Raw genomic sequence first — 139,287 nt, forward strand, 5'->3', positions numbered from 1 at the left:
AGGGGAAAGGAGCAGTGACACCACAGGAGACTGAAGCAGACCTCCCTGCTAGTGTTGAAGGGTAACTCTTCTGCAGAGGCATGACATGGCAGTGGCTCACCACAGGGACAGGGGAACTGGCAGCAGCAGTTCTGGGAAGTGCCCATTGGCGTGGGCCCTACTGGAGGACGTCATTAGCCCTACCTCAGAGGCTACAGACTCTAGGGCCAAGCAACTAACAGGGAGGGAGCACAGCCCCACCCATCAGCAGACAATTGGATTAAAGGTTTACAGATCGCAGCCCTGCCCACCAGAGCAACACCCAGTTTTTCCCACCACCAGTCCCTCCCATCAGGAAACTTGGACAAGCCTCTTAGATAGCCTCGTCCACTAGAGGGCAGACGAAAAGCAAGAAGAACTGCAACTGAGCCTCCAGAACAAAAACACAATCAGAAAGTTAACCTGAAAATGCAGAGGATTATGTTCCAGATGAAGGAACAAGATAAAACCCCAGAAAAACAACTGAATGAAGTGGAGCTAGGCAACCTTACAGAAAAAGAATTCAGAATGATGACAGTGAAGATGATATAGGATTTTGGAAAAAGAACGGAGAATATGCAAGAAATTTTACCAAAGAACTAAAGAGCCAACAAAGAGAGGTGAACAATACACTAGAAGGAATCACTAACAGAATAATTAATGCAGAAGAACAGAGAAGTGACCTGGAAGACAGAATGGTAGAAATCACTGCTGCAAAACAATATAGAAAAAAGAATGAAAAATGAAAAATGGAGACAGCCTAAGAAACCTCTGGGACAACACTGAATGCACCATCATTCACACAGTAGGGGTCCCAGAGAGAGAGAAAGGACCCAAGAAAATATTTGAAGAGATAATAGCTGAAAACTTCTCTAACACAGGAAAGGAAATAGTCAACCATATCCAGAAATTGCAGAGAGTTCCAGGAAGAATAAACCAAAGGAGGAACACACCAAGACACACAGTAATCAAACTGATAAAAAGTAAAGACAAAGGTAAAATATTAAAAGCAACAAGGGAAAAATGACAAGTAACATACAAGGGAACTCCCATAAGGTTCTCAGCTGATTTCTCAACAGAAACTCTGCAAGCCAGAAGGGAATGGGATGATATACTTAAAGTAACGAAAAGGAAGAATCTACAACAAGAATATAACCCAGCAAAACTCCGTTCAAATTTTATGGAGAAATCAAAAGCTTTACAGACCAAAACAATTAAGAAAATGGTAATAGGGTCATACATATTGATAATTACCTTAAATGTAAATGGATTAAACACACTAACCAAAAAACATAAACTGGCTGGGTGGATACAAAAACAAGACCCAAATACATGCTGTCTACAAGAGACCCACCTCAGACTTCGGGATACTTACAGACTGAAAGTAAGGAGATGGGAGAGGGTATTCCATGCAGACAGAAATCAAATGAAAGCTATCAGAAAGTTTACAAAGTATGTACAGGAAAGAAATAAGTAAACATCTAGAGGATCACTTTGTCTCCTGTGTGGATCAAGTAAGTTAGGGCAGGGGACAAGATTAGGAGGCATGTGACTTCCCTTGTGGTCCAGTGGTTAAGACTTTGTCTTCCAATGCAGGGGATGTGGGTTTGATCCCTGGAGGGGAGCTCAAATCCCACATTGCTACTGCTACTGCTAAGTCACCTCAGTCGTGTCCGACCCTGTGCGACCCCATAGATGGCAGCCCAGCAGGCTCCGCTGTCCCTGGGATTCTCCAGGCTGCCTCAGGGCTAAAAAACCAAAACATAGAACAGAAGCAATATTGTAACAAATTCAACAAAGCCTTAAAAAAATTTCTTTTAATCTTAAAAAAAAAGAAAAAAAGACTAGGAGGCAGAGCCAGGCGGGGGCTGTGTGGGAGGCAGACTGGACCAGAGTGGTGCCGTGGCAATGGGCAGAAATGGATGGACAGGGGGTGCCTTTGGGATTTGCGGCTTCAGGACCCGCTGATGAGTTGGAGGTGGCAGAGGATGATTGACAGCTGCCAGGGCTAGGAGGGCAAACCAATCAGCCATGACACGCGATAGAAGAAATGTGGCACCTGTGGGCTCCGTTGCGGGCACTCTGTGGGCCAGGGGCCCAGAGCCATTACTCGCGTGTCTTCGCTCTTTCTTTCTGCTTGGCCTGGGTGATTACACCTGACAGGTCTCAGGGAGGCAGCCCTCATAAAAATGGCTGTAAAGCCTTTTGCTATACACCGCCTCCCATAAATGTCAGGTGATGAGAATTACAGCCCCGCAGGCTCATCAAAGAGAGAGCAGGCCGTGGCTTGAGGAAGCCACAGCGACTGTGAGGGCACTGAGCTGTCTTTCCCAGCTGTATTTTAGTGTCGGGGAAAATGTGACTGGAGGAAGTGGAGTGCGAGCTGAGGGCAAAGTGGCTCAGAGCCTTTCTTGGAAGTTGTAATTATCAAATCTGTTCTGCAAAGCTCCTCTTCGCTTGGCCCAGGGCTTCTGCAAGGTGAAGTGGAGCACCGTCTTCACTTGTACTAACTCAGCCAGGAGGAGTGGGAGTGTTAGGGAACCTGGGCTGGGGCAGCCTCTCATTCTGGGAGTAAACAACATACTGTTTCCCACCTCTTCCAAGCTTTGACCCACCTGTCAGCTAATTAAGACCTAGCACCCAGGAGTGTTTCCTTGCTCACCAGCTGTCTGGCGGCCCTTTGATGCACCCCATATGTCTCAGCCCCAACCCCCAACCCCCTTTCTTTCTCCCCTTTTGTGTCTCTTTCTGTAATAGGCACTCAACATACAACTAAAAATCACTGGGATCATATGATAAAACATGGCATTATGCTGGGGTCCTGGAAACTGGGCGGGGGGGTGGCAGGGAGCAAAGAAATATGATATGAAAAAGTCCTGGTTCAGAAGTTACTCATCTCACTGACTGCCAGCTGGACGAGTAACTTCAAGAGCAAAAGTAGAACAATCACAAATAAGGGTGGCTAGCATCCATTCTGAGAGCAAGACTGCAAGTCAGGTACCTGCCAGGGGCATTGTCTCAGGGGGCCCTCCTAATAACACTCACGAGGTTAGTACTGTTGACATTCTTGCTTTCAGGGGAGGATGCTGAAGCTTGGGAAGTGGTGACTTTTGCAGGGTGACAGCTAGTGAGTGCTGGAACCCTCTTTCAACCCAAGTCCACCTGACCCTGATGCCTGTGCACTACTGTATCTCTGGCCCATCAGTTAGTTAACAGGAGATTACTCATAGCATGGGGGATACTCAACATGCGCTCTCATTAGGAGGCCACACTACCTTTTGCTTTCCCCAAACTTCTCTTGTACACACGTGCGCACCTGAATACACACACACACATGCCCCTTGATCCATACCCTCATCCTGACCCTAATCCTTTGGATGCCAATGGCATTTTATTTATTTATTTAGCTGTGCCGTTCATAGTTGCAGCATGCTGGATCTTCAATCTTTAGTTGGGGCACATGGAATCCTTAGTTGGGGCATTCGGTATCTTTTCATTTCGGCACTCGGGCTCCAGTTCTCTGATCAGGGATGGAACTCAAGCCCCCTGCATTGGGAGCGTGGAGTCTTAGCTATGGGCCACCAGGGAAGTTCTCCTAATGGCATTTTGACATTGAATCAAAATTATACCAACACTGTTATATGTTCATCGAGAAAGCATTTTCAGAAAGAAAAATCCAGTGTATAATAAACTCCAATAAATAATCACCCCCAAACACCAATACATTTCTGGAATAGTTTTCTATATTAGATAAGATTTTTCCATTTGCTTCACTATTAGTTTTTTTTTTTAATTTACTGAAGTTATTTCTGACAGAATTAATTCTCCTTTTAAATTTCAAAGTGAAATTAAAAAATAAATTTACAAAATTTTTCAAAGTGAAGAATTGAGTCATCCAGCAGTTCTGTCTACATCAGATTTTACCACTTATATTGTTTGTGTGAGGTTTCTTCAATGACTATTATTTCTACCAGGTCTAAGATTCCTTGGTCAAATTTTACAGATTTGCACTTTAAGATATGATCTCCAGTAAAGTTTTGGTCATTACCACCTTTTACCACATGCAATGGTAGGGATTTTCAGTTTCAATTTATACTGGTTATTTTTACCAGACATATGCATTCTGAATTGGACATCAGACTAACAGTTTGTATTTATTACTTTGTTGTTGTTGTTCAGTTGCTTAGTCTTTGTGACTCTATGGATTATATATAGCCTGCCAGGCTCCTCTGTCCAGGGATTTCCCATACAAGAAGGCTGGTGTGGTTTGCCATTTCCTTCTCCAGGGGATCTTCCTGACCCAGGGATCAAACTCGAGTCTCCTGCTTTGCAGGTGGATTCTTCACCACTGAGTCACCTGGGAAGGCCCTGTTTATTACTTAGCTAAGCGATATTTAGATAACCAATGAGAAAATTGGAGCAGTTTATGCAACAGAGAGAACCAGGTAAAACAGAGACAAAGATTCAGACATAGAGACCTGTGAAAGACAGTAAGAAGAAATAAAAAGAATAAAAAGTATATTTATAAAAATGGTAATGGCTAATGTTTATTGAGTACTTACTCTAAGCCCTGTTCTAAACATTTTAAATGGGCTTACATTCATCTAAGCCTCACATAAACTCTTTGTGGAGATATAATTATTATTTCCATTTTAAGAAAGAGGAAACTTGGGCAGAAAGACTGGAAATAAATTGTCCCAAATTACACAGCTGGTAAAAGGTGGATCCAGGATTCAAACCTAGACAGCTTATGACAGAGAAGTTGCAGTGGTCCTTGTCCATGGAATTCTGCAGGCAAGAATACTGGAGTGGGTTGCCATTTCCTCCTCCAGGGGATCTTCCCAACCCAGGGGTTGAACCTGAGTCTCCTGCATTGCAGGTAGATTTTTTTTACCATCTGAACCACTAGGGACAGTGGATTTCAAGCAAGGGTTACCCACAAAAAAGTTTGCAGAAAAGTGAGCAAATAGTTAAAAGTTTCTAAAGTCTTTTTTTTTTTTTTTGCTATCATATCTGTGACCTCCTTGTGGTGATTACATTCTGTTTAAAAAATATTTTTCTGAAAAGTTCTATATATATTTAGACTTACATGTAATAAGGATGAATCTATAAAAGATTACAAATTCACAATTATACTTGACCATTTGCTTAGAGCTTATCTTTGATGATGTATTTGCAACATTTCATACCTCTGATCTTTGACCAACTTGAATTAAATAAACTTTTAATTGGAAAAAAAAATAGCTCCTGAACCTGTCCCTTCTTCTCCAGTCTTGCTGTCATTGTCTTAGCTAAAAGTCTCATCATGGTCAGACACAACAATTTTTACTGTCTTAGATTTGGTTTATCTGCTTTCCCTTCTAGACTGTGTACTCACTCCACGGACAGTGTCTTTAGCAACTATGATAATCTCTGGCACACAACAGGTGTTCATTAAATGTTTGTCAGATGGGCAAATGAATGGGTTTGCCAAATGGACAAATGAATTATCTTCTGAATTCAAAATCAGACCACTTGGTCTGATACATTTGTGTAATGGAGAATTCAGGTAACTTCTAAGATGGTGAGTTATTGCAACAGCAATAGTACATTATTACTTTAGTTATCAGTTTAAATACTTTTAGAAAGTTTCTTAGGTTTTAATGTTTCAAGGGCTTAGAATATTATCTCTGTTAATGGCCAACTTCAATGTTAAAAAGCAGAGAAGACAGTATCACAAACCTTGATCTCCCCATCACCTAGCTTCAACAGTTATCAAGATACAGTCAACCTTGTTTCATCTGTAATCTGCTCCCTTTCATCTGTAATCTGCTCCCCTCCCCTCACATTCTCTCCCTGACCTTGGTGCTCCCCATCTTTGTTTATTTTGAAGTTAATCTCAGACATTACTTTATCCAGAAGTCTTCAGTAGGTATTAGAATGTTTTTTGGTGTCAATTAGAAATGATCATCATTAACTAATTTGCACATTGACATTTATTGACTGGTACTGAGCTACATTCAGGAGAAACTGATTTAAAAACATGAATACATTCCTACTCTCTTGGATTCTTTATCCAACTGGACATTGAAGTTACTATATTAGATATTTCTCTTTGTCCTCATTTCTTGATATGTGAAAGAAATAGTGATGTTACCTTACTTAGATGATTGCTGTGAAAAGAAGATGGATAATGTATGAAAATTCTAGCATCAAAAATTATTCATTATAGTTGTTTGAAATGGATTGAATAATTGAAAACCCATGAGTCCATAATAATACTTAAAGACATCAGAAAAACTAATTTGTCCTCAGTTGAGATGGCTATCAAACCATCATTTTATTTTGAAGGTTGATAAGTAAAGGGAAAGAACTAACCATTTATCCACTTTTAGCATAGAAACTGTAATTGGGAGCAATAGTCCCTGTTGTTGAAAGAAATCTTTAACTTTCAGAAGAATTTTTAGTTAGTAAATGTAGAAGGTAACATATAGTTAGAAAATCACTATTTTGCTACCCCGAAGGAAAGTACTGATTCAGAAAAAGATACAATCATTAAACCATTAGGTTAATGGTTATTAGGTAGGGCGATTATTTGTTCAGTTTTGCTGGAGATGGGCTTGGTTTATGACTGATGTCCAAAAATAATTATTAATAGTGCAGATAACATTACAATGTAAGGATTGAGCTGTCAATCCCCTTTAGCCCAATGTCAGTCATTAAGGGTAGGAAATTCAGATATGTGTCTCCTGGTGGGAGATACACACTACTATTTAGGAAGTCCTCTTGATAAAAATGTTCAGTTTATACTTGTTCAAGTTTTCAGATCTAGCTTCCAGCTTATAAAAATTACAGTGTTAGAGGAAGCAATCAGATCCAAAAGGTGAAACTGGCCTGGGGTCTTCAGCAAGTCAGTGACATGAGAAAGAGGGACTGTTCTAGGCTAACAGTCTTAAGTGACATAGCAACCAGACACACTGAATGATTCTGAACTGGATCCTGATTTGACCAAACCAGTTCAAAAGGACATCTTAGGGACAGTTGGGGAAACTTGAATATGGATTTGATATTACTGTGACTTTTGGTAGATGTGAAAATGTTATTTTTGATATGTGGGATTTTTGTTTAAGAGATATATAAATACTGATGTAATATTTTTAGGGATGGAATGTTATGATGTTTATAGTTTAAAGTACTTCAGAATTAAAAACAATAAAGTGAGTTGACAGGAAAAGAAATAAGATAAAATATGTAAGACATATAATAGACATAATGCTAAATGTTATAGTAGGTAGTAAAAAGTGATTGGGATGTTACAAAGATATCTTGGGTGCTATAGGAGAATTATGATAGAGGAAATTACCTAGATGAGGGTGGCTAGAGGTCAGATTTTCTATTTGAAGAATGCTTCCTGGAGGAAGTAATTGTGTAAGTTGAGACCTAAAAGAAAGTGTGGTAGGTAAGATGGTCCCCACAGGTACCACCTTTGGTATTTAGCTCTTGTGCAAGCTACTTCTCTTGAGTGTGGACTGGACTTATTGGCTTGCTTCTGGCTTCCCTGGTGGCTCAGATGGTAGTGTCTGCCTGCAATACAGGAGACCCAGGTTCAATCCCTGGGTGGGGAAGATCCCCTGGAGAAGGAAATGGCAACCCACTCCAGTACTCTTGCCTGGAAAATTCCATGGACGGAGGAGCGTGGTAGGCTACAGTCCATGGGGTTGCAAAGAGTCGGACACGACTGAGCAACTTCACTTTCTGATGAATGGAATATAGGCAGAAGTGATGGAATTTCACTGTCAATACTAGGTTACAGAAAGTCTGTGGCTTCCATCTTGGGCATCCTATCTCTGTCTCTGTCTCCCTTTCTCTCTCTCTCTCTCTCTCTCCTTAATGAATTGGTCATGCCAGGAGAAGCAAACTGCCATGTTGTCATCAGCCTCATAAAGAGACTCATGTTGTATGTCCTCAGTTGAACAACCCATGAGGAAGTGACACATGCCACCATCCAGATGAGAGAACTTGGAAACAGATTCTACAATCTTGGGTGAGTCTTCACTCCTGAGCCTCAGTGCCTGCTATGTAAAATGGGACAAGACATTTGCCTTGAAGCGTTGTTGAAGAGATTAAAAACAGTGTACGAAAAGTATGTATCTACCATGGGTATAAAATAGGTGTTCAAAATGGTAGTTATTAAAAAGAAAAACCTGATTTAGCATTGGAACCACTTCTCAAGAGTCAATTCTGAAGAGTGACTTCATAGCCAGGACTTAGAGCCCTGATGATATCAATTATTCTTAAGCCAACACTGTCTTTTACTTCACTTTGATATACTAAGTTTTAGGATCTATAATTCAGTTGCTGTCAATCTGCCCCCTCCCCAAGGAGTTTCTTCCATTCATTCAAATTGACAGTTTGTTTTCATCTTTTATTAATGCCAGTGACTATCTTTCTATGAAGTATCTATTTTGAGGATTGTCCCCCTGTCCCCACCCCCCCAGTAGTGGGGATTAGTCTGTCATGGGTCATCCATACAAGTATTATTTTCAGAAGAGTTTGCCAGGATTTGGAGTTTGCTGATGTTGAAAAGGGGGATCTAACCATTCACTCTCATTCAAGCTCCATTTTGTTTAAATGTTACGTATTTAGTGAAACTTTAACCATATTTTCCTTCTCCAAATTTTATGATCAGAATTGTGTTTGGGTCTTATCACATTTTATCATACTTAGTTAATTTTGAATATTCAACTGAGATTCAGTATAGCATGGTATTTATTGAAATACTATAATTTACATACAATAAAATTCATCCTTTAAAGTACACAATTCAATAGGTTTTAGTATGTTCACCAAATTGTACAATCATCACCACTATGTAATTTCAGAACATTTTCATCATCCAAAAAGAAATCCTGTACCCATTAGCAGTCACTCCTGCCTCCTGAAAATCTACTTTCTGTCTCTATGAATTTGCCTATTCTGGATATTTCATTAAATGGAATCATATACTATGTAGCCTTTGGTGTCTGGCTTCTTTCACCTAGCATAATGTTTTCAGGGTTCATCCATGTTGTAGCATGTATTGGTACTTAATTCTTTTCATGACTTAATAATATTCCTTTGTATAGATATGAAAGAAAGTGAAGTCGCTCAGTCGTGTCCAACTCTTTGCAACCCCATGGACTGTAGCCTACCAGGCTCCTCAGTCCATGGAATTTTCCAGGCAAGCGTACTGGAGTGGGTTGCCATTTCCTTCTCCAAGTATAGATATACCATGTCTGTCTATTGTATAGATATACCGTATCTTTAAATCAGTTCATCAGTTGTTCAGACATATTGGCTATTATGAATTATGCTGCTATGAATATTTATGTACAAGTTTTTGTGTACATATATGTTTTCAGTTTTTCTTGGATCATGGTGTTTTGCAGTGAAGCTTTGCTGCCATACTATCTCAGGTTTAAGGCCAGATTCTGCCATTTATTAGCTGTTCATAGTATTCAACACCTAAAAGGCCTTTTTAGGAGGCCTAAAACAGATAATACATGGAAAATAATTAGGATAGAGATTGGTATAGGTGGTTTGTTGTTGTTTAGTCGCTAAGTCCTGTCTCACTCTTTTGCCACTCCATGGACTGTAGCCCTCCAGGCTCTTCTGTCCATGGAATTTTCCAGGCAAGAATACTGGAGTGGGTTCCATTTCCTACTCCAAGGTATCTTCCTGACTCAGGGATTGAACCCGTGTCTCTTGATCTCCTGCACTGGCAGGCAGATTCTTTACCACTGTGCCAACTGGAAAGACCCTAGGTCTGAGTAAAAAAATCTCTATTATTAGCTTAATAATTTGAGCTTCTTAATGGTGGAATTCCTCTTTATTGTGCCTTTCAAAACCCCAGTATCTGAAGGTTTTTGTTTTTAATAAAAAGTTTAATAAATATTCAGAATTCCTCCTGGGTATTAGGTATGCTAATTCTACACAAGTATACAGGACTGGAAAAGGTCAGTATTCATTCCAATCCCAAAGAAAGGCAATGCCAGAGAATGCTCAAACTACCACACAATTGCACTCATCTCACATGCTAGTAAAGTAATGCTCAAAATTCTCCATGCCAGGCTTCAGCAATACGTGAACCGTGAACTTCCAGATGTTCAAGCTGGTTTTAGAAAAGGCAGAGGAACCAGAGATCAAATTGCCAACATCTGCTGGATCATCAAAAAAGCAAGAGAGTTCCAGAAAAACACCTATTTTTGCTTTATTGACTATGCCAAAGCCTTTGACTGTGTGGATCACAATAAACTGTGGAAAATTCTGAAAGAGATGGGAATACCAGACCATCTGACCTGTCTCTTGAGAAACCTGTATGCAGGTCAGGAAGCAACAGTTAGAACTGGACATGGAACAACAGACTGGTTCTAAATAGGAAAAGGAGTACGTCGAGGCTGTATATTGTCACCCTGCTTATTTAACTTATATGCAGAGTACATCATGAGAAACGCTGGGCTGGAAGAAACACAAGCTGGAATCAAGATTGCCGGGAGAAATATCAATAACCTCAGATATGCAGATGACACCACCCTTATGGCAGAAAGTGAAGAAGAACTAAAGAGCCTCTTGATGAAAGTGCAAGAGGAGAGTGAAAAAGTTGGCTTAAAGCTCAACATTCAGAAAACTAAGATCATGGCATCTGGTCCCATCATTTCATGGGAAATAGATAGGGAAACAGTGGAAACAGTGTCAGACTTTATTTTTCTGGGCTCCAAAATCACTGCTGATGGTGATTGCAGCCATGAAATTAAAAGACGTTTACTCCTTGGAAGGAAGGTTATGGCCAACCTAGACAGCATATTTAAAAGCAGAGACATTGCTTTGCCAACAAAGGTCCCTCTTGTCAAGGCTATGGTTTTTCCAGTGGTCATGTATGGATGTGAGAGTTGGACAGTGAAGAAAGCTGAGCGCCGAAGAATTGATGCTTTTGAACTGTGGTGTTGGAGAAGACTCTTGAGAGTCCCTTGGACTGCAAGGGGATCCAACCAGTCCATCCTAAAGGAGATCAGTCCTGGGTGTTCATTGAAAGGACTGATGTTGAAGCTGAAACTCCAATACTTTGGCCACCTCACGCGAAGAGTTGACTCATTGGAAAAGACCCTAATGCTGTGAAGGATTGGGGGCAGGAAGAGAAGGGGACGACAGAGGATGAGATGGTTGGATGGCATCACCGACTGGATGGACATGGGTTTGGGTAAACTCCTGGAGTTGGTGATGGACAGGGAGGCCTGGCGTGCTGCAATTCATGGGGTCGTAAAGAGTTGGACTCGACTGAGCGACTGAACTGAACTGGACTGAACTGATACTTTAAAACTGAAGGACGTATGGTTTAAATTATAAATTGCCAAGATGTTTCCTTCCCCGAACTTATTAGAGCAATTTGTAACACTCATCAGCCTGCAACTAATTATTGAATACAATTTAACAGATATTCTTGTGGTTAGTAATGTATCATTTAATAACAGGTATAAACTGGTAGCCCCTTAGTACTGTAGATTCTAAAAATCTGGGAAACATCTCGTTTCTACAGGAACTCTGTGATTGGTTTACCGGTGACCCAGGTAGATTTTTGATTGGCTCACTCAATAGAAATGGTCAAGGCCCGAGCCAATATGACCGGTACAAGGACAATATGGCCCCACAATTGGCGTTCCTGGAGGCCGACAGACACGTGGCTACCGCAGGCCTAGCCATACGTGGGAGGACCTAGTTTCGCTTACCTCGAGAGGGCGCCGGCGGCTCCTCGTTGCTGAAGTCTCGTTTTCCCATAAAGCCTCTGAGTGACCAATCAACTGACTGTCTCCATACCGCTTTTAAAGTCGGCGGGCCCTTTCACCAATAATAAGGCAGACACCACCCTCAGCTCGGGGATTGATGGAGAGTTTGACCAATCACCTCACAGATTTCTGCTATCTCCGTCTCTCTCTCGCGGGATTGACGATCCACCCGGCCAATAGGGGACGCCCAGTCGGCGGGTGGATGAAAGCGGCCCTCTGTAATGGCGGAGCGTGGCGGGGACGGGGGAGACGGTGAGCGATTCAACCCTGGGGAACTCAGGTAAGGGCGCTGCTCCCCCTTACATCTCGGCGGTCCGGCGTCTCAGGGGCTAATCCTGCTGCGCGGAGAGCCTAGGTGGAGGGTGGGCTGAGGAGGCGCGGCGGCTAAGAGCCGGGACCGCATGGGGTTGGAGAAGGGGGAAGGGAAGGCGGCTTGAATGAGGGAGCCGGGCCGGGTCTCGGCCGCGGCCTCCTGTGGGTTCTCGGGGCTCTTATTTCCGTTTTCGTGGGGCCCCGGCGCCCCTCGCAGCTTGCGGCCCGCAGGCTGGGCCCGGGGTTCCCGCTCTGGGGCCCCGCCTCAGACGCAGTCCGCCTCCGCTTGGGCGGCCCTCAGCCTGACTCCCGGCTCGGCGCCGCCGCGGGCCCAGTTTTCCTCCCTGAAGTCCTCCATGCCGCGGGCAACTCCTCGGCGCCCTGGTTCGGCCTTCTTCACGCCCCCCCCCCCCCCCCGACGCCTTTTGGTGGCCCTGCGTCCGCCTGGTTTCTTTTTGCCCACGTCTCTTGCTTTCCTTTAACTTCACGGGGCCTCCCTTTCTCTTATCGTTTGATCCCTTATCCCGAGTTTATGAGTAGTAACAATAGCGGCAGTCATTTGTTTCGTGCTTCCGAGAGCCAGAGAGCCCTTTCCTTAGTGTTTTCTCTTGTAATCCTCACACCCACCTTTTGGAGTAGTTGCTCTTCTCGTTTTGCAGGCCCCGGAGCAAGAGCCACCTTCAGTTAAGTGACTTGCCCATCCTTCAGGTGAGGAAACTGACGTAGAGCCAGGTGTCTTTGGTAGAATCTTGGCTTCAGAAAATGGCTTGAACGCAGGCAGCCAGGCTTGGGAGCCTGCACTTTTCTATCCTCCCTTCTAGTCGTCTGCCCACGCCGTCTCCCTAAGGACGGCAGCAGTGACCTTTCTCGCTCTGGTTTCTGGGCTGCTTCTGGAATTTTTAATTGTCTTGGAGAGAAAAATCTTTAGTCAGTGTTTTTTAAGGAAAACGAGGTACTGAGCTTTACGTCCGTTTGATACTTTCTTTTTTTCTTGGATGGAATAAAATGGCATTTCAGATGTTTAGCCTCCATTCTGAATTGTGCCATTGTTATCCTTTGAGAATGAGGAAGAGTAGAATAAGTTAGGAGGACTCTAGCAATGTCTAGAGCTCCAGATAAAATTGTATAAGGAAACTGGATATTGTTACTAAAATTTTCAGGGGGAAAAAAATCATGTCTTTCAGATGATGAGTTGTCACAAAAATTTTTAGTTTGGCAGGAATAAAGTCTTATTTCAGGGATGGATCTCAAATGTTTTAAACCGCACATGTATACTTCAACAATAAGTGATCAGAGTGCATTGCCAGGTTCGTTTAGTATTAGTGATGAAAGGGTTATACCTGATTCTTATCTCAAGAGGTACTTAAACTAGTCTTATGGATTGATTTGGAAACATTACTTTGCATTTAAGAGAGTATCTTTCTTCAGTTTTACAGTGAGTAGCCTTTTAGACTTTATTAATAGTAAGTGTAGACACTGCTGCAAAACTGATTTGAATAGTGCTTTAAATTAGGTGTTCTGTTGCAAATGTTTCATACCTTAACTTCTGGGGTTGGAAATTCCTTCCACAGCATGTGGTACAGACTTATTTTAGCATTTCTCATGGTTTAAGAGAAATTAGTTTTTTGTGGCCTCTGATTACGAAATTGGGGCTTAATTTTTTGTATTTGTATTCTGAATATACGTCGTGGTGTGTCACCATCATAGTGCCTCACGAATAAGGTTTTCAGGTATATATATTGTAAATAAATTGTTATAGGAGATTTAGAGATGGTCCATTTATTGGACTCATATTTATTGTATGCTGTATAAGAGTAACTGACCTAGGTGCTGGCAGTAGAGTCTTGAACCAGACTAAAATCCTTTTTCCTCCAGGAGCTTCCATGCTAATTAAGATTGATATAAATTTCAAACTAACCACATCAGATGAGGAAATCAGTCTACAAGTGTGAGGAGATTTACGCAAGGTCACTGAGTTATTGGCAGGGTCTGGATTAAAACCTAGGTCTCCTCACTTACGGAGAAGGCAATGGCACCCCACTCCAGTACTCTTGCCTGGAAAATCCCATGGATGGAGGAGCCTGGTAGGCTGCAGTCGATGGGGATCCCTACGAGTCGGAGACAACTGACTTCACTTTCACTTTTCACTTTCATGCATTGGAGAAGGAAATGGCAACCCACCCCAGTATTCTTGCCTGGATAATCCCAGGGACACGGGAGCCTGGTGGGCTGCTTTCTATGGAGCCGCACAGAGTTGGACACGACTGAAGCGATTTAGCAGCAGCAGCAGCTCCTCACTTAGTCTACTTTATAATTTGCCTCCCATATATCAGCATTTAAAATTTTTTGCTCCCTTGTGCTAAAGTATTTGCAGTCCTCACCATTGGGAAGATTACATATCTAGATACAGTACTTCTGCTGCTGCTGCTAAGTCGCTTCAGTCGTGTCCAACTCTGTGCGACCCCATAGACGGCAGCTCACCAGGCTCCCCCGTCCCTGGGATTCTCCAGGCAAGAACACTGGAGTGGGTTGCCATTTCCTTCTCCAATGCATGAAATGAAAAGTGAAAGTGAAGTCGCTCAGTCGTGTCCGACTCTTAGCGACCCCATAGACTGCAGCCGACCAGGCTCCGCCGTCCACAGGATTTTCCAGGCAAGAGTACTGGGGTGTGGTGCCATTGCCTTCTCTGATAGTACTTCTAGGGAAATACATTTGTTCTTGTAAAAAAATTTTTTGCATTTCTGTTCATGCATGTACGCTTCTATTTTCATAAAGATCCAAAGTGGTAGGAATGCGAATAATCTACAATAGGATTTATTTGGAGATCCAAATATCTTTCTATTCCTTTATGATTAAGGGTCATTAAGATAACTTTTAGAGTCATGTTTGTATAGATACTTTACCCAGGGCCTTTATTTACTTGTTAATGCCTTATGACAAGGTACTTGTCTGAATTTCCTCAACTGTACACTGGGAATAAGAATATGCTGGTGTTACCACTGACTAACATGAAACAAGTTCTTTTTCTGTGCTATAGTTTCCTCTGTAAAAACAGTGCCAAACTTAGCTCATTGAGGTTTTGTGAGATTGAAAGACTTGTTACAAACAATGTCCCTATAACCATGCCTGGTATAGAAGAAATACCTAGGGTTCACTCTCATTAAAACAGTAGTTGAACACCTGCCTCTGGGCTCTGGGAGGCATCAGTATACTCAAGAGAAAATACTAGTGAGTATAGGTAATACAAAACTAAATAAGTGTGAGATTTTTTTCATAGCATTTACCTCATAGTTGTAAACTCAGATTGGGTAATGAGACAGAAAGGAGGTGGGAGAGACTAAGGTGGGAAAGAACTTTGAGCTTAAACAGAAGAATGAGAGTCTGTTACATAAAGCTCTGGGGAAAAGCATGCCAGGCAGAGGGAACGAGTGCAGAGGCTTCAGAGTAATGAAGTAGTTGATAAAAAGGACCAGAGTCTGTAGAGAGATCAGCAAGGGCCGGGTTATATAGAGCCTGCTGCTAATGATTATAATAATATTAACACTGCTACTAATATTAATACCGTTTAACAAGGTAATTTTAGTAGTCACTAAATTATGGTTTTTGATTACTACTATTACTATACTGATGTAGTAACAGCAATAATAACTAATATTTATGTGTTGAGCACTGTTCCAAGTACTTCATTAGCTTCTTTAACCCTCACTGCAGGTAAGGTTGTTGTGATAAAGTGCATATAAAGAGCTCAGCACATGTGCCGTACACGTCTGACATAAGGAAATGGTAACTTAAGGCTGTCGATAGAGGAAATTATGTGAATTTTGCTACCATTTTCACTGCAGACATTTGAAAGCATCTAGCTTTTCAGGTAGAGGGCTGTGCTAGATTTGTGGGAGAATGCAAGTAATGATGGTTAAAATAGTTCACTGTGTCCCAGGTACCATCCTAAATGTTTCACAGGGATTATCTTATTGAACAGAGAGAAAGAGAGGTTTCATTTCTGTCCCCACTGCCCCTCACTTACATCTGAGTATATTCAGGCTCAGAAAATATGTAAGAAGCCTGAAACAGAAGGCAGAGCCCTGATTTGACTTTCCATGGTTTTAGAGCCTAAAATACTTCAAGTTATAGTTAGAAAGTGTGAAATTCGAAAGAGAGAAATAATGTATAACTGAAGGCTGAAATGGAATATCTTTCCTTGGTGAAGTTTTTTCCTGTCCCACAGGTTAAGACATTGCCTCGGTAACAGTGACCATCAGCCTTTTGGAAGTGCGTATAATTTGAAAAAGGCTGATTATTGTTTCTACAGTCACTGCTTTTAACTCATACTTCTAACATTGAGTGTAGGATGATTTGCAGATTTGGTGAAATATGTTTGGTATAGTAGTTCTAGATGTGTTTACAATCCTAGTGCTCTCCTAGAAGGCAAATTGGTTCTTTCGTTAGGATTTTTTTTATGTCAGAATTGAACTACAATGTGGAAAATTTAGAGGAAGTTGAAAGGGTAGTCTTAAGCACAGGGTTGAAAAATGTAGAGAAGTTGGAAGAATCTGGTGAGGCGAAGAGTGTCAGAATGATTATTATCAGATGTACATGAGGATATAATTGTTAATCTTCTCCTGAGCACTGGAATGTAAACTTCATGTTTATAATGGAGAGAATTATTGTAGCTACTGGGTAGACTGTGATAGGTGCTCAGTAAATTGATTATGGCAAATTATAGTAAAGATTTTTATAAGATTCTACATACCCTATTTATAAGGTACAGTATCACCTACATATTCATTGGTTCATTCAGCAAATACTTACTGAGCCCTACTATGGGCAGGCATAAATAATCGTGGTGAAGGTGTAAAGGTGAACAGGACTGACAATTTTTGCTCTGAAGGGGCTTACATAGACAGCATGGTGTAGTATGTAAGAGCCTTTCACCTGTGTTTGAATTCTGGCTTTACCACTGAACCAGCTGTGTGGCCTTGGGCAAGTTGTTTTACTTTTGTGTGCCTTAATCTGTAAAATGAGGTTGATAAAATCTGTTTTAGAGTTATGTTGATTGCGTGAATGCTAAGTTGCTTCAGTTGTGTCCGACTCTTTGTGACCCTGTGGACTGTAGCAGGTCAGGCCCCTCTGTCCATGGGATTCTCCAGGCAAGAATGCGGGAGTGGGTTCCCACATCCTCCGTCAGGAGATCTTCCTGACCCAGATCTTTTTTGTCTCCTGCATTGGTAGGCAGGTTCTTTACCACCAGCACCACCTGGGAAGCCCGGTAAGCACTTGTAACAGTTAAAACATTATTATTATTTTTTTAAAAAAGCCCTTAGGAGATAGAGAATACCATCTAATGTGATATTGCTTATCTGCTTGATTGCCATGGAGAAAATCAAGAAGGGTGTTTAGCTAGAGATTGAAGAGTGGGGTGGGGTGCAGTGTACAGAAGGGCATTCCCTTCTATATGAGAATGCTAATTATGTCTTAAGCTGCTAGCCTCCCCTGCTATAAAAACCTTGTATTTAGAAGTAGTTTCAAGGTTCCAAAAAGTCGCAGAAACAAAAATAGTATGCTTAATGTTAATATTTTACCTGTTCTGCTTTGTTGCTTGGTCACATACATGCTCTCTGTTACTCTGAACCTTTTGTGGTAAAGGGCCACACACACCAGAGCCCTGTACCTCTAAATACTTGAGTGCTTGTTTTCTGAGAACAGTGATCTTCTCTTACCGACAGCATGGTTACCTACTTTGTAAACTTGCACTGATAAAGGAATCTTTTGTCTTTATTCCAGTGTTGTCTGTTAATCCAGTATGTCCTTTATTGTATTTCTTCCCTCTAGTTTAGTATCCTGTCTAGAGTTGGAATTATATTGTCATGTCTCTTTGGCCTCCTTTAATCTAGAACATTTCCACAACTTTCCTTTTTTCTTCTTTTTATAACAGCATTTCTGAAGAATATACTCCCTGCTCCCCCCTTGGTAATAGAACGTTATTTTGTGTTTGTCTGATAACTCATTATTATATTGAGGTTAAACATTCTTGCTTGGAATAGGTGGTATTGTGTCCGTCTCAGTCGTATTAGGTCAGTTTCTCTATTGCATAGTGTTTTGTTTATCCTTCTTTCTATTGTAAGAAACATGTGGGAAGATATATTAAGACCATCCAAATAACCCCCTCATTTCCTCCTAGATTTGGTGTCCGTTGATCATTCTTACTGATGCACTCTGCTGCTGCTGCTGCTAAGTCGCTTCAGTCGTGTCCGACTCTATGCGACCCCATAGACGGCAGCCCACCAGGCTCTGCCACCCCTGGGATTCTCCAGGCAAGAATACTGGAGTGGGTTGCCATTTCCTTCTCCAGCGCATGAAAGGGAAAAGTGGAAGTGAAGTCACTCAGTCATGTCCGACTCTTAGCGACCCCATGGACTGTAGCCTACCAGGCTCCTCCGTCCATGGGATTTTCCAGGCAAGAGTACTGGAGTGGGGTGCCATTGCCTTCTCTGCTACAGTGATACAAAATGATGACTTTCCAACTCTGCTTGAAGGGCTTTAAAAATTTGATGTAATCAGAGTTTAGTAGCTGTATTTTTGTTACTTTGAGAAAGAAAATTTTTTTCACTGGTTTCCCATACAGGATGGCTCAACAGCAGGCCTTGAGGTTCCGAGGCCCAGCTCCCCCACCAAATGCAGTGATGCGAGGCCCACCACCTCTGATGCGACCTCCTCCACCTTTTGGTATGATGCGAGGCCCTCCTCCACCACCACGGCCCCCATTTGGACGTCCTCCTTTTGATCCTAATATGCCACCAATGCCTCCTCCAGGTGGGATTCCTCCACCTATGGGCCCTCCACACCTTCAGGTAAAGAATGTAGAGATAGCTGTTTCTTTGTTGGCATTGATGTCAATAGTTTGTATGAGTTTTGTTTTTAAAACTTGTATTCTTGGGTTTATAGGAGAATGAGAACTAAAGAGGACATCTTTATACTAATGTGTTGCTTCAGAAGCACTGATAATGATAATTAGTATGGAAATTCAGAATGGAAGTTTATATGGTGATGAAAAAAATATGTATAGTAGGATTGACTAAGGTAGTTCTAACTTGCCTTCATCTCTGACAGTTGTCTTCAATAATCTTCTTTATGGGAAATGATATTTGAAAGCTTATGTGTAAAGTGAGAGAAGTTTGTTTTCAATGATACATGTTACCAGTGAGTTTAAATATATCTATATATTCCTGAGGAATTCTTTCCAGGAATGATCCCTAGTATAGAATCTAGAATGTGACAACAAGCACATTTTGTAAGCACAGTATTTGGATTTTTTTCCTTCCCCAGGAAAAAATATGAGTGTCTCACAGTTTTAGAAATAGAATTCTTGTGAAATTTCTTTAAATGAAAATTTTCCTGGTGTTTTAACCTGAAGCATGTATCTTTCTTTAGTGAAGTTATGAAGGTATCAACTCTCAAATACCTACTTTTGAGATTGTATTCTTTTTTGACTGAGTTTTCTGTTTATTTAGTCTGTACAGTTCTGAAACCAAATACAGTAGGATCATCTGCCTTCTGTTAGCTTAGATAATCAAGAATGAATTTACTAAAAATAGAATGAGGTACTATTTAAGTGATGTTAGCTCTGATAGAATTATATTTATGGCAGAAACACCAGATTTTAGTACTTTGCTTGGTTATTTTGTTGCCTTCCTAGCAGAACAGCCTGTCCCTCATTTCCCCCTAGCCCTCTTAAACAAATTGTTAAGTGGTTTTATATTTTCTTCAGAATTAGAATAGGAAGTAACTTTTTGACTTGTTGACTGTGGTATAACTTGTTATATGTGAATTTACTCTACTTTGTGCCTTTAAGAGTTAAACCTCCTTGTAGAATATTACAAAATGTAATGGGCTAATGTAACCCTCTATTGGAAATATATCAGATGTTGTAATGGAATGCTTCCTACTATGATGCTTTTCTTGGTCTTGATGGACCATTGTGTGATTTTACATTAAATCCAAATGATTTCCAGATACTGTATAGCATGTATTTGGAATGGATATTTTGTAGAACATGGGCCTGTATGCTGATGCTTGAAAGACAGTCAACTGAATCTAGAAAAAGGAGTATGGAAAAGAAAACTTTTTTAGGAAAATAAAACAACTTTCACATTATTAGCATAGTGTCAATTCCATTATCCAGATTAAGATGCTTTGGATAATTAAGTTCTAATGTTACTTGTAGATTATAGAGGAAATCTTTTAATCCCTGTTCAAAATCTGTTTTCAGAATGGCAGACCTTATTTCTACTTTAGTGAGTTAGATATAGCAGTTACAGTTAAATTCTTTGGTTCAGGATCTTGGGTTGGATTGGCAGTCATTGAAAGAATTACGAAGGATAGTGTTGAATCAGTAATGGTTTCAGGAGATTTATTTTTTTAACTGTAATATATACCATTTAAATTCTTCTCCCAAAAGTAAAGTGAATAATTATTTTACTGTATCTTTTAAACTTACTAATGTTAGCAGCTTTGGTGAGCTACATTATTATTATTTGAAAACTAGGAAATAAGTGTTTTCCTAGCTAATACTTTTTTTCTTATAGGAAAAGAGAATAAAAGGTTAGGTATATCTGATTTTTAGTTATTACTTGTTATTTGTAAAATAACATTTCTCTTATAGTTTGTTGGTTCCTGTTGTAGGTGAGCTGTTGAGGCATTGGGTAGCTGGTGTTAAGAGAATCAGTTTTTTTCTTCTGAAAGTAATCTAGTACCCAGTATATGAAATAGCAGTTAAGGTATAAATAATAAAGCAAAAGTCACCTATAATTCTCTAACCCAGAGATGACTGTTATTAGTATCTTGGCATACTTTCTTCTAGTCTGTTTAGTAATCATTTTTATTACAGAACAACTTTGCTTACACAACAACCTAAGTAAATGTATTTGAATTGACTATAAAGCTAATTTCTCCTACAGTGCTTTACTTTTGGGTAGAATTTAGTAATGATTTGAAGGAAAAAAGAGAAACACAAGTGACACTACTTCTTGTGAATTAACAGAGACCACCTTTCATGCCTCCACCCATGGGAACCATGCCTCCTCCTCCTGGTATGATGTTTCCACCAGGAATGCCTCCTGTGACTGCTCCTGGTACTCCGGCACTGCCTCCTACTGAGGAGATATGGGTTGAAAATAAAACTCCAGATGGGAAGGTAAATTATGAAATGTATTTAGGTTGTTATCTTCTTGGTGACAGAAGAGTGAAACCTGGGAGTTTGGCAGATTGAGATCGGTGACTGTATCCTTGCCAATTAAGAATGAAACTCAAGTAAGCCAGGGTAGGGCAGGACTCCAGGAAAGGTTCACTGGATTGGACTTCTGCACAGACGTAAGGTGGTCTGGAGCACTTTCATAGGTTTGCCTGTGATTCTGAAACCTGTGTTTTTAAATACACACTTTAAGTCCCCGTAACAGCTCTCAGGCTTAGTGTTTACTGGGAGAACTCACAGGACTCAGCACTATGACTAATTATAGAAAAAGGATACAAAGCAAAACCAGCAAAGAAAAAAAGGTGCATGGGGCATAGTTTGGAGGAAACCAAGCACAAGCTTTCAGGAGTCCTTTCAGTTGGAGTCTCATGAGAGTGTGTTTGATTCCTGTGCCATGGAATTGTGAAAACACTGGACAAGTATTGTCTGCCAGGGACACTGTCCTAAGCTGAGGAATCAGGGTTTTCATTGGGGACTGGTCCCATATCTGGTACCATCTGCCTTGCACTTATCAAATTCCACACTTCCAGAAGGAAGGCAGGTATAGAGCATAAACTGCATTGTTTGCGTAAATAGTTGAGCCATTCCTATCAGTTAGGGAATGGTGGACAGTGGCTTTCTAGGGATAGTGGTCTTAGATCTGCTATGTTAACTGTGCACAAAACATAGCCTTGGTTCTCCTTTTTTGATGTGTGTTAAAAATACAATATGCTCTTTATAGAAAATTGAGGGAAGGGGAGAAAGTGAAAAAGCACCAATAATTTCATATGAACAGCCAATTTTGATGTACTTTCTCTTTTCTAGGTTTTTTAAAAAATACTATTTAAGACAAAATATGATTGTATTATTTATAGATGATAGTTGACAGGTTCTTTGAAACGGATGATTTTGCTTCCTCCGCAGGTTTATTATTATAATGCTCGGACACGTGAATCTGCATGGACCAAGCCAGATGGAGTTAAGGTTATTCAGCAGTCAGAACTGACGCCTATGCTTGCAGCCCAGGCGCAGGTTCAGGCCCAGGCCCAAGCACAGGCCCAGGCCCAAGCACAGGCCCAGGCCCAAGCACAAGCTCAAGCCCAGGCCCAGGCCCAGGCCCAGGTGCAGGCGCAAGTGCAAGCACAAGCAGTCGGTGCTTCCACCCCTACGACCAGTAGCCCAGCACCTGCAGTATCTACTTCAACATCATCGTCAACCCCATCCTCTACCACTTCTACCACAACAACTGCCTCTTCAGTTTCGCAGACAGTATCAAGTGAGTATTAGTCAGCGTGTGTTTTCATTTAGGAACTAGAGAAATGGACAAGTAGGAATGCATTCCCATATGGTCCTAGTTTAAGTATTATCCTTGATATTATTTAAAATACATTTTTGACATTAAGACTTTTGGCTAAAAAGAACCGAAATGTATATTAGTAGAAGAAGTTATTTGTTCAATTGAAATTCATGAAGCTAAACTGGGAAAGTGCAGCGTTAGCTGTTCAACTTGGCCAACAGTAATGTTGGGTGCTGTGGATTTGCAAAATAAGTGTGAGTCTTGGCCCCTATCTTGCAGAGTTTCCAGTTTTTCTAATTGAGGAGGCAAGAAAAATGCATGTGAAACAATTAGAAAATAGTGTGCAGAGTTATGCAGCGAAACTAGAAGATATAAGAATTCAAGAAAACGGAGAGACAAGTGAGTGGACTACATGGGTATTGAGATGGATCATAAAGGGTGTGTAATAGGATTTGAATAGGTTCAAAATTTCAGAGCGGTGTTTCACATGGGGGAAACATAGGTCAGGAAATGATGGTAAATATAGTTTCTAAGATTGTTAGGTGGGAGGATTTTTATTAGTTAATATATTGAATAAGAGACCAGGTTATGGAGAGTTTTAAGAACCAGGCAAATGGGTGAGGCAGGAAGGCGCTAGGTGGTTTGTATGAATTCAGTATTCTGGAAGATTTTTTCTTGTGCTCATTTTTTGGTTAGTGTTGAAATTGGGGAAACAGGAAAACTTTCAGTAATCTTGTTTAAAGGTAGATAGGTCTCGGAATGATGTGCAGGCAGATGAAATGAGGACTTGAGTTAGAAGCAGTCCAAAAGGTAAGAGAACTTTCAGGTATGAAATCACAGAAGCCCAAAGGTACGTCTTTTCTCTAAAGATGAGCAGTGATGAATAGATTTCAGGGGTGAGGAGAGAAGAATGTTAATTTGCTTAAAAGACTGTCAATATTTATGCTACTATTTCTGGGTTTTATATATATATTTTTTATATATATAAATGCTGTACTTATTCTGCAGGTTCAGATTGAGCACCCAGATATTTAAATAATTTTATTGATTTGATTATTTAATATGATATGAAGATACGTAGTTATCCTTATGAGGCAATTACAGTTTAGATTCTTTTCCTACCTGGGTAATAGGTGAGGATACGGGGGACAAAAGAAACTCTTCTCCCTCCCCCAGGAGCCTGAGGACTAGGGGATTATTAGTGTGTATGACCTTATAAGAAATAAGAGAAATACAGTCATTTTAACAATTCAAATCTTATTTTATTTTATTTATACAAGTAGTAACCAAAGTAGTAAGGTACCTGTGACAGGGAGACGGTTTTTTTAAAGGCCCTACTTGATATTTTTTAGATAGCTTGGGAAAAAATATACTTAACAGGAAGATGTAAATAATGCTTTATTAGTCTGATTTCTTCTGTAGCTATATTGAATTCTGAAAATATAGAAGTTTAGCAGTGATACTAGCTAGTTGGTTGAGGATCTTTGCCTTTTTATAGGCAAATGTTTCTTAAGCCTGTGCGGCAAGGTAGAAAGCTGACAGTTTTTATGGGGTACTTTTGGTCGAAATGGGAGGAGGAGAGCGTTAAAAGCAGTGTGGTTCTATGGGGAGGCTCTGTGTTGCTTCTGTTTTTTTCCCTGCCTTCTTCGGAAAGAGAATTCCTAGTACTTGTTAAGGAAAGTGGGTAGCCAAAAACTTTGAACTGTTCTCTATATATTCCATTTCTGTATTGGAGTGGTCTATCAGTAGGCCCATAGGTGTCTTGTGGTTATTAACCATTCTATTCAGAATTCCAGTTTTTTCTTTTTTTTTTTTTTGCACTACTCTTCAGTGATAGGAAAGAAGGTCTTTATTCTAAGAACAAAACAGTGAAATCTTGTTCTTTTTACTGCCTTTAAACATCAGTTTTGATATTGTCTTTGAGTATTCCTGACATCTGTTTTTATTTCGCTTGATTCACTGTCATGAAGTGTTACTGTACTATAATTCTTAATATTTTTCCATCTCTTAGAGGTAGTCACTTGTCTTTAGTTAAGGTCCGAGGCTGAATTAGTAGTATATTTTGAGTTCTAGTGTTATACTAGTCATTTTAGAAAATGGAGTTAGTAGAAATTTACCTACTATAAAGTCCTAGCTACCGTCCTCCCAGCTCCTCATTTAATTCTTTTCCTTTGTCCCTTTTCTGTCATGACTCGCGGCCACTAATCAAATTCAGAAAATCCTGTTTCAGCAAGAGGATGAGTGAATACTTTCTGCCATCTCCATTGGTGTACCTTTCCCCTTGAAATTTGATCCCTTTCTAATTCATTTTCCTGACTCCAGTACTTTATATCATAATTTTAACAAATATTACTAAGTACTATTACCATAATACTTTGAAAAAATGTAATTCTATTAACTGCAGTATACACCTGTGGGTAAATGGAACTAAAAATTAAGGAGTTTATATTTTAACCCCAGTTGAGCCTAAACTCGTTTTATCTTGTGCAAGTTTGTCAAAAATGCTGATGAAATCCTACTTCTCAGGGAAGTTGGGAAATAACTAGATATATTTTCAGCCATTGCAGTAGATTACAAATGATAAATGGTATATGTATGGGACTGGGCAAATGTTGCATGTAATTTGTATTTTTCACACTGTTATAAAATTATATTAATATGATACTGTACCCTAAGGCTAGGTCTATGCTAGACCACCAATTCATTCCTGGGCCCCTGAAGATACTTGTTTGGCCCTGCTGTCTATTTAGCCAAGGTGAGTCCCTCATTAACAAGTATGAAATTGCACACATCTTCCCAGCCTAAGTGAGTTTTTCATTGTTAGGAGCTGAAGGAAAGATAGTGACAAATTTTTCAGTTGAATTATTGGGTGGTTTGCATTGAACAGTGTGCTTTCCCTTAGAATAAAATTGGCATAAAGGTTGGGAAAGCACTGTTTTATTTATAAATTTGATGAATTCATTCTTAGTCCAATATAGGTAAAGTTTGATATTTTTCCTTCTGTCAAGATAAGATGATGTATTTGTTACCAATGAATTATAAAAACAAATTTTGTTTTGGAATGAGATGGTTTTGTGCAATATTATATTTGAGAACTGAAACTTTAAAGAAGGGAAATATGAATTTTATATATTTTGAGAGTCACGATTTGATTTTATGTGTCATTACTAGGGGTGAGATGTTTTTATTTTTCATATCTAAAAAGAATGTGTTAGCAGAACCAAATTATTCTGAATTTCACATTCTCCTTCCTGGTCTCGCATTGAAAACCTGAGTGGGTTTTTTTCTCTTTTTTTTTAACCTTTTTATTTTGAAATAATTATAAAGAAACCCAAGTTGTTTTTTTACTCCATTTGTTCATATCCAGTCAGTTATTAGTTATTGCATATCTTTTTCCCTCTGTTCTTCCTTTCTTGGACAACTCCAGATGTGTTGAAATTGATTTTCACATCTCTGTTCTTCCTTTTCTTCCTATGCTTCTGCCAGGTTAATTCATCAAATGAACAGTGATGATTATTCTTTCATTCAGAAACCTTCATTCTGCCTCCACCCATCCCTTTTACATTCGCAAAGTCACATAAATAACACGTGAATGCATTCTTATTAAAAAAGAAAAATCAAATTCTGAAGCATGTGTAGTAAAAACAAAAGGGTGTATACAGATATAGTTTGGTGTTCATTCTTTTAGATTATTTCTCTGCATTTACGTGAGTTCTTCCTTTCCCTACCCAGTCCAGTGCAAATTCATTAGTTGTGTGTTCAAGGCCTCCCAATTTATGCTTCTTGCCTACCTTTCCAGCTGTAATTTACTGGTTCTGTTGGTATGCCTAGTGTTTGACTAGTTGACTGCTTGCCTTCTGTTTTCTAAACAATTCCTTTTTGTCCCCTACTCTTTGCTTTTACTCAGTTTTCTCACCACTTGCTTATTTTCTGTTTTCACTTTGTCATTTTCCTTGTTAAAATCATAATCTTTCAAGGCCTATCATCACAGTATAAAATTTTCTGTACCGTCTCACAGTAGAAGTGGTCTTTGGGTCTTGATTCACACTCCTGTACATGTATCCCATCTCACTTTGTATTTTAGTTATTTTTTGTGTTTCATTTAACTATTTTCAAGCTTCTTGAAGACAGAGACCTTGTTATAAATACCTTGCAGTGCATGGAATGGGCCCTTAAATACTGAATGAGTGAATGATGAATGAGTATAGTAAAAATCATTTATGAACGAGTGATACATATTTTTGTTTTATTTTTTATCAGCACCCACAACACAAGATCAGACCCCAAGTTCTGCTGTTTCAGTTGCCACGCCTACAGTTAGTGTTTCAACTCCTGCTCCTACAGCCACACCTGTGCAAACCGTTCCTCAGCCGCACCCCCAGACGTTACCTCCTGCTGTTCCTCATTCAGTACCTCAGCCAGCAGCAGCAATACCTGCTTTTCCACCAGTAATGGTACCTCCGTTTCGTGTTCCCCTTCCTGGCATGCCAATTCCACTTCCAGGTAAACCAATAGATGATAATAGTTTTTCCAGTTATGTTTTCATATTGTCAGTTAGTTTGTTCTCATGTGTCTGTTGCATTTGAAATTTGCCTTGAATCTCACTTGTTTGAAACATTTTTGAAAGATTCATGGCTAACTGCAGTATTTTCTCTTCAGTTTTGGTAAATGTCCTTTTTTGTTACTGTTGTTTACATGTCTTAAAATTAGAGCCACATTTAAAGCTATACTCATTTTGGATAATGGCCTCAATGAATTAAAAGTGATCATCTTTTTGTGTAAATATGTTCTAAATGCCATATTTTAAGGGATTGACTGTATGAAGTTAAGAAATCACGTCATAAGAGTTAACCACAAGTGATTTATATATCATCCATTGGCCCAAGCACTTTATGTATAATAAGTCATGTAATTTTCACCACCATCTTAGGAGGTAGATACACAGAAAGGTTAAGGTTACTTGCCCATGGTCACATAGCTGATAAGAGATGGTGCTGGGGTTTGAGTCTGGGCACTTCAGATCCAAATACCATGCTCATAATAATGATGTTATACTGAGAAAAAATTGTGAGTCATGTAACTTTAAAAAATTCATGTGAAACAAAAAGCGTGCTTCCCCTGTAACAATTGTGAAGTATAACATATACCACTTAAATGCTTACATGATTGCAGTGAATTCATGTGTTTTATTTTCTTAGGGGAAATCATTTTAACTAGAGAAGGAATAAAAAGATTATGGAGTAAAATTTTTCCCCATAGGAATTAAACAATGATAGTGTTCAGCATCCTAATATGAGAGTGTTTGTGGTTGTCAGCCACATTTACTCCTTAATCCATCGTCTGTTCTCCTAGATATATAGTTGAAAATATTGATCCCTTAAAGAGGTCAGGGCTTCCCTGATGGCTCAGACAGTAAAGAATCTGCCTGCAGTGCAGGAAACCGGGTTTGGATCCCTGGGTTGGGAAGATCCCCTGGAGGGGAAATGGCACCCCATTTCAGGATTCTTGCCTGGGAAATCCCATGGAGAGAGGATCCTGGCGGGCTATAGTCCATAGTTGGACATGACACTTTCACTGAAGAGGTCAAGTTTACAAGGCTAATTTATAGCAAAGATGAATAGAACCTAGGCCTCCTCTCTCCTAATTTCATGTTCCTTCCACGTGACTGCTGCTTTATTGCATTAGTTTTTGTGTAAAATAGGGTTGTGATACAGCTGTTAAGAGTTGCACACATGAATTATCACTGTCACTCTAATTGTCTGTTTCCTTGTAACTACTTTGAAAAGAACACTTGCAGCTATTATACCTGAGTAAGAAAGAAGCCAAAAATTTAAGAATTAGTGGGGTTTTTGGAAAATCTTTTTCATGTTGTTGTAGTGTTAGATAATGCATAGTATATGATATTTAAGAAACTGAAATCATTTGAAAGTAAGAAGAAAATAAAAAAATTTTCTCAAATACTTGGTATTACCCTTCTTCAAAATTAAAGATCAACAGCTAGATACTTTGCTCTTTGGAGTACTCTTTGTAGAAAATTAAGTGATAAATGGATAAAAGCATGACATAACCTCTTGCAATCTTGGTCTGCTTTAGGGCCAGGACAGTGTTAAGACCAGATCCTGAATTTGAGTCATCTTAAGGAGCTGGGGTTGTTAATTCTGTAGAGGGAAGACTGAGAGGTGGCATAATAACATATATGAGATATTGGAAAGGCTGTTATCTAAAAGAGTTTGGTTTTGCTCTGGAGGTTCTTAATAGTACCAGTGAGTGAGTGAAAAAGTAGCAAAAATTATTTTTATAGGAAGTGGAATTTTGTCACAATAAAATCCCTTCAGTTACAGCTGTCTTTGAATATCTTATGACTTCCCTGGTGGCTCAGATGGTAAAGCGTCTGCCTACAATGTGGGAGACCCAGGTGCGATCCCTGGATTGGGAATATCCTCTGGAGAAGGAAATGGCTACCCACTCTAGTCCTCTTGCCTGGAAAATCCCATGGACAGACGAGCGTGGTAGGCTACAGTCCATGGGGTCGCAAAGAGTCAGACACAACTGAGTGACTTCATTTTCACTTTGAATATCTTGGTCTTCTCTGGCCCTCACCCACCATTAAATTTTAGAACAGTTGGTAAACATTTGGGTTACCAGATGAGGTAGTACCTATGAAGTTTGGCAGAAAAAGACGTTTAATAAATGGCAGCCATTAATGACATTTTGTAGGTCAGTTGGAAGATGACCTGAATTAGATAATCTATAAAATTTTGTGCGTGATACCAAAGATTCTTTGGAGAGGGAACTAATTTTTTATAGAAAGTAATATTAATGTTTTTGAAGTAATATTTGTTAAATATTTGTAGTAAGGTAAATGGGGGATTTGGATGTAATTTATCTTGGAGCCTTAAATGCTGTTTGAAACAGCAATGTATGGCTCTGAGGATGATTAAAGAGGGGATACTCAAACAAAATGATGGAAAGGAGTGGAAGAGTTAGGTGTAAAATAAAACCTTCAGAGGTGGGCTTTGGGATAGTGAATTGGATTAAGATTATAGGATTTCTACTGTAAAATCTTATTTGGAATTTTAAGAAGCTTATAGTCTGTGACATCAGGATTATCCAGAATACTAAATGGGATTTTCTAATTTCCTGGTAGAACATAATTTGAGGATGGATGGAGTTGTAGGGAAATTGAACAAATGCTCCTTTTAAAAAGAAGACTAAAAATTTAGCTCTTTGGTTGTTTTGTGAGTCTTCATGGTATGCATATAGTCATCCCTCAGAAAACCTTACTTTGGTCTTTTTAACATGAGAAGAAACAGACGTGTTCTTTTATCGTGACCTGTAATGTTGATAGTCAAATACAAGAGTTCTCTGTTGGCCCGGTTGATATTAGACAATGGCAGTTAGGCCTAAACATCAGTAGGTAGGATTTTCTTCTGTTTTAGTTGTATAGTTGAAATTATTTATTGGGGAATGTCTTTAGGAACAATCTTTGAGAATAAAGTTCATATATTCTGAGAATTGAATTTCTAGTGCTGGCTTACTAGGCTCAGTGGTCCTGCAGATGGCAGTATTTATACTAATTTAAACCTAATACATGTTGTAACTTCCTTAACCAAATGAATTTTTCCATTGCTTTCTTTAAACATGGAAAATAAAACTGTACATATAACTACTCAGCATGCTTTTATGATCCAGTGCATTTGTTTTAGTTTCAGTGTTAATAGAAGTTTTAGCTTTATGTTTTTATTTAAAATGTAATTTAAGAAGTTAAGGCAGTTTGCAAAAATTGGCAGTATTTTTGTGTGTGTGTGAGTGAACATAGGCACATTATTTATAAACCCAGGGGTTTAGCTTTAATTTTTTTCTCTGAATCATGAATTTCTTTTCATGTACTTTGTGGGGAAAATAGTTTATTCTTTTTAATTTTTGTCAGAACCAAAATAGGTTTAGTATTTTTTTAGCCAAAACAAATAGAAAATAAAATGTAATTTCCAAACCCTTTGCTTTAGGCCTTTTCCTTTAAAAATTTTAAAAAATTCACTCTTTAATTTCAAATTTCCTCAATTAAAAAATCTTAGTTTTCCAGCTTTTCCTTTCATTCCCTTTTTATCATCATTGTAATGCATCGTGATGAGGCTTCATTCGTCTAAGAACTGTACGTAATTTCCTTTCCTTTAGCTAGCTTAAACAAATTGAGGTTTCTAAATTAATCAACCCATGTAGTCATCAGTGGGGCTGTATTTTTCTTAATTTGTTAGCCTACCTCCACAGTGTCCCAAGCCCATGGCATTCCACAGAGCAGGCACTACACGTGGATATTCTGTCTTTAGTTGAATGCTACCCTCCTCTTCATCCTTGCCCTTTTTGTTATTTGCAGTGGAATATTTGGATCTATCTCCTACTTAATTTTCTTCCTTGCTCTCACACTCTTTGTCCTACCTTACTGTTCTCCTTCTGCATGGTTGAGCTCCATGCCTCTGCTTCTGCATGTAGTTCCCACTTAGCAACAGCACAGAGAAGGTGTCTTGTCAGTGCCATGCTGCATCTGCCTTTCACTAGTATCTTAAGCAGCCTGGACTTGATGTCCTGTGGGAAAATGTCCCACGTGGAAACCTGTTATGCATATGTAATGAAGGGGCTTTTCCTTTGTTGACTTTAAACTCTCGAGACTCCTTCTAAAATTACCAGCTGGTTTGATAAAAAGGTAATTGATGCTATAACTTAGAATTAGTTATCATTGAATTTGGCACCACTTCCCACAAAATATCAAACAGAAAGAAATTTTACTCCATCCTTGGTCTTTTTCATTTGGAAATAACATTCTAAATTGTAGTGGTAAATTATTTCCCTGAATCCCAGTGGTAGCCGACATACAATGGCAGCTTTCCAACGTATGCTTGCTTATCCATTTTACAGGTGTAGCAATGATGCAAATAGTCAGCTGCCCGTATGTAAAGACAGTCGCTACCACCAAGACCGGTAATTTTTAAAACCATCTTAGTTTGTTTTGTCTGTAAGTTGGCATGGTAGTGAATGTTGTTGTTTATCCTTTTGTTTATTTATTTTGCCCAAGTGAGTGGATTTTTTTATATTTTTCTTTATGAGCAGTATAAATGCAGTTGTCATATTTGGCCAACACTTAATTTTCCCAGTTGCCTGTAGTATTAGCTTTGTTGGTTCACAAAAGCAAATAAGGTCAGATCACTTTATATCTTGATTTTTGTAATAAGTGTAAACAACTTCATTCTCATATTCATAACATTTAATTTTATTTTTGATGTGTGTTTTTAAGTTAAATATAAAAAAATCATTTCCATGTGTAAAGTGATGTGATTATGCTTGCATGCTAGTGAGTTTATGTGTGTGAATATTTGTGTGTGTATAGTATAAATTTGCATTTTAAAGTTACTGAAGTTAACTACCTGAAACTTAAATTCTAGTATAGGATATGAAGATTTTTTTTTTCCAATTTTAATTCACAATTTTGATTATGTAGCACCAGCTTATTTAGCTGTCTGGTGAAAAATATAAATCTTGGCTTATCTTTTAAAAATAAAAGAAACTTTGCTCTCTTTTTGGAAAAGAATAAACTGTCTGAGTTTACAGGGCTATGTGACTTAATCACTTAGTATGTTAAAATTGATTTGACAACAAAGTCAGGGACTTATTTTTTACTTATTTATTTTTTCAGTCATTTACTTTGAAATAGAATTTTATTCGTATCCTTTTTAGGTATCTTAGAACAAGAAAATAATTTTACCTCAGGAAATATTAGTAAATGTGCTTGTTGCCTTCCTTGATTTCATTAGAACTTAAGAAATTCTTTATAAAAATATATTTTTACTAGAGAATTTATCATTTTTATAGTTTTATGTTATTACGATTTATTAAGATTTCATTATAGGTATGACACAAATTTCTTACTTTAAGGTACTTCTTGGGTTGAATTTCTGAATCTAATTGAATTTAGGCATTAGAAGTAAGTCAGATTTAAGTAATTAAATAATATTTTATATGATTTTTTTTGTTTCAGTTGGCTCATTCATTTATTGATGTTTAATAGAAAGATTTAGCTCATATTTTAAAGTTTTACTTTGTATCACAATTTGGTACTTGGATCTAATATTTGTTATTATTCTTCTTTTAGGTGTATTGCCAGGAATGGCCCCTCCTATCGTACCTATGATACATCCCCAGGTTGCTATTGCAGCTTCACCTGCTACCTTAGCTGGAGCAACAGCAGTTTCTGAGTGGACTGAATATAAAACAGCGGATGGGAAGACATATTATTATAATAATAGAACATTAGAATCAACCTGGGAAAAACCCCAAGAGCTAAAGGAAAAAGGTATAGTTGTAATGACTTAGTGGGACATAGTATACATAGAATGCTATTTGAAATTCTAAATTAATTCCTTTTTAAAACATTTGAGGGATTTTCTATTTATATAGTGTTGGATTATTTATTTCCACTGCATTGATAATGAATTTATTTAAAAAGCCACAGTTGTTCTGCTTACATGTTTGTCCGTCATTTTACCTTCTAGAGAAGTTAAATTATATGTCCACACTAATAGATATATTTTTTACTGTTGTCAGGAATTGCATAATTGCCTAATTAGCTGTTGAATTACTGTCTTCATCCTTACTGAGATTGATAGTAGTGACCAGGAAGGAATGTGTGTATTGTGTGTATTCTGAAGAAAAACTTGAAGCTGTTGGAACCTTGGAGGAAGAGGACTCATAATTTTCTATAATCACAAGTCCCTGTTTCTGTTTTTTAGTATGTTATCCCTTTCATTTGTAGCAAAAATGATACATGACTGTAAGACTTTATGTCCTTCTGACATCAGTAGTTCTTTTCTGCTGACAGTTTCCTAATTATTACAGCAAGGTATTTGAAGTTGAGCATGACATTAGATTCAAATATTACAGGAAGAACGTTCTATTTTTGTGGTTAACAGCTAGAAATGGAATATCCTAACTGCTTAGTCTCAGAGTTCATCAGAAGTTACATCAGAACCACTATATGATGTTATCTCCATTTTTTAATAGAAAAACTAGAGGAGAAGATTAAAGAACCAATCAAAGAACCTTCTGAAGAACCTCTGCCAATGGAGACGGAGGAGGAGGATCCTAAAGAAGAGCCAATAAAGGAGATAAAGGAGGTAAAGGGCCATTTCCTACTGACATGAGAGCCAGCGTTGATTGTTGGGTACAGTTTACTGGTAACTGAAAATCTGTTTGCTGTAGTTTTAGATAATTGCTGTAAATCTGATCCCTGAAATTTTAGGAGTCTCTGAAATTTGTAATTCAGTTTTCCCTTTGAAAATTTCATTAAATTACTTCTTACACAAAATTAAGGCCCTCCTAGAAAGAAAGGGCCTTGGACCAGAGCTGATGTCTCCTCCTGACTTACAGACTGCTACATGTTATAATTTTAAGTACAACTTCATATTTGGGGATTGTTCATTGTATTTTACCTGTCCTCTCCTGCATAGAATAATCTCTGTACAGCACTAAAAGAGCTCTGCTTTTTGGACACTCTGCTAAGTAAGGAATTTAGCAGAAAAAGAAACAACCTTAAATGAAGAAATCTCCTCTAATATTCTATACCCCTTTCCTTATTTCTACTCCTAAACAGATGGTTAATGACTCTGTAAGTTAGAAGCATCTTCTTCTGACGGGGTCTATATTTCTATGTGTGTGTCTTCTCAGTCATGTCTGACTCTTTGCAACCCCATGGATAGTAGCCCACCAGGCTCCTCTGTCCATGGAATTTTCCAGGCAAGAATACTGGAGTGGGTTGCCGTTTTCCTACTCCTGGGGATCTTCCAGACCCAGGGATTAAACTTGCATCTCCTGCATTGGCAGGCAAATTCTTTATCACTGTGCTATCTGGGAAGCCAATGGGTTCTACTGTTGTGGAATTCAGCTCTGCCTAGGGGGCAAAGATTTAGAAATTCTGACTCAGACTCTCCCCTCTGTATAGTAGCAACAGTCATTATGTTAGTTTTACTTTAAGGTATTTTGCAGTCTTGTGTTTGTGGGATATTCAAGTATAATTTTATGATATTAATTTAATGGGAGTAATACAATGTCCCATAGGAGCCCAAAGAAGAAGAGATGACTGAGGAAGAAAAAGCTGCCCAGAAGGCAAAGCCAGTAGCTACTACCCCTATTCCTGGTACTCCGTGGTATGTAGGTTACTTAATTAGTAAGTTGTTTTATTTATTTATTTATTGCTATGTTTGATTATTACATTATTACACAATAGGTAGAAAAAGTACTTTAAAAAAAAGTATGTGTCATATACTGAATGTTTTTTGGTTGTTTTATTTTGGATTCTCAGATCTAAAACTCAGCTGCTGCAGAGTCTTGCTTCTTTCACAGAACTCTTCTGTTAATATTTACTGGTTATAATTATAGACTTGAACCACTGTAAGATCCTGAATCTCCTTTTTTATTGTTTGAAATATTTTAAAATTGCTTTTATATATATCCTCATAAATGATTATGTTTAGAGAACTTTGTAAAATTACATCTTTTTATCTTAGCTTTGAGTAGTCTGTTTTTTCTTTCCTTTTTTTGTTTGGTTCTCCCTTTTCTTCCTCTCCCCACATCAGGGCTTTCTTTCCCTATTCTATTTAATCTGTATTCAATCTGCTTATGGCAATGAGTTGGCTTGTTTCTTAAGTCTTGTAATCTGTAAATTCCCCTCCAACTTGTTTTCCTTGCTTTTTCCTCCCTGGTTTTATTTGTTCTATAGAATCCCACAGTCTGGGTTTTATTACTGTATCCTAGTGGTACTTTTTAATAGAATCCTCCATTCTGAATTTCCTGTAAATTTAGCAGGCAGTTACAGAGATGTGATCAAATTCTTGCTTGATCTTTTTGGCAAGACTAGTTTCTAACTAATTATGACCTTTCCCTCAGGATGCATCTAGTTGTCCCTTTTTTGTGTGTCATTTTAATGGTCATTGCTGATTTTTGCCTAGATCAGTGGTTTTCAACCAGAAGTAATTTTAGCCTCCTCCCCTCAGCCCCCTCCTCCCTGAAGTGGATGTTGGGCAAAGTCTGCAGGCATTTTTGGTTGTCATAACTGGAAGGTATTAAAAGCATGTGGTAGGTATAGGCCTGGGCTTCTCCTAAACACCCTACCATATACAGGACAGCTCCCTGTAAGAATTATTTGGCCCAAATGCTAATGATGCGGAGATTGAAAAACCTGGCCTTTTGGCATATTTACACATTTGCTTTTCCCACAGCCAAGACCAGTAGTGTCAGCAACAGTATGATTACTGAAGACAGTTTAAGATTTTTTTCTGGTTATATTCCTACCTAGGTGTGCTAATACAGCTCCAGTGGTATGAGCCGTAAGTGTGGAGTGAGAAGCTGTCAGGACATTTCAGAATTAATAGAAAGACTATGGACAAAGAATTCTTGTGTCACCAGGGCTTCCTTGGTGGCTCAGATGGTAAAGAATCCACCTGCAGTGCAAGAGACCTGGATTCGATCCCTGAGTTGGGAAGATCCCCTGGAGGAGGGCGTGGCAACCCACTCCAGTGGAGATATGGAGAATCCCCATGCACAGAGGAGCCTGGTGGGCTACAGTTCATGGGGTCGCAGAGAGTCAGAAACAACTAAGCACTCAGCACATGGACAAAGAATTCTTGTGTCACAAAACTACCTTGTGCTAATAATGTGCATGATAAAGTGCTTAGGGTGAAGTGTACTGATAATCTGCATCATTTAATATATCAAAAAAATAAGACTGGCAGATACTTAGGGGAAGGATAGATATGTGATAAAGAACATATGATAAAATATTAAGTCTCAATTTAGATGGTCAGTTATATTGTGTTCACTGTTCTAGAGGCATTCTTTGAATATTTCTATATGTTTCAATTTTTTCATAATACTGAGTAAAAACCTATGGAAATAAATAAAACTATAGAAATGCATCAGCAATTAATCAATTGATAAAAATAAAGTCACCATGCCAGTCTGGGTAAATATGAAATTTCAAATACCATAAGTTCAAAGATAAATTTTTCATCAGTTAAAATCCAACACAGGTTACAAACAAATTGTGAATGGCAAATAAAGGCAGCCTCACTTTAACTTCGTTGTTCAGTCGCTCAGTCATGTCCGACTCTTTGTTACCCCATGGAATGCAGCAGGCCAGGCTTCCCTGTCCTTCACCATCTTACGGGGCTTGCTCAAACTCCTGTCCATGGAGTCAGTGATGCCATCCAAACATCTTGTCCTCTGTCGTCCCCTTCTCCTCCTGCCTTCAGTCTTTCTCAGCACTAGGGTCTTTTCTAATGAGTTGGATCTTCTCATTAGGTGGCCAAAGTATTGGAGCTTCAGCTATAGCATCAGTTCTTCCAATGAATATTCAGGGTTGATTTCTTTTAGATTGGTTGGATCCCCTTGGAGTCCCAAGGTACTCTCAAGAGTCTTCTCCAACACCACAGTTCGAAAGCAGCAATTCTTCAGCGCTCAGCTTTCTTTATGATCCTACTGTCACTTTCATACATGACTACTGGAAAAACCATAGCTTTAACTGGATGGACCTTTGTTGGCAACTCTGCTTTTTAATAGGCTGTCTCGGTTTGTCATAGCTTTTCTTCCAAGGAACAAGCATCTTAATTTCATGGCTGCTGTCACCATCTACAGGGATTTGGGGGCCCCCAAAAATTAAGTCTCTCGCTGATTCCATTGTTTCCCCATCTATTTGCCATGAAGTGATGGGACCGGATGCCATGATCTTAGTTTTCTGAATGTTGAGCTTTAAGCCAACTTTTTCACTCTCCTCTTGCACTTTCATCAAGAGGCTCTTTAGTTCCTCATCGCTTTCTGCAATAAAGGTGGTGTCTGTCATCTGCATATCTGAGGTTATTGATATTTCTCCCAGCAGTCTTAATTCCAGCTTGTGCTTCACCTAGTCCAACACTGCTCACAATGTACTCTGCATATAAATTAAATAAGCAGGGTGACCGTATACAGCTTGGATGTTCTCCTTTCCCAGTTTGGAACCAGTCCGTTATTCCATGTCCAGTTCTAACTGTTGCTTCTTGACCTGCACACGGGTTCTCAGGAGGCGGGTAAGGTGGTCTGGTATTCCTATCTCTTTCAGAATTTTCCACAGTTTGTTGTGATCCACACAGTCAAAGGCTTTAGCGTAGTCAGTGAAGCAGAAGTAGCTGTTTTTCTGAAATTCTCTTGCTTTTTCTCTGATCCAGCAGATGTTGGCAGTTTGATCTCTCGTTCCTCTGCCTTTATGGCACGCTAAATCTTTGTGATGCAATCTTAGTAAGCAATTGGAAAAGTTACAAGTCTCCATGAGCTTAAAGACTTTTGTTTTGTCAAAACATTAAAAATTTTCTTAGAACCAGAAACTAAAGTTTACAGAACCTAGAAAATTTCTAATTTTTGATCCCTCTTTATTCTTAAAAAGAAAAAAAAGTAAAATAAATTCAAACTGATGCTCTGAAATACCAGGAAAAAAATTCCAGTGTAATTAAGGAAAACACGAAACTTCATGATTTACATTTAATTTCTTAGCTTATCTCTAAAGAAATAGTAATTTGAAGAACAGCATGTAAAGATACCAAGAAATAAAGTAATAAAATTTGATTATCCAAATGAAGTAGCATACTTGGTTAGCTGAACAGTTTAAAGTTAGTTACCTATCTTATAAGAAATAGAAAATAATTAGGGAATTAAAGTTACACTGTTGATACATTGCTTCATTGATAAAACTTGGGAGATAATTTGGACAAGTGGCTATCTTTCAGGTGTTCAGATGAACTATAAAAACACTAGGACCGTATAATTGCAGTTTTGAAGAGGAACGGAGATGCTTCCTAAGTAAGACGCAAAACCTAGAAGCTGTTAATAAAAAGATAATTAAATTTGATCTCATAAAAATATAAAACTTTTGTGTGATAAGGTTTTGGATATTTTGTAGACTGGAATCTTGCTAAATTCATCTATTATAGTTTTGTAGATTTCTCTGGGATTTTCTTCATGCAGAATTCTATCACCTGCAGATGGGAGTATGTTTCTTATTTTCTGGTTTTTAATGTATTTTATTTTTCTTTTCTTGTTGCTAGGATTATCATATCAATGCAATGCTAAGTAGAAAAAATGAACATCCCTGCATTATTCTCCATGTAGGGGGAGAAATTCAGTCTTTTACATCAGATATAATATTAGCTCATATAGTTTTTTAAAAATTTGATACTGTTTTTATCATAAATATGCATCTTTTGAAATGAGTTTTTCTCTTACATTCTTTTATGTAGAATTACTCTGAATTTTGATTGTTTAACTTTGCATTTCTGTAATAAACCTTAATCATGGTAGATTAATCTTTTTAATGTATTGTTGGATTTGATTTGCTAATATTTTAGTAAGTATTTTTGCATCTATACTTGTGGCATATGAATCCATAAGTTTCTTTTGTAATGTTTTTGTTGGATTTTGGTATTAGGGTTTTGCTGGTTTCAGGAAATGAGTTGGATGGTGATTGGTGATTTCTATTCCTCTATTTACTGAAAAAGTTTGTAAGATAATCCTTTCTCATTAAGGTTTTATAGAATTAACAAACCATCTGTGGTCGGAGTTTTTTGGGGGGGAAGGTTTTTGGTAACAATTTAAACTTGTTTAATAGCTATAGGACCATTCGTTTTGTTTTGTTTCTTTTGTTGTCTTTGGTTAAGTTGTATTTTTCAGGAAATTTGCCTATTTTGTGTAAGTTGAACTTGTTTTAATTATTTTCTTAGTATCCTTTGAATGTTTCTGTTATTATTATTCTCTTAATATCCTTTAAATGTCTATGATCTGTGGTGATACCCCTTTTTCTTTCCACATAGTGGTGATTTGTTCTCTATTCTGGACCAGTCAAGACAGGAGTTTGCCTGTTTTGTGGTCTTTCATCAAGACCACAAGTTTTGGGGTGGTTGGGCCCCTCCACTCTTGCCCAGTCTTATTTCCTTTTTTCTGATAACTTTGGATTTACTTTATACTTTTTCTAGTTTCTTTTTCTAGTAATTTTGAAATTACTCTTAGGTCATTAGTGTTCTTTTCTTATCATTCAAAGCTTAACAAAGTTTCCTTTTAAGCACTGCTTTAGCACCAGCCTACAAATCTTGATGTGTTATATTTTCATTACCGTTCAATTTTTATTATAAAATTTATTTTTGATTTTTGTCTTTTACTCATATTATTTAGAAGTCTTTTGTTTCATTTCCTTAATTTGAATTTTTTCTATGTATTTCACTTGTACTGATTTAATTGTCCTGTGGTCAGAGAATGTGCTTTCTTTGGTTTTGATGCTTACAAATTCATTAAGACTTTTTTTAAATTGTTCACCAGGTGGTCTTTCTTGGTACTGTTACTGTTAGGGTTTAGTTGGTCTGGCAGTTGTTGAGAGAGTTCTGTTAATCTATTATAATAGTGGAATTGCCTATTTCATCTACTTTTAAGCTCTGTAAACAGGCTTATTATATATGTTTTACAGTTGTTACATGTTCCTGATTGTCTTTTTTTTATCATTATGAAAAAACCCTATTTCTCTCATAATACCCTTTGTCTTGTGCTTTTTCCATCCGTTTACTTTCAAAGTTTGTCTCTTAAAACAGCTTATAGTAGTGTCTTGTGTTTTTATTCACTTTGTCAATTCTTGCTTTTCAAATGGGAGTGTTTAGACTGTTAACATCAATGTAACTTTCGGTTGGATTTAAATCTATTATTTGTTTTCTGTCTTCTCTATTTTTGTTCCTCCATTCAGCCTTTACTCCCTTCATTTGAATTATTTGAACATTTTCTAGCATTCCATTTAATAATTTATCTCTCGGCTTTCGGGTGGTATCTCTCTGCATTTAGTTTTTCTTGTATTATAATATACCCACTTAACAATCATAGCCTACTTAGAGTTTTTATTGTAGTACTTCATGTAAAATGTGGGAGCCTTGTTATCATATAGGTTCTTTTGTAACATTGTACCTACTGACCTTTATGTTACAGTTGTCATTTGTATTACTGTTACATACATGAAAACCCCAACATGCATTGTTCATAATTTTCATACATATTTTGAAGAACTTAAGAGGAAAAAAAGTCTTTGATATTTACCATTTCTGTTTTTTTCCCTTCATTACTAAAGATCCAGGTGCTTTTTTATTTGTTTGTTTGGTATTTTTTTAGGTGTCACTTCCTTTCAGCCTGAAAAACTTTCTTACAGGGCACTTCTGATAGAAATGAAATCTCTTAGTTTCCCTTCGTTGAGAATATCTTCTTTTCCTTTGTTCCTGAAGGATGTTTTTGCACTATATGGGGATTCTAGGTTGGCATTTCCTTTTTTCCCGGACTTTAATAATGTTTTGACTGTATTTTTGCCTCTGGGGTTTCTAGTAAGAAATCCACAGTCCCTGGACTTGTTTCCCTGTTTGTTTTCTGCCATACTTTTTGTTAGCTGCTCTCGAGGACTTTTCTTTGTATTCGATTTCCATTTGTTTATGTTGTGTCTAAAAATAATTTTCTTGAAGTTTATCCGGTTTGGGGTTCACTGAACTTCCTTAGTATTTATGTCTTCTACCAAATTTGGAGATATCTTTGGGCCATTTTGTCTTTAAATTTTTTTTGCCCCAATACTCTCTTTTGGGACCCCAGTGACATGTCTGTCAGGCATTTTGATATAGTCCCATAGGTTCCTGAAACACCATTCTTTTTTTTTTTTTCTTTTTTAACAGTTTCTCTGCTGAGAACCTCTGTCTTCTTTCATTTGAAGTTTTGGCTTGTCTTTGTTTTGTTTTTCTTTATCTCATTAAGTGTAATTATAATTGCTGCTGTAAAGTGTTTGATTATTTCAACAGTAGAGGCTTTGTCTGATTAATTTTAACATCTAGGTTACCTTGAGCTTGGCAGCTGTTGATTAACTTTGATTATCTGGTCATAAAGACCTGATTTCTCTTAGTTTTAGCTGCTTGTGCTACTGTTACTGTGCAACCAGGGGCCTCAGCAGAGGTTTGAGGGAGGAGAAATTTATACCCTTGCTTCTCTAAATTTTGACTCCATATCTGTGTTTTGTTTTTTTTTTTAAACCTTAGAGAGTTCTTATGTACTTGTTTTTTTTCTGTATTGTTGCTGAGTTTCTAGTTGTAATTAATAGGAACAGTGGGTTGTACTGGGCTGCAGTGCCATAGCACAGTAGGTGCTTTTATTCTTAAATACTTGATAGAGTCAGTTATTAAAAGCTTTATAAATAATTGCATTTGAGTTTGTAGTCTGGTTTGGTAAGAAATAGTATTATGTAATAGGTCAGATGCTGTGGTGTATTCTTTAGCTTTAGAACTGCTTAATAGCATTGTTGTTTGCTGTTAGGCTCATCTTTTGTGATAGGTTAACACCGTGTGCGCCAGACTTGTTCCTGAGCACTCTAAATTCTGATCATGAATGTTATGCTTTTCCTAGTTTTCTGTTAGTATGTTGAGTTGCTATTTTACTTAACCCATAGCCAGTCACCTCTCCTGTTCTGAAAATCATATTTGGCTCTCTGTAAGTAATAATAATATGAACATGTCCTTCCCCACCACCACCACCTCCCCTTTTGATTGGATGGCATTAAAAGACCTAACTATAAAATATGTTCCATAACATAAGAAAATGTTTAAATCTATTCCTAGGTGTGTTGTTTGGACTGGTGATGAGAGGGTCTTCTTTTACAATCCTACCACCCGTCTTTCTATGTGGGACCGACCCGATGATCTGATTGGAAGGGCAGATGTTGACAAAATTATTCAGGAGCCCCCTCATAAAAAAGGAATGGAAGAAGTGAAGAAACTAAGTAAGTCTTAAATTAGGATTAATCCTCTAATTTGAATATTCTTTTAATATTTTCATGGAAAATATGAGGCAGTTTAGAAATGTCTATTTTCAAGGAATATTTGAGAAATGGAAAGTAGACTGCTCTTCTAGATTGAGTTCAGATGATTAAAAAATAGAGAATTTGGATAAAATTATGGTTTGTTACATTTATTTATAAAAATAAAATATATATTTATAAAAATATTTATTATATTTTAAAACATTATCTTAAAAACATCTTGTTCTTTTCAAGGTTGTCCAACATATGTTGGTACTGCTGATGCTTGTTTCATTCTTATTAATAGTACTAAAATGCTTCTCAGTGAGCCTTTCAGCACCTTTTGTGATTAGTGTTACATATTTTGAAATAATCAAGCTGTGCAGAGTATTTTTAAAATATTGTTTATTAAAATTTGGTTAACTAAAACTGCAGTCTTTTAAACTTGATGAAATTTAGGGAAGTAAACCTTATTCCTGGGACTAGAGAGACGCCTGCACCTTATTAAGAGATAATCTTTTAATTCACCTTACCCTCAGACAGCCTTTCAATATATAAGATATATAATAAATATAAATATTTGTATATAATTTTTATTGCATTTTTACTGATAATTTGCCATGGTATTGATAGGATTGTGTTTTTAAAAAAACCCTTTATGTAGTATAGAAGCATGATAAATGACTCATTGAATACTTTAGTTGAAACAAATCCTGATATATCATTTATAATAATTGAGAAATCCTCATAGATTATATATATACACATGATACTAACATTTTTTGCTTGCTAGTGATTTCCAAATTATTGGAACTTGGTCTGCCTGGTGCAAAAGGTACAAGGATTTTAGTCATTTATTTGATAAATATTCACTTATTTGATAAATGAATACAATATTCATTTATTTTATAAATTTTATGTTAATAAAAATTTCAGAATGAATCAAGTTTAATGTAAAGGGAAGATTAATAGAGGAGTTGTAGAATTATCAATGATTTGTTTTATGTTTTATAAAGAAGTGTTATAGATATATAAATAGTTAAGGAGTAATTTTATTAAAGAAAAGATTGTGTAATATGTGCATATAACTATTCATAATTTTTGAATTTTTTTTTGCCAGGGCACCCAACCCCGACAATGCTGTCCATCCAAAAGTGGCAGTTCTCTATGAGTGCAAGTGAGTGAGCTATAAGTTGCAGCTTTAAAAAAATACTGCTGACACAAGTGTTCCAGTAGTGGTTATCAGAAGGATTCATACCTAAATATTTAAATTGTTGCTTGCTTATTTTTATTCTGACAGTTAAATTAAATTTTCTTATAGTTAAAGAAGAACAAGAATTAATGGAAGAAATGAATGAAGATGAACCTGTTAAAGCCAAAAAACGGAAGTAAGTAATACTTATAGTTTATGTAATTTAGGTAGATTTTTACCTTTTAAAAGATGATTAGGCTGCAGTCAGTTCATGATTAGGACAGGTAATGTGTGTTAGGAGGCAGTAGTCATGATTGCTCTCTTTAGGCCTATTACTAAGCCTTGCTTTAGGACGTGGAAATGGTGTCCCTTCTCTTTCTAGATATGGAAGAGTTTTGGTTATTTAAATATGTATTATGAAGCCAAATGACATTATTATGATAAATTATTTTCAGAGATTCATTACACCTGAATTTTATATAAAAAAGTTTCCTTCCTAATGTAGACCCCAACAGATACCGTTCCAAAAATCTGATAAATGTAGACCCAGACTTCTCACTCTTTTTATATACTTGTCACTTCACTTAGTCCTTGTATCCGTGGTCATTACTTGTTGAAGAGGGAACCCCTGAGCTTATTATTATTAGAAAGTGCTCTGAGAGAAAGAGAGTGGTATAAATGGGAGCCTTAGTTTGACCAGTGTGCAGTAAAATATGAATGTTACTAATTATGGGAGGGTGAATGGGTGGGGTAGAAGGTGTTTGTATATGAGTGGGGGAGGCATGGGACCATTATTTAGCAGCAAGAAGGAAAGTTTGAAGACATTATTATGGATTGGTTTATCATAGTCCCTATCTGAGGACAGATTGAATGCAGCCAAATTATGGCAAAGAAATCAGTAAGACAACCCCTGTTAAGGGTGCTTCTTTTTTTTTAAAAAGTTTCTTTATTGGCAACAGTGTTAAAGAAATTAAGACATTAAAGTGTGACTCATAATTGACCACAGTAACAACAGCTGTTTGAATTTTTACAGTTGACTTTTTAGTTCTTGACCAAATGTATTTTTTTATTAGTTGTAATCAAATGAATTTGTGTTCTTTTAAAAATCTAGAATAAGAATTTATTTTCTTAATTATTATAAATGACTGTATTCATTCTGTTTATGTACCATGATTTTGGATGTTCCTACAATGTTAAACTTTTAGGTTGTTTTTAATTGTTTGTTCTTATAGACAACTCTGTAAGGTTTTTAACTGCTTTTATCAGGAGAATGTCAAAGAAGTCCTTTATGTGGATTGCCCGAGCTTCTCTATTTAGGTACAAAGCTAAAAGCCTATTTTTCCTGGCTTAGTTTTTCTTTTATTTCTTTTATTGAGATAGATAGTGATAGTTTGTATTGTGACATTTTCATTTAGTATAATTCTGTAAAGGTTATTTGTTTTCATTAGTTGTATTTCTTGTCTTTTAACTCTTTATATAAATAGTTCTTAAATTATTATAAGAGGGTATATTGTTTGGCAAATTGCTTTTACCTGTTTGTTTTGTGCATATCTTAGGTCACAGACTATCTCGCTAAGTTCCTGCAGGTCACGGATTATATCTTCTATTTTTGATTCATTCCCTAAATTGCTAAATACCTCTCACAATATTTGTGGGCTAGCCTTAGTTCCATTTAAATCTCCTGGGCTACCTTCATTTCCCTGTATAGTATGATTTTGAATTTCCTAATGTTCTGTTTTCCTAATTCCCTTAAGTTTATGCAGGAAATATGAACCAATTTTATTTGTATACTTAGCAGATTGAATTTAAGATGGAAGATCTGCTTCAACACACCTGAATATTACTGAATTACTTTTTTTGATTATTCACATGAATGGGCCTTCTTCATAGGGCAGATGTTTGAGAGGTGACTTAATTTCACGTTCACAATCTCACCTGAGTACTGTACAGCAGCAGGGTTGCCCTTAGCCCTGAGGTGCATTTTTGGAGAAACAAGAAGTAGTTTAGTCATTGATGAACAATTCTAATTCCACCTAACTACTCCGGGGCCTATGTTGCTCTCTGGGACCTGTCCTTCAACTTAAATCTCAACTTATCACCCAGAAAGTGAGTAAAAAAAATGTCAGGTAGGTAAGGTATATATCTCACATATCCACTTGGCCAAATTTGCAGATATTTTATTTTCAAAATAAATATTTGAGATTAGTAAGACTTTTACCAATTTTTATTAGATTAAAAATCGTATGCATTTATAATGTAAAAACATTTTGGAAAATACTGTTTTTCCTATATCATTTCAAGAACTAAAAATTATATTCTGTGCTGTTTGATTCTAACACATAGAGTTTTATTGCAATATTGGATAAGTTTTGTTTTTAAGTAAGGTCGTTTATTTTGTGTATCAAGTAGTATCAGGGAGAGACAGCATATTAAAGGTATTTTTCTTTCCTAACAGTGTAGCCACTGTAACATCATTAGAAGCTCATTGTAACTTTATTATTATAATGAAAGTTGCTTATCCCTTAGAGTTGATTTGAAAAGCTCAGTATAATTTGTTTTTGCCAAAAATATTCTGCTCAGTAGTGAGTCTTGAATATTCCAGTGATTTTAAGATTTTAGTAAGATTATTTATTAATATTTTGTCAGTTGATGCCTGTATTTTCTTTTTTATAGGAGAGACGATAATAAAGACATTGATTCAGAGAAAGAAGCTGCCATGGAAGCTGAAATTAAAGCTGCCCGAGAAAGGGCCATTGTCCCTCTGGAGGCCCGAATGAAGCAGTTCAAGGACATGCTGCTAGAGAGAGGGGTCAGAAAACAATCTTTGGGGGAGATATTTCTGTTTTGTATAAGTAATATAAATATGTCTTGCTAAAAGGTCAAATCTAAGGTTAGTGCTCATGTCGTGGGGGCGGGATAAGGGAAGCCTGTCAAATCACTGTGCTCTTTTTCAGATAGCCTTTTTCTTGGCTAATTATATTATGTTTTAACTAAATGCCATTTTATTATCCTTTTAAGTACAAATAACATTTAACATTTATTGGGTCATTAAATTTTGGTGAGTAATATGACGAGTATTAACATTACAGAATGGCGGACTACTCGGGATAGGTAAGGTAAATGTGATTCTTTTAATATCTACAGAATGGCTTTTGGTTAAAGGAGTACTGGTACTTTATGATATTGCTATTAATGAAGCTTAATTGAGAAGGGATTTCAACCTTTTGATTATATTCACAGATTCATTTGAGTAAGTAAAATTGTTCAACTTTACATCACAACATTGTTCACAAGATTAGAGCAAGCTTGGGAAATCAAAATGCAAATCTTCAAGGCTTTTTCTGATGTACTGATTTTTAAAATGTCACACAGTAGTGGTTATTTTAATGAGTAATTAAGTGTGTTATTTCTGTGTAATATAGAAATGTTCAGAGCCAATTAGTGTGGAAATTTGCTTTTGCCTAGCCTCCTACTGCTTGTCATTTATTAGTGATGGAAACTGCAGTATGGTTTTTATTATGTGTCCTTTTTAAGTAGACGTCCCGTAGATTTCAAGCAAAATTATATGACCTTTTCAGTTTTTAGAGCCAACTTAATTTATGAGGCAATACATTTTTTTATTTTAAAGGTGTCTGCTTTTTCAACATGGGAGAAGGAGTTGCACAAGATAGTTTTTGATCCTCGGTACTTATTGCTCAATCCTAAAGAGAGAAAACAGGTAAAATGAAAATAACAGTAAGAAATATAGATCCCTTGCCAGCATAACTTTTAAATTGAACTGTTTTATACCTTAGTGACCCTCTGTGTGGACATTTCTGCCTCAGAAATACTTGGATATTTTTGCCATTATGGACATGGCTTTGCCTCATGAACATTTTGTCCTTGTGTTCCATATATACTGATGTTACACCAAGGTTTCAAAATTAACTCATGTACATTTATTAATTTTTATTGGGCGAATGATGCAAATTTAAGGTAGCAAGATAGCAAAATACAGAAGAGTAAAAAGGAATAAAACTTAACCTGCAACTCTTCCTAACTGATAGTTCCAGTGTTTGACATTTGACCCTTCGCAACTATTATGTGTCAGTATATACATATATATGTATCTGTATTGTAGATAGATAAGACTCAGCATGTTTTTATCTCACACCCTCTACACATACATCTGTTAAGTGGCAACTGTTAGGATGTCTTTTTATAATAAACTTAATGGACACTTCAGGTCTCTACTGAGCTAGAATTATAAGAACTAGAGTTGCCTTATTACTGAGCTGTTGTTTATTCCCATTGTGATTCAGTGACATATATCTCAAAGTGGATGCTTCCTCTATAAAGTATTGCACACTGCTAACTTTTATAGTTTCTGAATTACCTGGACCACCCTGACACTGATCTGTGTAAAACATTGAGTATGTTGAACCACTTACTATAGTGTTGTTGAGGTACACAATTTCATTTGGTAGAAGCAGTGTCCATCTTCCAGATTTATAATTTAATGGTTGGAATAATTTAGGTCTAATCATAGACTTTTTATGAAAAGAGGAAGTTTACACTGTGTCAGAAATGTATTTGAGGCTCATAATAGGAAGACATGACTTTCCATATGTATTTGCATCTGTATTTCATGCCCAGTAGTCTTTTTTATTTTAAACTCTTCATGTGTGATGGTCTCATTTTCACTCAGTTGATGGCCCTATCAGAACCTGTAAATTAACCTTGATTTTTTACTTTCCCCACTGTGCATTTCAAGTCTTATCAGCCCAGTCTACCTCCAAAACCTTTTCTAAATCCAGCCTCTTATTTACCATTTCCCTCACTAAACCCTAATTAAAAATACTCTGATTGTGGCACCTAATTGAACTCCTTGCCTCCTCCATTCTTTCTATCCTCTGTAGTCAAGTTCTTTTTCCACACAGCAGCCAAATTAATTTTAAAATTTAAATGACAAATTAAGGCAGTATTCTGTTCCTTGAAAAATGTGCACTGCTTACTATTTTAGTTAGCATAAAATTTTCATGGTCTGTGAGATTCTCTGTATACTCATATCTGCATACTTCTCAAGGCTCTTATGTTCATTTATTCTAGCTACACTGACACTGATATGCCTTGGCCAGTACTGGAATATTCTGGTACTTACTAGTCCCTCTTCTTGGAGTGTTCTTCCTCTAGGTGTTTGCATAGCTTACTAAATCATTTACATTCAGATACTTGTCCAGATGCCTTCTGATTAACCTCTTTGTCTTCATTACTCTCAGTAGCACTCAGAACTCTCATCTAAAATTATTTTACCATCTGTCTTTTCCTGCCACAACCTGGGGACTTTCATGTTGGAAAGTTTGCTTAGATGTCTTTGTAGACCCTGACTGCTAATGATTAAGAACAAGGCACTAAAATGCTCTTTGGGCTCTCTTAGCATCTGGGTGGGCTCTTAGGATCGTTGGCTTTACTGTAGAACAGTGGTTCTCAACCAGGGTTTTTTTACACTGGAGGACATTTTAGTTTGCCCCAGTGAGGGAGTGCTGCTGGCATCTGGTGGCCAGGGATGCTTCTGAACATGGTCTGGTCAGTGCTGAGGTTGAAAACTCCCCTGCTGTGGAATGATTTCAGCTGGTGTATTGAGATCCTCTAGAGCAGGTCATTTTTAGGCTGGTGAGATCCTAGGTAAGGACTGTGTCTTGATAACGCGGTATGTTTTCTCAGTCTAGTACGCCTCATTCCTAATCTATGTTCTCCCAGTCCAGAGGTGGTTTTGCCTTTTAGAGGAAGGGTCAGCAAAATTTTAACATAAAGGATTAGATAATAAATATTTTAAGTTTTGTAGGCCATGTGGTCTCTGTCATGATTGTGTAACTCTGCTGTTTTGAGAACACCTGTAGATTTATGTAAAGGAATGAGCGGACACTGAAATTTGAATTTCATTTAATTTCATGTGTAATTAAGTTTTCTGTTTTTTCCTCCACCTTTAAAAATATCAGAACTATTCTTGGGCTGTATAGGAACAGGCAGCAGGCCAACACTGTGATTTGCTAACCCTTGCTTTCTAAAATCACTCCTTGCCTTTTACTGAGTTTCAAGAGTGCCCCAGATACAAAAAGTGGGCAAGGAGGATCTAGTGATTAAATTGCTTTTTCAAAATCTTTGTTATAGCTGTACTGTGTCCTTACTTCACGGGTATCTGGTGCTGTCAGTTCTCGAGCTAGTGAGGGAGTCTCTAATTTTAAAAACTGGTTTCTTTGGTTTCCTGACTGCTGGTTTAGGGTCAGCTTTCTCTTGTCTGCCAAATCCTTTATCGCCTCTCCGTGTGCTTTTTTTTTCCATGTGCTTTCCAACTTCCCAGAGTTGCTGTTTCTCCCCCCCCCATTTCTCTGTTCTTACTGATTTGTAACTTAAAAAAGGAGATCCTCTATTGTCATTTTATTATTGTTTCAAGAAAGCAGGAAATAGATATGTATGTTCAGTTCATAAGCTTGACTGTACATTATTAAATGGAGAAAAATACTTAGAATATATGTAAAGCATGATTACATTGTGGTGAAAATAGTTATATCTTAAAGAGAAGCACAGAAATAAAATTCCAGTATAGATTCCATCCATATTTTTAATGTTTTTTCTAAAAGGGATTTGTGAAGACTGATTTCTCTTTAACTTTTTATATTGCTTGAAATTTTAAAAATAAATCTATACTCAGTTTCTAGACAGGGAAAATTAAAATTAAAGGGGCTCTTAACTTTTTAATTCTGGAGGCCTAAACACAAGACTTGCATGCTGCATGCTTGTGTAATTCTGTCAATTAAAGCTTTAAAGTTGAGATTTGCTATAGATTATTGGCATATAATTGAGTTACCTATAATGAATATACTTTTCCTGTTTTGGGACAGATACTGACATAGCATTTTTATTTCATAGATTCTATAGTTTGTTATTTAGAGTACCAATATGAAAGACCAACATCAATTTATGTGTTTTTTTGTAATAGGTATTTGATCAGTATGTAAAGACCAGGGCAGAGGAAGAACGCAGGGAAAAGAAAAACAAAATAATGCAAGCCAAGGAAGATTTCAAAAAAATGATGGAGGAAGCAAAATTTAATCCAAGGTATATGGTTTATTACTGTCAAATATCAAATCATGTGTGTATTTTCTCCTAGATCAGTTAAAATATATAAATATCTTTTGGATTTGGGGACATGAAAAGCTTCTTGTTTGATTATTGATTTCTGGCTTTCCAAGAATATTCTTTCTTAATACATTTTCTTTGGAGGATTCCTGGTACTGGTTCCTGAGGCACTGGTTTTCAAGAAGGTACCTTGTTTTAAAAGCTTCTCTTTGAGAATAAGTTTCTTTCTCTGAAACTGGTAAATGATTAAAAAATCCACTGTCTTAAAGATTTACACATAATAAATTGCAGAGCAGAAACATTATTTTGATTGAATTGAAGTATGTGGGATCTTTCATTTTAAAAATTTCTAAGTGTGTTGATGATTGTTCAACACTTCCAACTGATTGTTAATATATATTGAATATATGTAATGGCTGAAGAAAAGGAGATATTTTAAATTTACGTGCTTAGGATTATAATAATATCATCAATTATTGGATATTTTAGATATATGAACTTAATATGCAGTTAAAGTAACATGCATATGTATGTGTGTATTACCACATTCAGTCTTCACAACAGCCAGTATTATTTAGGTGCTCATATCCCACCTGTTTTACAAATAAGGAAAGTAAGATTTATACATATTAGGTCACTTCACTGAGTGAATGTGGAATTTCAACTAGATTCCAGTATTTTAAATTGCTATGAATATCCCAGAATATGGAGAATTTCTGAAACTATGGGGTAGAATCATGGTATCTCTGGATTAAATGGTACTGTTTATAAAAGTTTATCTTGTTTAGACAGTTATTTTTGTCAGTAGAGGTAGGGAAGAGTATTGTTGTTTGAAAAAGTATATTTGGTAATTTTATGTTTGAAAGATGAAGAGAAACCCACAGTGGTATTAATACAGATTTCATAAAATAAAGCTAATAGAGTATTTGTGACCATGAAGAATGTAACATTCTTCAGAGGGTAATAGAGTTTCAGACTCTCCAGGAGATCTTGGGCTTTTTTCTTAATCAAAAGAGTAAAAATTCATGGGTCCATGTAGTTGTGACTCTGTTATAAAATATTTTTTGGAAGGTAGTTGAATTGGTATTACATGATATTAGAGATTAGTAATTTTCTTGGATATTGTAATTATGGTAGAAAAAAGATTTACTCTCAGGAGATGCATGCTGAAATATTTATTGATGGAATCTCATGATGTCTACAGGTTACTTCCAAATGATTGAGCAAAATATATCCATCAGAACCCTTTATGGATCTGGGAATAATTGAGACTCCAATGAGATTTCTCTTTTGTAGATTTGAAAAGTTAAATCTTGCTGTATCACAGTACCCTACTAATATTCTTTTGGGGCAGATAAAATTGTTGGAGTGATTTTTACTATGCAGGTTATATCAGAAAGTAAAGCCATCAGGCACAGAACTGGAAGTCTTAGCACTTGGGGCATTGGGCCGTATTGCTAAATTGATGCATTTGACACTGGCATAGAGATTAGGACCCATTTTAGTAAGTAGGAAACAAAGAGGAAAAACTTATTAAAGTTGAGAAAATACCATCCATAGATTTTCTTTGAATTGGGAAAAGACCACAAGCACAGAACTCTACAGCACTGGAGTTTATTCCAAGGGAAAGAATGACTGGGAAAAATTACCTAACTTTAGTGCCTGTCTCGTCTATGTCTTTTTTCTTTTTTGTTGGAAATTTCAGGTGTACTTCTTATGGTTAACTTTGAGTCATTATACTCTTTCTCATCCATTATCACCAACAACTATCCACCTCACTCTTTTGTGTAAAGAACTTTTATACCATATCTGTTATAAAGTATGTAGCAAAATGCTATTATAAGTCCTTTATAATAGCATTTTTGGAGTTAAAAGATGAGTCATATGAAAACATCTCTATGGAATCTAATGCTGAAACTTCATTTTAGTCTGTTCTGATAAAAAATTTACTACCTTTTTTTAAAACCTATTTTAAATAATGGAAATATGTATTATATAACTGAATTCTCACTTGTTCATTGATTTTACATTTTTAAGAAGTTTATTCTTTAATCATTGTAATACTTTTTCTTAAAATTATAAAGTAGCGTACCTAATTTATCATGAAAAGAAAATAGATTTATTGGACATAATCTTTGTTTTAATACGTGAGATAAAATGTTTTATTTTTGTATTGAGATACATGGTTTTTAAAGGAAAAGTAAGCTTTATTTTTCAGCTCTAAAAATAAGCTAAACATGGGAGCATTTGAATTCTTACTATGTAAGGTGAAAAGCTTCAGTTATTGAAATATATCCAAATATATGAAAGCTTTAGAAATGCTTCTTTTATTCATGGAGAAAATTCTTTAATACTTAGTTTCATTGTCCCTCATAGACTTGATTTTCCATATCTCTGCTGAAGCTACCTAATTGTTCATCCTTTAAGATCATGTTTTAAATTCTTTGAACATATTTTTGTTTAAAGCTTCCAATATAATTATAGTAGATTAAAAGATTTGTCTATACCTCAAACAACATCTGGGTATCTTGGGTTACTTTCTATTGCTTAAGGTACCCCCCCACCCCCCCGTGGATCACATGTTTCTTTGTATGTGTTGTGATTTTTAATTGAATATTGAAAATTGTGGAATAATAGATAGAGACTGTTATCTTCCTCTCAAGAGTGTGGATTCTTGTTTTAGCAGGCAGTTCAATTACAGGCTGATCACTTTAATTTTAGGTTTGATTTTACACTGTTAGTGTGGATCTCGGAAAGTGGGAAGTGTTTTTGTCAAACTTCCAGCTTTGTCTCCCTTGTGGATCTTTTGTGGGTTTTCTTGTCCTCATATTGTTCTTTTTCCAGCACTTCTCAGTGTCTGGTGTCTCTTTTTTGCTCTTAAGCATGTAGCAGTTTGGTGCAGGGAGTAGTTTTTCTGTTATTTTATAGCTTGATCTTGACTGTCTACTTGCTCATGGGGAATTTCTAAATGGTATTTTTCCGTGGTATCTTCTTTCTATAGCTTCTTCCTCTGCCATTTTTTTTAGCACCCCCAACTCTGATCTTTGCTGCTTCTAGCTCATGGGGATTGCTGTACTCTTTCTGGACTCTAGCTGTTTGCATTGTGGGAGATTGTCCTGAGGCAGAGGGCCATGGGGCTTCTTACTTCAGTTTTACTCTGCCTGTTGTCCAGTGCTTGAAATCAGTTGCCTCATATATTTTGTCTAGTTTTATAGTTGCTTTTGGAGGGAGAGCTAATTCAGGAAGAGTTATTCAGTCTCATCTTAGAGTGGAACTAAATGAACTCTGAAGTTTCTTGAAATACACAGATTTTTTGCTCTCAGATGTCTGTCCCCCTAACATCATACTGATAGTAATACAGATCTCTAACCACATTTTCACTCTTTAGCCTTTTTACTCTTTTCTGTTGGTAGATGTTGGGACTCATTGTCTTGTTGGCACAGACTCTTAATGGGAAGATGATATCATCTGCTGTGCCTTTCTTTAAGTAGAAATAGCTCTACCAAAGTTAGCACACTTGCCATTTTGTTGCAGAGCTACATTTAGTGAATTTGCAGCCAAGCATGCTAAAGATTCAAGATTTAAAGCAATTGAAAAGATGAAAGATCGAGAAGCCTTGTTTAATGAATTTGTGGCAGCTGCAAGGAAGAAAGAGAAAGAAGATTCGAAGACGAGAGGTGAGAAGGTAAGACGGTTTTAGTTCCAGTGGTGTGATTGTTGGGAGTATGAATGGGAAGGGACTAACCTGGTGCTGTTTCTAATCTCATTCATGGGCATGAATATTAAGTTGGCTGAAAGGTTCATCTGTTTTTTTCTGTAACATCGTATGTATGGAAAAACCCAAACGAACTTTTTGGCCAACCCAATACAAGATCCATATTTACTGTCTAGCTTTTAAAGTTAACTTTTACAGTTGTTTTTATGTGTGTGTTTGACCACTTCCATAATGCACATTTAGTAATGTCACTAAGCTGCATAGATTTTCTTTATATTTTATTGATTCTAGGATGCGCATTAAATCCAGAACTGGTTGTTAGGCCGTTCACTGGTGCTTGCCTGCTAACATTTCAAGGTTCTTCATAGGCAGTAACATTTAAATTTTTCAAAAAGCTTCTTTATATTTTTTGCCCTAGAAAAGATAGCATTTTAGCGACTTTCTAATATTTTAGTAAACATATCTTACATATGAATTATTGCTTATCAGAATTAAAGGTCAGCTATTAAAGATTAATGAATTCCAAATGTCATTTGATAGCGGTGTCACGAGTGAAGAGGAGCACATCACTGGGGAGGCAGACTGGTAGGGAGGTGGCACCAGTGGTGCGTGAACCATCAAAACATGCAGCCGCTCTCCTCGGTGACCCTGTGTGCTTTTGAATGGAGAAAAAGAACCTCTGAAGCTTTATTATTCTTGACATTTAAAATTGCCTCTTATTCCAGAGTTAAAATATTTCAAATTCTATTAAGAAATGTTGTTATGGAAATAACACCACTCTTGTTGCAAAGAAGCCTCTTTCATTGAAAAATAACAGTATTAGGTGAAATAGCTTTTGTCAGAAATAACTGAAATTTCCTGATTATGTGATTTATTATGCTTCATGGTAGATTTTTCCAGAATCATTTCACTGTTAACTTTTTTGGGAGTAAATGATTGTGCTTCTCAGAGGAAGATTGAGCTTTACATAAGCATTGTGTCTGTTGAATTAGAATCATGTCAATTGACATGATTGACTTTTAGTAAGAACTTACTGATATCATATGGTTGCTTTTAAACAAATTGAATGTTTTTGCAAAACATCATGTTTTACAAAACATCAGTTTTGTAACTGATGTTCTTTCTCTAAACATGTTTTTTGGTAGCTATTTTATGTATTGTTTTATAACAAGTGAATAGACTTGACAGTTTTGTGCTCTGTGGCCTGTCAGTCAGTTCGGTCTGACAGCTGTTCAGTTACTGATAATGTAATTCTCTGATGAGGAAAGAATTGGCATTTTCCTGGTGGCTCAGATGGTAAAGAATCTGCCTGCAGTGCAGGAGACCTGGGTTCAATCCCTGGGTTGGGAAGATTTCCTGGAGAAGGGAATGGCTACCCACTCCAGTATTCTTGCCTAGAGAATTCCATGAACAGGGGAGCCTGGCGGGCTAGAGTCCATGGGATTGCATAGAGTCAGACACGAATAAGCAACACTTCACTACACTTGTGTGGTGCTTTTAGCCTCGTGTGGTTCTGGTACATTGCTTTTTGGGGGGGTCATTTTTTAATAAAGTAATGAGAGTTGTGTCCAGAATGTGTTAATTAAAATAAGACATTAAATAGACATTACATCTAAATAAACTTAATTATTCAGCTTTGTTTTCTTTTGATTGTAAAATTTGAATTCTCTAAAGGTTTAGCCTTGTACTATTGCATTGGTGAGGGGAAAAACAGGAAATTACTAAAGTGTAACTTTTCTTAGCCAATTTAAGGAATGCAAAGTCATTCTTTTTTGAAAGAGGTTTAAATATATATTTTATATTCAAATTTGAGAAGTATCTGGCTAATGAAGTTTTATCTCTTCAATGACTGCCACTGTATATTTTTATGAAGTATACTGGCAGTACATTAAAAAATTTTTTTTTAGTATTTATTTGCTTTTGGCTGTGCTGGCTCTTCGTTGCTGCACACGGGCTTTCTCTAGACTCAGCAAGTGAGGGCTACTGTAGTTGTGGCGTGTGGGCTTTTTGTTGCAGTGGTTTCTCTTATAGAGCAAAGGCTCTAGGGTACACGGGATTGATAGTTGTTTCTCGCAGGCTTCCTTGCCCCATGTCATGTGGACTCTTCCCAGGCCAGGGATCGAACCCATGTTCCTTACATTAGCAGGAGGATTCTTTACCACTGGACCACCAGCAAAGTCCTGAAATACATTTTTTAATTGCATTTTAACTGTGTATGATTGAATAATAAACTGACACATTGGAATTTCTTTGTTCTTAAGGATTCCTAGCTGGTCTTTGTAACATAGATAATTGAATCAGTAGCTGAATAGTAATAATTGAAAGGTAATTTACTTGCTGAGTCAAAACTCATGAATGACATTGACTTTTGGTGAAATCCTTTTTTTCTCTTTAGTTGGGATTTTCAAACTAGAGTGCAGTCATCATTTTCATGTAGCTTTCACAGGTAGTTTTATTTTAAAAATGCCCCTAAAACTTTTACTGGACGGTTTTGTTTACCAAAGTAGCTACCCTCGAGTATTTGTTTATTTGATAATAATTTTATTATTATTATTCTAACCAATTTTTATTAGTGTTGCAAATAATTTATTTTTTTGAAACAACAGATTTGAAGTTGCACATAATGGGGTTAATCTTTTTGTAAAGTTGTCATTTTTCTCTCTTCCCTCTCTTTCAAATTAGCTGCTAAACAATTTTTGTTACAGTACATTTGACTGAGGAGACTATCTCTCCTTTAACAGACAGCTTAGTTGGTAAGATGCTTTCATTTTTAGAGAGAGGAAAATAGGGACAATAGGGTCTTGAATTGTTGCTAATGATAATTAACATTTTATAGTTTAGAAAGATTCTTATTTGATACAGCTTAGCTATTTTATTAACATAAATTTTGTCTTCTGGGAATTTGATGTTCATTGTGTCAGATACAAAGTAGATAAATGAACAGAAAAATTGTTACATTGTTATTACATCAAGTCTATTGCTATCTAGAAATACTGGGTTTATGAGTTATTTCTTATTAATCCTAACAAAGTCAAGAGCAGAGTTCTGTGAGTGTAGAAATCCGCTGAATAGTTCTTATCTTTTAGAAAGTTCTCTAATACAGAAGCTCTGTTTCTTATAACCTTACAAGTGTTTTCCAAAAAGGACATCTACCTCCCTTTTAATCCTCTTTTAGGAGAAATGAAGTTACAGGGAGAAGTGAGAGGGTTGAAATAGACCTAAGAAATGATTCATTTTATTTTGTGCCCCCACAGAAATTCTGTTAACATTCCTAATTTCTCATTCCCTTGGTCAGATGGGGAGACAGCATATTTAATCCCTACGGGGAAGAGAGAATCTTGACATGGTCAGAATCCTCTGCTGAAATAAGTTTAGCTACCTTAGATGTCTTCACTGGTAACAATACACAATAACCTAAATGAGACTGAATTTTCAGATGGATCCTCAAAGTGCATAGAAACAAATGCTTGTTTATTCTTTTCTTCTTGTATTAAAAAATAAAAAGTACAATTTGGAGGAGGCTTTCTAAATATTGCATATGTTGACACTAAAGGATTGATATTATATAATATCTTTAGTATAATGTTACTAATTTGGTACTTAATTTGTTAAGAACATTAATTTCATTGACACGTATTGGTGAAGGCATACGTGTTTAATGGCTAAAAAGTACAAGAAATCTGAATATATTTTTTTTTAGAAATGACTAATTAATTATGACCATAGAAATTATATAGTTTTCTTATACATATAAAGGTAAAAACATTGCTCTTTTTTAAAAGGAAAATATAAAAGTTTAGTTTTTGTTTTTACACTTTTGACAGTAAGTTTCAGATTTGTAGTAAGACTTGCTGTTTGGGTGCAGCTGTTTCCAAATTCCTCTATTAATTTTAACAGTTGTATTAATCTACTTTTAAAAATATTCTTACCATCTTGATGTTGAAGTATTTTTGCCATTTGCTCATAAGCCTGAATTTTAATTTCTCATAAAAGAGCAATTCTGATGCTTTTTTTTAACTAAAATTCCACTTTAAATGCATTAAACAAATTATTCTCATCTTTAAGGTCAGTGAGCTGTGTTCTAGTTGTAAATGTTTATGAAGAATTTCTCATGGCATATTGTTTTCCTCCCACCTTACACCTGTTTTGAAATATAGATTAAATCGGATTTCTTTGAACTACTATCTAATCATCACTTGGACAGTCAGTCTCGATGGAGCAAAGTAAAAGACAAAGTAGAAAGTGATCCACGTTACAAAGCAGTGGATAGTTCATCCATGAGAGAAGACCTTTTCAAACAGTACATTGAAAAAATAGCCAAGGTAACCACTGTGTTTACTTTTATGGTAACCATGGAATAGTAAAATTGTTAATTGCATTATAAAGGTATTTGCTACTTCTTCGGGGTTTAGAATTTTTCTTGTTGGTATTCCTAATAGAACCTTTAGTAATTAATTTTGTAACGAGTATTTAGGTATATTCTTGGTAAAAACTAGGTTTGAAACCTTGTATTTGGCAAACTGGTTATTCTGTGGGGCCATATGTTAATGGAGTTGGTAATTTCACTTTTACAGAATTTAGACTCAGAAAAAGAAAAGGAGCTTGAAAGGCAAGCCCGCATTGAGGCAAGCCTTCGAGAACGAGAAAGAGAAGTTCAGAAGGCTCGTTCAGAACAAACAAAAGAAATAGATCGAGAGAGAGAACAGCACAAACGAGAAGAAGCTATCCAGAACTTCAAGGCTCTTCTGTCTGATATGGTATATGTTACTGTTTTGCTTTTTTCTGTAAAGTACTGGGTATTAGAAATCTTCTATATTACCTCACTAGTGGACATTTTAATATTCTTTAAATTGACTCTAAGAGTTGTAATTTAGTAAGTTACCTATAAAGTATTTTAAAATTGAGTACTCGGTATTAACACCAATAGAATAGGAAAACCTAGTTACTTAATATTTTCAGAAGTTTGATGTTTTGTATTTGTAAAATTTTATAATCTTTTAGTCTCAGAGCTTTTAAAAACATGTCCTTGATGAAGTCATCTTAAATCATCATACACTTGCATGGGACTTAATAAAAAAATATCCTCCTGTATTACCCAGGTTGTTCAGGTGTGTAGGGTTTTTTGTCCCTACAGTGAATGCCCTCAGGCCACCCTGTTGTTCGGGTTGCTTTTTCCTCCTTGTCACTGTCTCTCCTACTATTTCTTTTAACAAGGCTCCTCTCATCACTCCTGTTGCTTCTTCTGATTTCTTCCCTTGCTTCTGCTGGTCTGTTTTCAGTGACCTTTTTTCTGTTTTCTGTGCAGTTACAGTTGTTTCCTGATTTCTCTCCCTGCCTCTGCTTCCCCCAGATTCATCCTCTTCATTGCAATCACAGAAATCTTTGTAAAAGGCACATCTGTTATTTTGTATTCCCAGTGCCAAGCTCAGTGTTCACTTGACATGTTTTTAGGTACTTGCTTTTTGGGTAAATAAATGTTTTTATATTTTTCTTATTACTTTTTTTTTTGTCTTTTCAGCATCCTGTATTTCTTAGCGTTGGCAGCAGTGTGACTTAACTTGTAATGCCACTGCTACCCATGAAGCATGCCTTTCTGCTGGTTGCTGACCCAGCCAGAGCTATCACGTTGTCTGCTCTCTTATCTTCTTAATGATGTTCATTCCTGCTTGTGTGTGCAAGTGTCACTTCCAGGATATAGTTAAGTCCCAATTTGAGCTTAAGAAATCTTTTTTTTTTTTTTTTGGTCTGGTGAGCTGCTTATGCTGTAAGACAATGTATTTCCTCTCTTATTTACATCCATTTCTACTACTAGAAGTTGGTAAGATCTTTATTTAGTAAAGTACTAGGTACTTAAAGTTCTTAGGGACCATGGTTTATGGGAGATAACTTCTCTTCATCCTTCTCACCTCTCAGCCCATACTATATAGCTTACATGTGCTCTGGGAGATGAGATTTCCGGTTTTAAAGAAGTAGATTTTCAATGACTGCTTGGCAAAGATGGAGTCATCAGAAGCTTCTTTTATTAAGTGTATTGTTTCTAAACAAAATAAATGAGTCTTTTAGTGATGAAGTATAAAAAGATAAGTCTGTCTCGGGTGATAGATAGCATTCTCTGTTTTTAGGTACGTTCTTCAGATGTGTCCTGGTCTGATACTCGGAGAACTCTACGGAAAGATCACCGCTGGGAATCTGGATCCTTGTTGGAAAGAGAGGAGAAAGAGAAGCTTTTTAATGAACACATTGAAGCACTTACCAAAAAGAAGAGGGAGCACTTTAGGCAACTTTTGGATGAAACTTCTGCAGTAAGAGTCTTCTAGAAGCTTTTCTGCTTTAATCTGGATGAATCTTTGTTAATTCCTATAAGTAAAATATTGATATGATTTTTAATGTCATTGTCTTTAGAGCCATTACTGAAGTTCTTGGGTTTTATGGCTCTTCTCTGATTTTTTCGTTTGAGTAAAATGGTACTCTTACTATTTAGAACTTACTTCATTTTACTGTTTTCAAGTTCATAGCTACTCCCTTAGTAATTCCAGGTGTTCTTATCTGTGTGGGATCATTGATGCTTCCTGATGATAGATTTAATAGATCCCTTCTTTTGCTCTGTTTTCAATTTGGTAACTCGGTCCCCTTGTTTGGCAGTTTGTGCTCTCTGCAGGTTTTGCTCCTATTTGATCTCTTTTTGGTGGTAGTTTCTTTAGAAGTTATGATATTGCCCACGGAGATACAGGGTTTGCAGTTAATTGTTATAGGTCACCTTGACTTGACAATATGGCCATGAAAATAACTTGTGGCAAGCCAACAAAAAAGAAATTGCATTAAAGCTGCCTCCCTCTCCCTCACTAGTCCCATTACACTTGGGCCTAATGAGAGACTGCAGATCATTGTGTGATATGATGTATGCATGTGCTGCAGTATCACCCCTCAAGAAAAGTCAATTCTGTTTTTTTATTCACTTGTCTTTCAAAGATTACCTTAACATCCACATGGAAAGAAGTAAAAAAAATCATTAAGGAAGATCCTCGGTGCATTAAATTCTCCTCCAGTGACAGGGTAAGAAAATGTTGTCTGAGATTTACTTTCAGTTTATAAATATTAATTGGGTGCTTAATCAGCAGCACTAGTATCTTGACTAAAATGAAGTTGATGGTTTTAAGTGAATAATGCTTAAATGTATGAGAAATAAATCTTGAGTTTTAAGTTTATATTTTCTATCTTGTATGATATATTAGTAAGACAACACAAGAGGAACTTTAAAATCTTAATCCTTGGGTTTAAACCTGTGTTTTGGGATCTTCCAAGAGATTTAATGAAGCTGTAGTTTTTATTTATTGTATAGTTAGGTCCCACTACAGAGAAGGCAATGGCACCCCACTCCAGTACTCTTGCCCGGAAAATCCCATGAGTGGAGGAGCTGGGTAGGCTGCAGTCCATGGGGTTGCTAAGGGTTGGACACGACTGAGCAACTTCACTTTCACTTACCACTTTCATGCATTGGAGAAGGAAATGGCAACCCACTCCATTGTTCTTGCCTGGAGAGTCCCAGGGACAGGGGAGCCTGGTGGGCTGCCGTCTTTGGGGTCGCACAGAATTGGACACGACTGAAGCAACTTAGCAGCAGCAGGTCCCATTAAATATATTCAGGCTGGCAGTTGGTTCTAGACTACCAAAAGTGCTTAACCCTTACAACCACGCTAGCAGAAAAACGTAACATGATCTCTACTTCTTATATGTCCCAGAGACTTTGGAGTAGGGGAACCTCAGCTGTGTGAACCTTGTAGACGCCCTCTTCTGGTACACTCTGACTCCTGTGTAGGAAAAAAACTCACCAGGGGTCTGAATTAGTGAATGATGTCAAGGAAAGTGTAGCTTATTCCCGTCCATTTTGTCCCTCGGCCTTCATATTTTCCTTCTTCCCATCATTCTCCGTCCTGGTTGGTTTCTCTAGGTCTAGAGTTCAAAAAGCCCATGATCTAATATTCTTCCCCCTCCTACTCCATTAAATTTTAGATTTTTGGACCACAAAGTATAGATGGTTGGAAAAGAGTGGTAGACGGATAGCTGAGAGATCCATGCAGTCAGCCTCTTAACTTTTCTTATTTAGAATTAATAATGTCTTTTTAAAGCTCGGAGTTTCTGCGTGTCTCTGCTGGTCCCTTACTAAGCTCTCTTACTGAGCTAAATGCTCAGTTGAACTTATTAAAGTTCTGAGTATTACTTTATAAATTACACCACATTATTTTTGTGCTTGAAAATGTACAGTCTTTAGGAATGCACATTTAACCCTTAATTTCTGTATTTTTAAGAGTGTCTACCACGTGAAGTTGTGATGAAGGGTAAAGGAGTTATTTTATAAAAGCCTCACTCAGCACAGTGTAGCACGTAGCAAGCCCCCGATACATGGTTATAACATAAACCATATATTAGCTGCTACTAATATATGGTTTCTTATTCTTGCTTTTTACCTGTAAAATGTACGCTGCAGATTTTACTTTCAATGAATGTTGCATGAACAGAAATGTGTCTTGCTGCTTTTTCTTTTGAATTATTTTATGTTGTGACTTACCGGTCATTAGTTTAATAAATAATTGATAATAATTTTGGAATTAGTGGAATTTTCCCCCTAATCTTACTGTCTTTTTGCAGAAAAAACAAAGAGAGTTTGAAGAATACATCAGAGACAAATACATCACAGCCAAAGCTGACTTCAGGACGCTTTTGAAAGAGACCAAATTTATAACATATAGGTATGTGCAATGAAATGTTTCATATCACCAGTCATTGTCTTTACTAGTCCTACTCTGATGGCCAAGCATACTTTGCATTCACACACATGTTGACATTGTTGATTTTTAGGAATAAGAAGCCAACTTTTCTCAAAGGCTGAATACAGCCCATATCTACTTTTTTTTTTTTTTTTTTTAAAGAAAGGGCCCAGATGTTAATTCTTATTTTGTGTTACCCACCCATCTATTTTTTAAACACTCTTTTGTTTTTACTTCACTGCTTTTTCAGAAGTATTTCCAAATATATAAAAATTGTATTTCATGAAGAGACTTTAAAAAAAAAATCCTTCACTGTCAATTATCTTTGCCTCCTCTGAAGACTAAATATTTAGTGTGTTCATTCTAAAGCTTGAAATCATCCTATTTAAACTCAGCAAATGCATCTTTTCTCAGATGAAAGCAGTTTGCTGGATACTTTTAAATTAAAACTTTAAAATTATAAAATCAGCACTTTAAAACAAGATTTTGCTATAACATACCCAATAGTTCCCCACCCCCTAACAAGTTGTCATCGGGAAAACAGTTTTATATTGCTTAGCAGTCAGTGTGCAGGAAACTATTTTTTGTTTCATGCTCCAGCTTTTCTTTTAAGAGAAAAATTTGAAACATCTTAATGAAGGGTATGCACGGGAGGATAGATAGTGCTGAGGGTGTGGTTTTTAGGTATTTTGTCATTGGATTTTTTGGTCAGGATCCTTAATGTTTTGCATCAGCTTGGGCTTTTAAATTAGATGTGAAGTAAGACTTCTTTCTACATTTTTGTAGTTAATTTAGTGAAAGATGTGAAAGTGAAAAAGCTTGTGAAAGATGCTGGGATTGGCAGCCCCGCAGACTGAAGTCCTCTGTTCATCCACAGAACAGGTACAGCACGGGCAAGGTTACCCACCCACCCTCAGCCCTGATCTGGAGGGACCACCAGCAGGGGTGGGAGGGTAATTCAGCTTCTGAGGCCCTTTCACTCCTTGGAGTCTTTGCTGAGGCGACTTACAAAGGTGACCACTGCAGTGAAATTTTTCTTTAAAAAAATAAAAAAATGGAAACACAATTAGGAACTAGATGGACATTTCCAGCTCATTTCTGAAAGACATATGAACAGCAGTAAGTAATTCTTGGACTTCTTTTCGTATTTCAGATCCAAAAAGCTAATCCAAGAATCTGACCAGCACCTGAAAGACGTAGAAAAAATTTTGCAGAACGACAAACGGTATCTAGTACTAGACTGTGTGCCAGAGGAGAGGCGTAAACTGATTGTGGCATATGTGGATGACCTGGATCGCCGGGGTCCACCCCCACCTCCCACAGCGTCAGAGCCCACAAGACGATCAACAAAATAATTTGGAATACTCTTCCACAGGGTGTCTGTTTTGTTTATTCAAAACGCTTGCATGAGCCAGTTTTCAGGTTTTTACATGTATGTGCATTAGTCAGACTATTGCAGAACCATCTGATGAGCAGAAGGAGAAGCATCCGTGAAGAGTTTCTGAACAGAGAACACTTTGGAAATATTTATGCTTTTCTTTGTGTGGCATGACTGACTTACATACTCAAATATAGGCTGTCTCTAGTAAATCTAAAATCTTGAAGCTAAAAAATCATCCTTTTATGAGATGTGGAAGTCAGTGACTTTTGGTGATGTTCTTTCTAGCAGTGTTATAATACATGCAAGACGTAAGAGCATTTGTGGTTTGAACTTGCAAGATGCAAATACCACAGATTCCCAAGAAAAAACCTAAGTTAGGGTTTGTTTTGTTTTGATTTTGTTTTTTAAAGCGGGTAAAAGAAAAAAACACTGAAAATTGAATTCTTATCTTCCAGAGGCTAAGATTATTATAATGGACATACTTTGACATTTGTCTCTAAAGAATAGTTTCATTTGTTCACTTATGTGCTTTGATTATCCCCTTTGAATTATAGGCCAAGTCTTGTTGTTTAGCCTAAGAGAAGATTTATTTAGTAATTTCTTCTCAGGTATGGAGCCACAGTCATAACTAACATGTTGGCCAGACTAGGACTGCTGGTTAAACACATTTTATTCACCATTAAGTGATCTTTATCAATATTCTGGATTAGACAACAAATTACCTTTCTTGGATGTTCCTTGTAAACTATACTCCTATTTGAATGTTAATTTTTTGTTTCTAAATTTTAATTTTAAGATGTTTGAATGTTCAGTTTATGTATTTGAACTACAATAAACCAACCCTTTTTATATATGTGGATTGTATATGATTATTGTTATATAATGTATAAATACTTCTTTTAAACCTGTTCTTAAAAGCAGCAGCAAATGTAATTTGGCACAAAGAAGGTTTGAATCTTGAGTATCACGTCATTTTAAAAGGCTTGAATATAATAAATTACTTGTACCATAAAAGGGAAGAAATTTGTAAAGAACCATTTTGGTGCTCAGTCTCTTAGCAATATCTTATTGCTTCATAGCAAGAAGATGTTGATTTTTTGTTTGTCTGTTTTCTTGTTCTCATCTTTTATATTAACATATTGATGAATGCCTTTTTGGATTCCTTTCAGTGTGTTGAGCACATCATACCATGAAACTTAACTTTGATTCCAGGTTACTCTGTCTAGCTTTACCTCTCTAGTTTAGAAAGATCTCTATTTCATTCCTTCATAGATTTCTAGTTTGAATCACCACCATAAATAAAATGTTTAAGAAAAAATGTATGTTAATAGGATAATTTATTTTCCCTGTTATCTCACACCTTCTACACTGGCAACAAAACCTTAAAAAGGGACGGCACTAGATATGTTTTATATGCATACAGACCCAGACACGCATCGCACACAAAAACACAGTCACATCTCTGTGATATAGTGCTTAGCTTAAATATATTAAGCGCCACAGAAACTGTGTGAACTCTATATGTAGAGTTGGCTTCCTTGGTGGCTCAGATGGTAAAGTGTCTGCCTGCAATGCAGCAGACCTGGGTTCAAGACCTAGGTTCACTCCCTGGGTCAGGAAGATGCCCTGGAGAAGGCAATGGCAACCCACTCCAGTACTCTTGCCTGGAAAATCCCATGGACGTAGAAGCCTGGTAGGCCACAGTCCATGGGGTCGCAAAGAGTCGGACACGACTGAGCAACTTCTCTTTCTTTCTTTCTATATGTAGAAGCCCAGAATGGATTATCTACAGTTTTAACCTATAAAATCGGTAATTAATGGGATTTTTGCAGTAAATCCATTGAGTGACTTTGAAGTGTGGAGTGAAACTGAAAATGTGTGATGAAACAACTGTTACAGAGTTAAGACTGTCTTACAAAGGTAAAGTTTCTAGAATATTTTGTTACTCTGAAATCCACGTAGTATTGCTTGCCTGCTCAATACGCTCTGTTCCTCAGTGTAGAAGACTATGAAGAAAATGATTTGGTGATACCTATTTTAGTTTCCTACTTTTGCTGTAAAATACTTGGAATTAACTTTTCACATATGGTGTAAATCAAACTTTTCTATGCAGATTTCTTAAGGGGGCAAGTCAAGACTTTGTATATTAGGTTTTTTTTTTTTTTAGTTGATTTGGAGTATCAGGTTAGTGTCAGGTTACAACACAGTGATTCAGTTATATATATACATATCGATTCTTTTTCAGGTTCTTTTCCCTATAGGTTATTACAAGGTAACAAGGATAATTCCCTGTGCTATACAGTAGGTCCTTGTTTATCTCTTTATTAGTAATGTGTGTATGTTATACCTAAACTCATAGTTTACCACACGCGCACACCCCCATTAGGTTCTTAATGACAGGGTCATTGTAGTTACATTGTGTTTCAGTATCTTCATTTTAATTTGCTGCTTATCAGCAAACTTTTTAAGAATACCTGATTCCTTGCTCTCTGATACCTGTGCCAGTGTTGTTAAGGTCTCACTTTCCTGTAAAGCCCCCATGTGCTAAATGATAATTTTGAAAGCAGCATTCAAGTCTTCAAAACTATCTGAAGCAAAACATAATGTTTTTATTTGTTTATAAGTTAAAATGTCACATAGTGAAAACTTACACCCTCCATTTACTATAGAAAATGATCACAAGTCTTTAATTCAGATAGTTCACCACAGTATTAAAGGTAATCCCATTATATAACTTGCCTCACAAGACAGTATTTTAGATACCTGTGTTTATTGTCGTTTAATGTGCTCTTGTGAGCCTTAAAATGAAATATGTTATGAACCAAGGCAAAAAGCCCTATCTTCTGTGTAAAAAAAATCATGACCATTTATAAAGAGTAAACAAAGCCACAGACTGTACATTAAAAAATTCCATCCACAGCATGTTTTTATATTTTCTCCATTGCTTAGCCTAAATGCAGTTTTGTTTTCTCCAGAGAGAACCTCTCAGTGAAAATATCCCAGAATTCCGTTACAGAGTAACCAAAAATCATGGATAAATATCTTTTTTATATTTAATAGGGGAAGACATGTATCATAACTTTTACTGGGTGTGTTTCATCATGCTATAAATTGAACAGTTATTGCTTGTTACTCAAATTATACTGGTAATGTATTTGGAAACACAAAATTTAATTTTACTGCTTAAGTTCAGAGTTAACTGCTAAAATCCCCAGACTTAGAAACTGGAAACTCACTGAGGTGCTTTAAAAAGATCAGTGAAGCAGATTTTTGTATGAGGCAAAGTCTGAATTTACTTAGACTTTGCCTGTAAAATAAGCCATGGTTTGAAATTAGCTCAGAATCAGAATAAGGATGTTCCTTATTCTGCAACATTCAGTCATGGAAATTATGGATTTTCATCAAGTAAATTAACATTTCTAAAGCAAATGAAGATAACTCATTAAAATTTACATGTTAAATCTCTTAGAAGCAGATTTTGAGCTCTGGTTATGTGAAATAAGGTTTGATAGGTAGAGTTAGCAGGTTCAGGAAGAATCTAAAGGAAGGAGACTGAGCCTGTGACAGATAAGCTCTACTCCAGCCAGTACACAGCTGGCCCTACAGACTACCCAGGGAAACAGCCCCTGTGAACAAGGAAAAAAGCTGGCCTTTCTAATCACTTGTGACAGAAGCATCTTAAATACAGCAGTTAAGTCTTTGACAGCCAGATGATAACATAGTTATTCTAATGTGATGTCCTACTTACCAAATTGCACATTTTGCAAATGCAGACTGTAAAGCATTTTTGTAATTCCTAATGGTATTAATTCTATGTTTCATATGGCAAAGTCAACGGTACTGATAAGCGGCATTATAAATAAATACAGTAACCATATTTTGTTTTGCTTTGGAACTACTTATCACAGTCTCCTGTCTCTTGATCTTCGTGTTCCCAGGGGATAGGGTCATTGTCCTGTACACAAGGGACTGCGTCTCTGTCATGCCAAAACTGCTCGACATCAGGGAGGATGGGAATCTCTGCCTTCTCGGCTTTCTCTTTGCTGAAGGAAGGAGAGCCAGTTTTCTCTTTCTCTGACATGGATGGTGGGGATTCCAGAGATGGAGCACTGTCACGAAGGACCTGGGAGTTACCAGTTGGTGTCTCCTGAGACTCTGAAGCAGATGGATGTTTTTTGGTTATCATCCATTTCCATATGCCTTTCAAGCCTTCTTTGTACTCCTCTGACATCACTAGAAAAATGAGAGGATTTGCTGAAGAGATGGAAAACATGAGGACTTGAGACAGGGCTATAAAACCTTGTGGTGGGGCCGGGCCTCCAGCCTTCAGATGCCACATCCACAGCCAGGCTATCCACTCAGGAAGCCACAGGATAGCAGAGGTGATGGCAATGCTCAGCAGCATCACTGTGAGTTGCTTTGAGCGCATCTGGTTCCTAAGATTTTGAGTCTTAGTTCCTCGTTTCTGACATTGGCCATAAGCTCTCCAGAAATAAAGGCTGGCAGAGAATAATGGGAGGCAAAATGCCAGGAGAGGGTAGAGCTTACCAAACGTTGATGTGAACTTTCGCGCCACAGCAGGCACATCCACGAGGCACATTTCCACACCTGCATGATGCCTGGTGGTGCTGAAGAACCATTCTGGCAGGGGTAGCAGGCTCGCCACAGCCCAAATGGCCGCCAGCACTGACCAGATGGTGCAGCTGTGGATACTTACTGGTTTGGCTGGGTCACATGCATACATGAAGCATACCTTGGCCACTGCAACGATCGTCAGGCTCTTGGCTGCCATGCATGTGTGGATGAACCAGTCAGAGGACTTGCAGACAAACCAGCCTAGATCCCAAACATCTCTGGAGTACGCTGTAGCTCGGACAGGTGCAGAAAACAGCAGGAGAGAGAGATCAGCCAGGCTGAGGTTGAGAATCAGGGAGTGGATCATGGATGGCTTTCCTTTCCAAGCACTGTGGAGGAGGATGCCAATGACACACAGATTCCCCATGAAACCCACCAGGCAGACAGCCACCAGGAGAGCTGGGACTATGGTCCTCCAGTCCTTGGAGTCTGAGGGCAGGTACCCGCCGGCAAAGTGGAGGTGAGCAAAGGACACATTCATGGTGTTGGAGTTGGAGTCTGCCAAGGCAGCTGTCAGTGCACTCCCTTCCATCTAGCGCCTACTTGCGAAAGTTAGCTTCTTTTTGTCTTTCTGCCTTGGCTCTTTGGTGTAGGAAATAAATACGTTATCGTCAGTGTCCAATGACACCTCTGGGCCCTCCCCTTGCTTATTCCCTGAGAGCAGACTGTGAGGGAGGTTGACTGCTAAGCTCTTTGCTGTGTGTGCTAGTCCTTGACTGCATTGAGTGACAAGCAGCAGGAGCTCACGGTTGCTGCTCATTAGCAAGTCTAATGACATTGTCAGCCCAGCGGAGTGAAAAACTCCTCGATAGACCCATCAATGATAAATGAGGATATACATATAAGTGGGTTATGTTCCTGGGGGGTCGCTAGAGCCAGTCAAGGTAATTATTTTCAACTAGCTGATTTTAAATCTAGACCCCCATCTGTAATACAGTCAACACCACATACGAGTAACCCACTTCTTTAAACGTAAGCACACATCAGAATCACCTGCATGGCTTGATCCAGCAGGTCTGGGGTAGGGCCCCCAAACTTGCATTTCTATCAGGTTTCCCAGGGATGTTATGATGTGAGTCAGAGGACCACACTGTTCAAGGAAGAACTGGTGCTTCCCCTTTCAGCTACAGGAATGAGCTTCCTCTTTTTTTACCCAACCCTCACCACAACTTTGGGTAAAGAATCCGTCTGCCAATGCAAGAGACACGGGTTCAATCCCTGAGTCGGGAGGATCCTCTGGAGAAAGAAATGGCAACCTGCTCCAGTATTCTTGCCTGGAGAATTTCAATGAACAGAGGAGCCTGGAGGCTACTGTCCACAGCGGGACACGACTTAGCGACTAAACAGCACCCCCATTTCAGCCTTATCAACACCTGGCTGAGATCAAATGCGCTGAACTGGATAATGGAAAAAAAAAAAAAAACTGCTGGTAAGAAGTCCTATTAAAAAGTCTAATTATGGATTACTCTAAGTTTAGTCTATTGTACCCCACTCCGGTACTCTTGCCTGGAGAATCCCATGGACTGAGGAGCCTGGTAGGCTGCAGTCCATGGGGTCGCTACGAGTCGGACTCAACTGAGTGATTTCACTTTCACTTTCCACTTTCATGCATTGGAGAAGGAAATGGCAACCCACTCCAGTGTTCTTGCCTGGAGAATCCCAGGAACGGGGGAGCCTAGTGGGCTGCTGTCTATTGGGTCGCACAGAGTCGGACACGACTGAAGCGACTTAGCAGCAGCAGCAGCAGCAGTCTATTGTGAATTTTTTAGAGGTGATTTTAGAACAGTGAATTAGAATGAGTTTATCTACTAAGGAGACTTAAACAAGTGATGATGATTAAACCAACCAAATGTTGAATTAGATTTTCTTTTAGAATTTCTAAAGGAATTATGTAGACAAATGAAATAAAAGAAAAATAATTTATTTGCAAAAGGCATTCAAGAGCTTTTAAAGAAAATGACATTTTAAAGTTGGGAAAATAAAAAAATGATTCTAGAACCAGTCTTTAAATTTTATAATAGTCAGTGGAAAGATACTCTGGAGGAGGTCAGAGGAGCTGGAATTGTTCATGGAGAAGAGGTTGTGGAATTGAAATGATTTTGAGGTCTACTGTGTGCTGAGTCAGAAATGCATAGTGTCGCGTATAGTGGGAAGTGTGCTGAGCTCAGAATCTGACCTCTAGGTTCTGGTTCTAACTCTAGTTTCATTAGTTTTTCTCTGGAAATTAAGGATGACATTTAAAATCTCCCTTAAAAAAAAAAACAAAAAAACACCTCCCTGAAATCCCAGAACTCAGCAAGTAAGTATTGACTCAATAAAAACATACTGAATATCAGGAAAGCTGTCAGTGGTTCTTGATTATCTTTTCTGTTTTCCTTTCCCTTCTAGGAGGTAGTTGTGTCTATGAAACAGTTAATGGGGGTAACGTCTTGTCCCAGCAACTCACAGTAACCTCTAGTTAGTGCTGTGGACAGTGAAATATCAAGTCTCCATAGCACCATTTTTGGGGGTGAAGAGGCCCACACCATCATATGGGAAGGCAAATGGTTGGGGGCAGAGTGTGCAGAGAAACACCTTGAGTACTACTTAGAGCAAATGAATGTTTTGTGAGTTACAGTCTACAACAGAACTAGTTCTACTCGATGTATGTGGAAGAGATGAGCTGAGGACCAGAAAACAAATACCACTTTACATTATGGCTTATAAACTTGGGATGCTGAGGCTCCTGAAGATACAGAAAACAAAAGGCTAAATGAGTTTGAGAAGGCTTTAACAGCATGGAAATTTGATTCTAACTTTTTATTTTGAAATAATTGCAAACTTATAGGGAAAAATGCAAAAATAGTGCAAAGAATTATCATTCTGATTTTCCAGCTGTCAACAGTTTTTCTCGTTTGTGCTTGTGCCCTCTCTGCACACACACACACGCTTATATGCATATATAAGACACATAAACATATACATTGTTTTCTGAACCAATTGAGAATTGGTTTTCAGAAAATTTTGAGTTTTCTTCCTGGATTATCATTAGATATAAAAATCAAAATGAGACTATGTGCTTATAGCAAAAAGGAATTCTTTCCTTTGGCAATCCTCATCAGCCAATGCAAGTTTCTGTTTATCTTCTGATACATCAGCACTTGTGAGTCTAGATATTAGACAAATATAATATGTAGACAAATAAATATAATATGTAGCTTATATCCACTTTTTCTTTGTTTTAACAACATTTCCATTTAGAGGATAAGTGTAACTTAGCCAACCTAAAAGAATTACTTCCTATGCATTTTTCTTATTTATATCATGAATTCAAGTTATTTTGATCTTTCTTCATAGCATATTGTTTAAAAAAATTTTTTTTAAATACTGTATTCAATTGTATGCCTGATGGACATTTGCCAAGTTTCCTTATTTTTATTTATTTTTGGAAGTTGCCTAGTATGTGAAAGTGTATGTGTTAGTAACTCAGTTGTGTCTGACTCTTTTCGACTCCTTGGACTGTAGCCTGCAGGCTACTCTGTCTGTGGGATTCTCCAGGCAAGAATACTGGAGTGGGTAGACATTCCCTTCTCCAGGGGATCTTCCTGATCCAGGGATCAAACCCAGGTCTCCTGCATTGCAGGCAGATACTTTACCATCTGAGCCACCAGGGAAGCCCTCCTTTCTTATTTGATAGAAAGGATCCTCGAGGGAATTGATTTAGATGAGAAGGATGGAGAAGTACAGTAAAAATATTTAGAGTATTTGGGACGAAAACTGAAAACAACCCCCCACCCCACCCCAAAATACTGGAAACAATTCAACTCTCCACTGGTTGGTGAATGGATAAAGAAATGGCTGAATTCATACACTAGACTAGTATTTAGCAATATAAAGGAATACATGTTGCCACAAGTAAGAACCTCACAAGTACTATGCCAATTGAAAGAAGCCAGAGATAAAACTGATGTATTGTGAGATTCCATTTATATGAAATGTCCAGAAAAGGCAAATCTATAGAGATGGAAAGTAGAACAGTGGTTCCCTGGAGCTAGGGGTGGGAAATGGGAGTGACTGCAAATGGGCACAAAGCATCTTTTGGGGGTGAGAAAAATGTAGTCAGTTGGGATTGTGGGGGTGGTTATACAACTCTCTAACAATGTACTGAAAACCTTGAATTGTACACTGAAAATGAGAGAATTTTATGGTATGTAAATCACACCTCAGTGAAACTTTTTTTTTAAAGAGCTGTTTGGGATGGAGGAAAGGTAAAGAGCAGATGTCACAGCTCTTAGAATGCTGAGTGACCTCCAGTAAGAGGGGATATCCCATTCTGAGACTGTGATTAAAGTGTATTATGTGGAGCCAGGAAGAGACTGTGACCTAGAAGGACCAAACCAAAGGGGAGTACTAGGTGGGAAAGAGCCATGGGGAGAAGGGAGCCCCAGAATGCTGGGATTCAGAACCCTGCGGCTTGGCTTCCCCAGCTTGCAAATGGGCTTTCATCGGAGCCTTCTCCCTCTGTTTCCACACTCCTGCTAAGACACCAGCAACAGGGCAGCCATCCCCCACAAGTAGTAGCTCAGTTGAGTTCCAGTCTACGCTTCCTTTCCCTGACAGGGACGCCTCCCACAGTGATGATGCCAAGAGATAACCCTTGGAAATTGAGAAACGGTAATAAAGCAATAAAACAGATAAATCTGAGCCACAGACAACCCCCCACCTCTTTTAAAATTTTTAAGTTACGAGGGACCTCAGGCAACTCAATCCTCGAACCAAGGCAAAACAAACTGATGGCTAAGATTTTAAGTGGCTCCTGATAAAAGCAGAACTAGGTGTGAGCTCTTACTAGGAGTAGGTAAAATTTATCCTATAGCTCAGTTCCATCCAGGGAAGGGGGAATAATGAAAACATCCGTTTTTTTGAGTGAGTCCTCAGTGCCCACCTTTGTGCTAAGCATTCTATGCCCCAAATCTTCACGACAGCTCCTAGAAATACTATTACTTTCTCCTTCTTACGGTTGATGACCTTGGGGCGTAAAGAGGTGAATAACTCGCCTATGGGGCTTTCCTGCTGACTCAGGGGTGAAGAATCTACCTGCCAATACAAGAGATGTTTTGATCCCTGAGTCAGGAAGGTTCCCTGGAGAAGGAAATAGCAACCCACTCCAGTATTCTTGCCTGGAGAATCCCATAGACAGAGGAGCCTGGTGAGCTACAGTTCATGAGTTCTCAAAGAGTCAGACACGACTTAGCAACTGAACAACAACAAATATCCCCATGGGAAAGTAGATTGCACAGCTACTAGATGAGAGAGTTGGGACAGAGACCCCCATGGGTCTGACCCCAGAGTCGGGGTTCCAGAGTGAGTATTGGTAAGCTGTATGCTGCTATTCTGCCCCACTAAGAACGTTCTGGGTACTCACTGTTCTCTAAACACTACAGTTGTGAAACTGATCCAACCAAGGCCAATATTCCAAGGCCCAAATAATGGACTATAGGTCACTTCAACAAGTATGTTTTGAGCCCTTGGGCACTGGGAATATAAAGCTTGTGTATTCTTTCCTTCTTTTCTGGGGACCTGGAATCATGAGTTTAGGATGGAGCTGCGACTGATGTACCTGGGTCTCTAGTGGTAAGTCAGGGACCTGGAATACCCTGGGTCCAAGAGGAAGTTGGATGCTTCCGATTCCTGAGTCCAAGAGAGTTGCTGGGTATAGAGGATCCCTGAGTCTAGAGAGGGAGCTGGCTGTCTGGGATCCCTCAATCCTAGCGAGGGAAGAGGTACCTTGGGCCCCATAGTCTTGAGTGGGAGTTGGAAGCCTGCATGATGCTTGGGTTCAAGAGAGAAGCTGAGGGCCTAAGATCAGAGCTTGGACCTTATGTGAAGCAGGTGTGAGATGTGGAATTAGAGTGTGGTTCCCTTGGTCCTAGGAGGGAACCGAAGGCCCTAGACTCTTGAGTTCTGGAGGGGAGCTGTTCCATGAGTCCTGGAAGAGAAGTCGGGGTTCTAGATCCCTAGGTGGAGAGAGATGGAGCAGAGGGGATCACTGGGTTTCCTCTTGCTCCCTGGATCCCCTCAACCCCCACCTTCACTCCCACCCCTGGAAGCGCTTGTCTCCAAGGCCTTAAGCAGGCAGGTGCCTGGCCCACCTGGCGCTAACCCAGACTCCACCTATTTTTCTTTCAGTGAATATTTACTGAGCCACTTCCCCTGGGCCAAACCCAATGCCAGCCTCCGGGAACCCACTGTGGTAGAAGAGTCCTATTTTCTCCAGGAGCTACCAGGTAGTCAGAGAGATGGACAAAAGACAAGTTGCGGAGAGAACACTACAGGATACTGGCCGAGGAGCAAAAGCCAGAGAACAGCTGCTTCTCATCAGAGAGGTGAGCGTGGCTGGCTCGCGGGGTCTGAGAGTAACCTCCTTCCACCTGTGGGCTGTCAGGCCCTGAATGTTGCACGCAAAGCTCTGGGAGGAGCAGAGTGGGGCACGCGGGGCGGTTTGACCAGCTGCCTTTGATTGACTTGTTAGCGTGCTCAGTTCCGTCTCTGCCGGCAGTAGGGAGCTCAGCCCTCAGGTCTGCAGCGTCTTTACCACCCGCGCTCCCACTCCCAAAGTCAGTAAACCGCCGTAGTTCACGGTTGGTGGTTCCTTCTTTGACCACAGCCTTGCTTGCTGAAGCGTCCTCTCTCTGGTCCGCTCACGGTGCTCCTTTCTGGACCACAGTTCCTGGTTTCTGTGAAGCATCCTTTGCCGTGGGGCCTTCCTGAGTGGTGTGTCCTGTTACTTCCTGTCTGACATCTTGGAGTGTTGTTCCAGACTGCGGGTGCAAAGCTGCGTGACCTTCCATCTCTAACGTGAGTGCCGGGTAGGTCTGGCTGGGTCTGAGCGACCGCTCCGACGAGCCAGGACCTCCCCGTCCCTCTCGTTTCTGCTGTTGATTAAGTGGCTCTTAAATTCACCGTGGGGAAGGTTGTGGAAGCAGATGGATTGTGCTGTTAGTTACAAAATGGGCACCAAGTCTGGAAACATAAGTCATCAACTTACCTTATTTAACATCAATAACCGTTTATTTTTTTGGAGTATAATTGCTTTACAATGTGTTGATTTCTGCTGTACAGCAACGTGAATCAGCCATATCACCTCCCAGCACCCCCATCCCATTCCATCCCACCCTTTTAGATCATCACAGAGCTCTGAGCTGGGCTCCCTGCACTACACAGCTGGTTTCCATTGGCTGTATATTTTACACATAATGGTGTATATATGTCAATCCCTATCTCCCAGTTCATCTCACCCTCCCCATGATCACTTGTCTGTTCTCTACATTTGTCTCTATTCCTGCCCTGCAAATAGGTTCATCAGTACCATTTTTCTAGATTCCGCATATATGCGTTAATATATGATATTTGGTTTTCTCTTTCTGACTTCACTCTGTATGATAGACTCTAGGTACATCTGCCTCACTACAACTGACTCAGTTTCATTCCTTTTTATGGCTGAGTAATATTCTGTTGCAGTAACCATTTATTATGTGTTGGCACATGTTTCCAGACTTGATGGCCATCCTGTGTATTTTACTTTCCACAGACTGGGAGTCAGGCAATCTGAGCCCTTCCCCACAAAGGGAGACTGTTGGATCTGCCAGGGACCCTTTTGGATTGTCTGTGTCACAACTTCATTTTCCAGATGGGGAGGCAGATGCTCAGAAAGTGTAAGTGACCTGTTCTAGGTCACTTGGTTTTGCAGTAGCTGGGCAGCAACCGGGATTCAGGAGTCTCTTATTTTTTGTTCTTCGTACTGTTTCGGACTTCTTCCTGCTGTTTTTTTTTTCCCTTTGTTAATAACTTGTGTTTTGACTTTATGGCGGATAAAATTTGTAGATGTAGATGAAAAGGCTCTTTGGAAAGCTCTTTGGAAAGCAAGAGGATGGTGAGAACATAAGAGGTAGCTGCAATGTATCAGCTGATGGAGAACTTAAACTTTCTTTTCTAGAAACCAAATTTCCAGTCTTATAAAACACAGCGGTGGTTGATATGATGATGTATTTCCTTTTATCTGTTTTTTTCTTTGCAAGACTTTGTTTGCTTTTTACATGGTTAGAATGGAAATTATAATTGCAGCTCTGATTTTTTTAAAAAAATATTTATTTGTTTGGCTGTGCTGGGTCTTAGTTGCAGTATGTGGAATCTAGTTCCTGTTCAGGGATCAAACCTGGGCCCCCTGCATTGGGCATGTGGAGCCTTAGCCACTGGACCACCAGGGAAGTCCTGAAGCTCTGATTTTTGTTGTAATGAGAGGCTCTGATTGTCCAAAATGACCCTAGGGAAAACTGTCTCAGGGATTGATTTCATAAGCAGTGAAGATGACAGGCTGCTTTTTGTAGAGGCCATAGTCCTAGGAAAACAGCAAGTAAAGGACTAACACACACATATGGGTATAGAATGGTTACACTCATGCTTTGAATGCAATGAATGCATTCCTGGCTACAGCTCTTTTGTTTTTGTAGGGTACAGTTTGCTGTGGGTTCTTACTGAATGACACATCCCATTATTTAGAGAAAGGTCTAGTTGTTTAAAAAAAAAGTAAAAATTTTATTGCCACGTCCACCTTGTACAGTGAATTTTTTTATATTCCTTTTAAAAAGCTCTATTAGAGATAGAGTTCACATACCTTTGGCACACATGCAAGTACACGTCACCCAGTGAACGTTCAATTCAGTGGTTTTTGTTATTTTACTCTTTCACATTCTTGTCCATGCTAAGTGGCTACTGTGGGTGTGATGCTCTCTTCAGCACCAGCTAGAGCTGTTTCCATGACTACCGAATCCAGCAGGTAGAGTGGCATCATTGTGCACATTTCAGACATCCCAGGACTAGATGGGCTGGGCATGGAACACGCAGTGTTCAGAGATCCCATGCTATCTCAGGTTCCTGGGGGCCCATTAGAAAAGAGAGTACACTGCCATCCTCGAGTCCCAGACTTTGCCCTCCTTTTTAAAATGGAAGAGGCAGTCTGTAGGTTTTGGCCTTCATGTTTACTTTGGGGAGGAAAAATTTTTTTTTAATTTAAAAAATCCTCAGTAATGAAATATCATACTCCATATCTTGGAAAGAAATGGTGTTCGGATGAAGGGGAAGGAGGATTAGAGTTTGATTTCAAATGTTTCAACCTGGGTACAAAATGTTTGTCAATCAGCTATTCTGCTGAGTGCATTAAAATAAAAAGGTTTTTAACACGTTTCAGTCCCTCATTCAGAGAAGGCACTGGCAACCCACTCTAGTACTCTTGCCTGGAAAATCCCATGGATGGAGGAGCCAGGTAGGCTGCAGTCCCTGGGGTCGCTAAGTGTCGGAGACGACTGAGGACTGAGCGACTTCACTTTCACCTTTCCCTTTCATGCATTGGAGAAGGAAATGGCAACCCACTCCAGTGTTCTTGCCTGGAGAATCCCAGCGACAGGGGAGCCTGGTGGGCTGCTGTCTATGGGGTCGCACAGAGTTGGACACGACTGACATGACTTAGCAGCAGTCCCTCATTGCAAATCCTTGTTAAAGTTTAGGAAATTCTTCTAAAAGTTTAAAACTTTTGCACCTTGCTTTTTGTTTTATTTATTTATTTATTTGTGCATTATTCCCCCCTTGTTCAGTAGTTGAAAAACTGAAATATGCAAGTTTGCTTCCTGTGATGTCTATAAATTTTACCTTCATAAACATTTTAAAAATTAGGTAGAAGAGGTGATATTGTCATTATTTTGTATAGAAGAAACTAAAGCATCCCAGAGGTTGCTGGATTGAGAGAGACCCTGGATTCCTGATTCTGCTTCCAGCTCTTCCACCAGATCAACCTCGCAGTGGAACATAAATCAGTATACTGAGAGATGTTTTCAGGTGTTCTGTATTATTTTCTTGTTGCTTCTGTAATAAATTATCATGAATTTATAGCAGCTGAAAGCAACACAAATCATCTTACAGTCCTGGAGACCCAAACTTCTAAAATCAAGGTGTCACCAGGCTGCATTTCTTCTGGAGGATTTAGGGGAGAATCCATTTCCTTGTCTTTTCCGGCGTCTAGAGGCTGCTCACATTTCTTGACTTCTGGCCCCTTCATCTGCTAAGCCAGTAGCATAGCATCTTTGTAACCAAAATTGGGGTCCAGCTGCTCCCCACTCAAAAGCCAGTAAAGAGGCCAGGTTGGTCATTATGTAGTTAATGTCTTCCACCTGGTGGGGGTTTCAGTATCTGCAAGACAGCTCACAGGATATGGCCCAGAATATTATCTGTAGCCCTTGAGAAGGAAATAAATGTCCTTGACTATGCTTAATGAGTCAACTGTTATTATTTAGTCTTGTTGGACTGTTTACCTTTGTTTAGGCATTTTCTCACTTCTCTAATTAAACTTGTGCTTTGGCTAAAGTTTCTCCACAGACAAAAGGCAGATGGAGGACATGGGGGACAAGGACCATAGGGTCCTGCTCCTTTTCATCTTCACCTCTCTCTCCGTAACTTCTGCTTTCATCGTCACATCTCCTTCTCTGGCTTCTGTCCCTTCTGCCTCCTTCTTATATGAAAGACCTTTTGTGATTACATCGTACCCACTGAATAATCCATGATAGTCTCTCCATCTCCAAATCCTTACCTTAATCACATCTGCAAAGATCCTTTGGTCATGTAAGGTGAATAGCCACAGGTTCCTGGGGTTAGGGCATAGGCATCTTTTGGAAAGCTATTATTCTCACTTCCGTATATTCTAAAAAAGTTTGGTGGTAGTACATTTGGGACTTGCCAGACTAAAGAGAGTTAAACAGAATTTCTCTGCACTTTAAAAACGGTAACCAAAGCTTCCATTTGTTGAGACTTTAGTATCTGTGAAGCACTTTGCTAAATTTTATGTTGATTGTCTCATTTCATTCTCGAGACAATACAAAAAGGAGTTCTGTTCCCATTTATCAAATGTACTGAAGTTCAAAGTTAAGTGACTTATTCAAACTCACACTGCTAATAAGTGGCAGAGCTGGAATCTGCCATCAGATCTGTGTGATGCTAGAGCATGAGTCTTGGAGATTCATTATATTAATGCTTTAATATGGAAAGCAGGGGGTTTAGGATACAGACATTTTCATATTAATTTAGCCCAGATCATAGCATCTTGGCTTTACAGGTGGCTCTAGTGGTGAAGGATCTGCCTGCCAATGCAGGAGATGTAAGAGACACAGATTCAATCCCTGGGTAGGGAAGATTCTCTGGGGGAGGGCATGGCAACCCACTTCAGTATTTTTGCCTGGAGAATCCCATGGACAGAGGTATCTGATGGGCTACAGAGCCCATAGGGTCACAAGGAATTGGACACGACTGAAGTGACTTAGCATGCATAGCATCTAACCAGGCTAGTATTCTTCAGAGCACTTTATAAAAACAATAAACTTGGTGGCCTTCATATCAGTATTACCTGATAGAACTTTGTGTGACGATGGGCATGTTCTGTATCTAAGCTGTTCAGTGTGGGAGCTGCCAGCCACATCTGGCTGTTAAGTACTTGAAATGTGGTCAGGGCAACTGAGGGACTGAATTTTAAATTTCATGTGATTTAAATTGTAGAAATAATCATGTGCAACTAATGGTTTCCATATTGGACAGCCCAGTCTTTATTCTTCCAATACCTGATGTTTCAGTTTAGTCCAGGCTCATGCAGTTACTTTACTTTTGAGCATAATACCGTATTTGACAATTTCTTGGTATCAAATGTCATTTGAAGAATGGTTGTTGAAAGCTTCTTCAGAAAATGCTCCTGTAAAGGATGTGTCTTTGTGGTGGAAGATAATAGTAAAACAGGATTTCAGGTGTCTTGGGCAGAGTCAGTGGGAATGCGTAGACCACTGAGTCCTGTCTTTATTTTTTAATTGAAGGATAATTGCTTTACAGAATTTTGTTGTTTTCTGTCAAACCTCAACATGAATCAGCCATAGGTATATATATATCCCCTCCTTTTGAACTTCCCTCCCATCTTCCTCTCCATCCCACCCCTCTAGGTTGATACAGAGCCCCTGTTTGAGTTTCCTGAGCCATATAGCAAATTCCCGTTGGCTATCTATTTTTCATATGGTAATGTAAGTTTCCATGTTACTCTTTCCATACATCTCACCCTCTCCTCCCCTCTCCCCCTGTCTGTAAGTATATTCTCTATGTCAGTTTCTCCATTGCTGACCTGTAAATACATTCTGGAAGACAGTATGGAGATTTCTTAAAAAAACTAGGAATAAAACCACCATATGACCCAGCAATCCCACTCCTTAGGCATATACCCTGAGGAAACCAAAATTGGAAAAACACATGCGTCCCATTGTTCATTGCAGCACTATTTACAATAGCTAGAACATGGAAGCAACCTCGATGTCCATCGACAGATGAATGGATAAAGAAGTTGTGGTCCATACACACAATGGAATATTATTCAGCTATATATACACAATGGAATATTACTCAGCCATATATACACAATGGAATATTACTCAGCCATATATACACAATGGAATATTACTCAGCCATAAAACGGAACACATTTGAGTCAGTTCTAATGAGGTGGATGAACCTAGAACCTATTATACAGAGTGAAATAAGTCAAAAATGAAAAGATAAATATCGTATTCTAAACATATATATGGAAAAATAGTACTGTCTTTGATAGAACTACCTGGGGAGCTGGTTAACTGACAGTTTCCCCTAAAGATGGGTGTCCTAGTGGAAGAACTCTTCAGTCATTCAACAAGAAGCTGTGAAGATGGTCTAGAAATTGTGAGAGAATCAAGGAAATAGGAAGGTCCTGTCCAGCCTTTGAAACAACTCTGGGGGAACAGCATGCACTTTGGTGAAAAGACCATCTGTAAGGTTGGTGTGCTTAGTGCTTAGTCGCTCAGTCGTGTCTGACTCCTCGAGACACCATGGACTGTAGCCCACCAGGCTCCTCTCTCTATGGAATTTTCCAGGCAAGAATACTGGAGTGGGTTGCCATTTCCTGTAATGCTACATAAGACTGTATCATCAGAAATGTTGTAAAGAAAATACCAAGTTAACATTACAGCCAGTGATGTTCGTATTTACTTTAGCTGTGGAAAACATTTTTTTTCAGGTGAAATCATAGGCAGAAGCTCAATAACTGTGACAAAAGGAGAGCTGCCCTGGGACTTCCTTGGTGGTCCAGTATTAGAACTCTATACTCTCACTGCTGAGGTCCTGGGTTCAATTCCTGGTCAGGGAACTAAGATCCCACAAGCCAAGCCACATGACAGAAAAACAAAAAACGCTGTCCTATGTGAAGCAAGTATTGGGTGGAATCATGGTCCTGTTTTCTGAGGCCCTCTCCTCATTTACTGCTGTGGGCCTTGGGGTGCCTCCCTGAAACTCCAGGGCAGTGGTCGCCAGCCTTTTTGGCACCAGGGACTGATTTTGTGAAAGACGGTTTTTCCATGGACCAAGCATGGGTGGGGGATGGTTTTGGGATGATTCAAGCCCATTACATTTATGTTCACTTTATTTCTAATTTAATGCTGCCGCTGATCTGATAGGAGGTCCTCTGCCTGGAGGTTGGGGATCCTGCTCTAGAAGATGTAAGTCACTGACAGAGTCTAGAAAAGAGTTTAAAAGCTCAGAGGCAGGAGTGTTCCTGGTTTCTGAGGGAATGTTGCATAGAAAGGTGAACTATGATACTTCCTTGGTATCTCTATATACATATTTTCAAATACACTTTCTACACATACACACACACACACACACACACACACACACACATTTTGGTGGGAAAGAAAGGTCTTTATTACCCTTAAACAGAAATGTGATACAATTATATACTTATGTCCTCTAGTACACACGTATATAATTTTGAAAGGATCCTGCTAGATGCTATTGCTAATTTGCCTTTTCTTTTTATATCATCTCATATGCAACTGTCTGTTATTACCTTATCTGCATGTTTAAAATGGTAGTTGAATATTCTCTTTTGTGTTTGTGCAGAACAGGGTACCAGTGGGGGAAAAGGGGCATCCTTAGGATCTCATGTCACTGATACAAGTCAAGTCCTTCCCAACATCCTTGGGTAGATTCTTTACCCAGAACCAGCCAGTTATTATTATTTTTTTCCAGAAAGAACTATCCTTGTGCATAAATGCCAGGTGACACTGGAGATCGGTGTGCTATGCTGTGTGTGCTGTGCTTAGCCACTTTGGTCGAGTCTGACTGTTTGCAGCTCTACGGACTGTAGAGATCAGTGAATTGGCTTTAAATCTTGCTACCGAAGTGTGTATTTCCTGTGTTGTATGGGTACAGGGATCTCCTGGATAACTGAAGCAGCTTGAGTCTTTGAGTTCTTAACAGCATGTGTTTCAAGGTCTCATCTCACCCAATCTTTTTTTTTTCCTGCAGTATTTTATTATTTTTAATTTGTTTTTTCTTTTTAAAAATCATTTTTAATTGGAGGGTAATTGCTTTATAGAATCGTGTTGGTTTCTGCCATACATCAACATGAGTTAGCCATAGGTATACTTACATCCCCTCCCTCTTAAGCCTCCCTCTCACCCCATCCCACCCCTCTAGATTGTCACAGAGCACTGGTTTGAACTCCCTGAGCCATACATTAAATTCCCACTGGCTATCGGTTTTACATATGGTAATATATATGTTTCAGTGCTGCTCTCTCCATTCATCCTGCTCTGTACTTCCCACCTGGTGTCCATAAGTCTGTTCTCTATGTCTGTGTCTCCTATGCTGCCCTGCAAACAGGTTCGTCAGTACCATCTTTCTAGATTCCATATGTATGTGTTAATACATACTTGTCTTTCTGACTTACTTTACTCTGTATAAAAGGCTCTAGGTTTATCCACCTTATTAGAACTGAGTCATATGCACTCTTTTTTATGGCAGAGTAATATTCCATTGTGTATATGTACCACAGTTTCCTTATCCATTCATCTGTCAATGGACAGCTAGGTTGCTTCCATGTCCTTGCTATTGTAAATAGTGCTGTGATAAACTTTGGGGTCCAGTGTCTTTTTCACTTATGGTTTCCTCAGGATATATGCCCAGTAGTAGGATTGTTGGGTCATATGGCAATTCTATTCCTAGTTTTTTAAGGAATTTCCATACTGTTCTCCATATCAATTTGCATTCCCACTCAGAGTACAAGAGGCTTCCCTTTTCTCCACAACCCTCTCCAGCATTTATTGTTTGTATATTTTTTTGATGGTGGCCATTCTGACCAGCATAAGCATTCCATTTCAAGAAGTAATGGATTCAAGATTACATGGCTAGTGAGTGATAGGCCTGAAATTGAACCCGGGTAGTCTGACTTTAGCATTTGTGCTCCAGTGCATTAACTTGTCTCCAAAATAGGCTTGCTTTCTGATAACTGTAATAGTAGGTAATGAGTTGTCAAAGGAGTTCCTGGTGAATGGAGCAGATTTTAATAAGCACCGTCTCTCTTTCTCATATGAGGTGGTTATTTTTCCCTTCATATGGACCAAAACCTAGATGTTTCCTCATTGGGATCCCCTCTCAACAGCAGCCTGCTTCATGTGAAAGTAACTCAGTGGTTTGGTGAACACCTTTCCATAGATGTCTTTATCCAGATTTATAAATGATATATGTGTTTGTGATTTCAAATGGGTTCCTACTAGATTCCATCATACGTGAATCTAGTCTTTCTTTCTCTATGCTATGTGCAATACCATTGCTTAAAAGACTTTTTTTGCCAGAAGTGTGTGTGTGGAGGTGACCATGGGGAAGATGAGGCCGAACTCTGCTCAAGGTACAATTAATAAATATTATAAAATACCTAATAATAACTTGGCTTTAGATTAATACTTGATCTATTTCTTAGCATCAGACAAGTTCTTGGTTTTCTTGTCTTTCATAAACAAACACAGTTGATTGTCATAAAGCTTCTACTAAGGCCAAATAGTTTTCATCTTTATTTAATTTTGGCATACTTAATTATGGCTATTGCTGTATCAAAGGTGTTATATTTGGGACTTATGCTTCTGGCCACCTCCTGCAATTTAATTTTTCATTTTCCCCTTTGTTTTTAATACATTCATGTAATCACTCAATTCCACAACTCTACCAAGCCTGCTGCCTAACCTGAACTACTGATGGGCAAACACTGCCCTCTGTGGACAGCTCAAAACACTGTCAGTTGATGAAGAAAGGAGTGCATTTATTTGTTCTAAAGGTAGTTGTTTTTTTGCCCCCGTTTGTAGCAACAGGGATGGACCTAGAGATTATCATACTCAGTGAAGTCAGTCAAAGACATATACCATATGATATCACTTATATGTGGAATTTTTAAAAAATGATATAAATGAACTTATTTACAAAACAGAAATAGACTCAAGACATAGAAAACAAACTTATGGCTACCAAAGGGGAAAGGGAGGGGGGATAAACTAGGAGTTTAGGATTAGCAGATACACCAACAAGGACCTATTGTATAGCACAGGAAACTATACTCAATATTTTGTAATAATCTATAAGAGAAAAGAATCTGAAAAAGATTTATATATATATATAATATGTATACATAAGACACTTTATACACCTGAAACTAACACAACATTGTGAATCAACGATACTTCAATAAAAAAAATATAAGTAGTTTGTAGGCATCAGTGACTAACATACAAAATAAAAGTTGAATTAAGTTTAGGGACTATTGTTGAATGGGACATGGATGAAAATTACTTTAGCATAAGCATATTTGAGTGTACACGAGGAAAACGAACACAGAAATAAAAAATGGTTACAGATGCCCCTGACAGGAGGTATACAGTCTTCTTCTAAATTGTGGCTTGAGGTCCAGCTGCTTGGGTACTGCTTTTAAACCCATTAGAAATGCAGAACCCCAGGTCCCACCCCAAACTCTCGTATTGGAGTCTGCATTTAACAGGGACTTGGGATGACTCATCCGCATGGTGAAGCATGAGAACCTCTGGTGTACAGCGTAGCAGAAGTGTTTGGCCCGTGGACTTGAGATGTAGGTAGAATTGGGTTGGATTCCCAGCTCTGCCACTTATTACCTGTGTGAACTTGAGCAGGTGACATTTCTGTGCCTCAGTTTCCTTATCTGTAAATGGGGAATATAACCAGTACATCCATCACAGGATTATTGTCAGGCAACCGTCACCAGCAACATCACCACCATCATCACTAAGGATTAATGAGGGCCCACCCTACCCCAGGTGCTGTTACTAATGCTTGTTACTAATTTGTGAATGGGATGGGGGAAGGCTGCATGCCTGGCAAAGGGTAAGTCTCATCAAATCGTAAAACCTGATGGGTTGTGATTGTTATGATCACTCTAAAGCGTGGGCTTTAGCAAGTGAGATGGAATGGCATTCCTCAGCTGAAGAACTGAAGGTTGTGGATTTGGGGAGTGGAGGTGGGAGCTGGGCCTGCTAGGGCGTTCGGGACCAAACTCTGAACATCTGACCCCAGCTTTTCGTTAGTGATGTAAACAGGATTATTTAGGGTAAAACCAGTTTTCTGTTGTTGTTCAGACACTAAGTCATGTCCAACTCTTTGCAAACCATGGACTGCAGCATGCCAGGCTCCCCTTCATACACTATCTCTTGGAGTTTGCTCAAACTTATGTCCGTCGAGTCGGTGATGCCATCCAACCACCTCATCCTCTGTCATCCCCTTCTCCTCCTGCCTTCAATCTTTCCCAGCATTAGGGTCTTTTCCAGTGAGTTGGCTTTTCGCATCAGGTGACCAAAGCATTGGAGTTTCAGCTTCAGCATCAGTCCTTCCAATGAATATTCAGGACTGATATTCCTTTAGGCTTGACTGGTTTGATCTTGCTGTCCAAGGGACTCTCAAGAGTCTTCTCTAGTTCCACAGTTCAAAAGCATCAATTCATTGGTGCTCTGCCTTCTTTATGGTTCAACTCTCACATTCTTAATGACTCAGTTTTCTGAGCATTTGCTTAATCTAGGAAGCAGCAGGAGAACTGGTGTTTGAAACAGTGGTTCTCAGACTTTGTGGTCTGAGAGTACCTCTTTATCTTTTAAAAATTATTGAGAACGCCATAGAGCTTTTTGTTTATGTGATTATATCTATTGATATTGACCTTATTAGAAACTAAAGCTGAGAAAATTTTAAGATATTTTTTTGAGGGAACTTCCTTGGTGGTCCAGTGGTTAAGACTATGCTTCCACAGGGGCACAGGTTTGATACCTGGGCAGAGCAAAAAAAGTTTGTCTTTTTTTTATGATTTATTTTTGTTTTATTTTATTATTATTATTATTGCAAATTTCGGTGCTCTCTCTCATTCATCCATTTCTGTTTCTTGTAAACTGCATAGTTAGGGGAATTCCTACCTAAACTTCTTGATTTTGATAGCATTCCATGTAAGAAAATTTTAAAATATTAATTCATTTAAAAGAAACTGTAATCAGCCCAGTATGTATTAATGTTAAGCAATAGTTTTATAAGAAATAAATATATTTTACAAAACAAAAAATATATACTTCCTTGATGGCCTGCTTGTTAGGATTCTGGGCTTTCACTGCCGGGGCCTGGGTCCAGTCCCCAGTTGGGGAACTGAGATCCTGTAAGCGGTGTGGCATGGCCACAATAAAAAAGGAAAAATTAGTGAGAAGAGTGGTGTTTTTCCACATTTTTGCAAATCTCCTTAAAGCCTGGCTTAATAGAATGAAACTGGATTCTCCTGTCTGCTTTTTTTTTTTTAATAAATTTATTTATTTTAGTTGGGGGCTAATTACTTTACAATATTGTAGTGGTTTTTGCCATACATTGACATGAATCAGCCATGGGTTTACATGTGTTCCCCATCCTGAACCCCCCTCCCACCTCCCTCCCTATCCCGTCCCTCTGGGTCATCCCATTGTCTCATGCGTTGAACCTGGAATGGTGTTTTCACATATGATAATATACATGTTTCAATGCTATTCTCCCAGAACGTCCCTCCCTCACCTTCTCCCTCAGAGTCCACAAGACTGTTCTATGCATCTGTGTCTCTTATTCTGTCTCACATAAAGGGTTATCGTTACCGTCTTTCAAATTCCATATATATGCATTAGTATACTGTATTGGTGTTTTTCTTTCTGGCTTACTTCACTCTGTATAATGGGCTCCAGTTTCATCCATCTCAATAGAACTGATTCAAATGTATTCTTTTTAATGGCTGAGTAATATTCCATTGTGTATATGTACCACAGCTTCCTTATCCATTCGTCTGCTGATGGACATCTAGGTTGCTTCCATGTCCTGGCTATTGTAAACAGTGCTGCGATGAACATTGGGGTACACGCGTCTCTTTCAATTCTGGTTTCCTCAGTGTGTATGCCCAGCAGTGGGATTGCTGGGTCATATGGTGGTTCTATTCCCAGTTTTTTAAGGAATCTCCACACTGTTCTCCATAGTGGCTGTACTAGTTTGCATTCCCACTAACAGTGTAAGAGGGTTCCCTTTTCTCCACACCCTCTCCAGCATTTATTGCTTGTAGACTTTTGGATAGCAGCCATTCTGACTGGTGTGAAATGATACCTCATTGTGGTTTTGATTTGCATTTCTCTAATAATGAGTGATGTTGAGCATCTTTTCATGTGTTTGTTAGCCATCTGTATGTCTTCTTTGGAGAAATGTCTGTTTAGTTCTTTTGGCCCATTTTTTGATTGGGTCGTTTATTTTTCTGGAATTCAGCTGCAGGAGTTGCTTGTATATTTTTGAGATTAATTGTTTGTCTGTTGCTTCGTTTGCTATTATTTTCTCCCATTCTGAAGGCTGTCTTTTCACCTTGCTTATAGTATCCTTTGTTGTGCAAAAGCTTTTAATTTTAATTAGGTCCCATTTGTTTATTTTTGCTTTTATTTCCAATATTCTGGGAGGTGGGTCATGGAGGATCCTGCTGTGATTTATGTCAGAGAGTGTTTTGCCTATGTTTTCCTCTAAGAGTTTTATAGTTTCTGGTGTTATAGTTTAGATCCTTAATCCATTTTGAGTTTATTTTTGTGTATGGTGTTAGAAAGTGTTCTAGTTTCATTCTTTTACAAGCAGTTGACCAGTTTTCCCAGCACCACTTGTTAAAGAGATTGTCTTTTCTCCATTGTATATTCTTGCCTCCTTTGTTGAAAATAAGGTGTCCATAGGTGCGTGGATTTATCTCTGGGCTTTCTATTTTGTTCCATTGATCTGTATTTCTATCTTTGTGCCAGTACCATACTGTCTTGATGACTGTGGCTTTGTAGTGGAGCCTGAAGTCAGGCAGGTCAGGTTGATTCCTCCATTTCCATTCTTCTTTCTCAAGATTGCTTTGGCTATTCGAGGTTTCTTATATTTCCATACAAATTGTGAAATGATTTGTTCTAGTTCTGTGAAAAATACCGTTGGTAGCTTGATAGGGATTGCATTGAATCTATAGTTTGCTTTGGGTAGTATACTCATTTTCACTATATTAATTCTTCCAATCCATGAACACGGTGTATTTCTCCATCTGTTTGTGTCCTCTTTGATTTCTTTCCTCAGTGTTTTATAGTTTTCTATATATAAGTCTTTTGTTTCTTTAGGTAGATATATTCCTAAGTATTTTATTCTTTTTGTTGCAATGGTGAATGGTATTGTTTCCTTAATTTCTCTTTCTGTTTTCTCATTATTGGTGTATAGGAATGCAAGGGATTTCTGTGTGTTAATTTTGTATCCTGCAACTTTACTATATTCATTGATTAGCTCTAGTAATTTTCTGGTAGAATCTTTAGGGTTTTCTATGTAGAAGATCATGTCATCTGCAAACAGTGAGAGTTTTAGTTCCTCTTTTCCTATCTGTATTCCTTTTATTTCTTTTTCAGCTCTGATTGCTGTGGCCAAAACTTCCAAAACTATGTTGAATAGTAGTGGTGAAAGTGGGCACCCTTGCCTTGTTCCTGACTTTAGGGGAAATGCTTTCAATTTTTCACCATTGAGGATAATGTTTGCTGTGGGTTTGTCATATATAGCTTTTATTATGTTGAGATATGTTCCTTCTATTCCTGCTTTCTGGAGGGTTTTTATCATAAATGGATGTTGAATTTTGTCAAAGGCTTTTTCTGCATCTATTGAGATAATCATATGGTTTTTATCTTTCAATTTGTTAATGTGGTGTATTACATTGATTGATTTGCGGATGTTAAAGAAACCTTGCATTCCTGGGATAAAGCCCACTTGGTTATGATGTATGATCTTTTTAATATGATGTTGGATTCTGTTTGCTAGAATTTTATTACAGATTTTTGCATCTATGTTCATCAGTGATATTGGCCTGTAGTTTTCTTTTTTTGTGGCATCTTTGTCTGGTTTTGGAATTAGGGTGATGGTGGCCTCATAGAATGAGTTTGGAAGTTTACCATCTTCTGCAATTTTCTGGAAGAGTTTGAGTAGGATAGGTGTTAGCTCTTCTCTAAATTTTTGGTAGAATTCCACTGTGAAGCCGTCTGGTCCTGGGCTTTTGTTTGCTGGAAGATTTCTGATTTCAGTTTCAATTTCTGTGCTTGTGATGGGTCTGTTAAGATCTTCTATTTCTTCCTGGTTCAGTTTTGGAAAGTTACACTTTTCTAAGAATTTGTCCATTTCTTCCAAGCTGTCCATTTTATTGGCATATAGCTGTTGGTAGTAGTCTCTTATGATCCTTTGTATTTCTGTGGAGTCTGTTGTGATCTCTCCATTTTCATTTCTAATTTTGTTGATCTGATTCTTCTCCCTTTGTTTCTTGATGAGTCTGGCTAATGGCTTGTCAATTTTGTTTATCTTCTCAAAAAACCAGCTTTTAGCTTTGATGATTTTTGCTATGGTCTCTTTTGTTTCTTTTGCATTTATTTCTGCCCTAATTTTTAAGATTTCTTTCCTTCTACTGACCCTGGGGTTCTTCATTTCTTCCTTCTCTAGTTGCTTTAGGTGTAGAGTTAGTTTATTTATTTGATTTTTTTCTTGTTTCTTGAGGTACGCCTGTATTGCCATTAACCTTCCCCTTAGCATTGCTTTTACCGTGTCCCATAGGTTTTGTCCTGTCTGCTTTTGCATTCAGTCTGTGGAAGTATCACTCATCTTGTGGCCTCTAGAAAACTCTACTGTATACTCAGGAGCGAATGAGAGTGAAGAAGGCACATAAGATTTTAGTATTGCTAAAAATTAATTTTTATCTTGTAGATCCCCTGATAGGGTCTCAGGGAATCCCAGGAAACTGGAAATTTAAGAGATGAAAGTACACTCATTACAAGCAAATATATGTAGTTGAAGTATTTGTTCTTCCACATTAATTAAGTGCTTTCTAGAGCAGAGCTCTGCTGGGATCCCATGATAATACTTGAAAGACATTAAACAGAATTTCTGCAAGATTTCTAATTCTCCATTTTTGCTAATTCGGACTGGTCTTACACACCTGTGGGTTTTTGTCATATTTCCACAGGAGTTTTTGATTAGGGGCACTGCACAATTACCCCTAGACTTCCAGTTCAGCTGCAGAAAAATATTTGTTTTAACATTCTGTATTCTTTGGCTGTTGCTGCTGCGAGTTGGAAATTGGTGATTAATTACAGGGTGTGATCAAAGCATTGCTCTCTTGCCACATTTTATCTTTAGAGAGAAGAGAATAGTGGTAAAAATAGAGCAGAAATCTCTTTAGTTGAATATATAACTTTCAAAATAGAGCTGTTAAGTACATCAGGTTGGTATGCTGTATGTGCTTAGTTGCTCAATTGTGTTCAACTCTTTGAGACCCCATGGACTGTAGCCCGCCAGGCTTCTCTGTCCATGGGGATTCTCCAGGCAAGAACACTGGAGTGGGTTGCCATGCCTTCCTCCAGGGGATCTTTCCAACCCAGGTCTCCTGCATTGCAGGCGAATTCTTCGCCACTTGAGCCACCAGGGAAGCCCACATCAGGTTGGAGTTGGTTATAAAATCTGCGTGCAGATTGGGACTACCCCGTGAGGCAGCGGCTTTCCCTATTTTGAGTGTCGCACTTGGCAGTAGCTCAGTGACTAAGAGCCCCTTGTTTTGACTCCTGTGATGGCTACTGTGAGCACCATGTCATGACAAGAATTCACAGTCTCTGGGATGGCTAAGTTCAGTGTAGTTCACAGAAACTTCAGGATGAAATTAATTGTGCCTTAATCATATTCAGGAATGTGGTGGAAAATGATTTAATATGCTGTTTTGGGGGAAAAAATTAAAGCTTTGTTATGTAAGTGAAGTAATTCTGAATTCCATTCACAAATGATACTGAGATTTGTCTTTGATGTTTGACATTTTTGTGCACTTTTCAAATGATGGTCTATGAAAACAAAATTCAGTTTGCATTTCTTAAATACATATCATCTGATGCTGGGAGGAGATGAGGAATTTTTGTTTTGGTATTGATAAAGAATTTTGGTTTTTGAGTGGCTGACCTATTTGCAGACAATCAACAGGCTGGAATAACTTGGCAGTTTTGTGCAGTTGCATGGAATGGTCAGAAGAGGGCAAGAGACAGTTGCTAACGCTAACGCCAAGGAGGCGAATAGCCTGTGTGGACTCAGATACCTAGATGATGAGGATGGTGATGTTAATGAGCTGGAGAGGGGGTTCCAGGTCTGAAAGTACGAGCTTGCAGTTAGTTCTAGCTGACGGTTGTTTTGTGAAAGAAAGCCCTCATGTTGCCAGTTCTGATTTTTCAGGAGAAAAAAAGCATTCCAGTTTTCTCCCTAAAATTTTCTGACTTAAAAAGATAGTTTAATTTCTTTTAAAGCATCATTCAGGCCAAAAAAAAGTCATATTAGTGGGCTGAACTTGGCCTGTGGTCTGCCAAGAATCTCAGGATTATATCAATACATGACCTAGATTTATTCTTCTCTTTTTGTTAAAGGACATTTCCATAGTATTTCTTTAAAAGAGGAAAGAGTAGAGTATAGACAATAAAAGTAGACTGGGTTTAATATTTTAGGGGAAAATCATGCTGTTTCCGCTGGGATTAAAATTTCAAGGTGAATAATACATTTTTGTTATGGAATTCTGATAGGAGTTGGCTTGCTCGTTAAGCAAGCATTCTTCTTCAAGTAATAACTTACTTTAAGTATTAATAATAAAAATATTTTAACACATATTTATAGTAAGTCTACTGCTACAATCCAGATTTTGTGGGATTGTTGGACTTCTAAATACTCTGCCTTGTTTCCCTATAACCACTTCTGTATTTGTGAGGATGGTGTCTTATTTTTAACATGGGAGATGGAGTGACCCTCTGGCTGGGGCCTCACAGCCTGCCCTCAGGTTCCACTGTGTTAGCCTTCTGAGAGCTCTGTCTGCATTTCCTCCAGGGTCCTCCCACAGTGTTCTTGGTAATTTTTCTCAGCAGGCAGCCAGAGTCATCTTTTGAAAAATCAAATTTGATTAAGTTTTTCCTGCTTCCGCATTCTTCCTTGTACTCTTAAAATCTTCAGGGCCCTCCTACGGCTCCTTAGGTTAAAGATAGACCTCTCCCTGACTGTTTCTCCTGTTTTATCTCAACCATCTCCTCCTCTTTGCATTCCAGCCACCCTGGCTTTGTAATTGCCATCTTTCCTTCCCCTCACAGCTTTGGAACAAAGCTATTTTAAACCCCCCAAGAGAGCTTTGCTTAAAGTTACAGTTAAAACTATACGCAACAAGGAATGGGATGAGAAGCAGTAAGTCAAGGTGATGTAGACACAGGAGTTTCAAGTTAGGGTTATTCTCTATCTTTTTATTTAGAGACCTAAAGGAAAAGGACAGAGAATATTGACAAACTGAGAAACATCAAATTTGAGTTAAATCTCTCTGATTATCTTATTAATATAAAGCTGCACTTCTGATTGTTCACTTAGGGGACTTCCCTGGTGGCCCAGTTTAAGACTGTGTTTCCAGTGCAGGGGGCATGGGTCCAATTCCTGCTCAGGGAACTAGATCCCACATGTCATGCTGCTGCTAAGTCGCTTCAGCTGTGTCTGACTCTGTGGGACCCCATAGACGGCAGCCCACCAGGCTCCCCTGTCCCTGGGATTCTCCAGGCAAGAACACTGGAGTGGGTTGCCATTTCCTTCTCCATGCATGAAAGTGAAAAGTGAAAGTGAAGTTGCTCTGTTGTGTCCGACTCTTAGCGACCCCATGGACTGCAGCCTACCAGGCTCCTCCATCCATGGGATTTTCCAGGCAAGAGTACTGAAGTGGGCTGCCATTGCCTTCTCCATACATGTCATGAGGTGCAAGCCAAAAAAAAAAGTGGAGTGCCAAGAACTTTCTGGTAATATTCAATGTTTGGGTTGAATAGTTACCTTCCTAGGATTGTAGACCTGTAACTTTGAAACTGCTTGTATGTGTAAGTAAAATGACATTTGTTAACATGTTTGTTGAAGAATATCACTCACCAAATTTGTACACAGACTATAAGTTGATTGATCTTTTCTAATTAAATCCAAATGATCTATTTACAAGAAAATCAAACAGAATCGCAACCTTATATCCACCTCCCTGCTTCCAGTAGTTTGGATCAGCAAGGTCCAATAGCCCTTTGTAAGATGATGCAAATGGTCTCTTTGGACTGTCCAGTATGAAATGTGTTTGGTGCAACTGAGGAACTGGATAGTTAATTTTATTTTTTAAACTATTTATTTTTGGCTGTACTGCACCTGTGTGGTTGCATGTGGGCTCTCTAGCTGTGGTTCCTGGGCTTTTCATTGTAGTGACTTCTCTTGTTGCAGAGCATGGGCTTTAGGGAGCGTGGGCTCCAGTAGTTGGGGCTCATGGGCTTAGTTGCCCTGTGGCATATGGAATCTTCCTGGACCAGGGATTGAACCTATCTCCCCTGCATTGTCAGACAGATTCTTAACCACTGGACCACCAGGGAAGTCCAGTTCATTTTATTTAATTTTAGTTAAAATTGCTACTACTATGGTACTGCTTAAACATATAGACCATGGCTACTGCTATGGTCTATACGTTTATGTCCCTCCAAAATTCATATGTTGAAATCCTAACCCCCAAGGTGATGGTATTAGGAAGTGGAGCCTTTAGGAGGTGATTAAGTCATGAGGGCTGAGGCTTCATGTGTGGAATTAGTGCCCTTTTCAAGGAAACCCCACAGAGCTCCCTAGCCCCTTCTGCCATGTCAAGATAGAATGAGTTTATGATCGTCACTTGACCATGCTGGCACCTGATCTTAGACTTCCAGCCTCCTGAACTGGGAGAAAAATATTTCTGTAAGCCACCCAGTATGTGGGATTTTGTTATAGCGGCCTGAAAGGACCAAGACAGCTAACAGATATAGACTACTTGGTTGTTACATGTCTGAAAGACTGTCCGCCTTCAGAATTAATTTTTGCAAGTAAAAATACACAGGATATGGGGCTTCCCTGGTAGTCCAGTGGTTAAGAATCGCCTACCAGTGCAGGGGACACAGGTTCGGGCCCTGGTCCAGGAAGATCCCACATGCTGCCGAGCACCCAAGCCCACGTGCAGCAACTACTGAAGCCCGTGGGCCTAGAGCATGTGCCCTGCTGCTTGAGAGTAGACCCTGCTCTCAGCAACTAGAGACAGCCCATGCACAGCAATGAAGAGCTAATAGAGCCAAAAATAAATAAACAAATTAAAAAAAATAGATGAGTCTAACTGTTGAATTTCAAAGTGCCATGTGAACTGTTTTTCCGTGGGATCTATGAACAGGCGGGCTCCCACTGGCTGGGATGTTCTTTTTTCTCTGTATTCCCACCTAACTCCTTGTTACTCTTCAGATCCTGTTCAACCATTGCTTCCTCTGGGAAACCCTCCTGATATTTTTTTATGTCTCCTGTTCAGAGCACTGATCCCTCTCCTTCACTGGAGCCAACGTATGCATATTGGAGAGAAAAATGCAAAGGCAAAAGGAGAGACTGATCACTCCAGAGACACAGAAACAGCCTCAGGAGTGGCAATTGCATTGGGAATTGGCAGGAGATCCAGGTCCCATATTGAGGACTGGCCTTAGATAGGAGGAGGGCAGTTCTCTACTGTGGAAGAGGGCAGGTGGCAGATGGGTGCAGACACAGGGAGGGGTTGCTCTTTGAAGGTAGCCCCTGTTTTCCTGAGAGCAGCTAGTAAGTAGCAGGGGACAGTGTGTGGAAGGTTTGAGAATTAGGACAAATTAAGAGTGCCAAAGAATTGATGCTTTTGAACTGTGGTGTTGGAGAAGACTCTTGAGAGTCCCTTGGACCGCAAGGAGATCCAACCAGTCCATCCTAAAGGAGATCAGTCCTGAATATTCATTGGAAGGACTGATGCTGAAGCTGAAACTCCAATACTTTGGCCACCTGATATGAAGAACTGACTCATTGGGAAAGACCCCGATGCTGGGAAAGGTTGAAAGCAGGAGGAGAAGGGGATGACAGAGGATGAGATGGTTGGATGGCATCACCGACTCAATGGACATGAGTTTGAGTAGGCTCCGGGAGTTGGTGATGGACAGGGAAGCCTGCGTGCTGCAGTCCATGGGGTCCCAAAGAGTCGGACACGACTGAGCGACTGAATTGAACTGAACTGAACTGAAGACCTGTTACTCTAAACAGCAGAATTGCTGGGGCTGGCCGAAGGCTTATTTGAAGTGAAGGAGGCTGATGTAGGGGCTTCCCTTGTAGCTAAGTTGGTAAAGAATCTGTCTGCAATGCAGGAGACCTGGGTTCAAGCCCTGGGTTGGGAAGATCTCCTGGAGAAGGAAACGGCAATCCATCCCAGTATTCTTGCCTAGAGAATCTCATGGACAGAGGAGTCTGGCAGGCTCCAGTCAGTGGGGCTGCAAGAGTCAGAAACGGCTTAGCGACTAAACCACCACCATCATGCTAATGTAGAGCGATACCTACCTGCCCAGGCCAGGCTTCACTTCATTAAGCTGATGGTTGAGCTGTTCAGAGTTGGGTTTTGGTCAAGTCTGGGAGTAAATGAGGACGTATCTGTTGTTGCTCTCCAGTTTTGCCCTGTTGTGATCCATCTGGGAGTTCTTGTTCATCTTGCTAAAATGTGATGCTGGTGAATGTGAGTTGAATATGGACTTAAAATCTGAGTGACATGCCCCATGTTCTCTTACCCGTGGCTAATTAGCTTCCCATCTCTCTGTTATTGGGGGACCAGCAGAACTTTAAGTCAAGCTTTTATCCTGGGCTCTTTGCTGACGTGGATGGAAGTGTATGGTGTCATTCATTACACGGGAGAGTGCCAAAACAGTCTCATCTCTGTCACATCCCCATGTCTCCTCCTGACTTAGGAAAACTGATCTCAAAAGATAAAACAATTCTCTGACAATACAAGTCATCAAACCTAACTCTTGCTGCTGGAGTCTGATGACTCAACAATTATAGAGCCCTCTGAATATCTTGGCTAGGATTCATTTTTATTGGGAGGAACCCAGGCGTATTGCCTGCTGGATGGTTTCTGACGGTCAGTCCACAGGTGAAGTGTCTCTGGTGGGGGTGCCCACCTGGAGTCCAGGTAAGAGTCATATGGGGGTGTGGTTGCTATGATGGCCCAACCCTTCTGTGACTGCAGTGGGCTTGCATGGTAAAGCAGCTCTGGGGCATCTGAGCCCTGAGCGCTGCTAGCTACTGCTTCATCAGACTCTCTTCTTAACATGAATGTTTCCTATTTATTTATTATTTTGGCTGTGATGGGTGTTTGTTGTGGTGCATGGGGCTCTTTGCTGCAGCGCTCAGACTTCAGTAGTTGTGGCTCAGGCGTAGTTGCTCCTGGGCATGTGGGATCTTAGTTCCCTGACCAGGGATTGAAACCCGCGTCCCCTGCATTTGAAGGCAGATTCTTAACTACTGGACTACCAGGGAAGTCCTTCCCTTTTATTTTAGAATCAGTTTTTAGATGCACAAATACACGAATGAATTCTAAAGAATCAAATATGAGAGAGCTCTATTTTCCTTGGACTTTCTCTCTGTGACTGCACTCCTCACTTCCTTTCCCCAGAGATGATCATTGAAATTAGTTTATTTGTCTTTGCAGACTAATTGGATTTGCCTACTGTGTCACTTAGGATTAGATTTGCCTGCTTATGATAGGGTAAAAATAGCTTAAATGAATTAGAAGTTTCTTTCTTCCATATGGAAATTCTGGAGGAAGGCATTGAGGGCTGGCATACTGGCTCCAGGATGTTGTCAGGGATCTGGGCACCAGACTACCATCTTCTGTCCATCGTCTCCATTCTCAAGGTCACCTCCTGGTCCAAGATGGTGGCACAGTGCTAACCATTCTATCCACATCCTGGACCAGACATGGAAGGAAGGAGGTCTTATTTGCATTCACTTCTGAGTACATCTCATTGACTAGAATTCAGTAATAATACTGTGCTTAGCTGCAAGAGGTTCTGGGAATTGTAGTCTTTTGGCTGAATTCATTGCTTTGTGTGTGCACTCAGTCACTGAGTTATGACAGACTCTTTGCGACCCTTTGGACTGCCCTATCTATAGGGCAGCAATAGAGACACAGAGATAGAGACCAGACTTGTGGACACAGCAGGGGAAGGAGATGATGGGAAAATTGAGAGAGTAATATTGAAACATTGAAAGAGTAATCATTGAAAAAGCAAGAGAGTTTCAAAAAAACATCGATTTCTGCTTTATTGACTATGCCAAAGCCTTTGACTGTGTGGATCACAATAAACTGTGGAAAATTCTGAAAGAGATGGGAATACTAGACCACCTGACCTGCCTCTGGAGAAACCTGTATGCAGGTCAGGAAGCAACAGTTAGAACTGGACATGGAACAACAGACTGGTTCCAAATAGGAAAAGGAGTACGTCGAGGCTGTATATTGTCACCCTGCTTATTTAACTTATATGCAGAGTACATCATGAGAAATGCTGGGCTGGAGGAAGCACAGGCTGGAATCAAGATTGCCAGGAGAAATATCAATAACCTCAGATATGCAGATGACACCAGAAAGCAAAGAAGAACTAAAGAGCCTCTTGATGAAAGTGCAAGAGGAGAGTGAAAAAGTTGGCTTAAAGCTCAACATTCAGAAAACTAAGATCATGGCATCTGGTCCCATCACTTCATGGCAAATAGATGGGGAAACAATGGAAACAGTGAGAGATTTTATTTTCATGGGCTCCAAAATCACTGCTGATGGTGATTGCAGCCATGAAATTAAAAGACGCTTACTCCTTGGAAGGAAAGTTATGACCAACCTAGATAGCATATTAAAAAGCAGAGATATTACTTTGTCAACAAAGGTCTGTTTTGTCAAGACTATGGTTTTTCCAGTGGTCATGTATGGATGTGAGAGTTGGACTATACAGAAAGCTGAGCGCTGAAGAATTGATGCTTTTGAACTGTTGTGTTGGAGAAGACTCTTGAGAGTCCCTTGGACTGCAGGGAGATCCAACCAGTCCATCCTAAAGGAGATCAGTCCTGGGTGTTCATTGGAAGGACTGATGTTGAAGCTGATATTCCAGTACTTTGGCCACCTGATATGAAGAGCTGACTCATGTGAAAAGACCCTGATGCTGGGAAGGATTGGGTGCAGGAGGAGAAGGGGACGACAGAGGATGAGATGGTTGGATGGCATCACTGACTTGATGGACATGAGTTTGGGTAGACTCCGGGAGTTGGTGATGGACAGGTAGCCTAGTGTGCTGTGATTCATGGGGTCGCAAAGAGTCAGACACAACTGAGCGACTAAACTGAACTTTGTTCCATGTCTGGTTCTAACTGTTGGTTCTTGACCTACGTAAACTTTTCTCAGGAGGCAGGTAAAGTGGTCTGGTATTCCCATCTCTTAAAAATTTTCCACATGTTGTGATCTACACAGTCAAAGGCTTTAGTGTAGTCAATGAAGCTGAAGTAGATGTTTTTCTGGAATTATCTTGCTTTTTCTATGATCCAGCAGATGTTGGCAATTTGATCTCTGGTTTCTCTGCCTTTTCTAAATAGAGCTTGTACATCTGGAAGTTCTCAGCTCATGTACTGTTGAAGTCTAGCTTGAAGAATTTTAAGCATAACCTTGCTAGCATGTGAAATGAGCACAATTGTGCAGTAGTTTGAACATTCTTTGGCATTGCCCTTCTTTGATATTGGACTGAAAACTGACCTTTTCCAGTCCTGTGGCCATTGCTGAGTTTTCCAAATTTGCTGGCAAGTGCATAGCATTATTTTTACATATTGTACCCCACATACAATATTTCAACTTCAACTCCTGCCCACCCCCCCCCACCACAGTACAGTATGTTTTAGAGATCTTAGCATGTTAGTACATATTGGGTTGGCCAAAAATTTGTTTGGGTTTTTCTGTAAGCTCTTACAGGGAAAACCCAAACAAATTTTTTTGGCCAACTCAGTATAATTCTACTGCATTTCACTCACTCATGCATAGTATTCTGTATTGTAAAAATACTGTGATTTTTAAGCTATTTCTCCATGGGTAATCATTTAGGTTACTTCTAGCTATTCACTATTACAAACAGTAGTGTAATGAATACCTTTGTACAGTATTTTTTAGGCACACTTGGGTGTTACCTTAGTCTGTTCAGGTTGCTATAACAAAATACCACAGACTGGGTGGTATTACCACAGAAATGTATCTCTTGGAGTTCTGGGGACTAGAAGTCCAAGATATGGGTGCCAGCATGGCCAGGTGAGGGCCCTCTTCCAGGTTCTTCTGACTGATTTCTTGCTGTGTCCTCACCAGCTAGAAGGGGCTAGGGAGCTCTGTGGGTCTTTGATATAAGGGCACTAATTCCATTCAGGGGCTCCACCATCGTGACCTAATCACCCCCAAAGGCCCCACCACCTAACACTATCACATTGAATGTTGGGATTCTAAAGTGAATTTTCAGTTCAGTTCAGTTCAGTCGCTCAGTTGTGTCTGACTCTTTGCGACCCCATTGACTGGAGCATGCTGGGCTTCCCTGGAGCCTGTTCAAACTCGTATTCTTTGAGTCGGTGATGCCATCCAACCATCTCATCCTCTGTTGTCCCATTCTCCTGCCTTTAATCTTTCCCAGCATCAAAGTGAATTTTAGGGGGACTTAAACCTTCAGAGCATAGCAAGTGTCATATTCTAGAAGAGCTATTTGAGAATTAAACTGGTCAGTGGAAGCTTGTACACATTCAAAAATGGATAAGATTTGGGCAATTTCACCTCTGAACTGGCTCTCTGGTTTTATACTCTTTCCATCTGTGGATGAGGGTTCTGTCTTACATAACTTTGCCTATTTTGATGTTCTTCTACTATAAAGTTTTGAGCACTTTATATTGGATCCATAGAGATGTCTGCTGAGACTAATGAGTTTGCCACTGATTTGATCCCTAAATTAGTTTTTATCTAAAACTTAAAACATCCAGTCTATTCTGTAATTTTACCACCAACTTTGTTTCTCATTTTGAATGGAACTGTCTCATTTTACAGCACATGTTGGCCATCAGTGGAACAGGATTGATGTCAATCAAAGAGAAGACCTTTGTGTATTGGGGGCCTATCACTGAGAGCTGACATTGACTGAGCACTGACTATAGGCTTGACATGCTATGTCCAAAGGTCTTCCCGTTATTGACTTTCTCCTGACGCATAAAGAAGTTTCAGTAAATTGACCACGTAGAAAGTGGTAGAGTTGAAATTCAGATCAGGCTAAGATCTATTAAATATTCTGAAATATTGCATATGTCTATGGTAGACTAATATTTTGAACATGTAATGGTTATTGAGTCCTTCCACTCTGATAATGAGTGGTGTGGACTTTGGGAGTAGGGAAACAGACAGGGAGTGAATGGAGAAGTCTTAGCAAGGTCTTATGTGCAGTCTTGGTATTACCTTCAAGGCCCAGCTCCAAGCTGAAGGGAGATTGTGTAGGACTCTGCTGGTTTTTGCTGTAACCCTTCTGTCAGTCACAAACTTGTATTTCATCATGAACACGATGTGCAGTGGGGGTTTCTGGGATGGGGAGGATGACTTTACATGGGAAGAGGTAGGCTGGGCAATTTATGGCAAACCCTAGTTGAAGTCACTGTCTCCCAGATCCTTCTTCTCATCTCCCTTCTTCTGCCTTTGTCCCATGTGGCACACAGTGTGATCTTTTTTAAAATGTTAAAAAAGTAATTTCATTATTTATATTTGGCCGTGCTAAGTCTTTGGTGCTGTGCAGGCTTTCTCTAGTTGGGGTGAGAGGGGACTACTCTCTAGTTGTGGTGCAGGCGTGTCATGGCTGTGGCTTCTCTCGTTGCAGAGCATGGGCTCTAGCGCGCACAGCCTTCAGCAGTTGCGGCTCCAGGGCTCTGGAGCGCAGGCTCAGTAGTTGTGGGAGCACAGGCATGTTGTGCTCCATGGCATGTGGAATCTTCCCAGATCATGGATTGAACCCGTGGCTCCTGCATTGGCAGGCGAATTTCTTACTGCTGAGCCCCCAGGGAAGCCTCAGAGTGATCTTTTAGAAGTGAAAGCGTCACTGTAACCAGTGCTCTAACAAATCTGATCTTCTTGCTGGAATATACCAGAACACTTTCCCACTTCAACATCTTGACACTTGCTCTCTTCTCCGGAATGCTCTTCCTGGAGCCCTTCTCCTGGCAGCCTTCGGTTCCCCTCCAGGAGTTGGTTTGAATGTCCTGTCAGGGAGGAGCTCCCTCACTTGTTCCTGTGGTCCTGGTGGGAGCTACCTAACCCTCTCCTCTGACCTCTGGTCCCACAGGTCACTCCCTGGAAGTTCTCAAGCATCATGAGGAGCCAGGGTGGGAGCTCCACCAGGCAGAACCCTTGTCACGCTGCATCCCTGCCTGGAATAGCACCCTGGACAGTACGTGGCCATTTCGTGAACGATGAAAGCTAGGGCTCTGGTGGATCAGTGTTTGTTTTTTAAAAATTCATTATATATTTATTTGGCTGTGCTGGGTCTCAGTTGCAGCATGCAAGATCTTTGATCTTTGTTGTGGCACATGGGATCTAGTTTTCTTCTCAGGTATCAAACCTGGACCCGCTGCATTGGGAGCGCTGTCTTAGCCACTGGACCACCAGAGAAGTCCCCCAGATCAATGCTTAGTGTACTTGTGAGTTGGTTCCTTTTTGGAATCTGCTTTTTCCTTTATGAAATAGAAGGAAATGAATATGTGTATAAATGAACATAAGCAACTGCTATGTAGCACACGTTGTGCTAATTACTTGACTTACATATGATCTCATGTGAAGCTCACCACCATCCCATGAGAAAACTGGTGTTCCCATTATGCAGGTAGGGAAACTGAGGCAACTGAGCCAAATCTGCCCCTCGAAAGCTCACGCCCCTCTCACTGCCCAAGAACTCCATGTTTCTAGCATTTTTCTTTTTAACTCCCCACCCAGGACATAACACAGCTGAGTTCTTTTAAAGATCCACAAGCAATTAAATCTATCTTCTATTTTTACCTTTCAAAGTAAAAGCAAGCTAAGCAGTCACATATTTACTTGGTATTGTCAGACTGGGTGGCACGGTATCTGCCTGGCTCAGCTCCCAGTTTGCCCCGTTTCACCACTAAATGCATTTTCTTAGACTGGCCGGGCTTGGCGGGAGATCACACATGTGATGTCGGTGTACTTAAAATGTGGGTAATTCATTTGTTAAATGAATACAGCAATTATTAATTTCAATTTATCCTGTTTATTGGGAACAGCTGTTCATTAACATTTATTTAACTGCTAATTTTAGAGCCAAGCTAATTACCTCAAACACAGCGCAGTGGTATCCAGTATGGAGAAGTGCTCTGACTGCCCTGCATGTGCCAGAATGTGAAAATAGCGAGCTCTCCAGGGTGCTGTTTTGCAGGTGGCCAGGTGGGGGCTCCCTTCAATTGGAGTTCAGACCTTATGCCTCAGTCCTGTCCTCAGGACCTGAATGCTACCAGATGCTCAAAGTCCAGAGGAGCAAATAGTCGCCGGTGAAGGGGTAGTGGGGTGGGGAGGGGGCAGTGGTGAGGCTGGCAACAAAAATGATTGAAATGGGAAAGTCTAAGAACTCACACAGCCTCATTGGTTTATATTTGTTTCTGTGCTTTTAATTTAATCAACATATAGTTTTGAGAAATGTTTTCCATTCTTTTATGGATATATATTCTTTTTCATATTCTTTTTCACTGTGGTTTGTTACAGAATATTGAATATATATATCAATATCCCTGTGGTATACAGTAGAACCATGCTGTCGATCCATTCTATATATAATAGTTTGCGTCTGTTAATCCCAACCTCCCAACCCCGTCCATCCCCTACCCCCGTTCCCTTGGCAGCCACAAATCTGTTGTCGATGTCTGGCAGTCTGCTTCTGCTTCAGAAATCTTTCTTTGCAGTGAGAAAGGAAATCTGTTTCAAACATGGTAATAATGGCCATTGACCCTCAGCATGAAATTCCTGGAGACAGTAAGGAGCGGTGGAAATTGTAGCAAAGATAGAGGGGGTTGGCACCTGCTTCCCGGAGGACCTAATTGTCAACAACCAGATATATAGATTTTTACATGAAATCTCCTGAATTGTAGATGTTAGCTCAAGTGTTAAAAGAATACACAGTGGACAATAAAAGAGTACAGCTGTGGCTTGAGTGCTGCCCATTTATAACTTCTGCATTAAGGGTTCCTGAGATCTGTGGGCAATGCTCAGGTGGCTGGTGAATAGACTTGTCTTCTGAGGTCAAATCTGATTTATTTGGTTTTCAGTCATGTCTTTGGTCCACAGAATTCTCTGACTGAAAATATTTCACCTTAAGGAAAATTCTTAACCTGTCTGCTTCATTTTCTTCGTTTTTAAAATGAAGGAGTTGGGTTTTATTTTCTATGAAGTCTAAATATAACCTTTATGATTTGCAAATGTAATATTTAAAACTATGCAAGAAACATGAGCCTTATAGGGGACCATTAACATATTAAACAATTTTTTGTGTAGGAGTCATTTTGTTTTGAAACTTTCTCTCCGCCCCCCACCCCCCCCAGCCTCACATCACTTTTATAGGTAAATTCCTTTTGCTATAGTCCAGAGGATCTCAACCTTTAGTATGTTTCAAAGGATTCTTGAGGCTCTGTCAAAATGTAGATGCCCAGAATTCCTGAGATTCTAACCATATATGTTTGACATTTGCTGGTATGCACCCCCACGGTTCTGAGGCAGAGTGTCCCTGGAGCATACTGAGAATTTGTGCTAGATACTGAGTTCTGGCACTCAGCGTCTGTTTCCATCACTTTCTGTGTTCACACACCCCTCTGTCGTAGGGGCTGGAAGGCTAAGAACCACCTTCTGACTATTTCGCCACTAGGATACTAGATGCGGTTTAAGTTTTGATAAGGAGATGCCCTGGAGGTTTTGAAGGTATAAGAGAGGCAAAGACCATTCTTTTTTTTTTTCCCTTGAGATTTTTATGCTGCTGATACATGTGAATGTTGGCAGTAGCTGGACTTCACAGTCACAGTTTATTTAGCTTCACCATCTGGAGAAGCTATGGCTTCAGCAGTGGCGGTAGCTATGGAAACAGTAATAGCCTGACATCTCCCTGGCAGTAATAGTCCCTGCCCTCTGGATTGTGGCTTTGGGGGTTATAGTCTTGAAATCAGAACCCATTTCAGTCAGCATAGGCGAGGTTCTGCTGGCGTAACAAACAACCTCGAAATCTGAAGTGTGTTTTCTTTTTACAATCAGTTTCTTTTGTTTCTGTAATATGCCAGGTGTGGATTGCTGAAGGGCTGTGCCTCATGTTGCCTCACACTAGGATTTACACTGATGCAGCAGACATCAACCCCTCCTTTGCTGGGTACCAGGAGGGGTGGCAAGTTGTAGGGAAATCATGCTGGCAATTAAATGCTCTGACCTAGAAGCAATACATGTCACACAAAAATCCAATGGTCATAACTAGTCAAGTCCCACCTAATCACAAAGGGGTTAGGAAGTGTGCCTAGAATGTGGAGAGCTGAAAAGACTTGGTGAACAGTCCTCACAACTCCCACAGGAGCCTAGAGGCAGCCTTTTAATATCAATACCATTCAGTTAATTCTTTCACTGATGTTGCATCTTATCTCTGATTTAAATCTCATTGTTCTAAACAAATTAGAGTGGTTTTTGCCTCCTGCACTGAACTCCAATCAGTAAATAAACATTACCTTAGACCTTCTCTTTCTCATATATATATATAAATATATATATATATAATTGTGTAATTGGTTTTCTATATATCACATATAAATCACTCTTGAATTTGTATTTAGTTCCCAGGTGGTTCAGTGGTAAAGAATCCACCTGCTAACGCAGGAGATGCAAGAGATGTGGGTTTGATCTCTGGGTGAGGAAGATCTCCTGGAGAATGGAGTGGCAACCCACTCCAGTATTCTTGCCTGGAAAATCCCATGGACAGAGGAGCCTGGCAGGCTACAGTCCATGGGGTCACAGAATTGGCAGGACTTAGCAATGGAGCACACACACATGCTATATTAAATTAACGTTCTTTGAAAATGCGTAATTGTGTCGTGTTCTCACCCATGGAGGCCCCAGCTTATCTTTCTCCACTAGTTAAATGCTATTCTGTACGTTCTTAAAACAATGGGTATATACCATCCATCAAAACTCCACATTTCCAGAGACTTTCTTCTCATCACTTGACATCTTCAGCAACCAGTCAGGTCAGTCTTCCCATGATGTCACTCTACAGAGATGCTTCAGTCTCTGCCCAGCCAGAACAGTGTTCTAGTTAGGGGATGGCCTCTGGAGCTAGGTTGACTGGGTTTGAATACCTGGTCTATGATTTCCTGGTAGTGTGACTCAGGGAAATTTCTTAACCTCATGTCCCATTTTTTCTCATATGTAAGTTGGAGTTGTTTGGAGCATAATGCTTTAAAAATGATGACTGGTACAGGCTCAATAAATTTTAGCCGATTTATGCCTTGTCCAATATATAAAAAATGTGAAACTTACATGGTCCAATAGATGGGGTTTTGGTAGTACTGAAACCTAATATAGGTAGCATTTAACTCACACAGGTGTACTTTCTTTCAAGTCTCTTTTCATCTTTCAAGAACAAAGTCTTGATTAGTTGCTAGTATGTCCATTACCACCTCTTCTACACTCACTAACAGAAATGGTATGAATAAAGTTTGAAAAACCCCAATACAGTCCGTTAGCAGACTTCTGCATTCACGCAATTTGCTACATGGTCTCCATGATCGATTATGTAACCTCTTAAATGAAGAGCTTATTCATACCTATCCAAAGTAGCCTGGATTTGTGGTTTTCTCTAGCAGAGAGGGCTCAGGAGAGTGAATATCGATCTCGAAGCACCTTTCTGAGGCTGATTCCCAGGTTAACAGGTCTTGCTGAATTTTACTAGTTTGCACCTAGACAAATCTTTACCAACATATTAAATTAGCCTTTTTTATTTCCCTCCAAGCTCAGCTCCCTCTCTTCTCTTCCCTGGTTTTGTAAATGGTGCCACAATTTTGGTGGATAAGTTTCATATTTTAGCTTATCAGGAGTGGTTTCCTGGAAGGTAAGATCCTGAAATCTAAGAAGAGTAGAATGGAGGTCAGTTACTATTTTCTGTCCTGGGTACAGAGTGAGCAGAGTTGATCAACTCTTCCATTACAGTGAAACTGGACATTTAGTCCCTTTTCTTTGACTTTATTCATTCCTCCATTACATCTCCTTGGGCTTACATGTCTTCATTTTCCCACCAATTCAATTTCTACTCTTCCTGAAGATGCAACAAAAGCCCTATCTTTCTTTTTCTAAAGATTTTGTTTAAAGAATACATTTGAATCAGTTCTACTGAGATGGATGAAACTGGAGCCCATTATACAGAGTGAAAAAAGCCAGAAAGAAAAATACCAATACAGTATACTAATGCATATATATGGAATCTGAAAGATGGTAATGATAACCCTATATGAGAGACAGAATAAGAGACACAGATGCATAGAACAGTCTGAGGGAGAAGGTGAGGGTGGGACGTTCTGAGAGAATAGCATTGAAACATGTATATTATCATATGTGAAACAGAACGCCAGTCCAGGTTCGATGCATGAGACAAATGCTCAGGGCTGGTGCACTGGGATGACCCAGAGGGATGGGATGGGGAGGGAGGTGGGAGAGGGGTTCAGGATGGGGAACATATGTAAACCCATGGCTGATTCATGTCAATGTATGACAAAAACCACTACAATATTGTAAAGTAATTAGCCCCCAACTAAAATAAATACATATATTAAAAAAAAAAAAGATTTTGTTTTAGAGCTGTTTTAAGTTTATAGCAACCCTTAGAGAAAGGTACAGAGATTTCCTGTATACCTTCTGTCCCCACATGTATATAACCTCCCCCCTATTAATGTCACTTACCAGAATGGTATAATTTTCACCAAGATGAACCTATGTTGACACAATAATCACTTGAAGTCTACAGTTTACTTTAGGGTTCACTCTTGGTATTGTATGTTCTATGGGTTTGGACAAATGTGTAATGCCATGTATCCATCTTTGTATCATACAGAGTAGTTTTACTGCCCTAAAAATCCTCTGTGCTCTCACACACCCTGTCTCCCCTGTAACCACTATTGTTTTTTATTGTCTCAATAGTTTTGCTTTTTTTTTTTTTCAGAGCTCTGCCTTTTTTTATGTAGTTAGAATTATATAGTATGATTTTCTTTTATTTTTAATTTATTTGGCTGTGCTGGGTCTTGGTTGTGGTACGTTGGATATTTAGTTGTGGTGTGACAAGTGGGATCTAGTTCCCTGACCAGGAATCAAGCCCAGGTCCCCTGCATTGGAAGTCTTAACCACTGGACCACTAGAGAAATCTGTATAGTTTGATTTTCAAAGAGGTAGCCTTTTCAGGTTGACTTCTTTCACTTACTAATATGCATGTAAGATTTTTCCACATCTTTTTGTGGCCTGGCAATTTGTTCTTTTTAGTGCCAAATAATATTTCATTGTCTGGAAAAACAACAGTTTATCCATTCACCTACTGAAGGATATCTTGGTTGCTTTCAAGTGTCAGCAGTCAAGTGAAGCAGCTATAAACAGCCATGTGGATTTTGTATGGATACAAGTTTTCAGCTCCTTTGGGCAAATACCAAGGTGCATGATTACTGGATCATAGTTTTGTAAGGAACTGTCTTCCTGGGACGCTCTTCCAAAGTGGCTGTAGCATCCCGCATCCCCTCTAACAGCTCCTGTCTCTCTACATCCTCTTCAGCATCTGGTGGTGTCACTGTCCTGGATTTTGGCCAACCTGATAGGTGTGTGGTGAATCCTATTTATTCCTGACCCAGATAATGAGTCTTAGTCATTTTGGTTTCCCACACAATGTTGAGTCCATAATAACTGCTAAATAAATATTTGCTGAATGAATGGAAGACTCTGCCTCCTTTTATGTAGGTTGTTGCATTGAACAGCCTACATATTTTTCTTAACTATTTGTGAACTTGTCTTCAAAACTAAATCGGCACTATGGAGAGCAGGAATCAACCAGACCTTACTCTCACGTGTGTAATATTCATTGCCTTGTTCACAAACGTTCAGTCTGAGAATTTCGTCCTCAGGTTGTTGGCACGCCAGGTCTAGGGAATATACTTCCCAGCCTATTAATCATGATGTTCAGGGACCTTTGAATTTCCGAGGGAGGGCTATGGATGAAGGCAAGTTGGATGACTGCCTGACAAAATACCCTCCTCTCCACCTACCCCCATCTACTCTTCACCTTGGTACCAACTCACATCCTTTGGGTCTCAGCTTGTTGGCCACATTTCCTCAGAGAAGCCTTCGGTGTTTTTTTTTTTTTTCTTCAATATTTATTTGCTTATTTGATTTGGCTGTGCTGGGTGTTAGTTGTCACGTATGGGATTTTTAGTTGCAATATATGGGAGGATGCTTTACTTGCGGCATATGGACTCTTAGTTGAGGAATCTAGTTCCCTGACCAGGGATTGAACCTGAGCCCCCTGCACTGGGATATGGGCGTCTTAGCCACTGGACCACCAGGGACGTCCTGAGAAGCCTACGATTTTTACCTGGAGAGAGTATCCCTCTGATAGTCCTGGCAACTTTTACTACTTTGTGTTTCTTTGTACGATCACTAGCTTAGCCTGGGGAAATCCCCAAGGTCCCTGACTGCCACTATTTCTGCCCTGCAGCCCCAGACACAGATGGTTCCTGGCAGACAGTAGGTATTGTGTTGAGATTGTTCAGATGAAGGAATGACTACCTAGTATATTAACTTTTAACTGAATTTTGATTGATTACCATCATTTAGCCTTATCACTCTCACAACTTGGATTACAACTTTATATTAGGATGAGTGAAAGATTTGGCATGGTGTGGAGGGTGAACTTACACCCAACACTAGATTTTCTTTTAACTTCACTAAAATTTACCCAATACTAAATAGGTTTCTTTCTTTTCTTTTTATTAAAAAAAAATTTTTTTTTAATATAGTTGACTTACAATGTTACAATGTTGTGTTAGTTTCAGGTGTACAGCCAAGTGATTCAGTTATACATATACATGTTCTTTTCTTTTTAATTTTAAAAAACTCTTCTGAGCCTTCCAAGGCCTCAGCTTTATCATGTACATACCATCATATACCCTGGCTGTGAGAAAAGACAAAGCAATACAGGGTCAGTTTAGGACTGTCAGAGGCGATTTAGACCACACATATTTAAGAGAACAATTCTCTTCCTCTGCAATATCAGCATGACTTCAGGACCATGGCTTCCAAGGTAGTATTTCACTCTTAATTTTAGCTCTAAGCCACTGACTAATAGGACTTGAATCTGTGCTGAGAACTCGGACCATAAAAAAAAAAAAAATCCCCGTCGTAGACAGCAGAGGAATGCTAAGAATTAATTGCCACGTCAGGCTTCATTTTCTGCATAGTTACACTGGGCTAATCTTTAGACTTTACCCATGTCTTTGAGGCAAACAGTGCGTAAACATGCCCCTATCCTGTTTTAAATGACAAGGTTGTCGGAGCCTGCTCGTGAACCCCAGGAGGACCTCAGATCTCTCTTCTCCTACGCATGGGAATTGAGGCAAGTCATTAAAATGGAAAAACCCTCCTGTGTGGAGCTGAGGAGCCTGCGTGTGGTGTGGTGAAACCTGGGAAATGCAAGGGAGGCCCTGGTATCCCAGGGTCGGTTTAGCTGCAGAGCAGATGATGGTCCCTGGGTGAGGAGGTGACCAGGCTGACAGTGATATCAAAGGTAGCTCACGAGTAGACTTGATGTTCTCAGGTGTCAGCGGCACTGGCCTCTGTGTTGAATTGTCTATAGTTCCACCCTCTCCCCATGACTCCCAGCATGAATTCATCTAAAATGAGTCTATTTCTATCATCTGCATGGATCCCCCCAGTGGCCAGAGTGGTAGTCACTGAAAATAATGCTAATTACAGCAATAATAATAGCTGCCATTTACTGGCCATCTGCTAGGTTCTAGTAAGTTGCTAAGGGCTCTCTGTGTGTTATCTCATTTATTCTCCACAACCGTCCTGTTGTCATAGGCATTTCTCCCCCGGGGTGGGGTGGGGGTGGGGGAGTCACCCTTGTGCGTGTCTTCATGTGACTCTCCCAGGTCAGGTCCAGACAGGGAGGCAGGTCCAGACAGGGCCCCAACTTCACGGATGCCTCATGTTCCTTCTCCCTGCCTCCAGCAGACAGGCCAGCCCTCAGACACTCCTGCTGGATTCTTTGAACGTGAGTCGGAGCCAAGAGTTATGAGGGCAGAGACGGGATGTGAGTCTGTCCTGCCATGGCAGCATTCTAGACGAAGTACTGCCCAGTGGTCAGAGAGCTTGGGGGTCCTACAGCTCCTGCATGGTGCCCATCTTGACTTCTGTGAATTCCAACACACACACTTTAAAAATAAAAAAAATTTGGCTGCGCTGGGTTTTCATTGTGAACTCCAGAGCATGAGAACTTAGTAGCTGCAGCACGTGGGTTTAGTTGCCCTGCAGCATGTCGGATCTTAGCACCCGGATCAGGGATTGACTTCACATCTCTTGTATTGGAAGGTGGATTCTTTGCCCCTGGACCACCAGGAAAAGTCCCCCTGTACACTCTTCTTGCTTTTAACCAAGTACCCTGTCACATCTCTGAATCCAGGGCTGTTATTCTCCCAATGTTACAGGAGATGAGACTGAAACTCATGTAAGGTAAATAACTTGACCAAGGTCATGGGTGTGTGGCAGGGCTGGAACTCCATCCCATAGACATCAGAAACCAGAATTGTTCTTTCCATTGGCAGATTAAAAGGACCCTTACCTCTGCTTGCCTGGTCCATTAGATGGGGTCGCATCTTCTGAGAAAAAGAATGGAATGGTCTTTTCCTCAGAAAAGACACATGACTAGGTGTTTTCTCCCTTTAACACAAGAAGAGCAGACTTGATTTTCTTTACCCAGTTGATCTATTCGATTCCTTCTCCCCTTTTTGTTCATCACTCTTTCCCCTCTTTTAATGCACCAAAGGATTGCAACCCATGGGTGATTTTTAAATTAAACACTATTTTTTTTTAATCTTTTGAATCGAAAGCTCCAATTAAAAGGGGAAAAAAAAACCCACAACTGCATAAAACTTTATCACTTGAGCCCCAAGACAGGAAGCAGCGATAAAACAGTGACACGCTAGAAACAAATTACATGCATTTATCAGTAAATGGGGCTGTGTATGCTAATGGGCTTCGGCTTGGGAATAGGAAGCCTGGCTGCATCAGGCTGGTTAAAAGCGGGATTCATTACCGGGAGCCAGTGAAGGATAGACTTGCAGTGGTGAGGGCCTGCCATGGGTCCCACTAGAGCAGTGGGGCATGTGCATTTCCCTTTGGAATGAGTTCTGCAGAGCTATGGGTGTGGAGGGCTGGGACTGAGAGGAGACTTCCGGGAAAATAGCACTATGCTGATCCAGCCAAGGCAGGGGAACCTCAGACCAGCACCTGTCAAGCTCCTGGGATGTGCCAATTACTGTACTCGGAGATTTATTTACATATTTATTTATGTCATTTAATCCTCAAGGTAACTTTTGGATACAGGCAGTAATAACCCTATTTAATAGGGGAAAAAATTGGGGATTCAGAGGGACAATTGCTGAAGGTCATTGGGGAGGAATAGTAGGGTTTGAACCCAGGGTTTACGCCAGGGCTCTATCTATGGTCTTGGCAGTTGCTTTATCTCACAGGACCTGTTTCTGAGTTCAAGGATGGATCTTGATATTGGACAGACCTGGTTTCAAGTCTCTTTCACTAACTACCTGGATGACATCTGATAAATAACCTCTTTGAGTGTCTTTTTCTCTACTGGTTATGCAGAGTTTTAGTTAGTTGTCAAAAGACATAATAAGATCACACCAATATGACATAGTGTAGGACATGTTGACAGTAGATGGTTGTTGATATTGCTCTTTTTTAAAAAAAACTTATTTTGCCTCTGAAGGCTACATATTCTTTGTATTTATTTCCCTCCGGGCTTCCCTTTCCTGGCTCTAGCCCTCATGTTAATGCTGAGAGGCTGGGTGCCGCCAGAAATGCAGGTGAGAGTGGAACTGTATCTCTTCCTCCTCCTTCTCTTCTTCTTCTACAAGGGGGCATCAGTGTTGTAAGTTTAAAAAAATATATCTGAACTCTTTCTCTTCTCATATGCAAGCTTGGTGGAGGCAAATTAAAACAGAATTGAGATTTCATGGAGACCAGCATTTAAGACTATGCACTAGAACTGCTTCGCAACATTTTTCCTTTTCCAGTGAAGTTTGAAAAAAATCAAGATAATGTATTGAGTTATTTAAAAAGCTGAATTTATTCTGTCTTAAAGGATTAAAAAATTCCTGAGACTATGTCCTTCCTACCATTTGTTGTCTTTGTTTTATAAATTATAGTAAAGTTGGGGAATCATCCTTCCTTTTTTTAAGGCAAAAAGGCAAAAACCCCAAACCCCAGAATATGTGGGTCTCCATTTTGGGGGTAGGTGGGCAAATTTTGTGAAATTTGAAGGTCTAAAAGTAAAGAGGGGGCTCTGCACTTTTTAGGACATATATCTTTATACAAAATTTTGAGTGGGCTTCTCTGGTGGCTCAGCAGTAAAGAACTGGCCTGTGATGCAGGAGATGCAGGTTCAATCCCTGGATTGGGAAGATCCTCTGGAGGAGGGCATGGCAACCCACTCTGGTGTTCTTGCCTAGACAGTCCCATGAACAGAGGAGCCTGGAGGGCTACAGTCCATGGGATCACAGAGAGTCAGACACAACTGACGCAACTTAGCATGCTTGCATACAAAATTTTGAGTAGGAAATCTTATATATATTTATAAATTATATGTCTATTACTGATTAAACATAGGTTAAATATTAGTACAGTATAAGTGCTTATTTTTTTGATTTAAACAAAAAATATTTCCATTCTTCAGTGGACCAATTTGCATTTTAGAGGCCATTGGTTTGGTTTAGAAAATAAAGAACCTCCAATGTTAGAACAAAGAGTCTGAGAAAACATCTCTCTAGGGCTACCTACCCTGGCTTCTATGGATGGTCTTCAGATCATTTTCATCCCCCTGGGATCCTATGCAAAAATGGTATATTTGTAGTCATTTTTCCAGAGTTTTGGTTCGTTGCTTGAATCAGATTCTCAAAGATTAAGTTCTAAAGACAAATCCAGTAATCTGTTCCAGCTGCTCCACAAGATGGAAAAGAGAGCAAATTGCCAGGGTGAAGGCAGTCCATTTAGTAGTGAGATGGGATTTGGCTTTACTGAGTTCCTATTCATTGCTTTTAGGATTGCACGGGTTTCTGTTTCAATCTCATTTTTGGGTATTATGTATTCACAAACAAAACTGTGTAACACACTTTCTCAATTGTAGATTTTTTACACTTTTAATGCTAACAATACTTAATGAATAGTTTATCTAGAGTCATGCACAGTTCTTAAATGTGTAACTTGATGAGTTTTGACAATTCATACACGTGTGTAGCCATCACTCAGGTTAAGATACGGTAGTTTTCCACCACTTGGAATCTTCTCTTGTTCCCTGTCGCAGGCAACCCTTCCTTCTCACCAGAGGCAATCACTATTAGAATGTCTACCACTGGAGATTATTTGGGCTGGTTTTGAATTTCATGTAGATGAGATCATCTGGTGTTCATTTCTTTTTTTGGTGACTGATTTCTTTCATTCAGCATAATCTTTTTGACATTCGTCTAAGTTGTTGTTTGTAGTAGTCCATCCTAACTGCTGAGAAGTATTTGATGGTATGGATATACCACAGTTCATCATTCTCCTGATAGGGAATATTTAGATCATTTTCATTTTGTTGTTTAGTTACTAAGTTGCATCCAACTCTTTTTGCAACCCCATGGACTGTAGCCTGCCATGTTCCTCTGTCTGTGGGATTTCCCAAGCAAGTATACTGAAGTGGGTTGCAACTTCCTTCTCTAGGAGCTCTTCCTGACTGAGCCCATATCTCTTGCATTGCAGGTAGATTCTTTACAACTGGGCTACCAGGATGCTGTGGACATGTAGATTCATTACTGTGGACATATGCACTTACTTCTCTTAGGAATATAGGAGTGAAACTTATGGATCATACTGTAGGAAACTGCCAAACTTTTCAAAACTGATTGTACCATTTTACATTTGTATCAGAAGTATGCGATGGTTCCAACTGCTCTGTATTCTTGCCCACACTTAGTATTGTCTTTTAAAATTTAGCCATGCTTGGGAGTGTTTGTGTTCTTTTCCTCCCTGCCCTTTATTTTAACACTTTTGAAGTTAAGATGCTTTTTGAGTTGATATCAAAGAAATTTACCAGGCAGAGGAATAAGTAGTGACAGTCAGAGGTTGTCTTTGATTGTTCAAATTCAAAATTAGAATTCATAGAAGGACTCTGTCCACCAATTATCACCTTGCCTGAGAGAGTTTTTTGGTAGTACCATTCAAAGTAAATCTAAAATTAAGTGTGGATAGGTCATTGCAATTTAAACTATCTTCAAAAGGATTGTACTGTCATGCAGCATAGAAACAAAATTATTGTAAATATACATTTCTGCAATTGCAACTAAAGGCAGTAATATTTTCTAAATGTCTTGGAATAATTGATAGAGTTCTCTAAGCTGTAAGAAGCTGGTATGAAAATTCATGTGCTTGAACTTTCTATGATTGGCTTTAGAAAGAAGCTATTTATGCATATATTTCAGTTAAGGACAATAAAAATGCTGAATTCATAGAAAATGAAGGTGAGGGCTTGTTATGCTTTAAATTGTCTTGAAAGTGTTTAAAGAAATTATACCTTTATGTGATTTCAAATTCAAGAGTTACAATATTAAATAGTTGAGAGCCTCTCTCTTGCCCTTTCCTCCTCCCTGGAAACAGCAAGTGTTTGTTTCTTATGTGAAATTAGTGTGAAAACAAGCAAGTATGTTTATCTTCTCTTTTTCACACCTTGTTCTCTTCTTCTTCTTTAAACCAAACTAAGTACAATGAGGTATCACTTCATACCAGTCAGATCAGCAAAAAATCTACAAACAATAAATGCTGAAGAGGATATGGAGAAAAGGGAGCCCTCACAACTGGTGCATGACTGGTGGGAATGTAAATTGATACAATCATTGTGGATAACAGTATGGAGATTTCTTGAAAAACTAGGAATAAAAATACCATATTACTTAGCAATCCCACTACTAGGCATAGTGAGTGAAGTTGCTCAGTTGTGTCCGACTCTTTGTGACCCCATGGACTGTAGCCTATGAGGTTCTTCCATCCATGGAATTTTCCGGGCAAGAGTACTGGAGTGGGTTGCCATTTCCTTCTCCAACTACTAGGCATCATTTCTCCCTTTCCCTGAGAAAACCATAATTGAAAAAGATTCATATACCCTAGTGTTCATTGCAGCATTATTTGTAATAGCTAGGACATGGAAGCAACCTAGATGTCCACTGACAGATGAATGAATAAAGAAGTTGTGGTATACACACACACACACACACACACACACACACACACATACAGTGGAATATTACTCTGTCATAAAAAGGAATGAATTTGAGTTAGTTCTAGTAAGGTAGATGAACCTTGAGCCTGTTATGCAGAGTGAAGTAAGTCAAAGTGAAAAGCAAATATTATATAATAATGCAAATATGTGGAATCTAGGAAAATGGTGCTGCTGAAGCTATTTTCAGGGCAGGAATAGAGAAGTAGATGCAGAGAACAGACTTGTGGACATAGCGGTGGAGGAGAGGGTGGGACAAATTGAGAGAGTAGCATCGAAACATATACATTACCTTATGTAAAATAAATAGTCAGTGGGAAGTTGCTGTATAACACAGGAAGCTCAACCTGGTGCTCTTTAACAACCTAGAGGGGTGGAATTGGATTGGGGTGGGAGGTAGATTCAAAAGAGAAGGGACATATGTACACTTATGGCTGATTCACAGTGTTGTATGGCAGAAACCAGCACAACATTATAAAGCAATTATCCTCCAATTAGAAATTTTTTTAAAATTAAAGACAACCAAGCTAAATATAAAACCCCAAAAGCAAAACAAGCAAAAGTAAAAGAAACATACAAAGCATACTGTTCAATACTCAGCGTTTTTCATTTAACATTCTTTGGCATTGACCTTCTTTGGGATTGAATGAAAACTGACCTTTTCCAGTTCTGTGGCTGCTGCTGAGTTTTCCAAATTTGCTAACTTGTTGAGTACAGCACTTTAACAGCATTACCTTTTAGGATTTTAAATAGACCAGCTGTAATTCCATCACCTCCACTAGCTTTGTTCTCAGTAATGCTTCCTAAAAGGCCCACTTGACTTCACACTCCAGAATGTCTGGCTCTAGGTGAGTGACCACAGCATTTTGGCTATCTGGGTCATTAAGAACTTTTTTGCATAGTTCTGTGTAATCTTGCCTCTTCTTTTTTAATCTGTTCTGCTTCTGTTAGGTCCTTATCATTTCTGTGCTTTATCATGCCCATCCTTGTATGAAATGTTCCCTTGATAGCTTGTTTTCTTGAAGAGATCTCTAGTCTTTCCCATTCTACTGTTTACTTCTTTGCATTGTACACTTAAGAAGGTCTTCTTATCTCTCCTTGCTATTCTCTGGAACTCTGCATTCAGATGGGTATCTTTCCCTTTCTCTCTTGCTTTTTTTGCTTCTCCTCTTTCCTCAGCTATTTGTAAAGCCTCCCCAGACAACCACTCTGCCTTCTTACATTTCTTTTTTCTTTGGGATGGCTTTGATCACTGCCTCCTGTACAATGTTACAAACCTCCATCCATAGTTCTTCAGGCACTCTGTCTACTGTATCTAATCCTTTGAACTATTTGTCACCTCCATTGTATAATCATAAGGGATCTGATTGTGGTTTTCCCTATCTTCTTCAAGTTAAGCCTGAATTTTGTAATAAGGAGTTCATGATCTGAGCCACAGTCAGCTCCAGGTCTTATTTTTGCTAACTGTATAGAGCTTCTCCATCTTTGGCTGCGAAGAATGTAATCAATCTGATTTTGGTATTGACCATTTGGTTATGTCCAAATGTAGAATGATCTCTTGTGCTGCTGGAAAAGGGAGTTTGCTATGACCAGTGTGTTCTCTTGACAAAACTCTGTTAGCCTTTGCCTTGATTCATTTTGTATTCCAAGGCCAAACTTACCTGTTACTACAGGTGTCTCTTGACTTCCTACTTTTGCATTCCAATCCCCTATGATGAAAAGAACATATTTTTTCAGTGTTAGTTCTAGAAGGTCTTATAGGTGTTCATAGAACCATTCAACTTCATCTTCTTTGGCGTTAGTAGTTGGGGCATAGACTTGGGTTACTATGATGTTGAATGGTTTGGCTTGGAAATGAATTGAGATCATTCTGTTGTCTTTGAGATTGCACCCAAATACTGCATTTCAGACTCTTTTGTTGACTATGATGGCTACTCCATTTCTTCTAAGGGATTCTTGCCCAGTGTAGTAGATATAATGGTCATCTGAATTAAATTAGGGAAAGCTAAGTGTTGGTACAATGCCAACAAGACTGCCTAAGGCCAAAAGTGACTCAGAAGAATCTTTTCCTTCCTAAGGCTGTCTCAAATATTGCTTGAGAGGAGTCAAGAAGAAAGCGTTATGCTTTATAGGAATAAGGGTATATAGTTATTAGCAAAGTTCCAAATCATGTGTCTTTAATAGAATTCCTTGAAACGTTGGTGTTTTACTGGTGGGCGCCTTTGAGGAAGATGAAATTTCTATGTTATTCTTTTGGTATGGTGGTTGTTGTTCAGTCCCCAAGTCATGTCTGTCTCTTTGCAGCCCCATGGAATGCAGCACGCCAAGCTTTCCTGTTCCTCACCACCTCCCGGAGTTTGCCCAAGTTCACATCCATTGAATCGGTGATGCTGTCCAACCATCTCATCCTCTGTCACCTGTTCTTCTTCTGCTTTCAGTCTTTCCCAGTATTAGGGTCTTTTTCAATGAGTTGACTGTTCCCATCAGGTGGCCAAAGTATTGTAGCTTCAGCCTCCATCCTTCCAATGAGTATTCATGGTTGATTTCCTTTAAGATTGACTAAGTTTGATCTCCTTGCTGTCCAAGGGACTCTGAAAAGTCTTCTCTAGCACCACAATTTGAAAGCATCAATTCTTTGGCACACTGCCTTTTTTATGGTCCGTCTCACATACAGGTATGATTATTGGGAATACGATAGCCTTGACTTACGGACCTTTGAAGGCAAAGTGATGTCTTTGCTTTTTAACACACTGTCTAGGTTTGTCATAGCTTTCCTGCCAAGGAAAGTATGCAGTATCTAAATACTATTTCTCATGTAGTGGTCCTGTAGCTCTTTGCAAAACGAGTCAAAACTGTGGGATTTATCCCAGAAAAATGCACGTGGATACAGATAAATTTGACTTTCACTTTAGGAGGGGCTTCATAGATTACCTGAAGCTTGTTGGTAGCAAATGCCCTGAATTAGTTCTAATCTTCCTGAGGAATAAAGGTAGTTTATATTCTGTTGGTTGACAATTGCTTGGGATTATTAGCATGGAAGGTATCATTTTTATGACTTCAGAAACCATAGTAAATTTGAGAAATGATTGCAACTTTTTGAGGGGCATATGTTAGGATGCATAAGCTTCCAAATGATTTCCTTGCACCATTTTCCCCAAAACAATGAGTTTCAGTTTTGGCCACTGAGAAATAATATACAATAATGTTTTGAGCCTGGGCTTAACAGTTGTTAAGAGCATGGGCTTTATGTCAAAATTTGAGGATAGGGAGCAAGATTCAAACTTTACTCTGCCACTCACCTAGTATGGGACATTTGAATCTTTCTTTGCCTTACTTTTTTCATCTGTAAATAGGGTTAACAGTGCATTTTATGGCATGGTGTGAAGATTACATGAGCTAATGAATGAAAAGCTATATGTAGAGTGTCTGGCATGAATAAGAATTCAGTTAATAATAGCTGTCAGTTCTTCTCTGAGATTCTTAATATTTTGTAATTGTATCAGATGACTCTAGATCATATTCACTGTTATTTTAAATTATCAAATCACCTTGAGACTAATTGAGAAGTTCAGATCATGGATTGCCAAGTGGCAAAATTGTAGTTAAAACATATGGTTAGAGTGCTTTGGACCACTTGGGGAAATGTATAGAGATGCTCAGTTCAGTTCAGTTCAGTTCAGTCGCTCAGTCGTGTCTGACTCTCTGCGACCCCATGAATTGCAGCACGCCAGGCCTCTCTGTCCATCACCAACTCCCGGAGTCTACCCAAACCCATGTTCATCGAGTCGGTGATGCCATCCAACCATCTCATCCTCTGTCGTCCCCTTCTCCTCCCGCCCCCAATCCTACCCAGCATTAGGGTCTTTTCCAATGAGTCAACCCTTCGCATGAGAAGCTAGATATGTTAAATAAAGTTTATGGAACAGAATAATTATTGTTACCGGTAACTTCAACATCTTGTGTTCATACATATTGGTCTCACTGCTAGGAAGACTTTTATTATTATCACTGTTAAACAGATAGGTTAAACAGGATCCCATTCACAAAAGCAAGCTGAGAAACTTAAAAATTATAACATACGTTTGTCCTTGAATTGGTCCCATGATTCTTGAGAATTCAAAGGCGCCTTCGGAATATTTCTCAAAATCTAGTTTGAAAGAATTTATCCATATTCACACAAGATTTACTGAAAATACTAGGTTTCCCAAATTTGGAAGATTCTCCCTATCTTTTTGATTCCTAAGACAAACCTCACCCTGCAGTCATTTATTTTGTGATTTTTTTAAACCTAAACAGGGAGCATCCTAGCAGGCTGTCTGAAAACTAAGCAGATTGTGTGTGTGTGTGTGTCTGTGTATATGTATCCAGTGTGTATGCGTGTATCTGTGTTTGTGTCTACCTATATATCTCTCTCTGGATGTATTTATCTGTGTGTGTGCATGTTCCTGCATCTATATTCTTTCCCAGTCCTCTTATGACTGAGAACAGAAAAGACACCAAGAAATAAAGGCCTGAGAAGACTATTCATCACTGGGGTCTGCCTCTCAGCCTGACTAGTAGCTCCCCAGGGGGTCTTAACAAAGCACTGCAGAGTCCAAATTCTTCTCCCCACCCCCACACAATCCGGGGGACACTGTACTTTGAGGCTGTTCTATCACCTTCACCCTCAGACTTTGCAGGACCTCCCCTCCCCCACTCATCTCTGGGCCCATCAGGGATGTGAGCAAAGGAAGCATTAAAATGGGTAGATTGATAGCCTTGGGATCACATCGATCTTCATACGTGTTGAATATTATGTCAATTATTCATCACTCAGAGATATCATTGCAGGGAAAAATCACATTAAGAGGAGCCAGGAAAACTAGAGGTTATAAATTCCAACCCCAGCCAGTGACTGTGCTAAATTCAGTGCCCCCTCCTCTGTGGTGGTCTCGTTGGAAGGCTGGAGTCTCAGACTTTCTTTCAGAAATATTTTTTCTCCTGTCTTACCTTCTACCAGGCAGAGACTCAACCTTCCAGAGGTGAAAAAGAGCTGATACATCTGTGGACACAATGCTCCTAAGTTTCCTTTGAATTTTGCCATCACCTCGAGTTGGCTGTCTGAAAAATGCCATTTTCTCTCAGTTGACTCAAGGAAGCTTTTTTTTTTTTCCAGCACTAGATGATACCAAAAATGGGTATCTGAGAAGATGGCAAATGCCACAGAGTAAATATAACTCAACCCAGCATACAGAGTTGTTGACGGAGAGAGTGTAGGAGTGTAAGGACTCGACCACCAGGCAGTGACTCAGCCTTTCCAAACCTGCATTTCCTCATCTTGTGAGTTTAGGGATCCTGCCAGTTCCAGTGGGTGGTTGTGAAGATTAAATTAGGTAACCTAGATCACATAATTCTGAGTCCCTCAACCTTATGGAGCTACTGGTACTTTATGACACACTTTGTGGGAGGGCCACCGAGTTGTTCTTCAGAGTCTCTGAAGGTTCTGGGGAGAAGCTTAGATGTCTTCTGTGCGGTAGCATCTTCTGCTGGAGAGCTGGTCCTACAGGCACCAGGCTCCCTCCCCAGCTTCCTTCCCACCAGTAGATGTGACTCCCCTATTTCATTCCCTCAGAGCAGCACCAACACAGGCACCATTTAGCTATCCATTCACAGAGTGACTGCATCCTGAGCTCCTACTATGGGCCATGGAGCAGGAGTTTGGAACAAGTGGAAAGGTCCTCCTCTCTTCAAGCTTACATTCAAGCCTGATTGTCCAAAAATGAGTCCACAGCAGATATACCAGCAAACTCAGGTGTAACAGGCACTTTGAAGGTGATAACACAGGGTGACATGATGCAGAGTGGAGTGGGGTGTGAGGTCAGAGAAAGAGCTTTTGAGGAGGTGATAATGAAGCCGTCACCTGAAAGGTAGGAGGGAGCCAGTTATGTGAAGATCTCTGGGAAGAGTGTTCCAGGCAAAGGGAGCTGCAAGTTTGAGTCTGAGGTGGGAAGGAGCCGAGGTCATTTTAGAAAGGACAGTATGACAGGAAAGTGTGGTCTGAGATGATCCGAGGGATAAGCAGAACTTGGAAGGCCAGAATAAGGAATTTGGCTTGTATTCTTGTACAATGGGACAATTTCCAGCAGGTGCATGACATATTTTGGCTCATGGTTCAGGCAGGGAGGTCACTTTAGCTTGTGTAGAATGGGTTGTGGTGGAGGAACAGGAGTGGGAAGAACAGGTAGAGGCTCTGATTGTGAAGCTAAGACATGGTGGTGGCTTGGACTGGGGTTGTACCGGTGGAAACGTGTCAATAGATGACTGGGCTCAGGAGCAGTTCTGAGAGCTTTGAGATTCAGGGCTAGCTCCTGTTCCCTGAGAGAATCTACCAAGGAATTGAATGTGGGCCAGTGTGGAGGGAGGAAAGAGAGGATGCTCCTAGGTATTTTGTAAGCTTTGGCTACCCTGCAATCTAGGGGAAAAATGGCAGATTTGGGTCATGAAATGTGTCAGCTTTTCCCTGCTTTGGGAATGTCCTTACTGGTGCCGTGTCTCCATGGGCCCTGGTCTCCTGTCCCCGCTGTCTCTCTCCCTTGGCTTTCTCCTTTTCTGTGTGTGCTCTGAATATACTTAGGCAGAGGTTGACATTATTCGGAGCTTTATATTGCTAGCCTTCTGAGCACCCAGACCTGTGCTAGTCCCGGTATGCCATATGGGCAGACTTCTGGAAGCCAAGCTCATGCTAATATTTCTTGTGCGGCTTCTAGGAAGAGCATCCTTTCCCCTTTGTCCCCAGGACTTTCCTGAGGGACTTGTCTCCCGCTGATCACGAGGTGGTTCCGCATAGCACACTGTTCAGGAGCTCTCAGCTCTGCCACCCTTTGGTTGTGTGAGCTGGAGCAAGCTACTTAACACATGCCAGGTCTACTTTCTGTGTCTGTGAAATGGGAAACCTGCTTTCTAGAGCACATAGGAAGATTTTAGGAAACCCTACAGGGGACCTGGCAGATACTGCTCAGAGCAAAAGTAACCTAGCTGGTTGTTACTGCTTTTTTTTTTTTTTTCTCTTGTTTGTATTGAATTGAACAAAGAAGTTCTGAACCAGTTAAAATGAAAAGGAAGTAGTGAGTCCTGATATTTTGTCACTTTCAGCTGGTCATGAAATCAGAGGGGTGGTGAGGACTTTAGATAGTATTTCTGCCAATCCCTTGGTGTAACCAGACAGGAATATTTGTGAAGAGGACCCTTACAGAGATTTCATGTGGTGGCACATTTCTGAGGGTGTCCTGCAGAATAGTAACGATGCAATGATTTGCTCAAAGAAAGACTTCGTGGTCCAATAACCAAGAAATGTTGCATATCAGATCTCCTCCTTGTAGGTGTACATACTGTTTGCCCAATAAAGGCTCTGATGAGTCCTGTAATGAAGAAATCTGCCAGTCCCTTTTTATTATAGCATTCTCCACTGGCCTTAACTGGAGAATCTTTTGTCTATCAGCTTAGTAACATCCTGTAGAATGTGTGTTCTTTAGAATGTCCTTGGGAAATCCTACTTTAGCCAAAGGAATCCACATTTCAAACTAAGGGTTGCTTTCTTGAGACAGTTCTGTTACTGGACCAAATGTGAGTTGGCTTACCCACCATGTAGCAAAGTCCATCTACTGACACGGGGTTGTGGTGAAGAAGGGGGAATACGCATCTATTTGCAGGGACATTGAAGAACTATACAAAAAGATCTTCACAACCCAGATAATCACGATGGTGTGATCACTCACCTAGAGCCAGACATCCTGGAATGTGAAGTCAAGTGGGCCTTAGGAAGCATCACTACAAACAAAGCTAGTGGAGGAGATGGAATTCTAGTTGAGCTATTTCAAATCCTGAAAGATGATGCTGTGAAAGTGCTGCACTCAATATGCCAGCAAATTTGGAAAACTCAGCAGTGGCCACAGGACTGGAAAAGGTCAGTTTTCATCCCAATCCCAAAGAAAGGCAATGCCAAAGAATGCTCAAACTACTGCACAATTGCACACATCTCACATGCTAGCAAAGTAAAGCTCAAAATTCCCCAAGCCAGGTTTCAACAGTACGTGAACCGTGAACTTCCAGATGTTCAAGTTGGATTTAGAAAAGGCAGAGGAACCAGAGATAAATTGCCAACATCTGCTGGATCATCAAAAGAGCAGGAGAGTTCCAGAAAAACATCTATTTCTGCTTTATTGACTATGTCAAAGCCTTTGACTGTGTGGATCACAATAAACTGTGGAAAATTCTGAAAGAGATGGGAATACCAGACCACCTGACCTGCCTCTTAAGAAATCTGTATGTAGGTCAGGAAGCAACAGTTAGAACTGGACATGAAACAACAGACTGGTTCCAAATAGGAAAAGGAGTACATCAGGGCTGTATATTGTCACCCTGCTTATTTAACTTATATGCAGAGTACATCATGAGAAACGCTGGGCTGGATGAATCACAAGCTGGAATCAAGATTGCCGGGAGAAATATCAATAACCTCAGATACACAGATGACACCACCCTTATGGCAGAAAGTGAAGAAGAACTAAAGAGCCTCTTGATGAAAGTGAAAGAGGAGAGTGAAAAAGTTGGTTTAAAGCTCAATGTTCAGAAAACTAAGATCATGTCATCTGGTCCCATCACTTCATGGCAAATAGATGGGGAAATGGTGGAAACAGTGGCTGACTTTATTTTTTGGGGCTCCAAAATCACTGCAGATGGTGATTGCAGCCATGAAATTAAAAGACGCTTACTCCTTGCATGAAAAGTTATGACCAACCTAGACATCATATTAAAAAGCTCTGCCAACAAAAGTCTGTCTAGTCAAGGCTATGGTTTTTTCCAGTAGTCATGTATGGATGTGAGAGTTGGACTATATAGAAAGCTGAGCACTGAAGAACTGATGCTTTTGAATTGTGTTGAAGAAAAATCTTGAGAGTCCCTTGGACTGCAAGGAGATTCAATCAGTCCATCCTAAATGAAATCAATCCTGAATATTCATTGGAAGGACTGATACTAAAGCTGAAACTCCAGTACTTTGGCTACCTGATATGAAGAACTGACTCATTGGAAAAGACCCTGATGCTGGCAAAGATTGAAGGCAGGAGGAGAAGGGGATGACAGAAGATGAGATGGCTGGATGGCATCACTGACTCAATGGACATGAGTTTGAGTAAACTCCATGAGTTGGTGATGGACAGGGAGGCCTGGCGTGCTGCAGTCCATGGGGTCACAAAGAGTCAGACACGACTGAGAGGTTGAACTGAACTGAACCGAACTGAAGCAAGGATAAGACTTCCCTTGGAGCTCAGATGGTAGAGAATCTGCCTGCAGTGCAGGAGACTTCGTTCAATCCCTGGGATGGAAAGATCTCCTGGAGAGAGGCATGGCAACCCACTCCAGTATTGTTGCCTAGAGAATTCCATGGACAGAGAAACCTGTTGGGCTACAGTCTATGGAGTCACAAAGAGTCGGACATGACTGAGCGACTAACACTTCACTTCAGGCAAGGATAATGAACAGGAGGCTTGTGCTCAAAAGACCTCAACTACCCAGTGGCTTTCAGGGAAGGATTTTTAAAGGCAGCATTTGGGGTGAGAGTTGCAGCTCCTGGACTTTGTTCTGATTGGTTGATGGTGAGGTAACAGGGTGCTGTTTTGGGAATCTTAATCATCAGTCTTCTAGTTCAACTAGTCTGGGGTCTATGTGCTTAGGGTCAGAGGATAGTCACCATCTTCCACCTGGGTGGGGGTCTTAGGTTCTGCAATAAAACTCAAAAATATATGTCAGGTTGTTATGTATATATCCCTTGAGAAGGAACTGGGGCTCTATTTTATCACTGTACTATTGGGCAAGCTCTCTTGCTTGACTGCTTCTTTGTTTCTGCATTCCATCACTTCTCTAATTAGTAACTGCTTGAATCTGCTCTTTGAAACTCAGGAAAGCCCTAGGAGACTAAAGCCTTTTTTCCCTACAAACAAGAGAGGTCTTGCCACTGGGGATACTTCACAGGATCCTGCTTGGTTTCAGTCCCTCCTCTTTTCCTTAGATACTCTTCAGTCCTGAGGGAATCAGGTGGGACAAGGAAGGGAAGAAAGTTTTGGATAGAGAGTTTAATCATAAACTCAGCAGAGAACTCAGTTTTAAGGGACTCCGTTTCAATTCCCAGTAGCAGAGATTATAGCAACCATGAGGCTTCTTCTGACCCAAGCTGAGAGACAGTTAAGAGGCTCCTTACTCCCCAGCCCACTGCTCCCCGCCCCAATCTCTGCATCCCCTCTGCCCCAGCAACACGTGGAGTCCTTCAGTTTACCTAAGACACGAAGATTCTCAGCAACTCTGAACAGCAGGGGCTTTTGGGGAAACAGAATCTCGTGGGACTCTAGGAGTTTTTACAGACAAGATGGCATCATCTGCCCATGTAGGTTAACTGTTGAAGGTCAGCCAAGAAGACCTAAATGAAGTGGACTTCATCTTGTACCCTTCCTATACTTCCCACATGTGGGTCTGGAGAAGTTGGTCAGCTCAATCAGCCAGAGAGAGTGTGACTGGGCAGTGGGAGAGAGTTTAGATGGAGTTGAAAACTAAAATATAAAGCTATGAAAATGGGAAAAAGACATTTTCACCTTTAAAAATAAAGGAAGAAATTCCCTGACTGCCCAGTGATTAGAACTCGGTTCTTTCACTGTGTGGCCCCGGGTTCAATCCATGGTTGAGGAACTAAGATCCCATGAGTCATGTGGTGCAGCAGAAAAAAAGAAAAAGAAACTCACAGCATAGTTTGAGAGAGAAACAGAGAAGCTTTTTAGGTAGAAAAAAATCTGGCAGGTTGGATGTCACTTTCTTATGGTCTAGGAAAACTTCCCTTGGAGGTTGTCTGTCATATGGTAGCAGAAGGAGAAGTGTGAAAAAGAACTTGGTTAGCAGCCACTACTTGATTGCATCCAGTGGGTGGGAGGGCAGGCCCAGTCGTGTCCGATTCTTTGCGACTCCATGGAGCCCACCAAGCTCCTCTGTCCATGGGATTCTCCAGGCAAGAATACTGGAGTGGGTTGCGATTTCCTCCTCCAGGGGATCTTCCCAACCCAGGAATCGAACTTTTATCTCTTGTGACTCCTGCATTGCAGGTGGATTCTTTACCACTAGCACTACCCCCTAGGTTGCAGCAAGAAAGAGGGTGATAATCCAGGAAAAGAATTTGTGTTCGTTCTGATTACTTTACCACCAAAAGAGGCCTTGTCGATAGGGAATGTTTGCCCCCCGCCCATCCAGATTTCAAGCTTGAATTCTTGTACATCTTACTGTTACAAAGCTAGTAGCTCTCTTCTCACTTCAGGGATGTATTCTGAGCTAATAGTTAGAGTGGGGAGAGGGTCGCCCCAGTGCCCTTTCGCTTAGTGGCCCATAAGGAAGGTAGAGGAACCGGATATCTCGAAAAACACCATTTATTTTGTGCTTTATAAAGCCTTAGAGCATCTGTCAAATATTTGAGCTTGAGGGCTCAACAGTTTAAATCCAAATCTACTCAGCTTGCCAGGAACCACATTTCAAAATTCGTAGACCTCTGTCATAGTATTTTCCATATGGCATCCTAATTTGGGGCTATGCTTTTATGAGTTGTAACCCTGAGGAGGTGACTGTGAGATCCACAGGTGGTCGGTCGGTCAAGGCAGCAGGAGAGAAGAGGGAGCATCCAAGGCTCTGAAAGCTTGGAGGAGAGACCACCAGGGCCTGGTCTCTCTGCTTCATCCAGGCAGAGAGACTCAAGCTGGACCATTGATTTTAATGACCTTCAACAGTTAAAAAAAAATTAGTATATCTGCATGGTAAAAATTTAAATACTACAAATAAATACTAAGTGAAAAATAAATTCCTTTCCTTTCTTGGACCCCAGTACCTCAGTTTATTGACTTATCATGTTCTAAGTTTTTATGTATGTGATCTCACTTAATCCTTACAAGAGCTACAAGATTTAGGTTCTGTTATTACTGCCTTGACAGATGAGGTCTTGCGCCTCAGAAAGGTGAAATAATTCACTTATAAGGTGGCATGGGCGAGGGAACAAGAGACAAAGTAGGGGATTGCTGTTGAGAACTTCAAAGTTTTATAAGTGAATTGTGTAAGATGGATTGGAACATTCCATGGTTTGTAGAGACTTTTAGCCACAGGGAAAACTCACTTCTTTTCCTGTCTTGGAGAATACAAGTCTGCTGTGGATTTTAGAGTGATTTTAAAAAATATTTTATTTCTGCCAAGTAGCTCTTGGTAACAGTTTCATGAAATAGATGTCTGGACAACTTGGTGGAATTGTGGAGATTGAAGGGTCTGGATATGTACTTGAAGAGCCAGATGCAACTTAGTGACTGAACAATTTAAAAATGTTTAGCGTAACCAGTATATTTAGATTATTTCCATTTCAACATTTCAGTATAAAAATTGAGATTTTATTGTCTTTTTCTTACTAATTATTTGGTGTGAATTTTACATGTAATAGCACATCTCAAGTGCTTAATAGCCAAGCATGACCAACGTAGTTCCAAAAGAGTTACTGTTTTTACCTTCTCACATTTAGATCTATGTTCTCTCTGAAATTTTTGAGTGTAGTGCAAGGTAGTAACCCAGCTTAATTTTTTTATATGAATATCCAACTGACTCAGAATCAATTTATTGAAAAGATAGTCCTAACCCCATGAAACTTGTCTTAAATATCCACACATGTGTGAATCTGTTTCTGGACTCTGTTCTATGCCATCTGTCTATTTGTCTACGCTTATACCAGTAGACACTGTCTTAACTACTATAATTTTAGACTTAGGAATGACTTGCTATGTTGGGAGACTGCAAAGAGACCAGCCATGTTAATAACTTAACACTATCTTAACGACTATTATTTTCACAGTGAGTCTTGATACCTGTAGGGGTATCAAGGGTAGGGAAGTTGTTCCTACTAGTTCTTAACAGAATCTTGGCTATTATCGGTTTATTGCCTTTCCATATAAATTACTTGCCAAGTTCCCCCAAAATATCTGTAAATATTTTGAACTGAGATTGTATTGAATCTATGTATCAGTTTGAAGAGAGCACTTAAAAAATAATACCTGTTCATCTGATGCTATCTTCTAGGTAGGATCTGGACCTGTCCTTGCCTTCCAGTCTCTGCTACCTTCCACATTCTGGGGTATGAACAGCTGAATGAGAAAGAGGCTCAAGCCTTACCTCTTTGATGAGAACACAGTGGAGGGTCCCATCCTCTTCTCAGGGGCGGAAAGTCCCTGGCAAGGTTCTAGAACTCTAGGATACAGAAAAAAAAAAAGTGGGAGTCTTGGAAGAACCAGACTAAAATCTCTTGAGTCCCCATCTATCTGGAATAGGGACCTTATGCCCCATATGTGAGTTTTCAGGGGTCACCCACGCTTGGGCTCGCGTTAACCCAGGGTAGATCATTAGAACTTACCCATCTAGAGATAAGGTAAGATGTTTTCTACTCCTCACTCAGTACCTTCTCTGTCACTGGTCTCACTATTTGTTCTGTGGCCGCAGACCAAGTTTCATGGAGAAGTCAATTAGAAATGTAGAGAATGGTGCAGATTTGGTGATCAGGCAGGAGAGGAAAGGGACAGAAGAAAGGCATTTGTTGAAGATGTCTCCAGCATCTGAAGAGAAGTGACAAGATGGAGATGAAGGCAAACTAGGGACAGTAGTGAGATAACGAGGATGGAGATGAGGTCCAGTAAGGAACTGAGCTTACCTCTTATGCTGAATGTTGTTTGGCCATCATCTTGAATTCCCTGTGTCCACCAGGAAATCCACAATCCCATTCCTGATTGAACTTCACCAGATTAGTCCCCTTGTAGGGAACCCATCTCTCCAGGATGATACTTGTGAATTACCAGCTTGGGGGTAGCTGGAGGGTTAGAATCAGAGTCCAGGGGACTAGAAGGGGTTGGAGGAGGAGTAGGGGCAAGGACAAAGGAGTAAAGAGACAATGGGCCAAGATGAGCAGGGTGGCAAGCGGGTGATCTGGAGGGAACAAGGGAAGAGCCGGGCATGGAAATCCTTAAGGTAGGGTGGCGGGAAGGGATGGCACTAGTCAGAGGAGGGAAACAGGTAGGGCTCAAAACTGAGAGAGGAGGATGGTGCTGGGGAGGAGGCCAAGGGCTAAAAGACGGAGGGGACAGGGGAGGAAGGTGAGTTGGACAGTGAGAGCAAGAAGGAGCAGGAAGAGGAGGTGGAGGCTGGAACTGAGAGGAGGAAATTGCAGGTAGTTTTCTTGTCTTTTTTTCAATTGGCACTCTGTGCATACTCATCCTGTGAAAATCAGTGACTGGTGGAAACTCAGACCTGACCCAGCAGTTATGTCACATTGCTGAGTGCATCACCCTATTCATAATGGAAATGCCCTCTATGAAGTGTCCACGCCACTCCCTTTGTGACCAGTCAGTAATCTCCACCAGTCATGACAGTGGTCCCAGTTTCTAGGTTGAAGAATGGTCAGAGGAATTGGCAAAGAGAGGAAATGGACTCTAATAGTCATCCCTGTTCCTTGGGATAGCATGTAGTTTTGCCCCTTGGTAGGCAAAGATTGATCAAAAGGTTAAGATAGAGTTGGAGGCTGGGACCTGGGAGAATGGCTCTGAAGCAGGAATGGCCAAATTGGGAAGAAGTTATTGCCCCCCTTTATTTAACTTACTACATTTTCCAAAATCCTTTCATATCCACATCACTCCATGAATACAAGGTAATTAGAGATTACCATTCTACCAATAAACATACTGAAGGCCAGAGAGGAAACTATTAATATATAGGCAGGCAGTATATGACCGATTGTCCAGATTAGAACTTGGGCCAAAAGTCAAGGAGTAGGGGGTATCCAGAAGCGAGCACAAATGGCCTATAACAGCATGATCCTACCCCATGCTTCTGGACAGAATCATCCAGGGCTGCTTCAGAGCAAAGCTTTGTATTAGTAGGATAGCCTTCCTCCTGGTCCCTGTGATCCCTTGGTATTTTGCCTGACCCTTAACTAGAACCAGAAGCACAGGGTCAAGCTGATAGGAAAGCTACTCACTCTTGAGTGCCGAAGGACTAGATTTGGACTTTCTTGCTCAGTACCCTAGATGCCCATCTCCATGTCAGGTGACTTAGGAAGCTACTGCACCCACTCCTTGTCTTTTGTCTGATGTAGCAATTCTATTTGCGTATCATTCTTTTTTTTAAAAAATTGAAGTATAGTTGAATTACTATATTAGTTTCAGATGTACAAGATAGCATTTCAAAATTTTTGTAGTCTATATCCCATATAAGGTTATTATAAAATATTGGTTATGTTCCTTGTGCTTTATATAACATCCTTGTGACTTCTTCTTATACGTAATAGTATTCACAGGTGGCTCAGAGGTAAAGAATTCGCCTGCCACACAGGAGATCCAGGTTCAGTTCCTAGATTGGGAAGCTCCCCTGGAGAAGGAAATGGCAACCTACTCCAGTATTCTTGCCTAGGAAATCCCTTGGACGGATGACCACAGTCCATGGGGTTGCAAAGGGTCGAACACAACTTAATGACTAAACAATAACAACAGTAGTCTGTACCTCTTCATTCCCTTCCTGTACCTTGCCCCTCCCATCACCCTTTTCCCCACCAGTAACCACTAGTTTGTTTTCTGTATCTGTGAGTCTGTTTCTGTTTTGTTAGATTTGTTTGTTGTCTTTTAGATGCCACATGTAAGTGAAAACATACAGTATTTGTCTTTCTCTGTCAGAATTGTTTCATTAAGCATAATACACTCTAGGTCTGTCCATATTGTTGCAGATGGCAAAATTTATTTCTTTTTTATGACTGAGTGATATTCCATTGCGTGTGTATATCACATTATTCATTCATCTGTCAATGGACATTTAAGTTGCTTCCATATCTTGGCAATCATAAATAATGCTGCTCTGAACATTGAGGTGCCTACATCTTTTTGAATTAGTGTTTTTGTTTTCTTTGGATTAGTACCCAAGAGTAGAATTACTGGGTCTTATGATAGTTCCATTTTTAATGTTTTAAGGAAACTCCATGCTGTTTTCCTTAGTGAACTGCACTGATTTACATTCACATCAACAGTGCACAAGGGTTCTCTTTTCTCCACATTCTCACTAACACTTGTTATTTGTAGACTTTTCTGATAATGGCCATTCTGACATGTCTGAGGTGATATCTCACTGTGGATTTTGTGGTTCCCTGATTAGTGATGTTGAGCATCATTTCATGTGCCTGTTGGCCATCTGTATAGCTTCTTTGGAAAAATGCCTATTCAGGTTCTCTGTCCATTTTAAAGTCAGATTGTTTGGTTTTTTGATGTTGAATTATATGATTTCTTTACATATTTTGGGTAAGAACTCCTTATAAGACATATCATTTGCAAATATCTTCTCCCATTCAGTAGGTTTTCTTTTCATTTTGTTGATGGTTCCTTTCACTTTGCAAAAGCCATTAAGTTGATCCCCTTTTTAAGTTGGGTCCCCTTTGTTTGTTTTTGTTTTTTCCCTTTCCCAAGGAGACAGATCTGAAGAAATATGGCTAAGACCATTGTCAAAGAACATATGCTTATTTTTTCGTATAGGAGCTTTATGGTTTCTAGTCTTACATTTAGATTTAATCAATTTGGAATTTAATTTTGTATATGATGTGAGAAAATGTTGTAATTTCATTCTTTTATTTGCAAGTTGTCCAGATTTCCCAGCATCACTTATTAGAGAGACTGTCCTTTCTCACTGTATAGTCTTGCCTCCTTTGTCATAGATTAATTGGCCATATGTGCATGGGTTAATTTCTGGGCTTTCTACTCTGTTTTGTTGTGTTTGTCTGTTTTTGGTGCAAGTACATACTATTTTGATTACTGTAGCTTTGTAGTACAGTCTGCAGTCAGGGAGTGTGATACCTCCAGCTTAATTCTTTTTCTTTCCTTAAATTTATTTTATTGAAATATAGTTGATTTACAGTGTCATGTTAATTTCTGCTGTACAGCAAAATGATTATCTATATATATCTATATATATATATGCATTCTTTTTCATATTCTTTTCATTATGGTTTATCACAGGATATTGAACATAGTTCATTGTGCTATACAGTAGGACCTTGTTGTTTATCCATTCTTTAATAGTTTGCATCTGCTAGTCACAAACTCCCAGTCCATCCCTCCCCTACCCCCTCTTCCTTGGCAACCACAACTCTATGTCTGTGAGTCTGTTTCTATTTCGTAGCTAAGTTCATTTGTGTCACACTTTAGATTTCACATGTAAGTGATACCATACAGTATTTTCCTTCTCTTTCTGACTTCACTTAGTAGGATAATTTCTGGGTCCATCCGTGTTGCTGCAAATGGCATTATTTCATTCTTTTTTATGGCTGAGTAGTATTCCATTGTGTGTGTGTGTGTGTGTGTGTGTGTGTATACTACATCTTTATTCATTCATCTGTCAATGGACATTTAGGTCTTTTTCATGTCTTGACTATTGCGAATAGTGATACAGACTATTGTGAATAGTTTAACAGAGAGATGCATGTATATTTTTGAATTATAGTTTGATCTGAATATATGCTCAGGAATGGGATTGCTGGATCATATGGCAACTCCATTTTTAGTGTTTTGAGGAACCTCCATACTGTTTTCCATAGTGGCTGTACCAATTTACATTCCTATCAACAATATAGGCAGGTTCCTTTTTCTCCACACTCTCTCTAGCATTTGTTATTTGTAGATTTTTAAAACGATGGCTGTTCTGAGGGGTTTAAGAAGGTATGCCATTGTAGTTTTGATTTGCATTTCTTTTCTGTCATGATTGCTTTGGCTGTTTGTTGTTTTGTGGTTGCATACACATTTTAATGTTATTCTAAGTCCATGAGAAATGTCATGGGTATTTGGATATGGATTGCATTAAATCTAGATTGCTTTGGGTAGTATGGACATTTTAACAATTTTAATTCTTCTAATGCTTGAGCATGCAATATATTTCCATTTATTTATATAATCTTCAATTTCCTTACTCAGTGTCTCATAGTTTTCAGAGTTTAGATCTTTTACCTCCTTGATTAAAATTATTCCTGGGTATTTTACTATTTTTGATACAATTGTATTTTCTTGATTTCTCTTTCTAATAGTTATTAGTGTATAGAAATGCAGCAAATTTATTTACATTAATTTTGTATCCTGCAACTTTACAATATGCAATTCATGGATGAACTCTAGTAGTTTTTGGTGACTTCTGGGTAGGATTTTCTCTATATAGTATCATGTTACATGCAAACAGTGACAGTTATTTTTCTTCCTTTCCAATTTGGATTCTTTTTATTTCTTTTTCTTGTCCAATTGCTGTGCCTAGAACTTCCAATACCATGTTGAATGAAAATGTTGAGAATGGGTGTTTTTGTTGTTTCTGATCTTAGTATGTTTGCTGTGGGTATATCATATATAGCCGTTACTCTGTTGAGGTATGTTCCCTTTATATCCCCCTTTCTAAGAGGGATTTCTTATCATGATTAAATGTTGAATTAAAAAGTTTTTATTTATTTATTTAGCTGCACCAGGTCTTAGTTGCAGCATATGGAATCTTTAGTTGTGGCTTTTGGGATTTTTAGTTGTGGCATGCGGGATCTAGTTCCTGGATCAGGGATTGAAGCCGGACTGCCTGCATTGGGAACACGGAGTTTAGTTGCTGTACCACCAGGAAAGTCTCTGATTTCATTAAATGCTTTTTCTGCATTGATAAGATTGTGTGATTTTAATGTTTTGTTTTGTTAAAGTGGTATATCACACTGTTTGATTTATGAATATTGACCCAACTTTGCATCCCTGAAACAAATCCCACTTATTTCAGGCACAAATCCTACTTGTTCCTGGTGTGTGACCCTTTTTATGTTTTGCTGAATGTGATTTACTAATCTTTTGTTGAGTATTTCTGTATATATGTTTATCAGGGGTATTGACCTATAATTTTCTTTTTTAAAAATGTATGTCTGGTTTTGGAGTCAAGATAATACTGGGCTCGTAGAATGAGTTTGAAAGTTTAATCTTTTTGAAGTAGTTTGTAAAGATATTAACTCTCCTTTGAATGTTTAGTAAAATTCTCCCGTGAAGCTGTCCAGTCCTGGACTTTTTCTGTTGTTGTTGGTAGTTCTTCGATTACTAGTAATTGGTCTTTTCAGATTTTCTATTTCTTCCTAATTCAGTCTTGAAAGATTGTATATTTTTAGGAATTTATCCATTTCTTCTAGGTTGTACAATTTGTTGATATGTAACTATTTATTGTTGTTGTTTAGTCTCTAAGTTGTGTCCAACTCTTTGTGACCCCATGGACTGCAGCACACCAGGCTTCCCTGTCCTTCACTATCTCCCAGAGTTTGATCAAACTAATGTCCATTGAGTCAGTGATGCCATCCAACCATTTCATCCTCTGTCGCTCCCTTCTCCTCTTGCCCTCAATCTTTCCCAGCATCAGGGTCTTTTCTAAGGAGTCAGCTCTTTGCATCAGGTGGCCAAAATATTGGAGCTTAAGCACCAGTCCTTCCAATGAATATTCAGGGTTGATTTCCTTTAGGATTGGCTGGTTTGATGTCCTTGCAGTCCAAGGGACTCTCGAGAGTCTTCTCCAGAACCACAGTTTGACAGCATCAATTCTTCAGTGCTCAGCCTTCTTTATGGTCCAACTCTCAAATCCATACATGACTACTGGAAAAACTCTAGCTTTGACTATACAGACCTTTGTCAGCAAAGTGGTATCTCTGCTTTTTAATACACCATTCTAGGTTTGTCATAGCTATTCTTCCAAGAATCAAGCATCTTAATTTCATGGCTGCAGACACTGTCTGCATTGATTTTGGAGCCCAAGGAAATGAAATCTGACACTGTTTCCACATTTTCCCCATCTATTTGACATGAAGTGATAGGACTGGGTGCCGTGATCTTAGTTTTTTAAATACTGAGTTTTAAGACAGCTTTTTCATTCTCCTCTTTCACCTTCATCAAGAGGCTATTTAGTTCCTCTTTACTTTCTGCCATTAAAGTGGTATCATCTGCATATCTGAGGTGAATGATCTCTTGGCAATCTTGATTCCAGCTTGTGCTTCATCTAGCCTGGCATTTCACATGATGTACTCTGCATATAAGTTAAATAAGCAGAGTGACAATATACAGCCTTGCATACTCCTTTCCCAATTTTGAACCAGTCTGTTGTTCCATGTCTGGTTCTAACTGTTGCTTCTTGTCCTGCATACAGGTTTCTCAGGAGGCAGGTAATGTGGTCTGGTATTCCCACCTCATTAAGAATATTCCACAGTTTGTTGTGATCCACAGTCAAAGGGTTTAGCATAGTCAATGAAGCAGAATTAGATTTTGTTTTTGGAATTCCCTTGCTTTTTCTATGATCCAGCAAGTGTTGTCAATTTGATCTCTGATTCCTCTGCCTTTTCTAAATTCAGTTTATACATCTGGAAGTTCTCAGTTCATGTACTGCTGAAGCCAGCTTGAAGGATTTTGAACATAATCTTGCTGGCATGTGAAATGAGTGCAGTTGTACAGTAATTTGAGCATTATTTGGCATTGCCTTTCTTTGGAATTGGGATGAAAACTGACCTTTTCCAGTCCTGTGGCCACTGCTGAATTTTTCAAATTTGCTGACATTATGAGTGCAGCACTTTAACAGCACCATCTTTTAGGATTTGAAATAGCTCAGCTGGAATTCCATCACCTCCACTAGCTTTGTTCATAGTAATGCTTCCTAAGGCCCACTTGACTTCACATTCCAGGATGTCTGGCTTTAGGAGAGTGACCACAGCATCATGGTTATCTGGGTCATTAAAAGCTTTTTGTACAGTTCTTCTGTATATTCTTGCCACATTTTCTTAATCTCTTCTGCTTCTGTTACGTCCTTGCTAGGCTTTGTCCTTTATGGTGCTTATTTTTGCATGAAATGTTTCCTTGGTATTTCCAATTTTCTTGAAAAGTATGTAATTTTTCTCCTTCTATTTTTTTCCTCAGTTTATATTGTTCTCTTATAATTGTTTGTATTTCTGTGATATTAGTTGTAATTTCTCCTCCTTCATTTATAGTTTCTTTTATTTGATTCTCTCTTTTTTTCAATGAGTTTGGCTGAAGTTTTTTCAATTTTGTTTATCTTTTAAAAAAACCATCTCTTAGTTTCATTGATCTTTTCTCTTTTTTAAGAAGTCTCTATTTCCACTCTGATCTTTATTATTTCCTTCCTTCTGCTGACTTTGGACGTTGTTTGTTCTTCTTTTTCTAATTCCTTTAGAGGATAGGTTCGGTTGTTTATTTGAAATTTTTCTAATTTTTTTTGAGGTAGGCCTGTGTCACTATAAATTTCCCTCTTAGAACTGCTTCTGCTGCATCCCACAGGTTTTGAAAAGTTGTGTTTTTACTTTCATTTGTTTTGAAATATTTTCTGACTTCTCCTTTGATTTCTTCATTTACCCATTGTTTTTTGAGTAGCCTGTTGTTTAGTCTTCACGTGTTTGTGTTTTTCCCATTTCTCTTCCTGTAATTGGTTTCTAGTTTCAAACCACTGTGGTCAGAAAAAAAAACCACTTGATATAATTTCTGTCCTCTTAAATTTGTTGAAACATATTTTGCTGTGTTTCGTAAGGCTATGTCTTGCAGCCTAGCAGGTGGTCTAGCATGGAGAATATTTCATGTGAACTTAAAAAGAATGTGTATTCTGTTCTTAGATGGAATGTCCTGTAGATATCTATTAGTGCATCTGATCTATTGTTGCACTACTGCTTCTGTATTGATTTTTTGTCTGAATGATCTGTCCATTGATATAGGTGGGGTATTATAGTCCCCTACTATTCTTACATCATTTTCAATTTCTCCTTTATGTCTCTCAGTATTTGCTTTATATATTTAGGTGCCCCTATTTTTGGAGCATATATGGTAATCCTCTTCGTGTTTTGATCCCTTTATATATAGAATGCCCTTCTTTGTCTATTTTGTCTAATATGAGTACTATTAATATTACCCTTGCTTTCTTGTAGTT

The 139,287-nt window shown here is 39.2% G+C and overlaps 2 protein-coding genes and 1 long non-coding RNA gene across 30 annotated transcripts; 1 reads left to right on the forward strand and 2 right to left on the reverse strand.

Moving 5' to 3' along the window:
• Positions 1 to 12,020: 12,020 nt before the first annotated feature.
• Positions 12,021 to 65,546, forward strand: TCERG1 (transcription elongation regulator 1). 28 transcript variants are annotated; one of them, XR_014057928.1, is made up of 25 exons: positions 12,021 to 12,096; positions 18,751 to 18,976; positions 21,166 to 21,318; positions 22,279 to 22,630; positions 22,931 to 23,050; positions 26,912 to 27,154; positions 31,565 to 31,627; positions 32,796 to 32,996; positions 33,704 to 33,816; positions 34,757 to 34,845; positions 42,343 to 42,503; positions 43,642 to 43,698; positions 43,843 to 43,909; positions 44,980 to 45,030; positions 46,387 to 46,522; positions 47,342 to 47,431; positions 50,693 to 50,811; positions 54,367 to 54,517; positions 58,705 to 58,869; positions 59,122 to 59,304; positions 60,670 to 60,849; positions 61,517 to 61,600; positions 63,194 to 63,294; positions 64,099 to 64,194; positions 64,466 to 65,546. XR_014057928.1 is itself a non-coding variant. In XM_081504999.1 (24 exons), exons 1-24 carry the CDS (start codon positions 12,038 to 12,040, stop codon positions 64,665 to 64,667), a joined length of 3,366 nt encoding a protein of 1,121 aa, XP_081361125.1. In that variant the 5' UTR covers positions 12,021 to 12,037; the 3' UTR covers positions 64,668 to 65,546. The 28 variants fall into 28 exon arrangements, 21 of the variants coding, with proteins under 21 accessions (XP_081361125.1, XP_081361129.1, XP_081361127.1 ...); XR_014057932.1 differs by lacking the exons at positions 12,021 to 12,096; positions 31,565 to 31,627 and adding exons at positions 12,270 to 12,836; positions 18,307 to 18,439; XR_014057929.1 differs by lacking the exon at positions 44,980 to 45,030.
• A 763-nt stretch (positions 65,547 to 66,309) lies between these two features.
• GPR151 (G protein-coupled receptor 151) lies at positions 66,310 to 71,315 on the reverse strand. The gene has a single exon (XM_081505032.1). The coding sequence runs from the start codon at positions 69,858 to 69,860 to the stop codon at positions 68,589 to 68,591; it is 1,272 nt and encodes a 423-aa protein (XP_081361158.1). The 5' UTR covers positions 69,861 to 71,315; the 3' UTR covers positions 66,310 to 68,588.
• A 57,362-nt stretch (positions 71,316 to 128,677) lies between these two features.
• On the reverse strand, positions 128,678 to 131,574 carry LOC145511549 (uncharacterized). The gene is made up of 4 exons (XR_014057938.1): positions 130,997 to 131,574; positions 130,703 to 130,901; positions 130,347 to 130,539; positions 128,678 to 129,038 (listed from the first exon to the last, which is right to left on the reverse strand). It is a non-coding gene; the product is annotated as an uncharacterized LOC145511549 (long non-coding RNA).
• Positions 131,575 to 139,287: the final 7,713 nt, after the last annotated feature.

This window comes from Giraffa tippelskirchi, chromosome 6, assembly GCF_054371585.1.
Source record: "Giraffa tippelskirchi isolate mGirTip1 chromosome 6, T2T-mGirTip1v1.2.pri, whole genome shotgun sequence".
Lineage (NCBI taxonomy): Eukaryota > Metazoa > Chordata > Mammalia > Artiodactyla > Giraffidae > Giraffa > Giraffa tippelskirchi.

Bases quoted from the DNA above. Each gene is read 5' to 3' on its own strand.
- TCERG1 (XM_081504999.1), top strand. From the start codon at position 12,038: ATGGCGGAGCGTGGCGGGGACGGGGGAGACGGTGAGCGATTCAACCCT. The intron at 23,051-26,911 runs GTGAGTGGACTA...ATTTTTTATCAG, and splicing joins TCAAGAAAACGGAGAGACAA to CACCCACAACACAAGATCAG. The intron at 27,155-31,564 runs GTAAACCAATAG...TCCATTTTACAG, and splicing joins CATGCCAATTCCACTTCCAG to GTGTAGCAATGATGCAAATA.
- GPR151 (XM_081505032.1), bottom strand. From the start codon at position 69,860: ATGGAAGGGAGTGCACTGACAGCTGCCTTGGCAGACTCCAACTCCAAC.